Source organism: Chelmon rostratus, chromosome 7 (genome assembly GCF_017976325.1).
Source record: "Chelmon rostratus isolate fCheRos1 chromosome 7, fCheRos1.pri, whole genome shotgun sequence".
NCBI lineage: Eukaryota > Metazoa > Chordata > Actinopteri > Chaetodontiformes > Chaetodontidae > Chelmon > Chelmon rostratus.
This window is the reverse complement of record NC_055664.1, coordinates 1,423,891-1,547,109: the sequence shown is the minus strand read 5'-3', so window position 1 is coordinate 1,547,109 and position 123,219 is coordinate 1,423,891. Positions and strand designations below refer to the sequence as shown.

Sequence of the window (123,219 nt, the reverse complement as noted above, 5' to 3'; positions counted from 1 at the left end):
GGAGAGTCCTGACCCAAAAGTAGAGTGAAATGGAGTAGGATATTTATGAAGAATAGGAATAACAAAAAAACACCTTGCAGGGAAAAAACACTGGAGCATAGAAAAACAAACCAAAAATCGCCACAACGGGAAAAAGTAACAAAGTAACACAGAATCACCTGACAGGAAAAATAGCCAAGGGAAAAGAAAAATACACAGGAGGACCAGGAGGAGTTTCTCTGACTGGCGGTAACAAATAAACTCAGTACAATCTAGGAAACACGAAAATCTCAAGAGTCACAGGAGGCAGGAGATCAAAGTCGACAGCACGCACACATGAAGTTAGCTAGAGGAATCATCCGGATCTGGAGGTGTCTTAGGTAGCCAGGCTGATTAGATGATGTCAAGCAGGTGCGTTGAAGGGGGGCCTGCTGCGGAGGAGATCACCCCGCCTCTCTGTGCTCTGCAAGCACAAGACATGAGCACAGGAAAACCAGACCATGGACAAATGTAGTTAAGGACCCCTGAAGAAATGTCCTTTTCATCAATAACTTGTTAGTGACTTTGAATATACAGTGTAGCTGGAGGTCATTCACAGTAATCCTATCCCCAGATCAATGTTGTTTTATTGTGGCTGTCATTGTCATGGCAATGTTAACTCTTGGAGAGAATGTTGTTGCTGCCAAGTTCACATATTAAAGTTACACGAGAGAATTTGCCATCAGCTCCTACATTGCAGATATGTGTCTCCTTTTTTCTCATACACAATTTCTACAGCTAGTGGAAATGTAGTTGTAAGAGTATGTCTGAGTCAGAAATAAATATGGACATACTATCTGAGCCTTGTCTGCCTCGGTTTCATGCCAGCCCAATCACAAGAGAAGTTATGTTAATTCATTGATGAAATATCACTTTGACATTGCCAATTGTTTCAGACCTCTGACCTTGAATAAATCTAATTAACTAGGTGGGTGTGCGTGTGAATGGTTACTGCTCTTGATGAGCAGGTGTCTCCTTGCCACCAGTGTATGAATGAGTATGGGTGAATGCTGGCTCGTGTTGCTTTGAGTGGTTGGTAAGACTATATACTCATTATATAAATACAGTCCATTTATAATCCATTGAGCTGTGATTAAATCCCAATATTTAAGGCTTTTGCTCAGCTATTCAATTTCACAATGGCCATATTTCCTGAAGGAGAGGACTCAAGTAAAGGCCGATCCCAAATACAGGCCAAAGGAAAAACAAGGGTGGATAAACTCCTGGTGCCTGATACACATAAAGTGCATGCCAACTAAGAATAATGAAAATGTCCATCTCTGTAATGCGTTTAACAATATAATGATGACATTTTTAACACTTTGTTGTGGATTTCTCATCTAAAGTAGTATTGCATGATTTCAGTCATTGTGGGTGTGAATTAATGTCCCACTGAAGTGCCGCAAGATGGCAATAGCTAAATCTCCTGTATTTTGAACCTAGAGTCACTGACCTTTCTACAATATTGTCCTGAAAATGCTTCACAATGAAAGCCTTGTTAGGCAACAAATTGAAACTAACCCTCTGCAGTTGAAGTAATCAAAGCCACTACTTGTGAACTGATACTAAATTAATGTTTAAGCGAGTGACCAAACAATAGGTGATTGTTTGAAGTCACACACAACTTCACAAGCAGCATCAGTAAACGTGAGTTATCACCACCTAAATTAAGCATTTAGCTAGCAGCTTAATCTACTTAGTGGTTATATTAAGCTTATTAGACAGAAGTATTTTGGGACTGAGCGTTAAATGTACTGCTCAATGCTGTGTCGCCATTTCTGAATTGACCTTCTTGAATGTGTCATGATGCAGTGGTACAGTTGTGATTAAAATGTAACCATTGCAGCTCTGTTGTATGTTTGTTCTGATTGGTATGTATATTCTTTGAATTGTGCATCACTTCACATCAAAGTCATTTGACTTTCATTAATTTGCTAATTTTCTTTTTCATGAGTATCCTCTATCAACATTATGCTATTGAATCTCATAGCATGTCTTCACTAATACATAGGTAAAGCATTGCAAATATATGTATGGTTTACTGAAATTGAGCACTATGCAACTGAACAATGTACCTGGAGTAGTAGTCTGACACTGCCCACTAGGACTGCCTCTTGTACTCACACAGATCTATGCCTGTTTTGCCACAGTCTGAAGGTAATACATTTGGCTCTTTCCTGTGTGCTTCCATAGTTACTTTTGTTACTATGCTCTGTCAAAGTCTTCACAGCCTCTGCATGAAAGTGCATTAGTCTTAGTCTGAACCCTATCAGAACAATGTCAAGGTCTTTACTGTTCATTGAGGGTACCGAGGGGTGCCTGGCAGGGTTGTGATCTCCAGTTTGGAGGGATAAAACAAACCACAAAACTCTTACCACTCTGCCCCGACAGAGCTTCCAATGACGGTGCCCAACATTCCTACAATCCTGATTTGTTCATAGTTTTTTAGCTTTCTTTGTCTCATCTCTTGTAGTTGGCCTCATGAAAATGGTATTGCCTCTCCTCCTCCCCTCAAGAACAGCTTCTTCCCATCACACGTTTCCTGTTATATTCCGTTAATTCTATTGTGTATTCTAAGTGCTGGATCAAAAAATAGGATCCCCCATCAATGTAGTTACGATATCCAATACTAATACCGACACTAATAATTTCCTTTGGCTTCCCCTGCCTCTCTGCTGCTTAACAGTAATTGATGCATCTGATTAATTTTATCAAATTTGGTATACTGTTTAAAAAACAGTTTACAGTTGTTTAAAAAAGTTAATGTCTATACAATTTGAGAGGAATTTGTATTTTTAAAAAACAATTAGTGAGGACTGCTGTAAATTTGTTGACAATCTGTTGACAGATAACATTCTAGGAATAGAGGAAAACATTTATTTATTGTGTAGTTTGTGTGTATTTTACAGATTAACATGTTATGTTTATAGCTTGTTTAAAATGTGGATATCTGGATATCTTGAATTGTTCATTTTCTTACCAAATCAGGTTCCAGCTAAAATAATTCAAGAATTGGTTACACCAAAACACATGTTGTCACACTATAGTTCAAGTTCAATGTTTAACAAAGCATGAATAAGTACACTCTTATCATTTGCAAAATATCAGTGGAACTGGAATATATAAATTGGACGAATGGATCGTTTCTTTAAGAATCAGAAATAGTATAGGATATAATAGTGAGAAAACAGGAATGATTATTTGTTATATGTAATACAAAGGAGGCAGATATACAATATTCACTAAATATCCAAAGCAAACAGTTAGCACGGATTTGTTAATAAATGCAGTGGCAGGGAAAGCATTTTGTGTGTAAGATGTCAAGACAAGCCACAATTCCTGGACCTCTACACCACCACAGAGGTCAGACTGACGTCACCGTCGATCTCCAGGGTGGTAATGTGTTGGAGGGCAGTGTAGCGATGCCTAAAGGTGTGTGCCTGCATCCCATTGGCCACAATCCTGAAGGAGTGCTTCTCACAGCAGATAGTCAACTGAAAGGAAAAAAGGCATTTCAAAATAACATAATTTGAAGATCCTCCCTGACATCAGTAAAATGAACAAGCTTGCCACGGTGTGTTTTTGATACAACCACTAGGAGTCACCAAGGTTCCACATACTGTATAGGCCAGGCATGTCCAAAGTATTCCATAAAAGACTGCAGGTTTTCCTTCCAGCAAAGGGGGAGCACACCAGGCCAACCAATCAACATGAAGGGATCACTTAGTCATCAGCTGAAGACTGAGATCAGCTGATTAAATGAGTCCAGCCTGGTGTGCTCCTCCTTGGATGGAACGAAAACCTGCAGCCACAAGGCCCTTTATGGAACAGTTTGGTCAGGCTCTATACTCTAAGACAGGCTCAAGAGGGAAGCAAAGACCCACAAAATGAAGTGATCACCCCTACAGAAACTTGGAAGATTGAGGGCAGAGACTACTACAATCATGTTCTCTTCTGCAAGATGGTAATAATGCTGTCAGCTTAATAAAACAGACTTGTCAAATGAGAATGTCAGAAATCTACATGAATAAATGAATAAACATATATAGAACCTAATGCTGTACTAAATACAAGCATATTAGCAGTGATGCTTGACCTCCACCTGCTCAGTGTGTGCAATGAGTGAAGTAACTGCAGTGGTACCGTGAAAGGCTGTCCCCTTCGGAAGGGCATTCCTCCGTCACGCTCCTCACCACCCCACTGCCCATTCAGCTTGGCATTTCGAACCACATTGTTTATGTTGAAACGTGGATTGTAATGCAGAGCAATGCCAGAGGGATGGCAAAAATTCACATGAAACCTGAGAGGAAACACAGAGGAAAGAGTGAGTACAACATGAGCTTGGTCCTCTTGTATGAATGCTTTCTTAGATTTAAGTCCTCAATGGGGAACTGCACCAATTTTACAGATACAGGTATGTTTGCTAGTGAAAGGGACTACTACTTAGCCAGTGAAAACAGTTCTATAGTGCCTCTAATGAACACAAAATGTAACCCATGTGTGTACTCTTGCAGTATAGGCTAAATTGTCATATTGGTCAACTCTAGCCAAGACAGGAATGTGATGAACTAGAACTCCAGATTTGGTACTTTGGTACTGAAATTCATTAAACCAGAGTGTCATTAAAATACCAGGAAGAGCCACAGTAAGTAATTTCAAATTCTACACATACAGTAGTGACCTACTGTGGTGCATCATCAGGTTATTTGCTGTGAAAGCTCATAAACTGGCAATGCTCATCTTCAGGATAAGGAAACAGTGGTCATAATCTGTTCGGAGTGCAAACATTGCCACAGAAAAACTGAACAAAAAGCACAGCTCACATGACAAGATTCACTCAGCCAGGCATTATGTCAGAGAGCTTCTTCAGTTCTAACTGACTGGTGGGAAGTCTCAGGTGTGAATCCTCTTGCAGGGTCATGGACCCATATCACGTGAGTCATTAAGGTCACAGGGTGTTAATGGGTCAATAATTGACATAATAGCCAGACGGGCCCATGACCCTGCAAGAGGATATATACCTTTGGGATGAGAGGCGAAACGTCTCCTAGAACTTCAAACAAGTCCAGCTACCTTTTGGAAAAACCTTAGTAAAGTACCATGACCAGGATGAATGAGAATCTCCACAGACATGTCACCAGATGTATTGAAAGTAGAGCACACTGCCAGTAACTGTACATATTCACTTCTCAACATGCAGTGGAAAGCTTAAAATGCATAAAGCCACACACTGTCTCGTGAGTCCTACTGACACTGAAGGAAAACTGTCAAACCTCATGTGAGGTATTTTCACAGAAATCAGCAGATTTCAACTAGTCTACATACACAGTCCTCAGTCTTGAGGTTTAAAGTTACGTGATTTCATTTCTATAATGCTGGTTTCAAAGTGAGATCCAGCAACATTTGATGAAGACAGACCTTGTAGCATTGGGGTGAACAGTCCCGTGTATCGTGATGGTCCTGCCTGGTTTAAGTCCATCCCTGATGATGCTCGTGTATGGAACGGCCTGTACAGATTGGGAAAATAAATTATACAAATACAAACTTGAAAACATTAACAATAGTTGCTATTTGTTGTTATTTAATGTCTTTCTGGCACACGGTAACCAAACAAAAACTAATCAGTCATCTGCCATTGCTGTTGTTTCAAATGCATGCTCATTATACAAAGCAACAGGCATGCACGACTTGAGATGATAACAACGGTTTCCCAAACGCTCCGTTTCACATGTACAAAGCACTACACAGAAAATGGAGTTCGGAAAAATCTGCGCTTTAGAAGACACTTAAAAAAAATCTTGATTTTAGTGACCAAACTCCAAACACCAAACGCAGAAGAAAAAGTTAATTTTGGATTGATTAGCCGTATAGGTGTGTTCAAGACCTTTTTGTAATCTGTAATCTGTTACAGAAAAGGGAGTGTTAATGCCCTCTGTAGTGTTCTATGAACCTGCCTAACTCTCTCCTCAGTTAGTTTTCATCCATTCAATAATTAAGGCTGGTGTGCTTGTCTTCCTGGACTCATTTTCTTTATCTTCTAGCTTTCCTGTGTGAGCCTGTGCATGGTGTCTAATTCACATTATGATTCACAATATTATGTACATAATATTTAAGGGTGTGCATGTCCATGTGCATGCACTTAAATCATGTCAATGCTGTCATGTTGTAGGTTGTCATGCACTTCAGCTGGTTCCACATTAAACAGTGTAGCAAATATGTTTAGTTGCTTTTGTTTCCTTCTCATGTCCTGAAACCTCTCACCAAATCACACTCACCAGCATTTTCACATGTCAAAGTAGGCTTTTGTACTTGCAGAGCAGGAAAATGCAGTTTGACCTCTCTCTAGTAGCACTTGCCACAGCTTTGATTTCACCTCAAATGATTTCACATTTGAAAGCAGAGAACTGAGAAGCTGCTGGAGCTTGAGTGAACCTCTCAGAGGTTCTTGATAATGTGTTAACTTAAACAAAGAGCATGTTTTCTTGCAGCTCATCCAGTTTTGCATGTTTGTAGCTGTAAGCTGTGGCTGTACATTGGTCTTTTTCATCACAGTGAGTGTGTCCCCACAGACGAACTTAGACACACTGGCTTGCCTTTTACTTAAACAAACAAATCATTGTTTGCCCGTTTGTCTTGGAGCGTGTGGCTTTACGCATCTAATCTGTTTTCTTGACAGTCACCATCAGGCATTAACATTACATCAGCTGCAACGTGGGTTTTGTGTCAGGGACCACTCACAAGGACATTTTGGTCTACTATTTTATTTTATTTCAAGGCAGGAAAAAAGTGATTACTGTCTCGAGTATTGGTTGTATTTCTGAGTTGCCTCATGGGCAGTACTAAACAGTCTCACCTATATGGCCTAGAGGCTGTATGTACCCCACCCTTGCTTTCTACAGTCATGTGTTTCACAGGTGGTAAACCTCACCCCATCTTTGCTTTATTTATGTTTTACACAGTGTCCCATTTTTTTTAGAATAGGGGTTGTAAATGTTTCCTATTTTTACCACATAAATGAAATATCATTCACCTCCACTGTATTGGGTGGAGGCAGAAATCAGAGACAGACATCTCAAAACTTGGAGAAATGAAACCAAAATTATCTCCATGGCCAGAAACCAGTAGAAGTAAGTGAATGTGAATTCTTGGTAATGAACACCCTGTACTCTTAATTGCTCTCTAGTGACTATGTATGCCCCAGAACAGCTCTGTAGAATGTCTATAGAACTGTAACTCCACCCTGGCTGATACTCACAGGCACTGCAGGAGGAAATCCTGGCTGCGAGGGGAATCCTGGCTGCGAGGGGAATCCAGGGTGCGAGGGGAATCCTGGCTGAGAGGGGAATCCAGGATGCGAAGGGAATCCTGGCTGAGAGGGGAATCCAGGATGTGAAGGGAATCCTGGCTGAGAGGGGAATCCAGGCCCAGATGGAAAAGCAGGACAAGAAGGGAAGGCACCCTGGGTGGGAGAGGCTACATGTGAATGAAACGCAGGCTGAGCAGGAAAACCACCTTAAGCTCATACTCCTTTCTGCAATACTGTTCTCATTCTCTCCGGTGATTTATTTCTGAGGTTTGGGATTGGCATTGACATACAGTTCATTTAACACAATTAACTCCAAACTGTTTTGTGCATTCGTTCTGGTAGCATCCTCACCATGTGGTGCTGGAAGCCAATGGAGGAAATTTCTACGTTCCCGCCTACTGAGATGGTGTCCACCTGCTGAAATGGGATACGATGTCTGTACTCCATGAAGTGGCAGCCATTGGTGTTCAGCTGCAGAGAAACAATATGGAAGTATATCAGTGTCTCAGTTCTCAGCACAGAAAAATATTTTACATGCACATAAATAATACATTTTAGAGAAATTGAAAAAAAAACCCTGAAAAGGGTATTCTAAATGTGCTAAAATCTATTTTTTCTTTACTTTAATGATTCTGCTCCATCCAGTTGTAGTCTCTGACTGCTTCCCTTCTTTCCTTAAAACAAATAATCCTGAGTGATCAGATTAAAGAAAAAAGCCTTTGAGAAAAGAACTAATCAGCTAAAGTTGGTAAGTTTTGAAGAAATTAGCCCCCGAGGAGCGGTGCGTATATCTGTATAATGCGAGTAATCGGGGCATCCATGCGCAGCCTCTATATAACGCATAATCTGCGGCGAAACTCGTTCATATTCCAATATTTTGTTATTAAATGCTGGTGCTATTCCCCTCTGAGCCCGTGGTGGCATGTTATCAACATCCGGCATCTCTAGACAACTACCTCTGACGTGGATGATGTCATTACCAAACGCTGCGAGCAGCCAGCCACAACACAGCTAACTCTGCGGCGGTCAGCTACGAATACGCAAGAACGAACCATAGCTGTGCCAAACTACAGCTAAACTAGCCGACCGCCGGGTGAGTAAATGGTCGTATTTAATGCTACAAATAAGGTCCGGGTTGTAAAAAACGAAAGTTATCCTTTAACAGGTTGAGCGCCCAAACTGAAGAGAGAGTATTACATTTTTGTTTGTTTAAATTATTTTTGAAATGATAATTATTCTGAACATCATATAACTTTTGTGCAGGTAAAAGAGAAATGAAGAGAAATAAAATCTTTTTTGTTATTTGTCAGAATGTTATTCTGACCAAAGTGAGTCAATCATTGGCCTTACAGACCTGGTAGGAGTCACGGCTGACTGTGATGAGCAGGGTGAAGGTAGAGCCGGCAGGGAACGGAGAGGTGGGCTTCCTCTCCTCAGGGCCCCAGCTGCCAAACTGGAAGGTATTGGTAACCACGTAACCAGAGCCCCTGTCATATCGTGGGTTAAAGTGGAGAGCAATGTCTGCATTGGTCCTGGAACCACACTGTAAATTCACATGGAACCTGGTGAAAAACAGAAGTCGTCATTCATTGGTGTACAAGAAAGTGTCATTATTTTGCTTTTTATCTAAAATGTGGCTCAACATTTTTTTCTTTTCAACCTGTACTTTCTTTTTTATGTTTCAATTTATGGGACTTTACTGTAGGCTGGGTAACAATTTCAAAAAGAATCCCAAAATAACGAAATCTAGTAAGTGACCTTAATGCACCATGTGGAGGTTTTGCCCACTGATTGTGCTATGGAGCAATGTTTGATCCCTGTAATTTTTATCTCATGGAAGACTAAATTAAAACACATTTATGGACAAAAGCATGTTGTTATTCACATACACAAGCGACTAAGCAAACACTGTGTGTTTATGAAGACCATGTCATACAGTCAAAAGCTCCAGAATGAGCAAGCCACAGCTTCGCAAACATTTACAAAAGTTTGTGTCTCTGTGAGAAACACTGAACCTTGTTCAATGGGAAAAAAAGAAAATGAAAGGAATTCATTAAGCATAATGTTTCCTAAAGTTAAATAAACACCTAAAACTAAGTCAGAATTAAGCAAACATGTAACAGCATAAGCATAAAGGGAGTACTTTTCCCACTGCAAAACAAAAGACACATAATCCTTATTGAATAAGATTTACTCCCCAGGGTCAATGGCAGGTATTATTCCGCTGTATAACACTGAAACTCAACAGTCTGTAATACACAGGGACATCATAATAATACTCTGAGTGAAGCCAAGAGTACACAAGAGACTCTAAATAAGAATATTTGATCAAGTTAAAAAAAAAAAACTATTATTATTTAGTGGTTTGGGGGTTAAAATGTTCCAGAGCTGAGAAGTAAAGCAAAGTAAAGCTGAAATGCTGATGAAAGAGCAGTCTGACCTATCGGCTCCAGGCAGGACTCGTCCACTGACGGTGATGGACTTCCCCTCCTGCAGACCACCATGGATTGACCCAGTGAAGGGGATTCTCTAGAAAGGACAGGTCTTCATCTGTAAAGAACTGCTTTTACAATTGTCATTGCCAGTGTGCTAGTAAAAGGTTTTAATTTGGAGAGGTTCCCTCACAGATGGAAATGGATCAGCACGGTTCTTCTCTACATACAGTAACACTCTGATTTTGGTCAGTATGTGAATGAATTCACTGATGAACTTGTTCTTGAGATAGGTTGGGCTGCTGTTGGGTCTCCAGACATGAACATGGCTGACCAGCTAAGCCACTTTGATGCTTCCTCATTGCTTCATGTAACGAAACCAGTTTGGATTAAGTTTTTCCACTCTTGATCCTGTGCTACTCTTGACAAATGTAATGCCTCTGGTCTCCTGTGTTCATTCGTTCTCTATTTTAATTTGCCCTTGGTAAATAAGTTTCTTTTTTCAGACTAATGGCGTCACATTTCCTTTGCTTTTCGCTACACCACATTACAGCTCGCCACTGTATGAGGCTGAAGCCTCCTGGTGAAGTCTACAGTCTGTGTGGCAGGCTGACAGAGGCTGGCAACACAAGCTTCCGCTCAGGAGCGCGCTGTCTCTCAATATAACATCATACCACACACAAACATACTGTCTGTGCTCTCCATACATAACCCAAAAACTACTTTATGGTTCTTAGAGTTGATTACAGATGTATTTGTTATAGTGCAATTCAGACTATCCCTGGGCTTTCATCTGCTCCACGAAGGATTCCTTAACCTACAGTTTCTGGCAAATCCAGCAGTGGATTCACTGGCCGTCATGTAAAACGATTCAAGGTTTTATTCAAGGTTTTCAACGAGTCTCGATCATGCTGTGAGGCTGAACCGGAACAGAGGCTGTGAGCCGCGGAGGCGCAGCGCGGACGCACAGCGCTCTCTGAGTCGTCCGACAGCCAGCATCAAGCTGTCCTCAGGAAAAGACAGATCACTGTCAGTCACTTACCGGGTTGTAAAAAGGTTGCTGCTGATTGAAAGCCATGGTCCGGAGCAGAGCGTAGGTTTTCTGAGCAGAGGAGAGAGAGCTCTGGAGTCCAAATGGATGCAAAACCGTAAAAGGAGAAGTTGCGCATTTATTACACAGTTAGGTTTCGATTTCTTTATAGTAGGCGGTCTCTCAGTAACCCTTTCTCTGTCAGCACAGCTTATACATTAACCAGAGAGACGCTGATAACGCGTGTGTTGGCAGGACGCATGAACCGAGCCGAACTGTTACAGATCTGAGGCTCAAACATGACTCCAGCCCCTCTTTCAGCGGTCTTATTCTGCTGTATTGACTGTTTACCAGTCATCGGTGGTGTTAGTGGCCATCCAGGCGCGTTCAGAGGCCGAGGCACTGAAGGACTCTGGGATGTAGTAGATAAGCTCTGACTGGTGCAGGCTGGTCCTGTGCCACTTTTCCTCTACTGTTTAAGTATTTAACAACTTTTTTTTCTCCGACCTCCGCCTGTCAACTATGTCATTTCATTTCAGGGATCCTCCTTGTTTGCTTTGTTTCATGTTATAATAATCTTTCATGTCACTTCTGCCCTGTTATCGCGAATCCAATACCAAACATGGAGAAATGTCAATGACAGTGTCAGCATACTGATGATGCATTCACGTGATGCATTCTTTCTGCAGTTAAATCGCTTTTTCTCCTGTGTTGACCTTTTTGGAGTACTTCAGGTTATCTTGTGATTAGCTCATTTTTGCTGGGGCCCTTCACACTGTGGTGGATCCACCCAGCCCATGCTGTAAAACCCTGCTGGGCTTGATTGGGCTGATTACAGGACAGACCTGTCCATTTGGCTGGACTTCATGCCATAAAAATCACGAGGCATCTTTTGTAAGTGACAGTAAAAAAGGAAGTTTGATATGCAGCGCAAAGCTGAGGCAGAGAGCAGACAGCTGAGTGACAGCGCAGGATGCTGTGCAGTGTCTTCACAGGACGGCTGTCATCTTCTGTGGACGGTAATACACGCAGTTTGAAAATAACATATCAGCAATAGTTAAGCAACTCTGGGATCGTGAATGAAGGAAGTCCTCACCCGCATCCTTCAAAATAATAGTCTGCTCCAAGTCTGACGCATAGCTGTCCTCCCTCAGGTATACTGATACTTTGTCTGCATTAATCACAGCTAAACATCCCATTTGGTTTCTTGATGAACTGAATGTGGCACTTTTGCTCTGTGATATTCTGATGAGAAAGACTCATGGTGCTCACTGATGGACTTGACAGACTGGAACTGGCAGCTATTTGAGGCTTGGCACTGGGGGAGGGAGGGTGTCATTTGCACTGTATTTTGATTCAAGTAGCACAAACATGCAGTTTATGGCTGTGGGATTCCATTACTTCCATTACTTTTACAGCAGCAGCATGATTAATATTAATATTATTTTGCACCTAATAGATGTCCATATCATACTGGCACCTGGAGTCTGTAAAAATGTTTCTATCATAAGTTAGTAGTTATTTTTTGCAGTCTAAATCAAGTGTCCTGTATCTTTAAACGTGCCTACAAAAGTCAAATGCTGATGAGTAGCCACTGGCTGAACTGTAAACAGCATTTGGAACCACTTTTTAAAAGGCCATACTTTATTAAGCCATTTAAAAGTTATAAACAAAAGCTGAGTTTGTACTTAAGTGCAGAACTGCTCGAAAATACCATACCACCATGTTTTCCTCTTTACTTGTTTTTAACCACAGTATGAAAATGAACCTGCATGGACTTGAAAGTCACACAGGTTAGATTGTCCATCATAGTGAACATAAAGTCTCTTTTTATTGCCATGGTTAGATTATCATTGTGAGATAATACTCTGGTACAGATGGATATGAAAAGCCAGCATAACCAACAGTTCTAACAGTAACTTAGAAAGCACACGTTTCTTGTAATTGATGTCCCAACTCAAATTCCCTAAAATTCATTATAAACAGTAAAATCCAGTGATAAACGTAGAAAGTTTCACATGCTGTTGGATAAAAGCTCTCATGCATCCTGTCTGTGTTTCCACTGAAATCCTGGAATGACTCATTCACAGAATGGAGGAACTTCCGGGACACCAGACTGGCAATATAAATTCAGAAAAAAATCAGGTACAAGGCTCATGCATGTTGATAAATAGAAAAGAGAAAAATAACTGAAACTGTCAGAAGTGCAGAAGTTTGATTTGTGAACACTAACTGATGTTCATGATGTTTGAAGTTGTTCTAAACTCACACTGACTAGTGTGATGTCGTTCTGAAAGAATATGAGTCTAAAGTTAGTTTGTGCAGAGGTTCCTGGCCAGCACACCGCAGGATGTGAGAAAAGGAAGTGAGTCATACAAGCACTCACTGACTGTGAGAGATTATCTACTTCACTATAGACTTTGGATACCAACTAAACCATGCCTGTTTTCTACTGTTTATGTAGTAAAGCTTTCAAAATGGATCTCAAGCATTCAAACTTGAATGATAATGATAACAGCTACATTAGGTTAGCTTTGAATAGATGACTACCTTTAATGGCTGTAACATGAAAGCAAGAACAATAAAATGCTTATTTGCATTATTAATGAGTATTCACAGCTGATTTGGCAATGGTGATTAGTTTGTAGGGACCAAAGTGTGAGTTTCTGGCTTGATGGTACAGTGCTAGGAGAAAGGTCAAAGGTCAGCAATATAATCTTCTGGTAACCATGAGAATTCATGCCACATGTTATGGCAATTTGGCCAATAGTTAACATATTTACCAACTTACTTCAACATTCTTAGGCTCATTCATTTTTTTCTTCAGAGATATTCTATTTTTCTGTTCTTTGAGACTTTTGAAGCATGATGTGCTGGACAGGTCTATCACAAATGGACAAACAGCTTTAGTCTGTAGTCTACCTGTGGGAGGGAAACAGCGCGCCCTTACACTTAGCCTGAAACTCCAAGTTGCACTTAATCTTTACTTCACTAACATCATAATCATATATTATTGTAACTAACTTTTGTTCCATTTCTCTGCAGTGTTATTATACAACTGCTACTTGTGTCTGCTCTGTTCATACAGTACCGATCGGTCGCTGTCCATCCTGGAAGAGGTTTCACTCCACTGTTGTTCTTTCAGAGGGTTTTTCCTGGTAATTATGTACATACATATACTGTATTTATTTAACTAATTTCTAGTACACAACGCCACATATAACTGCACTTTGTAACATTAGGGGACATTCTGTACTTTCTTTTAATGTCATCTGTGCATGTATATAACAGGCTGTCTGTCTAAAATGTGTAATGCAGGTATTGTGACTGGTAAAATCCCTCCTCACTCCACCAGCAAATGAAATTTACAAGTGAATCACATGATGGGCAGTGAGGCTGTTTATGTGGATGTGAAAGTATATGGGTTACTGCGCAGTTATATCATCAGATGCAAGATCACAACCTTGAACGTTATTATAAAATCTCTAAATCAATCCTGATTTTTAGGGGAAGCCAAACAAGACATGCTCTATGTATACTGCTTTCCGTGTGGATGTTCTTTCTTGGTTTGGGCTGAGCCCCCTTAGTTCCAGTTAAATGTGCAATAACTGATTTTTTTGCCAATTGGGGTAGTTCACCACACGCTCCTAATTACACACATTTAAACATTATGGTATGATGTTTGGTAATTCTATATTTACTCTAATCTTACCTCTTTAGCTGCTAAATATTCCACTATATTCAGCTAGTCGTTAACTTTGTCCATCATCTATCTTTATAGCTTTGTCATGGAAAACCACCTGCTGCTGATGGAACAAGACTGAAGCGAGCATTGAGACTGAACCAAAATTGCAAAGTTTCAGATTAGAAAACCAAAACAATGAGCTGAAGATGCTAAACCACTTTGTAGCCTTGCTATTGTCTGTGGTTTTGTCACTGTCATTGGACCATTATTTATATAACAAAACTTCTACAGCCATGCTAGCTGCTCTGAGGCTGTACTTAGTTACATTACCTGCTAAACATCAACATTATAGCATTGCCACTGTGAGCATGTTAGCATGCTGGTGATAGCATTTAGCTCAAAGCACCACTGTGTCCCCGCATAGCACAGCCTGAGCTCCTAGCATGGCTGTAGACTCTAGATCATGATCCTGGTATGGCTTTGATATTAAGTGGTCTGCTTGATGTGTATTCTATCATATTGTATTATATCTGATACATAACACTGATTCCATTACAAAAAGGAAACTGAGTCACTGATGATCAACTTTAATGTCTTCAATTTGTCAGACCAAAAGCTTCCAAAACATTTTATACAAAAATACTACATAATACTACAGATGCCCCCCCACACACACACACACGCACACACACCCACACACTTTACAAACAAAAAAGAAAAAAACAAAACAAAACACCAATCCACCAACAACTCTTTACAGCGTCTAAAATCTATACAGAAATATGACTGAAGTACCTATTAAAATTAAAACCATTGTACAAACAAAACCACGGTATATTATACATACAGCCTCCAGCACTGTATGTACAGATATGCATAAGGTCAGTTTGATGATATTCTACTGGAGGTTTCTGCCTCTCTTTCCTTGCTACTGTCACTCAGTGTTTGCTTATGGGTGAATTGTTGGGTCTCTGTACAGTACGGAGTATGGTCTCGACCTGCTCTATATGGAAAGTGTCCTGAGATAACTTTTGTTGTGATTTCTAAACAAACCGAATTGGATTTAAGTTTATTTGTCGTTTAACAATTTTTTTTTTTTCAAAATTGCCCTCCTGTTCATTGATAGACACTCAACAGTAACTCGTGCTTTTAGAAATTTGTTTGAGAAATTTTCATGGAAACTAGTTCAGTTCTGTAGATTATCCAGCATATTGTTTCTGTAAAGATGTGTTCCTTCTTCATCTATAAAAGAAACATTCACCCATTGTTTACAAGTGCAGGCAGAAATCTCAGAAAACCTGGAATAATAAAACAAATCTGCACAGATAGATGGCATGAAAGGTAAATGAAACTATAATGAGTTTTTGCAGTTTGTGTGAGCCAATCCTTTGTGTTGGCAGCCTTCGGAGTAAACATTATTTTAAAACAATTAGGAGAGGTCATACCCTAGTAACAGCTCAAACCAGTGTCCATCGACATACATACAGACAGGTATAAAGATTAACTGTCATAGAGCGCTATGACAGCTAGTGGTTGGAAAGTGGGAGGAACCAAATGCCACAAAGATTAACAAAAATTCCATTTTCAGTTTTTACATTTCAGGGTGGTTAGCAAAGACAAACCATATGTAGCAGCTATTGTGACATTAATGTCTCATCTGCTGATCGTGCTTTGACTGATTCTTGATCAGGATATGAGGTATTATGATTATTTGTTTGTAGAAAATGTTCTTTCCGAATATACACAGCATCCAGCTGCACTGTGGCTGTGGCTCAGTCACAGCTCCAATGAAGTTTAAGTGTCCACTGGAGACCTTTTAGGAGTGGAGTGTTTGTTCTTCGTGGCAGCAAAAGGCAGCTCAGTTTCTTTTTATAATGAGGAAATGTTGTCAGTTTTACAGGATTTTTTGACATTATAACTAAAAGTTGTATTCTTCATGTTATTGTGAGACATTTTCTCTTCATGACTAGATAGCACATTATCCAGTTTCTAAACATATCACTTTATCTTGTTATATGTATCACAAAAAAATAGTCACAAAATGAACATATCTCAAGATCTCAGAGTAGTGGCTTAAAACAGAGTACTGTGGTCTACTTCAAATGGAAAATTATGACTGTTTATATGGTTTGATTGAGTTGAATTTAGTGTGGATGATACACAGCAAAAGTGTCATCCATCCAGCCATCCATCCATCATCTATAGCCACTTACCCTTGGTTAGACCATGAGGGCACTGGCTCACAATGGGGGAGACGAGCGGCCCAGCCTGAACAGATCACCAGCCTGTCACGAGGCTCGTGAAGACTGGCTCATGATGGTGCCCAGATTAAAAATGATAATACTATACCTGTGGGAAATGGAACAACTCAAGCAGTGCGTGACCTCTGCTCTGGGTTGAGGTGGAAGGGTGGTGGTTATGGATATGTAGCGCTCAGCAATGGAGACTAGTTTGCTCCATACATTATAACATAAATAACATGAAATTTCCTTTAGGCACACTGTCTTAAATATCCAGCCATTTAGCGTGGTGTGCTAGGTGGTGGAAGGTTAAGATATGTTTGTTCTTGTCAGGTAATATATATGGTCCACTAGCCAGCACTGCATAAAACGGTACAGAGTTGATCTAATGGACTTACTTATAACTTGGCAATCAACACCAAATTCACAGAAAAGTTTATTGTAAAAGCTGAATAATTTGTTAGACCTATCTACTAATAGCAAGAAAATGTCAAAATAACATGACATATTTTCCATGTTAAATCAAGAAACTGAAATGTTGCAATAACAGAGTTGTTTGTCCTGTTTTATAAATACAAGAAGAGAGCAGCTTATTCAGATGTGTGTGTACATCATGTAATAATAACCTTCTCTGTCATTGCTAATTTTAAATGCTAATATAGCCAATTACAGCACAGTTTCTGTCATAACCTGTATTTTTGTTTATTTTGTCTGACAACGTCCTGATCATAAAATAAGCATTTTATCTGCAGGTCAGCAGGTCAGCAGCTCCATAATTACTGCTGATCAACACAGTATTTATGAGCCACGATCAAATTCAATGCCTGTTTGACAGCAGAAACAGAAAAATATGTAAAGGAGAACAACTCTATTGTGAATGTAGCTGCATTAAAACAAAGTTTAAACAATAACAGAGAGCAGGACCCTCCCTCGCTTTTCTCCTTCCCGCTCTATAACTACATGAAACATGAAAAAATATACAGCTGCAAGTGGCAATAATTTGGCTCCAAGCAGATTGTGACAAATTGAACCAGACCCAGGAGACTATGAAAGAATGTTGACTCGAGGCAAAGCCATTTTTGAGCTAATTGCAAAAATGTAAACATAATAATTGCAGTGTCACCTTGAAGTCAATGAGGGTTACTATATAAAAGTGCCTGAGAAGTGGAACCCACCTGCCAATTTTGAGATATATTTATATGCGTGAGGAAGCATGGCTCCTCTTCACCAATATGGTGGTAGCAAAGAAGCATAGCTCTAATGAACAGCAGCGGCCAATGTGATATCTGCGTGTATATATCTATGGTCTCTGGCAGCTGCAACACAGGGGGTGCTGTGCACATTTGCCCTAAGATGAATGATTGACTAGTAGGTATGGTGTATAGTATGTGACACATACATACACACCACATTCTGAATTATTATGCTTTCAACCTTTCACAACCTGCTCTGGCAAATCTGGACCACTAGAAAATGCAAGACAAGGGTCACATGACTGATGGCAGTAGCCAAGGTAGTACTTGTGGATCAGCACATCCAGGTAACTGTATATCAACTACTTCCTCTGTCTGCATGGTGGAACTGGTGTGTACTATGGGTGCCAAGTAACACAAATATCTGTAACAGATATGTATTACACTTTTTTGTCCATTTTAAGTTTCATTAGCCAGGGGGAGAAAAAGTACTGAAAAGTGGCCTGCCTCAGCTGTAAACCTCTGTCACATGACACACACACACACTTGATAGTTCACAAGCTATGCCTACACGACTTGCACATTGATATTTGATTACGATGTGGGCAGAATGAAGATAACAAGAATGCTTATCAAAACCAGATAGAGATCCCATGTGCTGTGATCACCAGGTGAAAACAGGATGAGTATGTGAAAATTAATACAATGTGTGCTCATTCTAATACAAAGAAATAACACCTTTGCTTGTATAGACAGTGTTACATGCACACTGTCTGGCCCTGGTGGCAGAGCTCTGTCAGGCAGTGATGATCCCTCAGCCTTCACCAGGAGAAGAATGGAGTAAGGATACAGAAATCAGGAGTGTTGTGTGTTAAAAAAAGAGACAGGGGACCAAAGGTGAAGACAGAAGTGAAAATGTAGGAACAGAGACTGTGGAGATCGGGCAGAAAAGGGAACAGGCAGATATGGATCAGTTGACACAGAAGAGATAAATCACTGAGAGAAGAGAAGGAAGGAGAGGTGAAACTCAGAAACACAAGAGACAATATTACTGCTAAGTGTGAGCAACACTATTATAGTCTCTGAAAGAAAGATGCATAAAGGGAGCAGCAACTAAAACACCATCTTAGGTACAGCAAAATGTGAGTCTAGACTTTTCAAAATACAAAATAGTACTCACATTTATAAGGTAATTTAATTAGTTGATACTCAACAGGACATATTCACTGTATTCACATTTCTTTACAAAATCGTATTTACAACATTTTCCATTTGATTGATGGTGTATTGGTTCCTTTTAGGTCCAGGTCATTTCTGCTTGCATGATGTGCATATGCAGATTTTGGCAGAAGTTTATCAATGAAATAAAATGACATAAACTCCCTTTTTGAATGTGGGTGTGAATGATGTAGGCTGGTTCACCCATGAATATACCTTCTCTTTCTAAGATATGTGCTCAGTTGTCTTCTAGAAGTGTCCAGGGTGGGACAACCTGCGGTTCAGTTTGGGGAGTCTCTCCAGCATGCCTGCCAGCTGGGGGAAGGTCAGCCTGTTGTCTGCTTCGGTTGACCAGCAGGCAGACAGGATCTCCTGTTGGGATGGAAGAGGAGGGATTAATACATAATGAGGGATGCTGCACCTGTCGTTTCCATTGATCAATACTGTGGCAATGTTGGCTGTGTATTAGTTTGTGACTGTGTGCATCACCAGCAGGCATCCACTGTGATTGTGATTTGATTTAAATGATGAATCGAAAGCAAAAGTATATGAAGCTCTAGTTCCTCTAAGAATGCTTCAGACTGTACTTAAGAGTCCAGCAGGTTCCAGGGACAATTTCAGTCAACTAATTACTGATTAAGGTTTAACAAAGCTTGTGTTAACAGCAAAAAGCTTTACACTTAAGTGGAAAAAGCTAGTGCTAAAAATGAGCTGATTGGATGTCTGATATATTGCACAACACATCCTACTTTAAATGCTAGATGTGGTTCTAATCTTGGTCAGCTAGATCACTAGAGGTCACTGCCATTTTGATCAATTTTGATACTTGACCTGCGATGACTGATGACTAGTCAGTGAAAAAAATTCACCTCGGTTGATTCAACATAGAAGAACTGAAAAAAGGGAAGAGAGCAAGTAAGTTTTTAGATTGTTTTCCTGGGGAACATCATTGATGAGAGTGCCGTCAGACGAAGCCCAGAGGAAGAAGCTGGGATAGAAAAAAACTCAAATTGTTTCCGAGCTGAAGCAGTTTCTTGGAATGGTCAACTACATGGCGAAATTCATCTCAAAGCCCTCTATGGCTGGATAACCTCTATGAATTGTTGGAAGTGGAATGGCTGTGGGAACCTGCACAGCAGACCTCTTTCCAGAGACTGAATCTGCCTTAGCATCTGCTCCAGTACTCTTCTTCTATAACGCTACCAGGCCCACTGTGGTTACAGGCAGTTACGGGCTTGGAGGGGTCCTACTGCAGCAGCCAGTTGAGGACAGGAAATGAAATGAGATGCCCTGTGACAATGTGCCTGCACATATATACTCAGTCCTGAGCCATGTTCCAGCTACCCCACAAAGAACTGCAAGTGATCAGAGACCACACAGCCACAGATCCCCAGCTCCAGGTAGAGAGGCACGTCATCCAGTCAGGTTGGCCAGCTTATAAAAGAAAAATATCTGCAAAAGTCCAGTGCTTCTTCAAGGTAAGAGGAGAGGTGACAGAGGTAGATGGTTTAGTGGTCAGGGGTAAGCCCAAAGCCTGCAATGCCTGCAGGGCTATTGATGGGTTGAAATATTTGGACAATTTAAATTATTTCAAAATACTTGAAATCAAAGCAGAATTATCAGTACTCATCATTTTGTATAATATGTACATATACTGTATATAGTCTACTTTTTATTTTGTATTTTATTTTTTTTTAATGTTCTCTACCTCTGCTGCTATTTCTCTTCCCACTGCTATCACATGCTGCTGTAATGCCCAAATTTCCCCGGCTGGGGATAAATAAAGTTTTATCTTATCTTATCTTATCTTACAGTGTATTGACCACCAACATATAGTCATTGTTTATACAGGAATTGTCAGAGCTGATCACACTTGGTACTATTTATTTACTATTTATTTATAATCCTGAATGGAGACCTGAATATTCACTTCAATGAAAAGAATGACTCCAAAGCTGTGGCTCTCGAGCTTTGACAATTGGTCAATTGATCTTTACATGGTTAAACAATAACAGTGTTAATGAGATGAAGAGAATCTGTTGAGTAGCTGAAAGAACACGGGGGAAAACTGGGCTCACAGTTCACTGTAATTTATACAAAGAAGCCATGGTTTATATATACAAAGAAGACATGAATATCAAAACAATACGTCAGGCATGATAGGATTATATTTCCAAGATTATTACAGAGAATGCTGGGAACTATTTTTCTCCACGATTGTGTAGCTACTCACCACTGCCCCCCACTCATGTGCACTTCTCTGTGTCAAGCTATTAAGACCTTGCATCGTTCTTCTCTAACAAAATTACCTCAATTAGAGCCAGCATTGCTGCTGATGTGAACACAGATGACCTCAACAAACTCTGTCAAACAGATGTAAGTACGGGAAAATTATCCTGTGTTACTGAGCTGAGCGACTGAGCTCCGCAAGACTGTCACTAAGTCTAACTCGTCCACTTCATGTGTTGACCCTGTACCAACAGCATTTTCAACAGTGTTTCAGATCATGTCCTGAGATTATTAATAAATCTCTGTAAGCAGGCATCTTCCCAGATGCCTTTAAAACAGCTGTTATTAAACTGTTATTAAAGAAACCCAACCTAGATGGTAATGCATTCATCTACAATAGGCCAATAGTCAACCTTCATTCAAGAGCGAGATGCTGGAAAAGATGAATGCAAATGAAAAGAAAACAATACCCAATCACCAGTGAGTGTCCCTGTCACCAGCGCGTGTTCTCACAACCACATTATCGATTTATGCAAATGACTCACCATAACCTCCTTGCCTAGGTTGGCATCGGCCAGCACTTTCTTTATGCCCTCATTGCTGCCCACTAGCCAGATTTTAGCTTCCACAGGCTGGTTGGTGATTGGCCAGTCTCCGACCTGCAGCTCATACCAGATTGTGCTGAAAATTACAAAACACAAAAATCACATCTGAAAAACGATGTAAACAGTGAAACTACCTCATTTGCTAGACTTTTTTTTTAACATTCCATCTCTGTCTAGGTCAAGTGAGTCTAAGCAAATAAGCCCAGTCATATATAAGTCTCATGGAAAAAAAAAGGTTTAAAAAATGGACACAGTCAGGACTAAACGCTGGATAACATGTGTGGCTGCATTTGTGAGCTGAACATAGTGAACTTTAAAGAACACTGCTTTAAAGGTGGGATGAGTCAACCAGCCATACTGAAGGCAGAGGCTACCAGTTGATGCTTGTGTGCATGAGCACAAATGCCTCCTATTGGTGATTGGCAGTTTCCCATTTACAGAGCCGGGGCTGTGTGTTCACACAGAACAGACAGCTAGCAGACCATGTGGAGACATGAGCTGAATTTCAAATTTGGCGAATATTAAGAATCTTTCTCCAGAATGACTCACCCCACCTTTAGATCTTTTTTAATGTAAGCTATAGTGTCAGTGCAGCCTTTACTTTAAAATATGCAGTAAATTTCAATCAATACCCAAATGCATAAACATCAGCAGCTTTGGAGAAAGGAAGCTGGTCCTCTTCTACGTCTGGGCTCAGTTTTTGGACAATCTCTGGAGCCAAATAGCAGATCCAGCCCTGAGGTATCCGCAACATGTTCTTCCTCCTATACACACACACACACACAGAAACAGCACTGATGAAGACAACTGTGGGTTACAAGAAATACAGATATTTTTTTTTACTCTTTATTATTTATTTCACCCCTACCTGCCTTCTTGTACCACTCCAGACATCCCAAACAGGCCAAAGTCTGTAATGACCACCTTGTTTGTGTCATAAAACACGTTCTTCGACTTCAGATCCTTGTGAATGATGCCTTTGGCATGCAGATAACCCATTCCCTGTAAAGTAAATGGATTTGCTGAACACATTTCTATGACAAAGAGTGGAATATTAGTGGTAGCTGACATTTTTATTCAAATCATTTGAATGATTTGGATCATTAAAAAAAAGAATCAAATCATACCGAGATTGTGATATATAGTCTCGTCTAAATAAATAATTATATTATCATTGTACACTCAAAAGACCACTACGAATATTGGTATAGTATTGATAGTTAAGAGTTAAAAAATAATTTATAAGAATTTATTGGCCGATATTTATTTTTTAACATTAGCATATAACACAAACAAACATATTGATAGGATCGGATCCCTTAATCCCTTGTGTACTAAAGACTCATGAACAACACATATACTGAGTGAGATCCTTTACAGTTAAAATATACAATATATCAGGAATTCACAAAAAATGTGGCAACAGGCTTCCAAAACGTGTCAGTGGTAACTCCAAGAAAGAAGAATGCTGAAAAGTGAGACAATTTATTATTCCTACCTGCATAAATATGCAGAAATACAGCCACGTATTGTCTATATCTTTGCCATTTCTCTCCTGCACTTTCTTGTTATTTATAAGCCAACATATATTGTTTGCCATTACTGATATATATCTGATAAATTCAAATGAGCAGAAAGGGTTGCTTACCTTTACAATATCCTGTGCTATCTGTCTGGTTTTATTGACGTCTAACATGTGACCTCTTTCTCTTACAACAGAGTACAGAGTCAAACCTTTACAGAAACTGCAGAGAAAAACATGCAATATTGTTACTAAAAGTGAATTCATCAAACCAATAGCAGAACATAAATATTCACCACATCACATGTAATGATACTAAAGAATAATACATCAAATGCATTTGTGACACAAACAATAATGGACATTAGGGAATAACAGCAGAATTGAAAACACGCAGTTGCACCTGGTGATGATGGCGAGGTGGGGCGGAGCCATGCAGGCGCCCATGAACAGGACAACATTCTCATGCCTGGTCTGCCGGTAGTTCATCACCTCCTTCTTAAAGAGCTTCAGGTGATCCTGGTTGTTGCCGTCAATCTCCATGAGGCGGATGGCCACTTCACCGTGCCAGCGCCCCTTATGCACCTTCCCCCAGCGACCCTGGACAGTCACCAAGTCAAACATGTGTCGGATCCAAGTCATATTTTATGTTTTCAAACCAGGATTTAGTGTATCTATTGCATCTCTGTGCTCACCTTGCCAATAAGCTCTCCCAGCTGCAGCTGCTCAAATGGAATGTCCCACTCCTGCAGGTACACACTGGTCTGGCTGACCTTACGGGAGATTGGACCCCTCCAGCGGCCAACGGTCCCACGACAATATATGGAAGAAGGCAGGTCCTCCAGCCCATCCTCATCACACTCCTCAGTGCTCTTTTTTCTTCTGCACTGGTCAGCTGCTTCCTCAGCCTCAGCTGGGTACTCTTCCTCTGCCTCTTCCTCCTGAAACCAATGAGGGAAGTGAACATGGACACTGAATGTTTAATTGAAGATTGAACTCAGTTCAAAGCACTTTACAAAGAAGTGTACGGGCCCTTATTTCAAGATCTGCTGTGGAGGGCACAATTCTGAGTCAACTACTAGAATGTGTTTCATTTTTTATTGAATACTGTTGTTGTTAAGCACTGCCTCCACAGGCCACCAAGCCCCTAAATTTGGTGGCCAAAGCACATTTTTAGCAGCCCAAATGTAAACTTACATAACAACAATACATTAAACTTTGCAAAGCCTTTCTTAACGGTGACACTTTGGTCAATTAAGACATGAATGAAACAAAAATACAAATCTAGAATTATTGATTTAAATTGAAATCTCCAGTTCTTTGAGAACATATGGTGCATGTATTTTCTCACAGTCTCTTAGTTCACAGTCTGTCTTATCAGTTCTTTTCCATTGGTAAAAAATTCTTTAAATTTGTTTTAAAAACATTACATTCAGAACAGGATTTGAATTTATTTATATTATAAATGCAGCTAAATGTTGCAGCAGCAGAATTGTTTATAACAGAAAAGTCACTATATAAACTCAATAATATCTCACTTTCAACAAATTTAAAGGGTCAGTACAATAATTAACATTCCTGACATCACAGTAGTGAGCGAGGTTTAGAAAGAACGAAGGACACAGAAATCAGTCAATATGAGTCAGTCCTCCTGTCCTCTGTCCTCCCTCTGTCGATGTGACTCATCAATCGATGTTTGTCTCAGCCAGCAGCAAGTTTACAAGATCACCAAAATTTACCAAATTTTAAGACATGTGGCAAACTGAGCTTAACGGTTAGACTGCATACGGGTAACTTTTGTTTAAGCTTGTTTGTAACAATTTGCTATTAGCCAAGCTAGTGCGCTGTGGTTGTGTAAAACAGCGGGGGTGGAGGAGAGACAGCACACAGAGCAGATTGAAATATTGCTTTTCCTCATGTTTCCATGTTTATGCTTGTTGGACAGGTGTATTGATAATGTATATGGACGGATAATGGATAATGTAATGTAATGTGGCAATTTTGTTGCATAACAGTAACAAGCGTTGTTGGAGGAGCTCAACCCCAACACAGACAAAAGAGGAGATGATGAAAAATTAAACCAAACCGTTAAAAAGTACAGATAAAAGAACTGCTAACGTCAGAGCTTATCAGTACATTAATCATACATACATAATTGTTACAATTTTGAATGATTTAGCTCCTGAGCCTGTTTAATTCCGGGTTTCTGTACCATGCCTCTGCCTCATACACGCTCTCTCTTGCTCACTCCCTCCTCTAAGTATTGTGCCTGAATCAGTCATGTCTGCAATAACGATATTACAAAAAGAAGTACAAAACCTTTAATGCAGACTGCCAACTGTAGCCATCTTTGTCAAAATTTCATTTCTTTTTTTTTTCTGTAGCCCACCTTTTGTGTTCCTAATTCGTTCTGGAATGTTGAACTGGAAGGCTTGAATGGGAATGTTTGTGGAACTGTTGGGTAGCATTGGCGAAGCATGCTTTGTCTGTTTAACCTTTATTTAGTTACATAATCTTGAGGCACACAGTCTCATTCCAAAGAGAGACCTGATAAAACCTGGTGGCCACGTCTACAGGGGATAACTGGTAGCCACGGCGAAACTTTTTGCAGCCACGGGCCCCTGGAATCCATTATTGAATAATGAATCATTATTTCATGTCTATAGAGGATGAAATTTTGGGAACAGTTACTTAGTTATTATCAGTTACTCACTCCCCACAGGACAATCTCCGTCTTTATCAGTAACTAATCAAATCGTTCAGAAACAGAGAGAACACAACCACAATAAAGAGTTCTTCCAACTTCAACTGATGACAAAATATGTCAGTGACAGAAAAAAAAAAAAAAAGCTCCACAACAGTACATTGGCAAGGGCTCAAGCCACATGAGTACACCGTTTCTATGAATAAGACAGGCAGGTTAGAGTCCATGTGGCAAAACAAAGACTTAACAGTGTTTTCACTTCCTCTGTTTGGTGGTGAAACTCACTGTATGTAGCAGCCAGTACTCACCCCTCCTTGTTCCGCTGACGTTAGCTGTGTCTCAACAATGGCCACCTGTGACACACTGAGGCAGAAATCACAAAGATTAGTAACCAATTCAATTACTCTGAGGGTTTTAAAGCAGATACACTTATCAACCTGACTAATACTCACACAAGATTTCTGAGGCATATTTGAGAGTTTACTGTACACAATATGGTCATTTATGTGCAGCGTATGCTACATACATAACAGCCTGATCTATTGATACTTAAGAGTAAAAATCCCCCCAAAAAGGATATGTTGGCTGATAATATATTTTTAACATCAACACATAACATAAACCAACATAATAAAGATTGTTTAAATTTGTGCATTAGAATTGTGATAAAGATACGTAGAGAGCAGCACTTTCACAGTAAAAACGAACTTGTCAATGCTGTCCAGTGGACAGACTATGTGATGGTGATTGTTTCTAAATGGCATCAAACATTTCTTGTTGCTTATCAGCCAATGCATACAAAATATGATTAGCTACGATCAGCCTGGCACCATCTCTGCCAACGCTTACCCAGGCTCATGGTGGCTGCCAGAGTGTTGAACAGCAGTATTTGTGGAAGCAGGAACATCTGTTGGAAAATATACAACTTCAGAATACTGCACTACTATGAGAGCAATTCTCTACTTCAGCAAATTAGTACTGCTCAGATTAAAACTATGTGGGACTCTAATGTAAACTGTACATTTAAAATGCATGTTTTTCTCTCTGTTTCAGCCTCCTTATGGACTAAAACAATGCTTTTCTCATGCAGAAACTGACCTCACAAAATGTTCTTCAGAGTCAATATTTCTTAAAACTTTGGCTTGTCTTTTTTAGTCTGTTTGGGCAAAGCAAAGTTTTAGTGAAATGATGCGGTAAGCCTGCCCAGTGAGGGTCTGAGGCTGTGTGGCAGTAAAGTTAACAGCACAACCTTTAGTCAACTCAAACTCTCTCTGACCTCTCACACTAAATGTCAGCTGTTGCAGTTAACTTTTATTTATGCTGATTTTGCCACAAAACGTCGTGATCATGAAGTGATGATTTTATCACCACAGCGTAGTAGCTTGAGAATGACCACTGGTTAACTGGTAGCAGTTATAAGCCACAATTAAATGACTATTTGACACTAGTTTTGTTGTCTGACAACAGAAACAGAGAAATATGTAAATGAGAACAACTATATAAATAGAATGGTCAAAATCAACATATCCTGACTTTTAGTCCGAAGTATGAGTGAACTCCGAAAACATTCTACATTTCCCATAATGCAACTATTCACATCATTTTGATTCTCACTGCCTGGTAAATGTCCACATCTTCAGAACTCCATACCTCTAGCTTGCTGTGCAGGCTTTCTGTGAAAATGTGAAGTCTCCAAGCCTGAGCCAATACAAACAAACCATCATCAAGGCTATTTTCTTTTTTTCATAAACAATAAAGCTGAACTAAAGGCGCAGAAGACATGACACATGAGAAATATCTACCATGATGGTTAAACTGAACTGACCTGTGTATGATCATTGTGATGCCAGATAAGACACTTTAACTGTTGATCCAGAGGCTTTTCCATCTGTATGTATACTTGAAATTTTGAGTACTTGACTTCTTCAGCTTTTCAAAAACCTCTTATTAACTTCCTCCCATCCCCCTCCCATCCTCCCCTGATGAGGGTTGTAATGTTTGCTGCTTTAGAGAGGTGTTGATCCAGCTCATTTTGAAGGGTGAAGTTTGTGCTGCTGTTAAACTGTTTGTCATTGTATTGAGAGGTGTTTCTAATATTTTGTCCAACCCATTTATGTATCAATGGAAACTGGAGAATCTGTACTGTTGGTAACCTGCTCACATGACACAAAGCTTCTGTGTATGTGAGTGCTACCAGTGGCAGTGTGTTGACCTGGGAAGTGGAAGCGGTTGTCCCGGGAGCCCGGTGGTGACGGGTTGGGTTGGGGGGTGGCGCTGACACTCGGGGGGTTACTCTGCTGAAAATGTGCTGGGGAGGAAGGTGCAGAGGAGGTGGCTGATGATGGGTTACTGCTGGAGTCCAGGTGGTTTAAAGTGGGCTCCTCCTAAGACACACACACACACACACACACACACACACACACACACACTTCTATCATTATAATAGCAAGCACCTTCCATTGACATCATTTATTTCTTACACACTAACATTGACACTCTGTTCTACATTTCTTATTGTTACCAAAACAGTGACCTTAAGAATGAAAACCACTCCAACAGACCAGAGCAGACTTCCAAACATATTATAAGAAAAGACAAGTAACCTGTACTTACCCTTTTGGTTACTGCCTTTGGTAAAGTGCCAAACTGCAGTGGGATTTCTGCTGTGCGATCAATCCGATTATTGATATCTGATGGCACTGATTCTGCCCTGCGAATCCTTGGCACTAGAAGTCAGATTAAAGCATTAACTAATTTCACATCAAACTTAATACTGAAGTAAAAGTTCACAATTTTTCAAGTCTGTCTTAAAACAATAGACAGATTCTCATTTGTACATTGAAAAAGGTTGATGGTTGTAATCATTCTTTCTGTTCATACTGGAGTTAAAAATCAACCCTTTCTAATGTGCTTCAAATGCCAGTGATGGGAGAGTCTACACAGTCTACTAACAGCAAAAGTTCATTGGTGGAGCCTGGGCCAAAGAAGCACTCATTCTCTCTTTAACCAGGTGTAACCAAGTCAGTCATGCAATCACATCGTCCCTAGTTCCAGTTCTGTGTCATTTCTCATCTCTCCTTTCATTCCCTGCCAGCTCTGCACTGTCCCCTTTGTGGTAAAGGCAAACATGCCCAAAATACAACAAATCATTAAAAAAACATCCACCGTATTGTAGGATTTGTGAGTGACAGTGTGTGTCAGGAATATTCAGAAGAAGTACATTAGAACTGAACAGCAATAAAAGCTATGGTAGCAAAAGTGCTGTTTGTGTTGCTTACGTGTTAGAAAGGATATCCGGCACGAGGGAGCATCTTTGGTACACTTGTTGTGGCACTTTAACCTGTGAATAGATGGATATGATATACCCTGATGAGACCATGACAAGCGCTACTAAACTCAAACTGAGTGAGGGTGGTTATATTAGCATTCTCTTACTTGCAGTGTTTGCACTTGACACCAAACATCATGCTCTTGTGACACACTTGGCACATCTGGGAGAGCCAGGACTTGGTTGAAAACCTACAAAGGACAGTGAAAGAGGAACAAAATAAATCTTTATTGTAATGACACTATCTTCTAATATTTGATGCAGATTAATGAGCCTGAGAAGTAAAGTAAAGAAGTAAAATCCGAGGGAGAGTGAGTTCACCCAAACCCAATTTGCACATCTTTTTACCTGAGTTGTAGTTTTGACCCTGCATTCAGTCACTGCAGCATCAAATGTAGTTTCAAAGTAGCATACATTACATAACAAGAGTGAAAGCCTAAAGGCCCATTAGGGGACATTGTAAGTTGTGATGTTTGGTTTGTAAGTTTAATAATATAGTTTGTGGTTTATTTTTGAGTTTATAGTATTCCTTATCTAGTTTCCGTAGGTCATTTCTGAATTCATAGCCCGTAGTGTTTTCCTCCTTCTGGAACGTCTTTTGTTCTTTACTTCATAGTCAAAGTGTTTCCTAGTTTATTCCTCTAAGGGAGCATTTTCTGTTCTTTGTTATTTTCCATATTAGATATATATTGATATAGCCTTTTGCCTAGAATAATCCTGATCTGAGTCCCGGCCTGACAGAAACTGATGAACGAACTGACCAACGAACAGAGTAGCACTTTTACTTTGCACCAAAGCAGTCATTGCACAAGTAGAAGGAGGCGTGCAAACAGGTGGGAGGTTCATTCAAACGAGGAAGTGCAATGCAAGTTATTAGTATATTGGTGGAAACTGGGTCTTGGACTTTGCACAGACACATCAGGGCAACATCTGTTTCTGGCTCAGTGTCAACCTGCCGATCTGCCAGCCCGGTGATTTTATCAGCAGGAGCAAACTAAATACTGGGAGCAAAAGTGCAGCAATGACAGAATAATGCTTGAAATGTAAATAAACAATTTTAATTAATCACTTTTCAACCAGTAGATGCATTTAAATCAGCATAAAAAAATAGGGATGTTTGTTTTTGAAGCAGGAATGAAGGTAAATCAGTGCATTGATCTATAAATGAATATGAATAATTATTACAGTATCTGTGTCCACAGCTACTTTATACTGTATAAAGAACCTCCCCTTTAGTTCAAACCTGAGCAGCCATCGGAAGCAGCAGCATATATACAGTATATCCTTGTTGTATTTCTTCTTGTGAAGCGTAAAGAGACTACTTGCATTTGATTGTGCAAAACTGTGCTGCAGAACAATAAATAAATGAACCTCAAGCCTTGATAAATCTGCAGCCACTGGAGAAGTGCCACCTTGGAAATACGAATCAAAGAATTTTGTTCATGGGCAAAGCGCTATCATGATTGTTCTGCATTATGTGGCAACATCAAAACATGGACAACAAACATGATCAGAACATGCAGTTTTCAATAAGTTGTGCAAAAAGTATATAGTTTGACTACAGGGTGATGAAAGAGAACAGTGGATGGAGTGTCCAGTAGAGCTGAAAAATTGAATGCATTGATCAGTAAGAACAGTAATGAGCATCTATATTGGCAGCACCAAACATCAGACACATAAAGTAAGAGACTATCTGATGAGTAGTTCATAGCTAAGGAGCCAGATATTTTTACTGGGTAGTTGGTGGAGACCAAAGCAGAGCCACAGTAAAAGAAGAGATAGTGATCATGTTGCTCTGTAACTGCTGGATGTGTAAACCAGTAACAGTCATAAAATTCCACTCTGTTTGTAAAACCATGAAACATACAACAAGTTAATCCTTGTCAGTTAATCTCAGCCAGTCACCTAAACTATAAAAAAACAAAACTAGCAATTGTAAATCTGTGAAAAGGCATTGCATGGGGCACTTCACAGATTTTACCCATGAGGATAAATTTATGGTCATGGATAGTCCAAAAGCTTGGGGTTGCAGAATAAAAATTTACATCAGAAAGAAATCAGGAAGGTCCATAGATACATTATAGAAAGTTTAAGATCCAGTGTTTTTCGAGGTTCACCCATACTTGAATACACTAACTGTCAATGCATCTCTGCCTCTGCTGCTTCATTTTTGAACATTCTTTTTAAATTTACGTGTGAAGTACAAAACTAAAATTTGATCAGTACTTGAGGTTGGGTTTACGGTTGTAGTTACAGTAATCCTCAGTAGGTGCCTGCAATGTAGGTTTTGATCTATAGTTGAGCATCAGATTTTATCTGTTGATAGATATTGCCGTAATCATGTTTACATTGTTTGATTCTCTTTGATAAAAAGCAGTGCACCACTGCAGAGAGTTTGCATCTAACGGATATGTGTTAATAAAACTTCATTATCAATCATCTCCACTGCCATCAGAAACTTCGAAGAGAAAACAAAAGCAGCCAATCATAGCTTGTAGTTGTCTCCACTTGGTATCTACTTAAGTCACCGTAACCCTAATGTCATAAAATGTCAGACAAAAGAAAAAAGTCCCGACCGCAACTCAAGTGTAACCTTTACACAAAGCCCACAATCACTACAAATAACGTGACACATCAACCACAATGTCCACAGCATGATATATAGTAACTCATGTTTTCCTAAAGCCTTTTATTCTAAACAAGAGTGGAAGCTAATCGGGGTGATGGTAACTGACCTGTGCGTTACCGCCAGGCCAATGTCTCTCCTCAGTGTCTGAGGGGAACTCCTGTGCATTGTCACATCTGAGAAGAACATCAGAATGTTGCATGTAAAAAAAACATAAAAAGACACAATTGATTAAACAGAATCACAGAAGCACTAAAGACAGGATCTGTAATGGGGACTCACTGTCCAGCAGGGTGGGGTTGGCTGGCATCATGTATGGGGCAGAAGCTGGGACAGGGCCGGGTGTTCGGACAGACAGCAGCGGTGACCGCAGTGCTGAGTCCTCGGGACTGTTCCCACAGCCATTTATGTGAATAGCAGCCAACACTTTGTTCTTCTTACAGGCCCTGCAAGAACACAGAGCAAAAACAAACAAACACTGCAGTCCACTTCACTCGGTGACACTGGCTTCACGTTATGTGCCCTTCACTGCTCGGCTACATCGTTAAATGATTACATTCAGCATACTGATTTAAAAAGGGCACATTTTGTCCCCACAATACATCCAACTCAGAATGCCTTGATTGACCAATCAGTTGTCAAAATAAAAGTATTGTGAAAACAGGAGTGGCATTTCCTTTGTCTGGTCAGTTCAAAAAGACTGGCTGTCACTTCCCTGCATTTGTATGTGTGTGAAGCTTAGGAACTGATCGTTACACATGTTCATTTTCACTCCAACAATATCCAGACATAGATGTAGAAACGCTCTTAAACACCTTTGCGTATTGGTACACGTGTCTGTTCCACCACAAATTAGACCTGTCGATGAGAAGAATGGAAAATAAGAAAAGGGGAAGTGGAGTTCTCCAGCAGCAGCGGCAACAGCTGTCATTACGCACAACTGGTAAGCATGGCTGTGGCCAGCGCCTTAGAAAAAGAGAGTTGTGACACTCTCATAGGCTAAAAATTACTGCATTTTTGACATTTTAATGCATTAGTTGACCTAATAATTAATCTAGTTAATGGTGGTATTTTATTTAGCTATTTATTTCAGCTTTAGTTAATGCTTACTGAAAGATAATAGCTAGTTAGATTTTAATGGTAGTTAGCTAGTGTAACACTTCACTAACTAGAATAACCAGATGTCAGTTGGCCTGCATTTATATCAAATTAATTGCAGTTATTGTTGCTCAGTTGGCATAAAAAGCCTGTCTTCGGTTCAGACCGGGCCTCCGGAGAGACCTGTTACTGACAACAACTGAAGCACTCATCAAAACAGTGTCTTAGGCCAGCTGCTTGTGCATGACCACAAAACTGAAGTCATATTTTTAACAGTTGTTAGATAGAATACTTTGATGGATTTAAGCTGCACAACACCACTCCTCATGTTACTGAGAATGGTGAAAAACGTAATTTTATTTCCCAGAAAACATGGCTTGTATACCTGTGAAACTGTCTCAGAAAGAAATACTGCTGATTCCAACTCTCTCTGAAAGAAGCACATGTTCACTGCTGCTTAGGGACACTCTGAACCACACACCCTGGTACAAAAGCACTAGCATCAAAATATTCTTAAAGTACAAAAAGTAAAAGCACTCAATATGCAGAAAGGCCTGTTTCAGAAAAATGTGTCTAATATTATTGAATCAGAATTATTGAATCATTACTACATACAAGGTGGAGCTATTTTTTACTATATACACTGCTGGGTAGCTTGTGAATTTCACCCTGGGCATCATCTTATCTTCTACTTAATATTACATCATAATTTATTTGTTCATTATATTTTGTATTACTAATCTGCCAAGTATCTTAAATTATAAATGCAGTGTACTGTGTAGTGTAAGTAAAATATTTTCCTCTGATATGTAGTTGAGCGGAAGTAGAAAGTAAAGAAAAGTACCTAGATCATTCAACGTTGTGGGAGAAGTCTTAACAAAAAGAAACTGCTGTCTCTCTGCGATGGCCCAGAAAAAATGCTATGTTGAATACAAGTGCAGTCAACAACATGTAGTAATCAGTGCATATTGTGCGCAAATATTGACTAGAAAATCCTGCAAAACAAGTCACTGCTGCTATCTATTCCACTTGAAACCATACAGAAAGGTTAACAGTGCAAACTGGTATGAAACTGCTGAGAGCAACATGAACCATGTGACAGCGTGGCTGCGAGATCAAAGAGTGTTGCAACTCTCTTTCTCCATGGTGTCAGCAGTGGCTATTGCTATGATATATTAACACATGGTATGCCATTTGGCATTGATATCAGCTGCATCAAACATTTTTTTAAAAGTATCAAAACTATTCTTCATTGCATTGCAGTTCATGGTTGCCATCTTAACTTGGTATTGTTGATTTAAGGAGGACCTGAAATTCGTGTGTGTTTTTTAGCTAAAATTACTTGTCCAGCAGAATCCCAGGTGCTGCTGTTTCTCTGAGAGCTTGGGCCTTTTCCGCCAAATCTAACTGTATGAGAGTTTGCTGTAAATGTGCAGTTTCGAGTAAGTATATCTGTGGTTGTAGTTGTACTGGATGACACTTTCCCTTGCAGTGCAGCTCTTGATTCAGCAGTGATACTATATTATTTTTAATGTTATGATATACAAAATGGCTGAGGCTATACCTGAATACGATGACTTAGGCTTCAATAGTTTTATTCCTGTTTGATATCTAGCTGAATGGAAGGAGACATGACTGTAGTATTAATTCTAAACTCACTTGAGTGTAGCTGGCTCCTCAATGCGGTTGGCCAGCTGTGACTCATGACTCTTGCTTCTTGTCAGTGCAATGTTGGGAAGGAGCTGCAGCAGTTTGCGGGAAGGCGGCGGAGGTGTGAGGGAGGGCTTGTCACTGCGTGTCTTTGAGGCTTGGGTGGCTGTGAGGGTGCTTGGCTCCTGGCTGAAGGCGTCAGTCATTTCCTCAGCTGATATGTAAGGTCTCTGGTCATTTGAACAAGGCACCACTGATATGGAGACAGAGCGGCCATGGGTGTTGGTGGGCTGCAGGGGAGTGGGAGGGCGATCATAGCTGGAGGGGGGGTGAATGCGGGTGAAGGCATCACTGTCCTTTGGGGGCTCAGAGCTGCAGGAGCCTGAGTCAGGCCTCAAGTCATCTCCTTGAGTAAAAGAGTGAAGATCCCAAATTAGCAAGTAGAGTACACAGTCACACATCACAATATGTTTACTATTGAAAATGAATCAACTCATAAACAAACATAAATTCGAAATAAAATATATCTACCATCTGAAATTTCATCCAGCTTGCTGATCACCCTCTTTAACTAAGCAGCTATTTAGTAACTACCTTTGTATTTAGTTTTAGACCAGTGTAGTACACCATAAAGTATAATGTGCACAACAACACTAAACAGTCAATTTACCCATGCAACAAACCTTATCATTAGACACAGCTGTGACAGCTGAAGAGTTCTGTGCATTTACCGGGCAAACTACAGCTCACAGTCCTCTGTGATCGCAAATTTCTGATTCGCCATAGGGCTGTCAGACTTAGCCCAAAATGTTGTTTGATTATTCCATCTAAAAAAACCCCACACAAACCATTTTAATATCTATTTTTGTGCATTATGTCCATAAGAGTACTCTGTGAGCCCCATGGAGACGACATCAACTCCATGACTGACTGCATAACAGAGTACATTAACTTCTGTGTTGACAACATCATATCCACCAAGATACCCCAATAACAAGCCCTGGATCAACAGTGACCTGAAGGAGCTGCTGAACATCTGGCCCATCTTAGACCCCAGGTGGCCACCTCCCTGGACCCATTGCAACTAGCCTGCTGGCCTGAGATTGGTGTCGAGGATGCCATCATCTACCTGCTTCAGCAAACCCACTCGCACCTGGTTTCTCCAATGCCTTTAACACAACCCAGCCTATACTGCTGTGACAGAAGCTGCAGGAGACACCTCCACAGCCTCCTGGATTATGGACTACCTGACAGACAGACCTTAGTTTCTGAGACTGAGGAGATGAGTATCTCAGCGGGTGGTCAGCAGCTCAGGAGCAATGCAGGGGACTGTACAGTCAACTTTCCACTTCAGGCCATACACCTCAGATTTGCGGTACAATTCACAGTGCTGTCATCTGCAGAAATTCTCTGATGACTCGACTTGTGGGCTGTGTCAGTGGTGGAGGAAGACTGAGTACAGGGAACTGGTGGACTGCTTTGTGGCATGGTGTGGGAATAACCTTCTAAATCTCCTTCTTAATGTGACCAAGACAAAGGAGATCACTTAGACATTCGGAGGACCAGGGGTAGTTTCACAATGTGACACAATTCAGGTTTCTCCTGCGGCCCCTTGCAAAACTTAATTGCCCACCCCTGTGCTAGCCTCTTCATGTCACACAAAACACTCACAACACACATAACTATAGTGGAACACACTTTTGTGTTGGATGTATTCTGCATGGACACTACACATAAATACATTTTCCAGTGAGCAAAATATCTCTTAATAGTGCTGACTGAAGAGACAACAAGTCAGTTAATGTTAGCTTATTATTTCTACTTTTTCACACAGGGCCAGGTAGGTTTGGATAACTTTTTTCCCTCAATAAACAAAATGATCATTTAAAAACTGCATTTTGCATTTACTCGGGTTATCTTTGTCTAATATTAAAATTTGTTTCATCTGAAACTTTTAAGTTTGACAAATATGCAACAAAGAAGAAATCAGGAAGGGGGAAATTCTTTTCCAGCAATGTAAGTTACATTAAAAGCTTAAATACATCCAGTGCATTATACCTCCAGACTTACATAAATGTGTCCAAGATGTGCACTAATATTTTAGAATTTACACCATTCCTATTGTGTGGTATAGTGTGTCTCAAAAGCGATTACAGGCCAGTTTTGGTTTATTTCAACCTGGCGTGTTTCCCATACTTTTCCCAACTTTTCACCCACAACCTCTGTTGTAGAGATCTGGGGAAATAAACTTGCATACAACACAGAAATCAGGGAACTGAATAAATATTAATTTTACATTTAATTGTGTTTTCTGTTTTAGCATTCTGTTACTGTATCAGAGCCCTACTCAGCTTGAGTGTCTGCCTGAGTAGGGCTTTTTGGTTGTGCTTTTGCGCTTTGATGTTTTTTTCCTTATTGATGCCCATGTGCTGTCAAATTAATTTGCTCTTATTTGTACATTTGCATGCGTTTTCATAACTTGCAGTGCATTGAGCTTCTGGGCCAGCATACCCCGGCCTCTACGGACCCCACAATATAATACCTGGCCCCCAGGTCTTGTGTCAGCAAGTTTATAATAATTAAAACACAACTTTGTTTAGTAATATGCACCATGTAAGTCATAAAATAATAAAAGTTAGTTTCAAACGTAGAATGTAAAAATCTAACACATAGCAATTTATCAAAATTACTATCAAATAATCAATAATTCAACCTGAATACTTGTTTTTTTATATTTATTGAAAATTCCTGTGAATGACCCCTTCACAATATGCAGGACAGCCAGTGTTCCTAGTTCACCTGTTTCATTAGCACTCTTTAGACAGGAGAGGGCGGCAGTAAAGCGAGAACGATCCTCTGAGTTGGAGCCCAGGCGTCTCATCATGTCCTGCAGCTCAGAGCTGGACATCTGCAAAAACCCGTCCACTGAAACTTTCCCTGCTGCAGCCTGCAGGGGACAAGGAGGATATCTCTGTCAGTGACTATTTAAATGACAAGACAAAGCTACAACAAGCAAATCCGTCACAACAATAATCAGCAGGATATTCAGCATATTACTACAAGTATGTCTTTCTCGAAGCTTGTGAGGTTATTCCTCACAATTTGTACTTCTCCTTTTTGTCTATACTGATAAATGCCCTGGACACAGTCCTTGTTCTTGCATTCAGGATAACTGAATTCTTTTCTGATCTACTGATGCATCAGTTACAGGAAAACAGCATCAGCTAAAGTAAGCACAAGCAGCTTTTCGCCAAGTCTGCTGAGACATATGTATGCTTTTACTATACTGTAAAAGCACTACAGTAACTTACAACTACATGCTTATGCATGCATATACATGCTTTTGTATATCCCTGATTCCATGAAACAGGACGCTGTATAAAACGTGAGTGAAAACACAATGCAGTCATTTGCAAATTAATTTACAGACCATGGTTTTATAAATTGTCTATCATGTGTTCACAAAGTGTTGAACCTCGCTCCATCCTCGCTTGTGAACCACTGAGCCTTTCCAGGATGCTCCTTTCATCCCCAGTCATGATACTGTTACCTGTTACACCTGTTACCAATCAACCTGTTTATCTGTGGAATGATCCAAACAGGTGTTTTTGGAGTGTTCCACAACTTTCCCAGTCTTTAGTTGCTCCTGTCACAACTTATTTGAAATGTGTTACTGGCATCAAATTCAGAACAAGCATACAATAATTAGCAATCATTTTCTGTTGATGTGGTAAGACATTCAGTATACTGTCTTGTACTATTTTCAATTAAGTATAAATTAAACAGGTTAAACAAATATAAATTATACATATATTTATTTTAACTCTATGATTTACGGACCTTTTTCCAACTTTTTTGGAAACAGGTTTGTAGAAAAGTGTAAAGTGTCAAGCTGTCTAGGACAGGAATGACATAAACTCATAAACCAGAGAATAATGCATTCATATGCAATATGCATTCAATCCAACATCAACAACTTATCGACACCTCACTGCAGCATTTGCTATCTGTGAGGCAGCTCCTGGTAGATGCTATGGGATAGCAAGTTATTGCAAGTTTCTAATACAGTTGTTGTGTTGTGCAACAACCTCCACATACAACATGTAGCACACTTGAATAGAGTATAGGACCTGAGCGAATCCAGGGACCACAGGATGATGCAAACCACTCATTAGCAAGAATGGAAAGACCAGGCTGGAATTTGCCAAAGAGTACAGGGATGAGCCTCAAAAAGTCTGGGACAAAGTGAACTGATGAGACAAAGATGAACCTTTACCAAAGTGATGGAAAGGCTAAAGTTTGGAGAAAGAAAGGATCTGCTCATGATCCCATTCAAGCTCATCTGTGAAACACAGTGGAGGTAATGTCATGAATTGGGCTTGCATACGTCCTTCTGGGACAGGCTCATTAATCGTCATTGATGATGTAACACATGATGGCATTTCTACTGAAATGTTTTTGTCTACCAATTTAAAGACAGATGCAACCAAACTGATCCTTCAGGGAGATCCTTCATCGTGCAGTAAGATAATGACCCAAAACACACTGCCAAAACAACAGAGGAGTTCACCAGGGGTAAGAAGTGGAAGGTTTTAGACTGGCCAAATCAATCTCCAGACTTATACTCTAAAGAACATGCATTTTACCTGCTAAAGAGGAGACTGAAGAGAGTAACTACCCAAAACAAACTACATCTGAAAGAGGCTGCAGTGAAAGCCTGGAAAATCATCACAAAAGAAGAATGCAGAGGTTTGGTGAAGTCAGTGGGTCATGCAGTTATTACAACTAAATATTAACTCTCATTCACTTTAATCTATTTTAAGTCTATCTGTTCCAAAATGTTTGCTCACCTAAAAAGTTGGTGTTGATCTCTTGTCTCATACTCATCTTTTCATGTTAAACCCAAATGATTTCAGTCTACAGCAAAAAATAAATGAATTGGCCTCACTGTTCCAATACTTTTGGAGGGGAGTTTAGATACTTCCAGAAGTTTACGTATGGTTGAGAATGAAATGCCTTTTTTATTCTATCAAACATTCAATCATGATTTTCAATTTAATCTTTTTTGGAAAATGTCTGTCAGACATCCCCTCATGTTCAATGTGACAGATGACTGTAGACTTCAGTACCTGTTTACATACAAGGCAGTTGACCTAGCTCAGTTAGCATCAATTAGATAGCTGGTAATTAGTACATATCTCACACATTTTGATATAGCACTATTGACAGAGTTTGCTTGCTTTAATTTTTGTTTTCTCTGGCCTCTGTAAGCAATGCAAGTATGTCTTGTATGTCCATGTGGGCCAACAAGATACTACTCAGCCCTTTGGTGCATGACTTCTGAGTAAAATCATTCCTTTATTCCTGTAGATGGATATCTTGATGCTAGGGCAGACTGTAACATCAACACTGCCATCAACATCATGGCTGTCATACACCAATCACCACAATCTGCTGATATCAATCCTATGAAAACTTTAAGATGATGTTGAATGTTGCATCTGCAGAAAAGAGCACTGGCAGCTACAGCAGGGTTGTCTGCAGGTCAGCTGGAACAGCAGGAAACTACCACTCTTGTGCGATCAAAAAAAGAAAAGGTCAAATTTATTAATTTTTATTTTGCATTGATACATTTGATTGGTAGAGTTATGCTTTAGGACATTTTACCCTCACTGAATAGTGACAGAACATATATAACCAGGTAACATAAGGAGAGAGAGAGGGATATGACATGTAACCAAGGTTCTCAGCCAGAGCAGAACCATGGACGCTGTCAATACTGTCCATAAGAATATTGAAAAAGTGATAGTGAGAGGTGACATCAGCTGTTTGTAATCACTATCCTACAGTGAAGATATAAAAAACGTTTCATTCTACAAAGTGATGTCTCTGTCTTATTTGTCATGCAGAATTTTACCATGTTCCTATTCTTTAAATGTTAGTTAAACAGCCAAATTATTTTGGGCCTCTTGGGGGCAGCAGACAAAGCAGCACATGACAACACGAACATATGATAATCTTATACAGTTGACAACTCATTATGAAACAATTGCATATTGACACAAGCCAAGGTTGTAATTTCAACTAGGGGTTGGGAGGACACGTTCCCCTCACTTTTCAACATCCTATCTTTACCCTTATAGTTTTGGTTGATTTTGGTACAAAAATCTGTCTGCTTTTTTTTGTTCCTACAGTTCAGATAGACAGAGATTTAAGTTATGCCTGCATCTAATTATTGAAGCTGATGTAACCTTTAAAATGTTTGTAGTATCTATACCCTGTCCTAAGTTAGAAACTATGTTCAAATGAGGCTACATCTGAACTTAAGCATAACTGCTGCAAGCCAGTGCATGTCTGTATCAAGGAAAATCATAATAATCATAATGTATAAGAAGGGTTAGTGCATCAACAATACAGAGTTTAGATGGCGTCTAATTTTTTTGTTAAAGTAACTTTGACGTATAGTTACCTATAACAACAACAGCTGGTTTGGTCTCCACCAACTCTTGAGACAAATATGTGGCTCTTAAGCTGCTCATTGCTTTAACAGCGAGAATTTGCTCCATTTGTTGAGTCACTGCCATCTCGTGTGGCAGCTGTCAGAGAGGTCAGAGATGCTATCACACCACTGAACGGTGGCTTGTATTTTTCTCATCAGCAGGTGTGCTTCATAATTCTTTGCAATTTTAAATAGGGGGCAAAGTTTGATACTGTAGGGGGAATGGAGTCTTGCCTGACTTGACAGTGACATCATCATGATAGCATAATAATGGAGAAATTCTGGTTAATACTTGCAAAGGAAGAGCACAAATGAGACAAGGAAGGGAAATAATAAGTTAGCAGGATGTATTTAGCCATAAAAAGAGTATATAAAGACTAGTCTCTGAGCTGAACCTTTCTACTGTATGATATTCTCCTAAGGTGTTTGCTCACATCATATGCCAGGACTGTTTTTGTGTGGGGTGGCCTACATTATTCAGCAGCTATCATAAAATATCAGGGCATTATTTAAACCTCATTTGGTTTGGCCAATAAAAGGGGCACATTTGAGGTTTAGAAACTATTGAGGAGTCAGACAATTTCTTTGTAAGCAGCGAGACAAGATTCAAGAGTTTATACAAATGGTGAAGGGAAGGTATTCTATGAAACACAGGGTCATCTCACAGCTGGATTTCTGGAATATGGACCTGTGTATTCAGTGTGAATGAAAGGAAAAGTCAGGCTGTCATAGAGGAACAATTGTCTCATTTGGAAACAAAAGAAGATATGAGATACACTCATAGATGGACAATATATCAAGAATTTGAATCTGAATTGCAGCAAAATGGTGACCTTCTGCAAGACTGATGAGTTTACACTGCTTCAATTTTACTGGAATGTGCTTTCTCAGCCGTGTGTGTGTGTGTGTGTGTGTGTGTGTGTGTGTGTGTGTGTGTGTGTGTGTGTTTAATGCAGAGAATGAGAGAAGGGGACTGGCTTAATCTCCTGGCAACTGGCTGTTTCCTGCAATGTGCCCATGATAAGTAAAATGGACAAGCTGGGATAACAAAAGGCTCACTATTTTTATGTGATGTATTTGGGAGACAATGCTGGGATGGAATTTGAAGTTAGTTCCCCATCTAACTTCTGCACAACGCCTGCAATTTCTGTGCAAACATGAAATCTTTGGGTTCAGCTGAATCTGCTTCTTCAACAGTTCGAGTGAATTGAATTAACAGTGATTTTAGTATAAAATTTCCTAGTCATGTTTCCAAAGAGAGTGTCCATGCTGTGCCACAGCAGTTGGGCTGTAGTTGAATATTTATAGAAAATGTGTCTGATGATCTTTTCAAATGGCAAATTTTGACGAGTGGTTACTTATAATTTTTGTTAGGTCTGAACCAAGTGGGTGCAGAGGGCTGAGAACTATACTCCTGCCTAGAAGCTTTACTGCTGCACTCAGCAGGAGAGCATGTGCATGACATCTGTGACCTGCTAAGTAGAGGCAAACAAATGCGAGTATGCTACGCAAAGCTAAAAAAGTACTTCATGGCAAAAAAAGAACATTCTGTACCAGACATAAATGTTTAGAAAGGCAGTGCAACAGCCAGGAGACATTTCCTATAGTCAACTGTGAGTCCTCTCCAACCAGCAGAAAAGGGATGAGCTGGTGGACAGCTACCATGAGCTGTTCGAGGGCATTGGCAAGTTAAAAGGCTTTTAAGTTATGCTTCACACCTACACTGACATTCAGCCTAGCTGTCAACCACACAGGTAGGTCCCGTTTCAGATCTGACAGAAAGTTGAGGAAGAGCTGAAAAAGATGGAGGACAACAACATCATGGAGACAGTGACGGGCCTATACCATGGGTTTTCCCCATCATAAGAACCACAGGAGCCAAAGGATGCAGACAAAGTGAGAATGTGTACAATGTAAATGTCACATCACTTGCACCATGGACGACATCATCCACGAGCTGAATGGAGCTACAGTCTTCTCTAAGCTCAACCTGAAAGCTGGATATCACTGGCGAGAGCTTCACCCAGACAGCAGGTATGTCACAAAATTCACCACACACCTAGGCTCAACGCAGTTCAGGCGTCTAAATTTTGGGATATCTTCTGCAGCAGATGTGTTCAGAATGCAATCTGCCAGCAAGCTTACACTATTTAGCTTCTTTCTGGAGGAAGCATCTTCAGTACTAGAGCCCGACGCTTTGGCCATAATGGCGGCCACCAATTATGAAGAACCACATTTAAAAAACAATGTCTGCTGGGAATGGGAGGAAAAAAACTGACTTCCCAACAAAGTTGCAAAGAGAACCAAAAAAGCGAAAACACTGCTGCTAACTGTAACAAGACAGACCAAACACACCTATGCTGGTAGAGGGAGCGAAAATACAGCCATCACCAACAGGTCGTTACTGCAAAGCTACTTAACAAAACAGGTATAACCAAAGTTGCTAACAAATAATGAAGTTAGCTCAAGCGGACACACTGCTGCTAACTGTAAAGATCGTCACCAACAAAGTACAATATGCGGTGATTAGTGGTACTTTACTAGTCGAGTCCAACCGTAAGATGGGGATGATCTGAAGAAAGGAGTGTCCGCGATGCCGGTGAGACAGCACACAATGCCTCCCGTAGGGCCCTTGGAGGGCGAGCACCTCGTAGCTCTGACCAGCAATGAGCGGTCACAAGGCTACTGGCAACAAGCTACTAATACTTTACTTTAGTTTTGTTAATATTTTTACTGCATGGTGGTTTATTTTATTCTAGTATCTTAATTTTATTTTAGAATCTTTCTTTCTTTCTTATCTTGTTTCTAACATGGGGATTGCAATGCAAATTTTATTGACATGACATGCTCGATGACAATAAAGAAATCTTGAATCTTGAATCTTGAAGTAACGGTGATAATTAGCTCCAAGCTAATGCTACATCCGTAGTACACCTGCGAAGCGAGAAGAACAAAGGAACAGATCCTCTGATGACACCGGAAGTTATAGCCTGTCCGGGGTCGTCAGGGGGTCACTCACAGGTGACTTTGTTGGTATCACTTCTCGACCTACACATGCACAAGACAGAGTCATTCAGTGCTTAAGGCAGCGCCACAGGAAAGTGATCTAATGTTAATAAAGGCAATATTTAAAGTAGCATTTTGAGCAGTGGCATGGCAAGAAGAAGAGGAGGGCTTCATGTGAATAATGTTATTATGGTTTCCAACATTATAGCTCTCATTTAAACATTTTGGTTTTCACAAATTATAACAGGGATGTGGTTGTATTTACGGAGTAAATGTTTATCCATACTGTGGGGACATTCAGGGATTTTGCAGCTGTCATTTGAGGTTTTATCAATTGAATGGGTAAGTGCAGGCCATGAAACAGCAGGACCCTCTCTATCTGGAGTGGATACATTCAGAGTTAAGGTGAGGTTATTAGGGTTATACCAGGATCTGGGTCAGAAAGAGTTAAAAACTACATTGTTGATCAAATTTGACACCGGTTACTTGGTCCTTTTCCAGTTTGGGTATAATCGATCAGTTTTGAAAAGGTCATGCTCAGTCAAGAATGGTTGATAAAACCATAATTTGTTGCTATACAGAAGTTTTGCAACTTTGGGGTTATTATAGATTCCAGTGCCACTGTACACAGAGTTTGGGTGAGAGCAGGTGATTTGCAATAATCAGTTGTGTTAGCTGTATTAGCATTGCTGGAAGAGGTGGCTTCACGGTCAAATCGCAGTGTGGAAAAGCAGGCGTTAGCTGAACCAGGAGCATTGCTGGATGCATGAGCGAAGTTATCTTTGGGACTAATACTATAAACAGAGGCTGATAGTCAGAGACGTTTGCCAATAGGACAGCATTCTGTTTCAGAATGGCAGCAGCAATTTTTTCTTAACTGTCAGGAACATGTCGATGATCTTTCTTTCTATCACTGAATTGGATTGCAGTGAAATTATTATTATTATATATCATCCTCACAGGTAAGCTATTTACATTCTTTGTTCCCTCTGTTTTAAGTCATTGAGCACATGGGCACAAATTTTATGCAACTGGTGCATGTGGTTATATGGGGAGTATGATTTTTCTCCCATTTGTTCCCCCTGTTAAGTATATACATATACTTTAATGTTGTTTCTATTAATGCTAATTCTATGCACACACAATAACATTATATTTAAAACATCCTCATGTCCCACTTCTTGACAAAAGTTCTGCATCACTTTACAATCTTAAAAACAAAAAAGCTTGGTGTCATGACTGAGGTAGTACGTGACTGTACACATAATTGTGACTTCACAGCCCTACAGAAGTTCTGAGGGCTCCTTAAAAGCACTGTTTCTGAATACAGGCTATGTATCATATGGATAAGCATAATATTTTAAGAACTGTTCCTCCTGGTTTTATGGCTGTTTATTGTGCCAACCAAGTCGGTATGTCCTGTCTGACATCAAAATAAATGGCATAATAGTTAGGAGTCTCTGTGCTAATGGGTTATCTCATTATCAGCAGTGAAACTTTAAACACTTCAACTAAATATTCTGCCTGTCTATGCAGAAAAGACATCAGGTCATCAGAGCTCATTAATACTGTGCCTCATAGCCTCCTTCCATCATTTTTGAAAAAACTTTCAGCAGTTCATAACTTGTTCTATAAATACATTTTGCACATTTTAAGATATAATGCAAGCATTTATTATGTGAAATATGGTATAATTATGACATAATTAATGTGGTTAATGGTCAATTAATGTGACCATACAGTTTCACCAACACACCTTTCATCATTTGTTTCCATCATCATTGTACTAATTAAGTGATTACAACGGATTTGTGGTGCTATATGCTCACATCGTGCTGCTCTGCACTATTCAGACTATAATACGATTTCTATTTCTATTCTTCTTTTTGAGCTACTACTGTTATGCTTCACTGCGATTGGCTCAGCTGTTTCAGAGCAAAGAAACCAGTAATAAGACTGAAAGTGTACTTATTAACCACCACACTCTGAATTATGTTCCACTTCACCCACCCCTCTTGCACTTTGTGCTGCTGCACCTATATGAGTCAAAATAGCAGGTGCGCATTGGCACACCCACACAGTCCGTACACTCAAAACCTACTGCTTGGCCCTGGTCGTGTGTGTGTGAGAGTGTGTGTGTGTCTCTCTCTGTGTGTGTGTGTAAGAATAAATAACAGAGCAATGTAAAATGGTATAATAGATGAGAGATCTTTTCTAAAAAAAAAAAAAAAAACCTTGCGTGATTTACACTAAAACACAATGGACACAGTGGCCATCTCAGTCTGTGATGTTGGACGTTACCTGACTGGAGACCTGGATTAGCCCTTGCAGAATTAGATTAGCTCATGAAGCCCTTTCAGACACTAGTAGACTGACCCTTGAACAATATATCAACAAGTAGAGGCTGAACAGTGCATGGTCGGTTATGGAGATGGCTTTTGGGAGATTAAAGGGATGCTGAGCATGGCAATCCAGAAGGGGCTAACATTGGAGCTGCATTAAAGGAGTTCTTCAACAGAGTGGTCGAGTGCTCTTTTCTTATAGCATCACTGCCAGAGTTTTGTAACTGTACCCGCTCTGATTTTTGTGTTTAAAGCCATCTAAACTGTCATAACTTTTATTATATTAAGTTGATAAAGCATACTGAAGCAGACATATCAATTTAGAAAATTGGCTTATTTTGAAAAGCAATAAATTAAACAGCAAACTACACAAAGATACAAAATAGTACAAAAAAGGTGAAAGTGTATAGTGCAGCACAGTGAACATATGCGCAATCTCAGACTTTTCAACATAAACAAAAAAAATAAGTTTAGCATGGTGAAGTGTACAGTTATTTGGAAAATGAATGTCTGATGATCAGATGCTTTCTATACTAGTTACTACACTGCAAGTGAGAGGTGAAGCAAAGAAATACTGTTATGTAGTGTCACGTTCACAAGTTGTTATTGTCATTTTGATTGACTGCCAATCTACCACTGAGTCTTATGTAATATGATCTGGCCTGAGTGTAGCCAGAAAGGAGGACAGACACAAGAGAAAAATGAGAGTGTAGGAGAGGAGAGACCCTATGTAGATATTTTTTTTCAGACACATAGATGGATGATATAACCTTCATCATTTTAGTGTTTTGATTTTGTTTCTGTCTGCATCTAATTGTTAACCTAAATTAACTGAAACTGACTTCAAGCTCAGTATCAACACAAGAATAGGAATGGTGGTGCAAACTTGACTGAGCTGGCCTGACCATGCAGTTAAGTGAGCAATACCACTGGGAACAGGTGGAGCAATGGTGGAAAGCCAGGCAAACTCATCTGGGAAAGGCCTGGCTCCTTTTCTTGTTGATTGACAACCAAGCCATTTAAAATACTTCGTATATGATCTCTTAAATGTTAGTACAGCTATAGAGCTTAGCATACTGAACATCTAACCATACAGATAGTTTGGGTTAAAGTTAGCTAATGTAATGGTGAATGTATTTTTTTGGTGGTGTTCACAGCATTAAAAGATTACATTTGCTAAAGTCAAGGTAATATTTTAGATTACAGCCTCAGACATTCAGGGTAATTACTCCGGCGTGACGGTGTAATCTTTTGTACCAGTACGGTATGTACTAATACATATATGTATGTAGGTACTGTTATGGAACAAGGGGGTAAGATTATTACAGGGTAAATATGACCTACTAAGCAGAAATTTGGAGTGATTTTACACTGACATTATCATTTGACTTTTAGTATAACTATTAGAGAGTATGGTATGACTACAAAACTGAAACCTTATTAGACTACCAGTAAACATGCAAACCACATCATTCCTTTATCATTTGGTAATTTTGAGGTACGTCAAATAACTATGGGGTGAATTTACTTTGTAACAAAGGTCCAGTGAACAGTGTATTGTCATGTATATTGTTGGCTTCTGATTCCATTCCTTGATATAATGTCAATTATTGTCAATTTTCATCAAGTGGTACGCTATTAAATGGTACACTGCTATAACCCTAAACGTGTCATAAGTAGCTGCTACGAGATCCTAAATAACTTCTATACTTGCCTTTCAACCACGTGTTTGTGTAGACAACCAGGTGTGTGGTTCATGTAATTGCTTACATATTAGGTCACTTTACATTTCTAGAAATTACCACCAGAGGGCACAACAGAGAACAATGACTGTATAGAACTTCCGGATTTCGAGGAGGTTACTATTTTCTTGATAGTGAGCTCATGGCATATAAAGCTACAGCAGTTCCAACATAGATGATATGGCCCCTAAATTAAGCACTTCATGATGAGAAACACTACTAGCATTTTTAAATGTCCATCACACAATATACACAGTACTGACTACTGTGTATATGTGCAGCAGCAGAGAGGCTTGCCATCACCCCTTTCTAGTGGCAGGCATCTGCTCTCATCCCCATGGTGTACCAACTGCGTGCATTTCGTCTACAGGGTATATGGGCACTAGTCTTAAGCACTGGTATGGACTGGGTATGTGGGCTGTAATCTAAAGCACTGTTACTCCCCCCTTGTTCCACTTAGTTACAGGGTAACTACAGGGTAATGCAGGCTGTTATTTAAAGCGCTGTTAGTTCTCCCATTGTTACATTTAGTTACAGGGTAATTTCAGGATATTGAGGCTGTTCAAGTATGTGGTCATTTATGTTACAGTCATACTGTACCCTACAATAATAGCAGAGAAACCTACTAGTTAAAAATATATATCAATACATATAGTTGTCCTCTTATTCCATAAAATCATTGTCTTATTTTGTATATTTACACACATGCACATAGATGGTAAATTTAGACTGTGTTTTACTAGTATGACGACCACTCAAACCACTCAATGCACAACACAAGCCTGCATTCACCCATTGGTAGCCTGCTCATTAGAAGCATTAAGGCACTCACACACCGATGCACATCATCAGAAGCAACTTGGGGTTCAGTGTGTGTAAATGCAGTCAATTTTGACTCATAACCCAACACGTGAAAGTTATTTTGGGAATTAATAGTGTATCACTAGCCTCTCAGAATGCTGTGGTAGCCATGCTGGTTAAGTGTGTCTTGAATTTTGAATAAATCACCAACAGTGTCACCAGCAAAACACTCCCACACTGTCACACCTCAATCACGTTGGAAACCTTGACATGTTGAAACAATCAGCTCACCTTTTCTGCGTCACAAAGACATGGCTGAAATGGAACCAAAATCTAAAATATGGACTAATCAGACCAAAGTACAGATTTCCACTAGTCTAATGTCCATTCCTTGTGTTTCTTGGCCCAACCAAGTCTCCTTTTCTTGTTGTTCTTCCTCAGTAGTGGTTTCTTTGCTGCTATTTGAACATGGAGGCCTGATTCACGCAATATCCTCTGAACAGTTGATGTTGAGATGTACCCGCTACTTGAATTCTGTGAAGCATTTCCGTGGGCTCTAAGCCCACGGAAATGCTGTTTAATGAGGTGCTGTTTAGGGTTTCCGAGGCTGGTAACTCTGATAAACTCTGCAGCAGAGGTAACTGCTGCAAACTCTGCTCTTCCTTTCCTTTATCTTACGGATCGACTATTGTTTCTCTTTACTTAGCTGAGTGGTTCTTGCCATAATATGTATTATAACAGTAGTCAAATAGGGCTAATAACTGTGTACCAACCCTTCTTCTGCACAACACAACTGATGGTCTCAAACACATTAAGAAGGCAAGGAATTAACAAATTAACTCTTGACATGGCACACCTGTCAGAGAGAGTCTCTCTCTCTACTCCGCTGTCATCTCTGCGCTGCTTCGGAGCTCCCATCACATCAGCACTCCTTCTGGTCAACTCCAACCACCTCACCGATACCGCTACATCCACAGAGGATCGAGTTTGTTTAAGGGTGATAATTGTAACTGTCACCGATCCATCACATCCCTCTGGTCAGCTGGTCGCACCGTCCCACAACAATGGCGTCATCGGAACACCGCTACTCCAGTCGCAAAAGACAGGAGCGCGTATGGCCGGATGGACAGAAACCTGGAGTGGATCACAACGTCCTGCGCCCCCTTAATGGACGACTCCGCAGGCCATATCACACTGGAATTACTGACCACATCACAGACAAGGGAATTGGCCATCTCTGTCTTACCTGGCAGCAGCCTGAGGTCTCCTCTGTCCTCAATGAGGCCTGTCCCCCTGCGTATAGCTACCTCAGTAAGGCCCGGGGGGGGGGGATTTTGCACATCTGGTTTTTAATCGCAAACACAAACATCACATCACATCACCTCTGCAACCATAGCACTCATTTATCGCCCCCCCAACCACATCCATCAGTCCTCTCTGAAATTCATGACTTTCTCATTTCACTTTGCACCTCTCACTCAAACATTATGGTTTTGGGGGACTTCAACATTCACATGGACTCACTCTCATGCCAACTGGCTGCTGAATTTAAACAGGACTGCCTCAACCTCCACCAATCTGTTGTTGGACCCACCTACACTAAGTGACACCCACTGGACCATCATCACAGATTCCATCCACATTTCAGACATTCACGTCCAGGACAAGTTTAAAAAGGAGCTGAGAGTGCTGAAAAGGTCCGGCCGAGTCCTATGCGGGTAGTTACATCTAGACTGACGGTGCATAAGTTGGCCTACCGGCAATATCAACAGAGATATGCCAAAGAACTCTCCAAGGCCAGGTCAGCACACTACTCCAACATCCTTAACAATAACCCAGGTAATTCCAAACAACTCTTCACCACTGTCAAACACCTTCTCAAACCTCAGATTACACCACACCACTGCACTGTGTGACACCACAACAGTCACACAGTGCAACAAATTCATGTATATTTTTACCTCCAAAATACACAATATCCAACAGTTCTATCCCATCAAGTGACATTGCACCCACCACACAACACCTGTATCAATTTACAACCACAGTGCAGCAGGAGGTTGAAAAAATAATCAGTAAATCCAAACCATTCACGTGTTCCCTCGACCGCTTCCCCTCCCCTCCGCTTAAAGCTCACATTCATTCCATCAGTCAACTAATAACAAACATAATTAATCTCTCTCTTCAAACCGGCCATGTTCCGGCCAGCCTCAAAACAGCTATCATCAAGCCCCTCCTCAAAAAAAAACACTCTTGATCCTGACTCTCTGTCAAACTACAGACCTCTCCATCTCCAATCTTCCCTTCATCTCCAAAACTCTTGAAAGAATTGTATTCATCCAACTTCACAACCATCTTAAATCAAACAGTCTGTATGAAAAATTCCAATCCGGTTTTCGTCCCTCCCACAGCACCGAGACAGCTCTCATCAGAGTCACCAATGACCTCCTGATGACCTCTGACTCCGGCTCCACTTCCCTCCTCATCCTTCTCGACCTCTCTGCTGCATTTGATACTGTTGATCACCACATCCTCCTTCACCGCCTCCAACACGACATTGGTATGTCTGGCACCGCCCTTCAATGGTTTCACTCTTATCTCTCAGGAAGGACTGAGTTCGTAGCCCTGGGGGATGCTAAATCCTGCCCCCACACTGTTGTCTGTGGGGTTCCCGAGGGCTTCGTGCTTGGTCCAACCCTCTTCACCATCTACATGCTCCCCCTTGGTCGTGTTGTTAGCAGGCATGGAATACAATTCCATTTCTATGCTGACGACACATAACTCTACCTCAAGGTGACCCCCTCCTCCACTCCCTCCTCCTCTGTCACCCAACTGGACTCCTGCCTGGAGGAGATAAAGGCTTGGATGAATGAAAACGTCTTTAAGCTGAACGGCTCCAAAACGGAAGCCATTCATATCGGCACCCCTCACCAGCTCCGTTCTTCCCACATTTCCTCCCCTCTTTTCTTGGCCACAACTTTTCGTGACTAATTTGGGAGTCAGGTTTGACCCCCATCTTAGCTTTGACAATCATATCAACCATATCTGCAAGACTTCCTTTTTTCACCTCCAGAATATCGTTAAACTCTGGCCATCTCTCTCTCGTCCTGCTGCAGAGAGGCTCATCCATGCCTTTGTCTCCTCCAGGCTGGACTACTGTAACGCACTCTTCATCGGGATCCCGGGCAAGAGCCTACAAAGGCTCCAATATGTCCAAAACAGCGCTGCTTGGGTCCTGATGACAGTGCATAAACATGAGCACAACACCCCCATCCTTCGCACTCTGCACTGGCACTCTTCACCTCCCCATCGAATTCAAAATCCTCCTTCACACCCATCACTGTCTGCACGGTGCAGCCCCCACCTACCTCACCTTACTCCTCAACCCACATACCTCAGCCAGAACCCAGTCAGGCCAACTGCACTGTATGCGACAGGGCCTTCGAGGCTGCTGCTCCCCGTCTGTGGAACGCCCTCCCCGACCACCTCAGGGCTCCACAGTCGGTGGATGCTTTTAAAAAAGGACTCAAAACCTTCCTTTTTCAGGAAGCTTATCCAGTCTGATCTAATCCAATTTTATCTGCTGACTGTTTTTTTATTGCTTTTTATTGTTGTTTTGCTGTGTTGCTTGTTTTTACTGTTATTGTTGCTTTTATTGTTATTGTTGCCTGTACTGTGTGTTTGTGTTCAAATGTTAAGTGTGTTATAAATAAAATCTATTATTACTATTACTATTACTATTATTATTACAACTGTTAACTGAAAACCATTTCAGGTGACTGTGTTGTGTTGTGTTGTGTTGTGTCTAAAGCTTTACAAAAGTCAATAACAACTCTCTTTCAAAAAACAATGTTCTGGTAAGTCAGGATACTCCATAGACCTCACTGTCAACAGTTTTTATTGGGAACATTTCTTCTACGGAATCTTCTTTTTTATTACAGTAATTTCATAACGTCCAGTTTAAAATCAAGTCAAACAAACATATTTGGACCATGACAGTCGGAGTCGAGCTGCTTAATTGAGCTCATCTAAGAGGACTGTGTGTCTGTAACTCATAAAAAGTCCCTCAATCAAAAAGTAAAATTATAATGTGGACATTAAAGTTGATAAAGTTAAAGTAAAATCCAAGATACATACTTCACAGTACCTCACTCTTAAAAGAGTCCCCCACTGGTAAAGCACTACAGTCCTACATTCTTTTCAGACTCATGATGGACAACATACAGACAGGATAAAAATTGATGAAGCAGAACCAGTGAGAGCAGAAGCAGAATCATTTTTTTATTCTATGCATAACCTCCTTCCTTTTCAAAACCTGGCACCTGTATTACCCACAATACAGTGTGACTCCTGTTCAGTGGGGTGTGTTAAGGTAGTAGTGTCTAATGTAGCCTGGGTCTGGTAGCCTCAGGCAGAGATGGGGAATGGGCACAGAGCTCTTTTAATTCACTTCTGTCTAGCTCCACATCCCCAGGTTTGGTGAAATTCCACTTCAATGTTCCACAAAGTGTGAAAGTCTTGAAAATATGGTTGCAGAAATGATCGAAATGAGTGCCTTATTGCAGAATGCAGCAACTGATATTTCAATAAGCATGATATTCGAACGGCAGTAGGGTCAGCAAAAGCCTTTGCTGTCAAGTCAGGATGAAAAACTGATCCTATGCAGTGAAATGATTGCTGATTTGACAGTCTTCTTTTCATATAAACTAAATGTGATTTTGTTTTCTAGCAAGGACGGTGGTTTATTGTTTACTTCCCCTTTCATAAAAAAATAGAAAGGTAAAAAATAAAGGTTTGAGAAACAGACTTCACACTTTGCAAAGCTGACGCATACCGATACCTGGGCAGTGCCTGGGCATGCCTCAGATGCCTGTGTTTACAGGTGATGAAAGCTCAAAAAGAAAGGAAGGAAAGACGAAGGAGCGCTTACAGAAATACAGGACAGTGACTGAAGACTGAGTAAAAAAGAAAGACTACCCTTTAAGTTCATGAAGGTAAATCACAAATACAGCCAACATCTTTTACCAAAAGGTCTTTCTTGACACTAATTACTGGTTTCTTGTGCACACACACTATGTGCAAACACACAGAAACAAACTTCTGAGTAAACAGTCACAGCACACAGACTCAGTAGGAGGGGTAGAGTCCACACTAACAGGCACGTGGGTTTGGATATATGCCTCCACTTAGTAGGCAAATAAACTTCTGTCTCGAAACTCACAACTGGCAACAATGAGACACAAGACACAAACAGCTGAGCAAACAGAACACACACACACACACACACCAAAAGTAAAAAAGAAACGGAAACAATATTTCCCAAATGTGCTTACAGTTGTTCTCCAATGGCCTCTCTGTCAAATAAGGAAATGAAGGAAACACCTATTTGTAACCCTTCTATCACAAGTTCCATATGCTAAAAGCTGACAAACAGATACAGTAGAGGTCTGATACTGTACATTACCATGTTGTTGACAGTATCTAGTGAACATTGGAGCCCCTGCTCTCATAATCCAGGCATTGTTGTAGAATAATCCGTGAGCACAGCAGGCTGCTGGGAAACACACTGACAGAGAGCCAACAAATCTTCCCAACGCTGTTATCACACTCCCTGCTTTTCTCCTCCCTCCTTCTTATATTTCCCTCCCCCCTTCTCCCTCTCTCTCAGCAAGGCTTTCCAGATAGCCAGTCTGCCGGTCTGTCTTCCTGACATGCCAAAGCAGTGCATCAGGGACCGGTGGCAACCCTAACACAGGATGCCTAACTCCCTGTGGGAAAAATCAGGATCATTATGGTTTCATTTTCATTTTACTACTCTTACTATGTGTGAATGTGCCCACTTTTGGAACTGTGATATCTTGGATTGTTTTTAACTTATCCACACAAATGACAAATCTACATGTTCAAGAATGCCTTGTGGTGACAAGCTTTCAATGCCACAACTTTTAGTTTTTTTTAGATTTGATCTTTTTAGTTTTCTATGTTTTATCACAGAATGTTGGCATCAATGAGTCCCTCTTCTGTAATCAAGTGCCAATGATTTTTTTTAACCACATGGTTTGGGGTTTAACTCCTCAACTTTAACTTACCTATAAAACATTTCAAAACTTGACCACCTTCATTACACCTGTAGCAGTGTCTGGTTTTAAGATGTGTTTAGCAATTTAGACCTCTCTCTCTTAATGCTTTGCACTCTGCCTGGATGATTGGTAGATACAGTAGGTGGTTAGAATACAGGGTCCTAGTTAAAACACTCTGTGAAAACTGGAGGGTCAGAGGTTTGAATCCTGGCGCAGGAAAGCATTTCCTTTAAGAAAAGTTTTCAGAGTCAGTTTGATATACAGGACATGTTAAAATGTTCCACATGTTTCATACATTATGACTTTCAATTATTCAATTATCATACATACTATAGCTGCCATCACATTCAGTGGTGCAGTGGTTACAGTGCATGTCTGCACACCTTCTGAGAGCTGCAGGGTCACTGTTTTGACTCCTGACTGTTCTGCAGTGCAATTGTTTTGTGATTCAAGATTTTTCAAAAAATTCTTTCTGCTAAATGATTTTTGCTGTCTGCCCTCAGTCCATATTTTCGACAGGAAATGCATTCTCTAGTTCTAATGACTGTCAGTGTAACCTCTGGGTGTATTTGTTTAATGAGCGAGGCTCTGAACAATTGTGTAAATTGTTATTTCAGCTCCTGAGATATCTCTCCTGGGCTGTGGCTGAAGGCTGAAGGTTGAAGTGGTTCTGAAAAGCAAGACAATGTTAGCAGCCCAGTAGTGACTGATAACAGGGAGCCCCATTGGCCCCTCTGGGGTCTCTGAAGTAGAATTTTACCTTTTCACAGTTTCTTATTTTGCCATATGGCGAGATGACTGACTCTAATGAAACAAAGAATGACTCTGGGATGAACACTGATAAATACTGAAATTAATATGTAAATTATGGGAGTATGTTATTTTTTATAAAATTATTTGACCAGCAAGGGACAGTGTGAGAAGGGCCCACCGCAGTAGTGATGTTTTGAACTGGTTTAGTAAGGCCATAAAGTTTTCATGAAAAAGTTTTTTTTTTTAATCTTTATGTGACTGCTATGCCCAGGAAAGTAAACTGTCTGTGGAGATTCTCAGGAAAGTAAACTTTCTTCCTTCCATTTGAAGTGGTATGTCATGGTAATTGAGGTCAAATGTTTCCTTTTTAATTAGGAACAGTTTACTTTTGTGCAGGTTTACCTTTCATCCTGATAGAGATCCAAACTGGCTAAGATAAGAGAGTGTTGCTGGTAAAGAGGTTTATGGTTCTGAAATGTAAAAAAAATGACCAATTTATTAAAATAATTACCAACTACCAAATACTGTGCTATTATGGAGAGCAATTGTAAGTGGTTCCATGGCTAGATCAAAGAGGATTGGACTTCGTGGGCACCCTTGATGGAGAGTGAGCAGGTCCCTACGGTGAAATAAACCCCAACAGGATGACATAGAAGCCCAACACGAAGCTTAGAACACGGCTGTCTACTGAAGCATTCAATGATGTGACACAAAGTAGTGATTAAAACATTTTTTATTGATTTGCGCAGCGGCTCTGAAAGTAAACACGTACGTTGCAAAGCAACCTGCCCTCAGGGTGACTTATTTTAGCCCCTATATAGCCCCTTGATAAGAATGGCCAAGTTGTACTCAGTCTTAGGTGAGGTAGTTATCCAACTGGCCAGAGTGGGGCTCTGTGCTGGTTTTGTCATTGGTAGTTGGGGGTGTAATATCCAAGAAGAGATGCACTGGGTGTAAAGGTGAACAGTTAGCACAGTAGCATTGAACACTAATTGGCCAGACCTTTATGTGTGGTTTATGTGACAATATATTTACGTATATACACAGCAGTACTTAAAGGGCAAAACACTGAAACGTTCCTAACATTATATTTTCACATGGGACAAACTACCATGTGAGAGGGAACCAGAACCACATATCACATGTAGGATTTAAAACTATAACTCCTACACTTAGCATGCAGGCTTAGGGACAAATGTCAACCACTACACTGAATAATGCAAGCCAACATAGTGCATGTCTAAGATTAACATTCAGGTCACAGGTTGTCCTCTACAAAACGGGTGTGACTTATCAGTAGTACTTAATTTGGTGTCTAAAGTATGTTCACACCCCTTGACTGGGGTGATCAGTAAGTCTCAGGACAGGCTGACAAATTAGATAATTTCATAAAAAACTCTACATGCTTTTTGTTTCAGACCATTCACTGCCAGATCAGGGTTACCTGAGACACAGATTTTGAGCCCAAGGTAATCATGATATAAGGTGATCTGGATGGGTGTTTCCTGATTTGATTTTATATCAAATTTGTCAGTTTTTGATTTCGATATTTGGTTGGTTTATTCAATTGTCCCACTTTAGTCTCCACAGAAATGTCTGTCCATTCAGTATTTGGAAATATTGCATTCTTCTTCCAAGCACCTAGCCTTGAAGCACACAACAGCCTTGAAGCACACAACTGCACAGAAATATTGCATATCATATTGCAAAATATGATATGTTGTTAGATCCCTAGAAGTGTCTTTTGCTTCTCCTCTTTCGTTTGGCCGAAACCCAGGGTATTGGAAGATGGGTGTAGTGGCACATTGTTCTTAGCAACCAAGTTTGTCACCACCATAATGCTATTTTCTCCAGCACATCAAAAGACAGCATCCAACCTCACCAGTTTGCATTCAGGACCAAAAGATTCACTGAGGATGCCATCTCCACTGCACTCCACTTGGAAAAACCACTACATCAAAATGCTGCAAAGACTGTGCATCCCAGGGAGCCCAACAACTTCAGGCCAGTAGCCACAACTTCCCACCTGATGCCCTGATCCAGCCTCACCCCCTCATCCTTCATCCATCACCCCTCATCCTTTCATCCCTCGCCCCTTCATCCCTCGCCCCTCATCCTAACGTATTATCCTTCATCATCCATGCTCTCTTCCATCCATAATATGCGTTAAATTGTTAGAAATCTGCATCTTATTGCCATGGTCTGTTAGTGAAGAAGAAGAAACCCTGGCTCAATATCTTCAAAAATACCATGAGATCAGACCATTAGACTTGGCTCTTTCTTGTGTGGAATGGAAAATTTCAGACTGATGGTGGTGCTAGAGTACAGGTCATGGGGTCAAAAAAAATCAACTTTGGCAGGCCATTAATATCCTGTGGAAGCATCATTAGGTCAAGCCACAGGCAGTTCAAACACAAAATGTGCAGCGGCATGAACATGTTTGGGTACCCTTAGTCGCAATTTCTGTTGCTGTGACTAGTTAAATGAGTAGAAGATGAACTGATCTCCAAAAGGCATTTTCTTGAGCAAGATTAGTGTATTATTTTTGTTTTGTACAATTTTAGAGTGAATAAAAGGAAAGGAGAACCACGCAAAAGTTTGTGAACCCCAGGAGATTTGTGCTCTCAGATAACTTTTACCAGCCTTCTCAGGTCATGTCATGGCTATGGCTTGATCACAAACATTGTTAGGAAAGGCCAAGTGATGCAAATGTCAAAGCTTTACAGATACTACGACTTCTCAAATCTTTTCCCAGCAATCAGCAGCCATAGCCTCCTCTAAACAGCTGCCTACACTCTAAAAATTTAAATAATTGATGCCCACAAAGCAAAGAAGCCAGCAAAATGTTTTCAGATAGCCGTATCCTCAATTCATAATATCATTAAGAAAAGACACTTAAATGTAAAAGAAGGAAATAAAAGTAGTGCGTAAGTTTCGCTTTACTATTCACAGTAACATAGACTTTGACCTGAAATTTTTGCATACCAGTGTATAATGTATAATTTGATTTTTGTTTGATTTTTATAAGGTCATTTATTTATAAATGCTGAGAAATACAGCCCACACAGACAAAAGAAACTGACAGCAACCAGTGTCACCTATTATAAACTTATTCTGCTCAGTGACCAGAGAATCCTGCAGAGTGACTCATGGTGTGACTACTGTTACTGGGCACAGAGAGCTGCCAGGGACCAGGACAAACTTTTAGCAGCTCCAACCGGGACAAGGAAAACAAAGACCACTTAAACCCACACCTCGTACACCTAGTACACAGAAGTAACTGCAACACCTGAAGAAAGGTTGCATCATAGTCATAGACGCGTCAAACCAGCTTTACTAGAAGGTTGACTGCATTGTGATGAGTTCTGTGGTGGAAAGTAACTGACAACGTCAACACTGAAGGCGTAACATGAGTAGCGAGTAAGCAAAGCACAAGCAGCAGATTCAGCATGTTCAGACATTGTATTAAGAGTAGGTCACCCACATTTTGGCAGTACTCAGAGCCCAACACACAATCGATGTAGTAGACTTAAAGCATAAAAATACACTATACATATAGTAAGAAATACTTTCTGTGTAGATATACCACAAGTTTATACTGCCTATTTAAGTATTATGCTAAACCCTTCTGATCGACTATCACCTGTAATGAATAAATATTTATTGGTTTCAGCCTGTGAAAATGCACCACAGTTTTGTTGTCAGGTGACACAGTAAGGCATGAATATTAATATACTAAAATTATCAAAAGTTATTTGCAGTTTTCTTCAGTTTTTTTCTTTCTGTGGAGAATACAAGATCTTGATAAAACCGAATGTCCATCCAAATGGACTGGTGGACTGGCCTGGTGGGGCCAAGCACAATTCTGAATTTTAATATTTGCATTTTATGCTACTTGTATGTACTGCCTACAGATGGTGCATTTTACTCCCCAGCATGTGTCTGACAATCACACAGCAGTCACTGGCTACTTTGCAGATTCAGATTCCGCATACAAAACATACGATCATTTAATAAAACATGCTACATCATTATAGATTGAACCACTAAACAGTATAGAAAGAAGTTACCTACTGTTGGGTGTGATTATGATCAAATATTATAATATAGAGTGTTGTACTGTAAAAGGAACATTCATACTTTCACTTTTGATAATTAAATATAATTTTCCATTATCTATTATTGCTTACAACATTTGACTGCAAGACCATTTCTCTGAAGTAAAAGATCTGAATATCTCTTCCACCCCTGGTTGAGCAGAACATCACCTCTGTACATACACCGTATTCATTTGTTTAATTATTTGGCAGCGCATATGAAGAAATCTGTGCTACAGTGCTGAGGCACTATAACAATCTGCATGCAACTGAAGCCTGTGATGCATGAACCAAGTGTCAAATTCATGCAAAGCAACAATGAATGACAACAATGAATCACACTGAACTAGTGGTGCAACAAAACAAAATCCACTATGGGGGACACTTGCTGTTATAGTGTAGCAGAAGCCAGGTGCACAGATGTATTGACGTTTGCAAGGTGACCACAGAAGAGAGCAAGTGATTTTAGATGATCCACCTCTTTAAATGGAAGCTAAATTACCAGTATATTGAGTAATTAACAGAGGATTGCACCGACTCAACACTTTTATCGGTGGGACAACATACTCTCATCTCTGTGACTACATTTCAATCACTCTTGATTAGAAAGAAAGTATGTATCCAAAGAAAAGTCCAACCTCCTAAAGTTCAATTCAGTGTTGACTTGTTGTCCTACCTCAGCATGCTAAATGTAGTCCTGTGACGTTTGGTAAAAGTCCAGCTGCTCCCATGTGGGCTGACTATCAGCCTGAGCGTCTCCTGCTCTCTGTCGCTGTGTGTCTCTTTAGGCAACCGGTTTCTTCCTCTTCAGCACAGTGTCATGAAAAAGCTGAGTAACCCTGAGGCACAGCTCTAACCCTGCCTCCTGTTTTTGTGTTCACTATATGTTTACAAGGTGCTTTCAAGTGTGCTGAACTGTGTGCAAGTTTGTGTGTGTGAGTCTGTGTGTAGATCAGACAACATGTGTATGCACTTGTGTCTGTGTGTCTGTTGGTATGTCCAGTGGCTGCTCGGGGTGTGTATAAATAGCACGTTGGGGAGGGACAGAGGCTTGCAGAGCAGCTGACTCAACACATTCTAGTTTGGGTGAGTGCTCATCACACAGAGCAGCATTGTGATGATATTCAAAACACTGCAGGACTCTGTCCAACCAACACACTGCTAACTACCTTTCTAGTGTCAACCTAACATTTAGGCCATAGTCAGAGAACTACAGTAAGACTGAAATTCAAGTTTGATTGCTTTCTGCAGATCCTTGTAACAGTGATGCATTTAAATTGTACATGAAAGAAAGTACAAGTACAAAAATAGTATTTGACAAGCTTTCCAATAGTCCAAGTAGTCAGGCTCAGTACTGATCAAACTGTGTATTACTATGGAAATTGTCCAGTGACCTGACTCCAGTCTGGGTGAGATCCCACTGCTATGTCTATGTTTTAGACATTCTACCCTGGTGTGGAGTTTATATGCACTTGAAATGGAAAAGTAAAATTCATTCTGGTTGAAGATGTCAGAATGCATACATGCATTTGGGGCAACATGACGCACAATAACGATGGCTTCAAAATAGTTAAGTCTTTTTTGATCAGTCAATTTTTTGGCAAATTACATTGTTTACAAAAAGTTTTTGTCATGATCCATGCTTGCCACGTCTGATTTATGTTGAAGATTCTCCTTTTGTGTTATCATAGTCTGTTTTTGTCACATCCTGTTTTATATTGAAGGCTCAAGTTATGTTTCTTTGTTTGCTTTACTTCCTGTGTTTTCCCGCATTTGTGATTGTCTAATCGTTTTCACCTGTGTGTCATTAGTTGTCCTCCTTGTGTATTTAAGTCCGTGTCTTCCCCCCAGTCTTTGTCAGGTTGTTGTCTACATTACCCGCCATTGCCTAAGAACCTTTGTCTTTTCCATTTGCCCAGTAGTAAGTGTTTTCCTTTGTGTTGTCTTTGTTCATGTCCGTGCCATGTTTCATGTGAGTGTTTCCTTGTTTAGTCCTTGTCTCTAGCCATGCCTCAGTCCATGAAAGTTTATTTCTAGTTTTGTCTTTGTCTCTGTCATACCACAGCCCATGTAAGTGTGTTTCTTGCCATGCCATAGTCCATGTTAGTGCGTCTCTGTCTTTAACCAAACTCCACCTTCCTGACAGTTTTGTTAGTATTTTCACAGCCATTTCCATCATATTTCACTGCTGTAATGTGAACACAGGGTTGTTGTGGCTCGGTCGTCCATTGATCGGTCAGTGGTTTGATCCCTGGTCCCTATAGTCTATGTATCCAAGTATCTTTGGGCAAGATACTGAACCCTAATTGCTCCTGATGCCGTGCGATTGGTGTGAGTGTGCATGTGAATGGTTATTGCTCATTATTAGCAGGTGGCATCTTGCCACCAGTGTATGAATGTGTGTGCGAAAGGGTGTATGTTTGCGCTTGTCAAGCATAAAGGGCGGTAAGACTAGAAAAGCACTATATAAATACAGTCCATTTACAATAGCCTTAGAGCCACCACTGTCTGGTTTCAGGCCAATTCATTCGACTGAAACCGCTGTCTGAGGTTGTCAATGACCTGAAGCACACCTCAGGCCTTGGCCTCTTCTCAGTTCTCAGTTTTGCATGGTGTGTTTGACATGATTGACTAATTAGAGATTGAATATTTCACATTTTCTTATTTCGTGTAAAAAAAAAAAATATAATAAAAGAAAATCACAGTTGTAGTGCTCTGTAGCCACTTTGTGGCAGATAGCAGTATAGCAGTGATTAGTGGCTCCCTCACAGTCCTCCAATGTCTATTTCTAACCCGCTGGTCATACTGTATACTGTGGGAATGTTTGGGGAAGCTTTAACAGTATCAAAAATTGCATACTGCCCAACCCTATCATTGGGCCAAAAAAACAGCAATTCAATTTGTTAAATACCCCTCTCAGCTTTGATAGCAGTATTATTACTTCAAATACTTAAAAAATCTAGGTGTCACGTTTGGCTTTCCTCTTTCCTTCGAGAAACATACCAATATCACCAAAGCAACTTTCTTTCACCTGTCACATTGCCAGAGTTCACCCATGTCTAACACAGTGAGATGCAGGAATTCTCATTCATGCTTGTATCTATTCTAGATTGGATTTCTGTAGCACGCTCTCCTCAGGTCTTCCACTCTTTAAGAGTTTAAAACTCAGATAATTACAAAATGCAGCAGCTAGAATTCTTACTCGAACAAAAAAATGTGAACACATAACACTTAAACTGTTTTACACTGGTTTCATGTTGCATCCAGATCCAGTGACAAACTAGCACTACTGTATTACTGTGGATTACCTGCAAACCTCATGGATTAATATGTCACTACCTATCAGAGTTTTTCAGGCCTTACAGTCCCCCATCATGTACACTCAGATCTCAGTGTTTTAATCCAAATTCAAAATTGAATTTTTTGGGCCTTAATGACATAATAATAATAATAAGAAGAAATCTGCACAAACACAATATAGTATTGTCCCTTTGGGGCTTGAGCCCTAGCGAGCAATCTATTGGTGGCAGAGAATTTACCACGTTTCACTGCTGTGGAATACTTTCTTTTCCCAATCAGAGGGAAACACCTTTGAGATTTTGAAATCTACCTCATTTCTCTCTCCTGTCATTAAACTGTGTAATTGCCACCTTTTCCTGGGTATGCTCTTTTTATAAAACTTTCTGTCAATTACAACAAAAAAAATAATTGTTTGAACCTGTTTTTTTTTTTTTTGTTTTGCATGCTTTACATTGCTATCTTTTCTTTCTGTTATTGTCTTTTTTTCTTTGTGTATCAAGACACGTTGTGATTTTGCACACAAAATAAACATACTTTCTTCAATGGCAAACTAGTGCTTGGCTGTGTTTTCAAAATATCAGAATATAGATCAAAATTCATAAGCGTTAAACCAAAGTACGACAAATGACAGATAATGTGTTTCTTCATGGTACGTTTTAATTACGAAAGCATCTTCATGCTGCCCAGTAAGTTAACAATGTGAATGTCAAAGGAACGGATGGACCCTTGGATGGTACTTTCAGTTAGTTTCGTTTGCTATTTTGCAAGGACATTATGACTATATCTATAGCACGTGTGATCTATGTTACAATAAATTAGATGCAAAACATCACCATGGTTATGGAATTTGTAGCCACAGAAAATTTGACTGCAAAGAATACATAGTTTGATAATAAAACTGAATTCCAATTTGGTTTCTCTTCATTCTTCACCTTAGCATGATAGAGGCGCATGCATGAGATTGGGTTCAGTTTGAGGAAATCCCCCTGACTGGTGGTCCACACCAGAAGTCTGCTGTTAAACTGTAGAGCAAACTGTTAAAATAAGTGTGAAGACATTTCAGGAGTTTGTTTTAAACTGCTTGTGAGTTTATGAAGGCTGAAACTACTCTAACACGGTCACTGATTCCTGATACAACATTTTCATGCTGTCTCCACAAATGCAACTTTTGAAAGTCCCCATAATTTTAAACATTTTAGACTTGCATGGGACTAATAGACTAAAATGTTTATAATGACAATGTCTTAAGTCATTCTGTTTGGTCGCCCCAAAATTTCATCAACTCTTGAAGTGTTAATCTTGGTCTCTCAAAATAGTATAACGCAGGCTGTTAGGAATCTAGAGTTAATATTTGATACTCTCAACCAACAGAGCCAACAAAGCCCAGGAGGTCTGTTAATGCATAATTTGAAAATGTGCACAAAAACAGGTGGATGGAAACATACCTATTGACATTTAGGCAACAAAAACAACATTTCTGGTGTATTCAAGCTCTTCTGCTAAACTCCCACAATTAATAGAATGGATTGTTCACATTTTAAAAATCAGCCAGACAGCATTGTGCAGAAAAAATGTAATTATCACATATTGTTATTGGACTACTGGTTTTGGCCATGATGCCATGATGAATATGTATTTATCAAAGACCAAAGTCTACTTGCCCTGAAAATTACTTAAATTCTTATTTAAAGTGGCACTTAACAATTTTTGTAAAGTAGTATCCCGCCTGACTCTACAGCTCAACTGTGGTTTTTTTAGCCTCTTGGTTTGGTTTTCCAGCCTGTGACTCCACTCTCATCAACCTTGTTTCCAGCAACAGCAAGCAACTGTTTCAGTGAAAAAGCATTGATGCCTCTACCAAACAGATGTTAGTGACAGTTAGAGACAAGGGGCGCTGCAGCTGGTGAAAATAGTGAAGCATTTCGCAGATAAAGAGTCAGATATTTTCTGCAGGAGTTGGTGGAGACCAAACCAGAGCTCCAAATGATTGCTCCTGTTGCTCTGTGTCTTTTTGGAGGAGAGCACAACGTGTGCAAAGTGGATGGGCGTGTATGTGTCATGTTCAGATATTTGCTATTTCCATTTTTTGTAGTGTGTGCTGCAACAATGTGTGACTGTGTGTAGCTTAACACTGACATGTTTTCATGACTGTGGACATGAGAAAACCTCTTTTGTTATGAGTGGTGAATGGCATAAATTTCTGCCACCAAACACTTGACTTGCCCCTGCTTTGGATTTTTTTTAATTTAAAAGAAAAACAGATCGACACGGTCTCACAATATATTTTCTTGATAGATGCCATAAATGTGAAGTGGAACCATTCTAATGTCTTGTAATTTTTTTTCAAATTCTGTCTTCATCATTTGGCATTAACATTTTTTGTGAGTTTCGATTACTACTAAACAATGACAACGTGAATTCATGAAAATGGACCTGTCTCTGGGTCAGGCAGGTTAAGAAGGTAATAAAAGGGACTGGAAAAGGAAAAACAGAACTGTCAAATCTAGCAACCGTCAGTCAGTGCATCATTGATTGTACACACCTCCCTCACATTTCCATCTGAAACATGAGCCCTAGCACAGCAACATATTTGTCTTCCCCTCCCACAGTCTTTAACGTCATTTAATTTTCTTCCAAACAGGATATGCTCAGAATGCGTGGGAGGGAACCACAGCTAAATTTAGGCTCTTGCCACAGACATGTATACAACACAGGCTCAGTGCTCCTCCCAGTGCAGCAACATCCACTCCTTAGCTACACCACACGTCAAGGCCACAATCAGATAGAAAACTAACGAGAAAGGAAACTTGCCCATGTGACAGATCTGTGATGCAGATGAAAACATTGCATTGCTTCATGCCTGTATTTCAAGCCAACTATTACTGTAACACATTATTTACTGGCCTCCTGAAAAAAAACACTGTGAGATTTCAGCTCATTTAAAACTCTGCAGCTCGGCTACTAACCAGAACCAAGAGGAGAGAGCACATTAGTCCAGTTTTAGCTGTCACATTTAGAATTGATCTTTGAATTGATCTCATATACAAAGCCCTTAATGGGCTCAGACCAAGATACACTGCTGAATCCCATGTTCACTATTTGCCTTTAAGAACACTGTGATCATCTGCTGCTGAAAAGAAAATCTGGGATGCAGCCTTTGTCAATTACACTCCAAAGCTCAGGAACACACTACCTATAGAGAGAAGTCAGCTCGCTGAATATTTTTAAAAGAAAGCTGAAAACTTGTCTATCCACTTTACCCTTTAACCAGCTCGCTTTTTAAAATGGTGTACCTTATTGATTATTTTGCACTCATTTTATTTATTATTATTTTTTATTACTATTATTCAGTTATTTTTTTTATTATATTATGTTATGCATTCTCTTTCTTCCATTTTCATCCTGATTCAATCCTATTTTTTGCTATTATTAACAAGTGGGTATTATTCTCCATAAGTTGGAGTTTGCATTAATTCTCTTGATATGAAGCACTTGGTGCATGTGATTTCTTTGTCCTCAACTAATTTAAGCCATATTCTTGTATGAAAGGTGCTCTTCAAAAAAAAGTTTCTTCTTCTTCTTCTTCTTACTATTATTAATGTCTTCTAAGCAACTGGCCTGGGATTCTTGACAAATTCAATAGGCAATTATTCTGTAAATACCACTTGTGGATACTGTGGCCACATGGATGTATCACCAGAATTGGTATCAGAGTCCAAAATGGTTCACTTTCACTTTCATGCATAATGTTTCCTGTTCTCTAGGAAGTTCTCTAGCTTCCAGGTGTGCTTCTGTTGCTAATTAGATTTTCACTCACTGGTACTGTTCCCACTTAGTCCATAGATGTGTTGGGCTGTCATGCTTTAATATCACTTTTCTGGGCTCTGGGAAGTTTTACCTTCATGGATTAAAACTTATTAAAACTGAAATTAAAACATAGAGAGCTTATTAACCTTGTTGACAGTCTGGGCTGTCCTGTAAACAGCTTTACAGATGTCTGTTTTATACCAGTGCTCTATGGGCAAATGCTTTTTGGGCCACAGGGATTTTTGTTGCAGAACTGCGCGTGGCCACTGGGACCAATTAGCAGCAAGGCTCCTAATATATCCATGAAAGCTCACCAAGAGCCTGGCACTGTTGCTTTGAGAGGTTTTAGGTCATCAGTGTCCTCTCTCTCTCTCACACACACTCTCACACACATCCATTTAGCCATTTCTTTAACAGTACAAGTGGTCATCTCACTCAAATTTCAGTAACCTTGGAGGGACTTCCATCACATACAGCAACGAATCTAACTTGTCACTACTCGAGTCGTATTAAATGTGACCATGAACAAAAAACGCTTGCAGCGGCAATGTAGTGAACATTCCTGATGTGCACTTATTACAGCTTCATTAGTAAGGTTTCCCTGTAACAAGCAAGACGCTGGCAGACTTTCCACACACCAAAGTAACATTATAGGACTGCTGGACGCTCGACGCACTCACGACCCCCGTATCTCCTCTATCTTACCTCTGCAGAGCGGATCTCCCGATGGGGGAGGTCGTTGGATGCGGCGCATCTGGTCCTGGGAGCCTGCAGGGTGGAGATGGAGAAGCCCACCAGAGTGTGGATGACTTGGTGCTGATGCAGAGGCTCCTGAGCTCCGGCCGTCCTCGCTGTGCTGCGGCCCATTCTGTCCGCCTCTCTGTCCATTCCTCCGTCAGATCTGCGTCCTGAAGACGCGCTGCGCTCACACACACGCTTCAAACAAGTTTCCGTATTTGTATTTCCGTGAAGCCTCAAGTCTACTTTTCCAAGCTAACCGAAATAAGAACAAGGCAGCACAAGTTTAACCACTTCCTTCAAATGGCATTGTAGCTAAAACACTAAGAACGGGCATAGCACAGAATTAATAAAGAATGAAAATCGAAAAGCTGAAACGGTCATTTCAAGAAATCAGTGGAGGGGGAGATCTACAGCGATGAAGAAAATAATCCACAGTTTGGGGGCAACAATTTAGCCTAATGCAATATGAATGCATTTGGGAGGTGACAATACATTTAATTTATTTTCTAACGGAAGAATAGATTCATTTAACAACAACAGTTCCATGCAATTGGCTCCAGAGCAACTAATATGATCAAGTGAATCTGAAGCAGCTAGACATCGTATAAATATTCATTTTTTACTTTTACCTTTCCCACTTACCTCCTGTACACTTCAGGACTACTTTCTGTCATCACGGCCTATAAAACTGTTACATACTGTTATGTTTTATGGGGCAAGGATTTTAAAAAGGAGCAGCACAACTTTTTAAATTATCATCAATTTGAAAAGAACAGTAGGTTGTTTTTACAATGTCATATCATTTTGTAGCGATGTTTTATGCTTTTATTTTGAAAAAGGTATGTTGTTTCTTTTTTCACTGCTAACATAAGTAACTTGATACAGGTCCAGCAGTTTGACAGAAACAAACACCTGCTGCATGTGATGTCCTGTACTCCTGACTGCTTGTCACACATTTCCATGGATACTTATAATAATAGAACTGTTAAAAACTTTACATATGTAACCGGGTGGTAAAATCCAGTATTATTCTCCTTTTAGGATGGATATTGTTGTGTACCTGCTTTTGCTCAGCATTCAGCATTCACAATTAAATCTATGAGTATAATAATGACACTCCGTCACACGCGTCCATCTCCTGTTCACACGTTTATTAAACTGAAGCCTCCTTCCGGTGTATCCCATAATACCTTTCAAGTACATGTTCACCATGGATACGACAGATATAATTCCCCTAGTTAATTTAGTGTTAGTACATGTGTTCTTTGTTGTTTTCCTTTTGGTGTAATTTCCTTTAAATCTGAGTAAAAAATTGTAAGTGCACTGTCACAGGCTCACTTGTTATTGCCAACTTTGGCCACAAGGCGGCAGTGGGTGGTGATATTATTGTTACCCTGCACGTGCACCAGAGTTGTGCTTCCTGTTTTACGCGTGGACAACCCGGGAAGGTGCAGAGTGGACGGTCCCGTCGTGTAAAGTAGTAGGTAAACAGATGAATATCATGTAAAATATCCACGTACAAACGTGAAAAGACAATATATGTTGATATTTTAACGAGATGATTTGATTTAGGCACTACTGGAGTTTGTGTCCTGGCATTTTGAAGGCTGGTCGTCGACCACGGTGTTCTCGAGCACATGGTAATTTCGGCGTGCACCAAACCGCACTGTGTGATTTCACTTGGTTACTAGAGAAATGTACAGGGTTTACATTATTGTTTTGACTCTGTTTTAAGGTAATTAACCGTGTGTGGAGTAGTGCAATCTCCGGGAAGTCCCACGTGCGTTTAGTGAAGCTTGTTGGAATAAGTGTCCTGTAAAAAATATGTTGTACATTTCTTGGCTGTTTTGCACAGATACAGTTGTGGTTAATGGTGTAAAATATGTATTTAACAAATGTTATTTCATATGTTCTGTAATTAGCCAGTCCACTGCTGTGTTTTATTTTGTTTCTTTTATTATTTCATTCTTTGATTCATTTTATTTTCAGTCAGCCACAAAAGAGCTGTTTGCTCCCCTGGACTGAGAAATTGAAACACTCTGTTAAAGAATGACCTGTATGGTCAGAAATAAATGTGGCGCTCAAAGAACCCTTGAAGTAAATGTGTCCTGCGTGGCATCTAATTCCACGGGCTACACATATATAGCCAGTGTAGAAATGTGATCAATGATCAAGGTATCTCATGTGTAAGTGGGACTGGGCTGGGACAAAAAATGGGCCCAGGTATTTTGAGCCGAGACCGCCAGGTATTGATGGGAAGACAGTGAAGCCTATGAAAGAAAACAAACTTTCTCGTGACAATGCTTGTACACTGTCTTGTTGGTGTATGTGTACTTGTCTAATAAACTTAAACCTTCACCATCCTCCCAGTCCCCTTATTCCACTCAGGACTTAGCAGAAACCAAAAGGCTGCTTGGTCGAATTAACCTCCTGAACAATGGACAACATATGATGGGATCGTGAAATGAGGACAGAGAGGAACAGAGGTGAGATATGATCATTGATGAATATTAAAATGAATAAAATGACAGATTTAGTGATATTTTCATTGACTATTCATATTAATAAACAGCACAGCAACACAGAATATTTTCTCAAACATGGCAACCTTTAAGAAGTAAAAGGAGACAGAAAAGAAAGGTGAGAAAGAATAACACTTGATGGACTTACTGATATGATCACAGTACTGATATCTAGAAAAAATTGGGAAAATAGTTGCATCATATACTGTTCACAGTACGTACTTAGAGGAACCTCCTGAATAAACAATGAATGGTTTCTCGAAGAATAGGACAGATAAATATTAAAATGTATGAATGACAGATTGTGATTGATATTTTCTGTGTACCATGTATGACTATGTACTCGCCACATCAATAAACAGTCACCACCAATAAACATGGCAACCTTTTAAAAGTGGAAAGGAGACAGAGAAAGGTGAGAAAGAATGACACTTGATGGATTTGCTCAGATGATCACAGAACTAGTATCTTTACTCTAAAAAAACTAGTTGAATCACATATTCTATACAGTACTTACTAAGAGGAAACCACGGCAGGCTTCCAAAAATGAGTGACAGCATCCAATAAGAGACAGTGAGAGGTTAAGGCTGGAAGAAAACAGCTGTTTGTACTGTGTGTACAATACCTCATTCTTAAATTCATTCCACCTAGTGTCTTATGCATTAAGACCTATTATCTCCCATCCTATACTATCCCTTAGTTTTCTTTCTTTCATCCATCTGCCACACAGACCAACTGTTCAGAAAGCAGTCTGTGTGATAAGATGGAATACAGTGCCATCTGCTGCCAAAGCCAAACACTCAAAATAAGGCATGAAACAGCACATGAACACACAAATAAAGCACTGTACAACCAGGTCTTCCTGCATGTTGTTGCCCCACCACATGCAGCTCATGCCCTTTTATTTTTTTCATCCCCACTCCTCAGACAGCCTGAATCCACCACTGGATGGGAATAGTTAAGGCTTATTCTTGCATGTTTTAGACTCAATAGCTAGCAGATTGGTTGTTTTTAAGTAAAATATATTCATTAAAATAAAAGCAATTTCATTTTTTTCCACAAGAACTACTGTACTGGGCAGTATGGAGAAGACTTATGAACAACATGTCAATATAATCATGAACACCAGTATGGAAGTTCTAGAAAGGAGAGGTTAGATGTGCAGTTTGTTCGAGAGGGGGAGAAAAATAGAGCTGCTAAGTCAGGGAGAAAGCAGGTAGGTGGCTGCCTGGTAGGGGCTGATGATTGGCAAATGCAGGTCGACTTGGGAGGAAAGCTAGTTGTGCCCCAGGAAATAGTTTATAGTAATCTGAGGCCAGACATTGTCTTATGGTCCATGAGTAAAAAGACTGTGTATTTTATTGAGTTAACAGTCCCTTGGGAAAATTCAGTGGAGGCAGCTTATGAAAGGAAGAAGACTAAGTATGCAGATTTAAAGACAGAATCTGAGCAGAGGGGATGGAAGACCAGGGTCTGTCCGGTTGAAGTGGGGTGTAGAGGTTTTGTTGCAGGGTCAGCTGTTTCACTGTTGAGGGAGCTGGGAGTGCATGGGCAAAATTTAAGAAAGACAGTGAGGGAGATGTCAGATGAGGCTGCTAGGTCTAGTCAGTGGATATGGATCAGGAGAAATAATAGTAGTTGGGGGGTGAAATAGGGACAGTGGGGGGGGGGGGGCAGGCAGGCAGAGGACATGCATGCCTAACCCGGCAAGAGAAGAGGTTAAAGTCTGAACAAGACACCTCTCCTCTGCTCTGCTTTCCCCGCCCCATCTTCTCGCTGTGGCCAGCTAGAGTCTCTCTTTGGGACCATGCGGCCTGTTCAGGTGAGTTTGCGTGGTAAGACACAGAGTTGGCTTGTTTTTTGATCTTTTTGGTTGTTTTCCTGTTTTGTTTGCTTCTTGAAGGAAATGTTAGGGTTTGTTTTCCTGCTCTGTTTGCTTTTTGAAGGAAATGGTAGGGTTTGCTGCTTCTTGAAGGAAATGTTAGAAGAGGCTGTTAAATCTAGTCTGTGGTTTAGGCCTCCACCTTCAGCACCTTCTAAATTTTCCACCCCCTACCCGAACAAGGGTCTGTATCCAATCCCTACTTTCATCTTTTGACTCTACCTCTTTATTTTCTATCCCCTACCCGAACCAGGGTTTGTATTCCCACCCCGCTTTTTCTTGGTGCAGTTGGTGAGAGGCAGGGGTAGATGATGGTAGTGTGGCAATCGGCAGTTACATGTGGCATCTAGGCCTGTGGTAGCATTGTAGCAGCTAACAATAGCTAAAGCGGTGAGACTATGATAGTATCGTAGCAGTTAGTATTGGTAGCTAGCAATTAACATTAACAGTATAGGTGAATCTAGCTTTATTGTCTTCTTCTGTTCCTCTTAGCAGGTAGCGGTTAGCACGTAACATTAGCTAAATGGTAGCATCGGAACTGTATTGTCTTCTTCTGTTCTTCCTAGCGGTTAGCAGTAGCATTAGCAATAGTTAAATGGTAGCATCGGTACTGGCCACTACCTGGAGCATCTCTGGGTCAGTTGAACGTGGCGGTGCTGTTTGGATTGTGTAGGAGCAGTGTGAACTGGCACTAGGGGGGGTGACTCTGGGACGCCGGAGTTCACTGCCTAACCTCCTGGAGGTGTAGTGGGACTAAGTAGGCAAAACACTGTTGAAGGGAGGTTTCCACCTGATGACCCCCAGAGACGTGTTAGGAATCACTGCTCTTTGGCAGGTATAGAGGCAGATTAGAGCTCCAAGGTTCTTCACTGAGAATGAATCCTCTTTTTGAGCACAAGTATCTTGTGTTTAAATTAACTGTACTTACAAAATATCAGTACAATATCACTCAGGAACACTGAATTAATTGTTCTTCCGGTTGTATGCCATAGGGTAAACCCAACACTCTGATATTATTAGGGACACGGGGCACGCTCCGAGGCACTGGCTCCTGCAGCTCTGCTGCAGGAGCCAGTGACTCGGGGCATAGCCCCGAGTCACTTATTACTATCCCGCGTGTTTCTTCTTATTATTATTAGGGACACGGGGCACGCTCCGAGGCACTGGCTCCTGCAGCTCTGCTGCAGGAGCCAGTGACTCGGGGCGTAGCCCCGAGTCACTTATTACTATCCCGCGCGTTTCTTCTTATTATTAGGGACACGGGGCACGCTCCGAGGCACTGGCTCCTGCAGCTCTGCTGCAGGAGCCAGTGACTCGGGGCGTAGCCCCGAGTCACTTATTACTATCCCGCGCGTTTCTTCTTCTTCTTATTAGGGACACGGGGCAACGTCCCGAGTCACTGGCTCCTACAGCTATGAAATAGCTGCAGGAGCCAGTGACTCGGGGCGTAGCCCCGAGTCACTTATTACTATCCCGCGCGTTTCTTCTTCTTCTTCTTCTTATTAGGGACACGGGGCACGCTCCGAGGCACTGGCTCCTGCAGCTCTGCTGCAGGAGCCAGTGACTCGGGGCGTAGCCCCGAGTCACTTATTACTATCCCGCGCGTTTCTTCTTCTTCTTCTTCTTATTATTATTATTATTTTTCATCTTCCTCCAAGTTTTCGTCCTCAAACTCACCCCGCAGCTTTGAGAAAACCCTCGCAAATTATATATCAAAATGTGCGTATTGTTCGGGATCGGTGTGCTATTACTTTTCTCAAATTTATCGCAGTTTTTCGCGTCGTAAGACGCGAAAAACTGCGATAAATTTCCCATAAGAAATGAATGGGACGGGCGAAAAAAACAAGATTGAAATTGGAGTTTTTCAAACATCTGTAGCTCAGGCATACATTCACCGAGAGACTTCATTTCAACTTTAAAATGTAGACCCAAGTCTGGTCTATTGGTGTGTTCATCCACATTTTGATTGGTCCTATAGTTTTTGATCAGTCACTGTTCAATGACAGTGATCGTTTGGCGGGAAATTTTGAGATTATAATGGGTGTGTATTGCGCGGAATGTTCGTGCTAGAGTGCGTGCTAGAGTGGCACAGAGTCTAAAAACGATCTGAAAATCTTCTCTTTTTCTCGTCGCTACGGCCACAAATTACACTCTACACGCATAATTTTGGGATCAGTTTGTAGACAAACTTGTCCTCTTTCGTGTGATGTCCTCGAAAAAGCCGAGAGACTTACTGAATTTAAATAGTGAGACGTTTTGTGCAGCCAGCGCCCTCCTGTTCTCCCATTAAGTCCCATGTTAAAATTCAGAGCTGTTTTGTGAGCAAAGCAGAAATGCCTCCTGTCTTTAGATCGCCATAAAACGAAAAGTTGTTGTGTCAGGAATAAAACGAGATGATGGTCGGACTCAGGAAGTTCTCGGGAGTCCGATGATCTATAGTACACTCTGATACGAGGTACGGTTCTCTCACCAGAGGATTTAGTTCAGGAGGTTCGCCGAACCCAAATCTCACTGCATACAATACAAACTCCTGTTCTCTGAGTGGCAGAGTCTTTTTAAGTCGACCATTTTGTCATTTTTCTAAAGAATATCTGGACATAAAACACACGTACATCTGGCCCAGACTTGTCCGCATCTCACAGTGTAATCGGTTTTTTGATAGCAGCTACGGTTTTGACACAATCGCAAGTTGTTCGGAAGAAACCGACAGCGAAAAAGCCGCTTTTCAGTTAACAGGTGCAACTGTCATTTACACACACACCGGTCAATAACCCACGCACACACATCTGCAGGACAACAAGCCTGAGAATGATTATCTTAACGAGCTCAGTCAAAACAAGGGCATTGTTTGAAAACAATCTCCATCCAACAAACAGTTAAACTCAGCTTCACCAAGCGCTTTGCCAAAAAGGTTGAGACAGTAGTCACACAAACACACACACAAAAAGGGCTAACCAACAGCTAAAAAGTGATTAAAAACAAGCACGTCAAAACTGAACAGGAACAGGTAAAAAGTGGGAGAGGTAGAGAGGTAATTATCAGCAGGTGGGGCAGAAGTTACACAGGCACACACGCACACACACACACACACACACATTCAGACACATATATACTATACACATCTCCATGTAGGAGCTGGTTGGGCTGCTTGTGTAGTTCAAGCAGACACACACACACAAACAGACGAAGACACACACATACACAGTCACACACAATGACAGATACATAAACACACATACACAGACAAATGCATAATGAAAACCCCATCCCCCCGCCCCCTTGTTAACACCGTAAGCTCTATTAGCTCTGTTAGCACAGTTAGCTCTGTTAGCGTTAGCGCCGTTAGCTCTATTCGCGCCGTTAGCTGTTCGCTCCGTTGGTGTTAGCTCCGTTAGTGTTAGCTCTGTTAGCTCTGTTAGCATTAACTCCATTCATGCTTATTGATTCAGTTCATTAATTCATGTTAACAGAGACATGAAGCAGAGGAGAGAAGCAGACACAGACAGCTGAGGTGATCAACAGAGACAGACAAGGAGAAAGCCACAGAAACAGACGAAGACACACACATACGCAGTCACACACAACGACAGATACATAAACACACACACACAGACAAATGCATAATGAAAACCCCATCCCCCCGCCCCCTTGTAAACGCCGCTAGCTCTATTAGCTCTGTTAGCACAGTTAGCTCTGGTTGCGCTAGCGCCGTTTGCTCTATTCGCACCGTTAGCTGTTCGCTCCATTAGTGTTAGCTCTGTTAGCTCCGTTAGCATTAGCTCCATTCATGTTTATTGATTCAGTTCATTAATTCATGTTAACAGAGACATAAAGCAGAGGAGAGAAGCAGACACAGACAGCTGAGGTGATCAACAGAGACAGACAAGGAGAAAGCCACAGAAACACAGCTGAGAGCAATTCATTAATCAGGGACTGACTGCCTCTGATATCTGCCGTTTTCTCACATTGCAGCCTTTTTCAATTGTCCGCTGCTTCGCCATAGTTTCTCCTAGAGACTTCATTCAAACTTTAAAACGTAGATAATTTTGTCGGCTCGAACGCACCCCGTGTCCCTTTCAAAATTTCCCAGGGGGAATTTTCTAGTTATTATTATTTTTCATCTTCCTCCAAGTTTTTGTCCTCAAACTCGTCCCACAGCTTTGAGAAAACCCTCGCAAATTATATATCAAAACGTGTGTATTGTTCGGGATCGGTGTGCTATTACTTTTCTCAAATTTATCGCAGTTTTTCGCGTCGTAAGACGCGAAAAACTGCGATAAATTTCCCATAAGAAATGAATGGGACGGGCGAAAAAAACAAGATTGAAATTGGAGTTTTTCAAACATCTGTAGCTCAGGCATACATTCACCGAGAGACTTCATTTCAACTTTAAAATGTAGACCCAAGTCTGGTCTATTGGTGTGTTCATCCACATTTTGATTGGTCCTATAGTTTTTGATCAGTCACTGTTCAATGACAGTGATCGTTTGGCGGGAAATTTTGAGATTATAATGGGTGTGTATTGCGCGGAATGTTCGTGCTAGAGTGCGTGCTAGAGTGGCACAGAGTCTAAAAACGATCTGAAAATCTTCTCTTTTTCTCGTCGCTACGGCCACAAATTACACTCTACACGCATAATTTTGGGCTCATTTTGTAGACAAACTTGTCCTCTTTCGTGTGATGTCCTCGAAAAAGCCGAGAGACTTACTGAATTTAAATAGTGAGACGTTTTGTGCAGCCAGCGCCCTCCTGTTCTCCCATTAAGTCCCATGTTAAAATTCAGAGCTGTTTTGTGAGCAAAGCAGAAATGCCTCCTGTCTTTAGATCGCCATAAAACGAAAAGTTGTTGTGTCAGGAATAAAACGAGGAGATGGACGGACTCAGGAAGTTCTCGGGAGTCCGATGATCTATAGTACACTCTGATACGAGGTACGGTTCTCTCACCAGAGGATTTAGTTCAGGAGGTTCGCCGAACCCAAATCTCACTGCATACAATACAAACTCCTGTTCTCTGAGTCGCAGAGTCTTTTTAAGTCGACCATTTTGTCATTTTTCTAAAGAATATCTGGACATAAAACACACGTACATCTGGCCCAGACTTGTCCGCATCTCACAGTGTAATCGGTTTTTTGATAGCAGCTACGGTTTTGACACAATCGCAAGTTGTTCGGAAGAAACCGACAGCGAAAAAGCCGCTTTTCAAGGGAAGAGTTTAACAGGTGCAACTGTCATTTACACACACACCGGTCAATAACCCACGCACACACATCTGCAGGACAACAAGCCTGAGAATGATTATCTTAACGAGCTCAGTCAAAACAAGGGCATTGTTTGAAAACAATCTCCATCCAACAAACAGTTAAACTCAGCTTCACCAAGCGCTTTGCCAAAAAGGTTGAGACAGTAGTCACACAAACACACACACAAGCAGGGCGAACCAACAGCTAAAAAGTGATTAAAAACAAGCACGTCAAAACTGAACAGGAACAGGTAAAAAGTGGGAGAGGTAGAGAGGTAATTATCAGCAGGTGGGGCAGAAGTTACACACGCACACAAACAAACACACACACACACACACATTCAGACACACATATACCAGACACATCTCCATGTAGGAGCTGGTTGGGCTGCTTGTGTAGTTCAAGCAGACACACACACACAAACAGACGAAGACACACACATACGCAGTCACACACAACGACAGATACATAAACACACACACACAGACAAATGCATAATGAAAACCCCATCCCCCCGCCCCCTTGTTAACGCCGTTAGCTCTGTTAGCTCTGTTAGCACAGTTAGCTCTGTTAGCGCTAGCGCCGTTAGCTATATTCGCACCTTTAGCTGTTAGCTCAGTTAGTGTTAGCTCTGTTAGCTCCGTTAGCATTAGCTCCATTCATGTTTATTGATTCAGTTCATTAATTCATGTTAACAGAGACATGAAGCAGAGGAGAGAAGCAGACACAGACAGCTGAGGTGATCAACAGAGACAGACAAGGAGAAAGCCACAGAAACACAGCTGAGAGCAATTCATTAATCAGGGACTGACTACCTCTGATATCTGCCGTTTTCTCAATTTGCAGCCTTTTTCAATTGTCCGCTGCTTCGCCATAGTTTCTCCTAGAGACTTCATTCAAACTTTAAAACGTAGATAATTTTGTCGGCTCAAAATGACCCTCGGCACATTTTGATATCTCTTACGGTTTTCGAGCTATGACCATCGAAGGCCGACGTAAGACGCAAACAACTGCGATAAATTTCCCATAAGAAATGAATGGGGAAATTTCCTCAAATTTCAGCCTTTTTCAATTGTCCGCTGCTCGGCCATACTTTGTCCTAGAGACTTCATTCAAACTTTAAAACGTAGATAATTTTGTCGGCTCGAACACACCCCGTGTCCCTTTCAAAATTTCCCAGAGGGAATTTTCTAGTTATTATTATTTTTCATCATCCTCCAAATTTTTGTCCCTAAACTCGCCCCGCAGCTTTTAGAAAACCCTTGCAAATTATATATCAAAACGTGCGGTTTGTTCGGGATCGGTGTGCTATTACTTTTCTCAAATTTATCGCAGTTTTTCGCGTCGTAAGACGCGAAAAACTGCGATAAATTTCCCATAAGAAATGAATGGGACGGGCGAAAAAAACAAGATTGAAATTGGAGTTTTTCAAACATCTGTAGCTCAGGCATACATTCACCGAGAGACTTCATTTCAAATTTCCCATAAGAAATGAATGGGGACGTCCTCAAATTTCAGCCTTTTTCAATTGTCCGCTGCTCTGCCATACTTTCTCCTAGAGACGTCATTCAAACTTTAAAACGTAGATAATTTTGTCGGCTCCAAATGACCCTTGGCACATTTTGATAAATCTTACGGTTTTCGAGCTATGACCATCGAAGGCCGACGTAAGACGCGAACAACTGCGATAAATTTCCCATAAGAAATGAATGGGGAAATTTCCTCAAATTTCAGCCTTTTTCAATTGTCCGCAGCTCGGCCATACTTTGTCCTAGAGACTTCATTCAAAGTTTAAAACGTAGATAAATTTGTCAGCTCAAAATTAATACCGGCACATTTTTTGATATCTCTTACGGTTTTCGAGCTACGACCATCTGAAGACCATCAAGTTTCTCACAAAAATGCTCAGAATTTCTCCCCCTAGAGTGGATAAATTCAAAAGTTAGAGTGAGACAGCCGGTGAGAAATCGCCTGAAATGTGTTTCTAAAATTGCCGTAAAATCCAAACGGTGAATAGGAGACACATAATTTTGGGATCTTTTGTAGACAAACTTGTCCTCTTTCGTGTGATGTCCTCGAAAAAGCCGAGAGACTTACTGAATTTAAATAGTGAGACGTTTTGTGCAGCCAGCGCCCTCCTGTTCTCCCATTAAGTCCCATGTTAAAATTCAGAGCTGTTTTGTGAGCAAAGCAGAAATGCCTCCTGTCTTTAGATCGCCATAAAACGAAAAGTTGTTGTGTCAGGAATAAAACGAGATGATGGTCGGACTCAGGAAGTTCTCGGGAGTCCGATGATCTATAGTACACTCTGATACGAGGTACGGTTCTCTCACCAGAGGATTTAGTTCAGGAGGTTCGCCGAACCCAAATCTCACTGCATACAATACAAACTCCTGTTCTCTGAGTCGCAGAGTCTTTTTAAGTCGACCATTTTGTCATTTTTCTAAAGAATATCTGGACATAAAACACACGTACATCTGGCCCAGACTTGTCCGCATCTCACAGTGTAATCGGTTTTTTGATAGCAGCTACGGTTTTGACACAATCGCAAGTTGTTCGGAAGAAACCGACAGCGAAAAAGCCGCTTTTCAAGGGAAGAGTTTAACAGGTGCAACTGTCATTTACACACACACCGGTCAATAACCCACGCACACACATCTGCAGGACAACCAGCCTGAGAATGATTATCTTAACGAGCTCAGTCAAAACAAGGGCATTGTTTGAAAACAATCTCTGTCCAACAAGCAGTTAAACTCAGCTTCAGAAAGCTCTTTGCCAAAGAGGTTGAGACAGTAGTCACACAAATGCACACACAAAAAGGGCTAACCAACAGCTAAAAAGTGATTAAAAACAGCACGTCAAAACTGAACAGGAACAGGTAAACAGTGGGAGAGGTGCAGAGGTAATTATCAGCAGGTGGGGCAGAAGTTACACAGGCACACACGCACCCACACACATTCAGACACATATATACTATACACATCTCCATGTTGGAGCTGGTTGGGCTGCTTGTGTAGTTCAAGCAGACACACACACACAAACAGACGAAGACACACACATACGCAGTCACACACAATGACAGATACATAAACACACACACACAGACAAATGCATAATGAAAACCCCATCCCCCCGCCCCCGGGGTAACGCCGTTAGCTCTGTTAGCTCTGTTAGCACAGTTAGCTCTGTTAGCATTAGCACCGTTAGCTCTATTCGCACCGTTAGCTGTTAGCTCCGTTAGTGTTAGCTCTGTTAGTGTTAGCTCTGTTAGCTCTGTTAGCATTAACTCCATTCATGTTTATTGATTCAGTTCATTAATTCATGTTAACAGAGACATGAAGCAGAGGAGAGAAGCAGACACAGACAGCTGAGGTGATCAACAGAGACAGACAAGGAGAAAGCCACAGAAACACAGCTGAGAGCAATTCATTAATCAGGGACTGACTACCTCTGATATCTGCCGTTTTCTCAATTTGCAGCCTTTTTCAATTGTCCGCTGCTTCGCCATAGTTTCTCCTAGAGACTTCATTCAAACTTTAAAACGTAGATAATTTTGTCGGCTCAAAATGACCCTCGGCACATTTTGATATCTCTTACGGTTTTCGAGCTATGACCATCGAAGGCCGACGTAAGACGCAAACAACTGCGATAAATTTCCCATAAGAAATGAATGGGGAAATTTCCTCAAATTTCAGCCTTTTTCAATTGTCCGCTGCTCGGCCATACTTTGTCCTAGAGACTTCATTCAAACTTTAAAACGTAGATAATTTTGTCGGCTCGAACACACCCCGTGTCCCTTTCAAAATTTCCCAGAGGGAATTTTCTAGTTATTATTATTTTTCATCATCCTCCAAATTTTTGTCCCTAAACTCGCCCCGCAGCTTTTAGAAAACCCTTGCAAATTATATATCAAAACGTGCGGTTTGTTCGGGATCGGTGTGCTATTACTTTTCTCAAATTTATCGCAGTTTTTCGCGTCGTAAGACGCGAAAAACTGCGATAAATTTCCCATAAGAAATGAATGGGGACGTCCTCAAATTTCAGCCTTTTTCAATTGTCCGCTGCTCTGCCATACTTTCTCCTAGAGACGTCATTCAAACTTTAAAACGTAGATAATTTTGTCGGCTCCAAATGACCCTTGGCACATTTTGATAAATCTTACGGTTTTCGAGCTATGACCATCGAAGGCCGACGTAAGACGCGAACAACTGCGATAAATTTCCCATAAGAAATGAATGGGGAAATTTCCTCAAATTTCAGCCTTTTTCAATTGTCCGCAGCTCGGCCATACTTTGTCCTAGAGACTTCATTCAAAGTTTAAAACGTAGATAAATTTGTCAGCTCAAAATTAATACCGGCACATTTTTTGATATCTCTTACGGTTTTCGAGCTACGACCATCTGAAGACCATCAAGTTTCTCACAAAAATGCTCAGAATTTCTCCCCCTAGAGTGGATAAATTCAAAAGTTAGAGTGAGACAGCCGGTGAGAAATCGCCTGAAATGTGTTTCTAAAATTGCCGTAAAATCCAAACGGTGAATAGGAGACACATAATTTTGGGATCTTTTGTAGACAAACTTGTCCTCTTTCGTGTGATGTCCTCGAAAAAGCCGAGAGACTTACTGAATTTAAATAGTGAGACGTTTTGTGCAGCCAGCGCCCTCCTGTTCTCCCATTAAGTCCCATGTTAAAATTCAGAGCTGTTTTGTGAGCAAAGCAGAAATGCCTCCTGTCTTTAGATCGCCATAAAACGAAAAGTTGTTGTGTCAGGAATAAAACGAGATGATGGTCGGACTCAGGAAGTTCTCGGGAGTCCGATGATCTATAGTACACTCTGATACGAGGTACGGTTCTCTCACCAGAGGATTTAGTTCAGGAGGTTCGCCGAACCCAAATCTCACTGCATACAATACAAACTCCTGTTCTCTGAGTCGCAGAGTCTTTTTAAGTCGACCATTTTGTCATTTTTCTAAAGAATATCTGGACATAAAACACACGTACATCTGGCCCAGACTTGTCCGCATCTCACAGTGTAATCGGTTTTTTGATAGCAGCTACGGTTTTGACACAATCGCAAGTTGTTCGGAAGAAACCGACAGCGAAAAAGCCGCTTTTCAAGGGAAGAGTTTAACAGGTGCAACTGTCATTTACACACACACCGGTCAATAACCCACGCACACACATCTGCAGGACAACCAGCCTGAGAATGATTATCTTAACGAGCTCAGTCAAAACAAGGGCATTGTTTGAAAACAATCTCTGTCCAACAAGCAGTTAAACTCAGCTTCAGAAAGCTCTTTGCCAAAGAGGTTGAGACAGTAGTCACACAAATGCACACACAAAAAGGGCTAACCAACAGCTAAAAAGTGATTAAAAACAGCACGTCAAAACTGAACAGGAACAGGTAAACAGTGGGAGAGGTGCAGAGGTAATTATCAGCAGGTGGGGCAGAAGTTACACAGGCACACACGCACCCACACACATTCAGACACATATATACTATACACATCTCCATGTTGGAGCTGGTTGGGCTGCTTGTGTAGTTCAAGCAGACACACACACACAAACAGACGAAGACACACACATACGCAGTCACACACAATGACAGATACATAAACACACACACACAGACAAATGCATAATGAAAACCCCATCCCCCCGCCCCCTTGTTAACGCCGTTAGCTCTGTTAGCTCTGTTAGCACAGTTAGCTCTGTTAGCATTAGCACCGTTAGCTCTATTCGCACCGTTAGCTGTTAGCTCCGTTAGTGTTAGCTCTGTTAGTGTTAGCTCTGTTAGCTCTGTTAGCATTAACTCCATTCATGCTTATTGATTCAGTTCATTAATTCATGTTAACAGAGACATGAAGCAGAGGAGAGAAGCAGACACAGACAGCTGAGGTGATCAACAGAGACAGACAAGGAGAAAGCCACAGAAACAGACGAAGACACACACATACGCAGTCACACACAACGACAGATACATAAACACACACACACAGACAAATGCATAATGAAAACCCCATCCCCCCGCCCCCTTGTTAACGCCGCTAGCTCTATTAGCTCTGTTAGCACAGTTAGCTCTGGTTGCGTTAGCGCCGTTAGCTCTATTCGCACCGTTAGCTGTTCGCTCCATTAGTGTTAGCTCTGTTAGCTCCATTAGCATTAGCTCCATTCATGTTTATTGATTCAGTTCATTAATTCATGTTAACAGAGACATGAAGCAGAGGAGAGAAGCAGACACAGACAGCTGAGGTGATCAACAGAGACAGACAAGGAGAAAGCCACAGAAACACAGCTGAGAGCAATTCATTAATCAGGGACTGACTGCCTCTGATATCTGCCGTTTTCTCACATTGCAGCCTTTTTCAATTGTCCGCTGCTTCGCCATAGTTTCTCCTAGAGACTTCATTCAAACTTTAAAACGTAGATAATTTTGTCGGCTCCAAATGACCCTCGGCACATTTTGATATCTCTTACGGTTTTCGAGCTATGACCATCGAAGGCCGACGTAAGACGCGAACAACTGCGATAAATTTCCCATAAGAAATGAATGGGGAAATTTCCTCAAATTTCAGCCTTTTTCAATTGTCCGCTGCTCGGCCATACTTTGTCCTAGAGACTTCATTCAAACTTTAAAACGTAGATAATTTTGTCGGCTCGAACACACCCCGTGTCCCTTTCAAAATTTCCCAGGGGGAATTTTCTTATTATTATTATTTTTCATCATCCTCCAAATTTTTGTCCCTGAACTCGCCCCGCAGCTTTGAGAAAACCCTTGCAAATTATATATCAAAACGTGCGGTTTGATCAGGATCGGTGTGCTATTACTTTTCTCAAATTTATCGCAGTTTTTCGCGTCGTAAGACGCGAAAAACTGCGATAAATTTCCCATAAGAATGAATGGGACGGGCGAAGAAAAAAAGATGGAAATTGGAGTTTTTCAAACGTCTGTAGCTCAGGCATACATTCACCGAGAGACTTCATTTGAACTTTAAAACGTAGATAATTTTGTCGGCTCCAAATGACCCTCGGCACATTTTGATATCTCTTACGGTTTTCGAACTATGACCATCGAAGGCCGACGTAAGACGCGAACAACTGCGAAGACTTTCCCATAAGAAATGAATGGGGAAATTTCCTCAAATTTCAGCCTTTTTCAATTGTCCGCAGCTCGGCCATACTTTGTCCTAGAGACTTCATTCAAAGTTTAAAACGTAGATAAATTTGTCAGCTCAAAATTAATACCGGCACATTTTTTGATATCTCTTACGGTTTTCGAGCTATGACCATCTGAAGACCATCAAGTTTCTCACAAAAATGCTCAGAATCTCTCCCTCTACAGTGGGTGATGTCATAAGTTAGAGTGAGACAGCCGGTGAAAAATCGCCTGAAATGTGTTTCTAAAATTGCCGTAAAATACAAACGGTGAATAGGAGACACATAATTTTGGGATCTTTTGTAGACAAACTTGTCCTCTTTCATGTGATGTCCTCGAAAAAGCCGAGAGACTTACTGAATTTAAATAGTGAGGCTTTTTGTGTAGCCACCTCCCTCTAGCTCTCCCATTGACTCCAATGTAAAAATTCAGAGCTGTTTTGTGAGAAAAGCATAAATGCCTCCTGTCTTTACATCGCCATAAAACGAAAAGTTGTTGTCTCAGGAATAAAACGAGATGATATTCGGACTCAGGAAGTTCTCGGGAGTCCGATGATCTATAGTACACTCTGATACGAGGTACGGTTCTCTCACCAGAGGATTTAGTTCAGGAGGTTCGCCGAACCCAAATCTCACTGCATACAATACAAACTCCTGTTCTCTGAGTCGCAGAGTCTTTTTAAGTCGACCATTTTGTCATTTTTCTAAAGAATATCTGGACATAAAACACACGTACATCTGGCCCAGACTTGTCCGCATCTCACAATGTAATCGGTTTTTTGATAGCAGCTACGGTTTTGACACAATCGCAAGTTGTTCGGAAGAAACCGACAGCGAAAAAGACGCTTTTCAAGGGAAGAGTTTAACAGTTGCAACTGTCATTTACACACACACCGGTCAAGAACCCACGCACACACATCTGCAGGACAACAAGCCTGAGAGTGATTATCTTAACGAGCTCAGTCAAAACAAGGGCATTGTTTGAAAATAATCTCTGTCCAACAAGCAGTTAAACTCAGCTTCACAAAGCTCTTTGCCAAAGAGGTTGAGACAGTAGTCACACAAATGCAGAAGTTACACAGGCACACACACACACACACACACACACACACACACACACATTCAGACACATATATACTATACACATCTCCATGTTGGAGCTGGTTTGGCTGCTTGTGTAGTTCAAGCAGACACACACACACAAACAGACGAAGACACACACATACGCAGTCACAACAACGACAGATACATAAACACACACACACAGACAAATGCATAATGAAAACCCCATCCCCCCGCCCCTTGTTAACGCCGTTAGCTCTGTTAGCTCTGTTAGCACAGTTAGCTCTGTTAGCGTTAGCGCCGTTAGCTCTATTCGCGCCGTTAGCTGTTAGCTCCGTTAGTGTTAGCTCCGTTAGTGTTAGCTCCGTTAGTGTTAGCTCTGTTAGCTCTGTTAGCATTAACTCCATTCATGCTTATTGATTCAGTTCATTAATTCATGTTAACAGAGACATGAAGCAGAGGACAGAAGCAGACACAGACAGCTGAGGTGATCAACAGAGACAGACAAGGAGAAAGCCACAGAAACAGACGAAGACACACACATACGCAGTCACACACAACGACAGATACATAAACACACACACACAGACAAATGCATAATGAAAACCCCATCCCCCCGCCCCCTTGTTAACGCCGCTAGCTCTATTAGCTCTGTTAGCACAGTTAGCTCTGGTTGCGTTAGCGCCGATAGCTCTATTCGCACTGTTAGCTGTTCGCTCCATTAGTGTTAGCTCTGTTAGCTCCGTTAGCATTAGCTCCATTCATGTTTATTGATTCAGTTCATTAATTCATGTTAACAGAGACATGAAGCAGAGGAGAGAAGCAGACACAGACAGCTGAGGTGATCAACAGAGACAGACAAGGAGAAAGCCACAGAAACACAGCTGAGAGCAATTCATTAATCAGGGACTGACTACCTCTGATATCTGCCGTTTTCTCACATTGCAGCCTTTTTCAATTGTCCGCTGCTTCGCCATTGTTTCTCCTAGAGACTTCATTCAAACTTTAAAACGTAGATAATTTTGTCGGCTCGAACGCACCCCGTGTCCCTTTCAAAATTTCCCAGGGGGAATTTTCTAGTTATTTTTCATCATCCTCCAAATTTTTGTCCCTGAACTCGCCCCGCAGCTTTGAGAAAACCCTTGCAAATTATATATCAAAACGTGCGGTTTGATCAGGATCGGTGTGCTATTACTTTTCTCAAATTTATCGCAGTTTTTCGCGTCGTAAGACGCGAAAAACTGCGATAAATTTCCCATAAGAATGAATGGGACGGGCGAAAAAAAAAAGATGGAAATTGGAGTTTTTCAAACGTCTGTAGCTCAGGCATACATTCACCGAGAGACTTCATTTGAACTTTAAAACGTAGATAATTTTGTCGGCTCCAAATGACCCTCGGCACATTTTGATATCTCTTACGGTTTTCGAACTATGACCATCGAAGGCCGACGTAAGACGCGAACAACTGCGAAGACTTTCCCATAAGAAATGAATGGGGAAATTTCCTCAAATTTCAGCCTTTTTCAATTGTCCGCAGCTCGGCCATACTTTGTCCTAGAGACTTCATTCAAAGTTTAAAACGTAGATAAATTTGTCAGCTCAAAATTAATACCGGCACATTTTTTGATATCTCTTACGGTTTTCGAGCTACGACCATCTGAAGACCATCAAGTTTCTCACAAAAATGCTCAGAATTTCTCCCCCTAGAGTGGATAAATTCAAAAGTTAGAGTGAGACAGCCGGTGAGAAATCGCCTGAAATGTGTTTCTAAAATTGCCGTAAAATCCAAACGGTGAATAGGAGACACATAATTTTGGGATCTTTTGTAGACAAACTTGTCCTCTTTCATGTGATGTCCTCGAAAAAGCCGAGAGACGTACTGAATTTAAATAGTGAGACTTTGTGTGCAGCCAACTCCCTTCTGCTCTCCCATTGACTCCAATGTAAAAATTCAGAGCTGTTTTGTGAGTAAAGCAGAAATGCCTCCTGTCTTTAGATCGCCATAAAACGAAAAGTTGTTGTCTCAGGAATAAAACGAGGAGATGGTCGGACTCAGGAAGGTCTCGGGAGTCCGATGATCTATAGTACACTCTGATACGAGGTACGGTTCTCTCACCAGAGGATTTAGTTCAGGAGGTTCGCCGAACCCAAATCTCACTGCATACAATACAAACTCCTGTTCTCTGAGTCGCAGAGTCTTTTTAAGTCGACCATTTTGTCATTTTTCTAAAGAATATCTGGACATAAAACACACGTACATCTGGCCCAGACTTGTCCGCATCTCACAGTGTAATCGTTTTTTTGATAGCAGCTACGGTTTTGACACAATCGCAAGTTGTTCGGAAGAAACCGACAGCGAAAAAGCTGCTTTTCAGTTAACAGGTGTAACTGTCATTTACACACACACCGGTCAATAACCCACGCACACACATCTGCAGGACAACAAGCCTGAGAATGATTATCTTAACGAGCTCAGTCAAAACAAGGGCATTGTTTGAAAACAATCTCCGTCCAACAAACAGTTAAACTCAGCTTCACCAAGCGCTTTGCCAAAAAGGTTGAGACAGTAGTCACACAAACGCACACACAAGCAGGGCTAACCAACAGCTAAAAAGTGATTAAAAACAAGCACGTCAAAACTGAACAGGAACAGGTAAAAAGTGGGAGAGGTAGAGAGGTAATTATCAGCAGGTGGGGCAGAAGTTACACACGCACACAAACAAACACACACACACACACACACATTCAGACACACATATACCAGACACATCTCCATGTAGGAGCTGGTTGGGCTGCTTGTGTAGTTCAAGCAGACACACACACACAAACAGACGAAGACACACACATACGCAGTCACACACAACGACAGATACATAAACACACACACACAGACAAATGCATAATGAAAACCCCATCCCCCCGCCCCCTTGTTAACGCCGTTAGCTCTGTTAGCTCTGTTAGCACAGTTAGCTCTGTTAGCGCTAGCGCCGTTAGCTATATTCGCACCTTTAGCTGTTAGCTCAGTTAGTGTTAGCTCTGTTAGCTCCGTTAGCATTAGCTCCATTCATGTTTATTGATTCAGTTCATTAATTCATGTTAACAGAGACATGAAGCAGAGGAGAGAAGCAGACACAGACAGCTGAGGTGATCAACAGAGACAGACAAGGAGAAAGCCACAGAAACACAGCTGAGAGCAATTCATTAATCAGGGACTGACTACCTCTGATATCTGCCGTTTTCTCAATTTGCAGCCTTTTTCAATTGTCCGCTGCTTCGCCATAGTTTCTCCTAGAGACTTCATTCAAACTTTAAAACGTAGATAATTTTGTCGGCTCAAAATGACCCTCGGCACATTTTGATATCTCTTACGGTTTTCGAGCTATGACCATCGAAGGCCGACGTAAGACGCAAACAACTGCGATAAATTTCCCATAAGAAATGAATGGGGAAATTTCCTCAAATTTCAGCCTTTTTCAATTGTCCGCTGCTCGGCCATACTTTGTCCTAGAGACTTCATTCAAACTTTAAAACGTAGATAATTTTGTCGGCTCGAACACACCCCGTGTCCCTTTCAAAATTTCCCAGAGGGAATTTTCTAGTTTATAATAAATGGCCTGAGTCGAGATGTTCTAGACACACAATAGTTAATCAATTACGCTGTCAGACTGTGACTTTTTCTGATGCCATATATCATTGCACCCTGTGCTAATACACTGATTATTTTCTACAACTTCTCTGTCTAAATGATTACATACAGTGACCTCTTGTTTCATGGTTATCTGTAAGTCAGTGTATAATCTTTTCTTCATGAAGTATGGATTTAATCCTCAGTCTGTGTGTGGTCACTTATGAGAGTGGGTACAGGCTTCTACTTACTCATTTTTATTTTTGCATTGCTGTACGCCACCTTTGGGATTAAGTACTGTGGGTGTGTGGGCCCTTTAAATTACTCATTTATTTTCTTCTGTTACTCCACTCTGTCCATGCCTCTGCCTCATGCATGCCAGATTCAAAATATTGTATATTTCCAAGCCCCTCTCCTCTTAAGGGCCAGCCTTAGGACATGCTGGTAGGGCTGTAGGGCTCATTGTTACTTGTTTCTTAACACCGCAGCCTCTTGGGGGTGCTAGCAGACCTTTAGTTTGAAGGTGGCTCAAACTTAACAGGTCTGGGATCTGTTGCTGTGTTGGCTGACCTGATTTGGAGGTCACTGAACCCTGTGGAGAGTGAGGCAAAAGGCAAAACAAACACATTCTGCAGCATGATGGTCACCATCAATTCTGTGTCAGCTGGAAGAAGAATATATTATATTATATTATATTTTCATTTTGGAAGAAAGAAAAATTAACATGATTACTGCACACAAGCAAGGAATCACAGCCATTTATTGAGTTGCACATTGAAATGTAAGTTGTTGCTCCTGCATGCTACACGCACATAGAATTATCTTATTATCTCTGTAAAATAGAATAAATAATAAAACAAAAACAATACAGTTATTTATATACTTTCACATATACAGGCCTACACTCAGAAAGTAATAATTCCATTCTGCATTATTTGAATTTGCGTCTGAGGAATCTAAACTCCTCAGAATCTAAACTCCAGATGTTCAGATGTTTATCCTGTATTAAAGATGTTTATCCTGTATAGCCAGATGTTAAGATGTTTATCCTGGATAGCTTAGTTCTTTATTTTTATTTCACTATTTTATAGTATAGTATACTATCTATCTATCTATCTGTCTGTCTGTCTGTCTGTCTATCTATCTATCTATCTGTCTGTCTGTCTGTCTGTCTGTCTGTCTGTCTGTCTGTCTATCTATCTATCTATCTATCTATCTATCTATCTATCTATCTATCTATCTATCTATCTATCTGTCTATCTGTCTGTCTATCTATCTATCTAAACAGCAGCAGCAAGATAGTGTTGATAACTCTGGAATATCTGGAAAAAATTGTCCATCAATGAAAACATTGTCCATTTGTCAAAGGTTGATAATGGGAACCTGGTCTGCCTGTCACGGTCAGTAGCTTAATCCGGGATGTTGTGATGGGGCCAGGTCTCTGTAAGATGTGAGCACAACAAGCACTGATTGTGCTGGGTCAGCCTGAGTCCCATTTCACCCATTCCATTTTCCTACGACATCAGCCAGGAGTAGGCTAGGTAGTGGAGCAGCCTTAGGTCCAAGCTGGGTTAACTTAGCTCTTATCACAGCTGTCTTCTCTGTCTTACTGGGGTGGTTGCACTTAGTCCTGCGTGGAGACAATGAGGAGTTGTGTTCACTGAAGCGCACATCCATTTCTCCAAGAATGTGGTCCAACACACTGAAAGGTGTGCTCGGATGTATTCTTTGTGTTGCCTCCAGTTGTTTCTGCGACGATGTACTCAGCCAGCAGCCTATTTACCTGTCAGCTATGGTTGCTGGGAAAGCAGAAGCAGATATCCCAGAAAGCATAGAATTCTACCTCATTTCAGATATGTGGCTTGCACTGGGTTGCAGATTTTACAAGTGCTATTCAAGTCAAAACGTCCCTGTCCCCTGTCTGCAGAATTTTGTTTGCAAGGTTCAGCAACGTAAGCATACGCATGTACAGGATGCAGGGCAATATTTTAGTATTGCACATCATGACTATTTGTTGAGTTAGGCATACTTAGTCACAAGCGGGAAAAGGTATGGCGCTATAGGCAGACAAACAATTAGCAAATACAACCTCCATTTTGAAGCGTAGTCAGTAGTGCTGAACAGGCAGTTCATCACCAGTGGTGAAAAGTTGCCAAGTACGCTTACTCAAGTATTCTTCAGTATAATTTCAAGGTACTTGTACTTGACTTTTATGCTACTTTGTACTTTGTACATTTCAGAGGAAAATAATGTACTTTCTACTCCATTACATACATTTCCATTCAATTCAATTCAATTCAATTTTAATTATATAACACCAAATCACGACCGAAGTTGTCTCTGGGTGCTTTCCATATAGAGCAGGTACAGACCAAACTCTTTATCTACAGACACCAACAATTCCCTCATTAGCGAGCACTTGGTGACAGTGGCGAGGAAAAACTTCCTTCTAGGAGGCAGAAACCTTGAACAGAACCAGGATCTGGGTGGGCGGCCATCTGCTTCAACTGGTTGGGTGAGAGAGAGAGAGAGAGAGAGAGAGAGAGAGATAGATAGAGAGAGAGAGAGAGACAGACAGACAGACAGACAGAGAGAGAAGGTCGTGGGATGGACAGAAATGACATCACACTATTGACAGCTAATAACTTTATGTATGTGATGTATTAACATATTAATAGCAGATAGTATATAAACATAATACAGCACTAATGATCGAATAATAATGGTAGCATAGCTAATAGTAATAGAAATTGCAGTGGATGTTTGGCAGGGCCACGGCAGGAGATGCAGCTGTAGTCCATAATCCCGGTTCAACCGCTTTCCATGCGGACCTGCAAGTAGCACAGGAACACATACAGATGGAGAGGGACATCGTTAGACATCGTTGTGCAGGTTATCTTGCCTGCTCTTATTCAAACTCTGATTCAGACAGGGGTTAATGGCATGGGGACAAGAGTGCCTCAGGACTGACATATGTTTGACAACCTGATAAAAAAAAAGCTGTCGCTCATAGGATGGTGATATGGGGTGATTTAAGACGAAATCCCTTGCATAGTTTTGTACTGTATAGTTAACATGTACAGAATTTGTATTTCTTTTTTAAGGGAGTCACCAGAAGGCCCATTTTCTCCAGAATTGTCCTAATCACAGAGAGAGACCAAGAGAATAAGGAAACACTTATTAATTACACTAACACAGGGATGCAAACCTAGGAAGACTGGAAATTGTGACACAGCAGGACAGATACAAACTTCCCCAAAAATCATTAACTTGGCCTATTTCGTTTTTTTTTTTGTTTGTTTTTTTTTAAAGGCTTACATCCATGCGACAGGAAAAGAACCATAGAAAAGGGAATTGCCCGAACTGTTAGTTGTCTTGTTATTATAGGTTTTGTATAAGATTGTCAAATTGAGATATTACTAATGGCTATTGTTGCCTTACCTTCGGAGGTAAGAGGTTATCATTCCCCCACCTCAGTTTGAGAAACAGCAGCATGTTCCTTTCTCCCTAAAACAAAACGAGATGTAAGAGTAAGCTCTGCTTCATACCACCAAACAAAAGCAGTTTAGTAGCAAGATAACCAAATTTAGGTTAGCTGTGTAATCAATTCCAATGTTTGTACTGAACTTTTAACGTGATATTCAACTGTCTATTGTTCTATTCTTGTCTTTTTGGGAAAAAACCCAATAATCACAACTGCTCAGTGAATCTTGAGATAGTTTGGGCCGTTAAGGATCCAGCTGTTGGATCCTCCAAATTCAAGAAAAGAGGGCTGTATTTCTCTGCCACATCTGAAGGAAACTTTGAAATGGGACGGCCAACGCTGTGATGCATTTGGTCTTCAAATGTTGCCTTCAAAGGATGGTGCCTCTGAAGTGGGACACAGCTTATATTTCCCTCAAAATTTCCAAATTTCCAAGCACAACAAAATGACAGCACATTTTGTTGTGCTGTCATTGTGTTTGATACCAGCAGAGGCAGCAGAGTGACACATGCAGTGCTGTATAAGGATTTGGGTACAAAGTAATGTTTAAGAGTTGTGGATGTGTGCATAATTTCTATTTAATCGTCAGCTAATGACATCCAAATATCTCAACTGAAAACAGCTCAGCACAGAAAAATAACAACTTGAGGTCCCTTTAAAAAATGCAGTGAAACTGTACTAAAAGCATATACAGTATTAAGAAAACATAGTTTTGCCTCAGGCTTTTACAAATACTTTGGTATAATTTTGTGTTATTATTAAAATAGAGTAGTATATAGTATACTATAATACTGTAATAGTATATAGTATAATAAAGAAACATTGATAGAAAAATATAGAACTCTTCAAGGGTGGTGGACTAAGGGAAAGGGGGACTGAGTATACAGTATGTGTGGAGGGCCCACAAAGGTACTAGAATGAATAGCTGTGGATTATGGGGAGGGGCCCATAGTGAACTCAATATGCATTTTTAGATTCTATGCATGTAAAATACTTGAATCGTATACTTGAAGATAATGAAGGACTGGACAGAAGCATAAATTAAAATCTGTGTCCACTTCTGTACTACATGTTATTTTCACGCAGGTTTTGTGCAAGATATGTCCTGTAAAGGTCCAGTGTGTAGGATTAAGGGGGATTTATTGGCAGAAATGTAATATTATAGTCATAGATAGGCTTTCACGATTGTATAATCACCCTTAGAATGAATCCTTTATCGGTATAAAAAGTGAGTGGACCCTCTACCACGGGGTCCACCATGTTGCACCACCATGTTTCTACCTTTCACATTTTGGCAGCCCCCATAGGAGGGGTATCTTATCCTAGATGTCAGGATGGCTGGGACTTAGGGGAACTGAACCCAAATGCAGACACACACAAGGGGGCGCTAGGTTCAATTAATAAATTTATTCAACTCAAGTAAAACTCAAGACAACCAAACTCAGAGGGCTAATGGCTAACGACACACAAGGGTAACAGAAATCACACGACAACGACACAACACAGGGAAAGACAACACATAACTACAAGACACATGAAAGCAAGGGACGAGACTATGAATAACAATGAATACAATAAAGAACACAAAACGCTCCCGAAAGAGGAAACACAAAGGGCTATGGAACGGAACTGACTACTGAAAGAACTAGATAAGAAAAACTCAACTCAAAATACATTCCTATAAAACAGAGAAACAATAATCTAAATAACAAAAATAAACAGAAAATCACTCTTTATCGAGGAGAACAAATCGGCAAGGCTATAAACTAAGAAAAGAAAACAGAAACTAAGTTATAAATGTAACAACAAATAACACGCACAACAGAACTATGACCTGGGAAACTCAACACAGCTAGGGAATGGCAGACAACACTAAGAATGGGTACACTACACGAAACAAGACATGAACACGAACGAAGACAAGAACAAGACGATAAACTAACCAGAACTGTGGCGAATTAAAGACAAAGACGAACCAAGGAACAACTTACACCTGAACAGAAACACGGACATGAACAAAGGTGACGCAACAAGAAACACTTACATGAAACACAACTCGGACATGACAAAAGGCTCACAATGACAAACACTCACTTACTGGCTAGGACTATGACAAGGAATCGAGGGCAACAGGGATACATGGACTTGGCTATGAAACACAGACAACGACCCGACAAGGACAAAGGGGAAGACACAGACTTAAATACACTAGGGAGGAACACTAATGATGCACAGGTGAAAACAATCAGACAATCACACGGGAGGGAAAACACAGGAAGTAAAGCAACACAAAGACACATGACATGAACCTTCAAAATAAAACAGGAAGTAGCAAAACCCAGGCAAATATAGACACAATGGGGAACTTAACAAAATACAAACAAGACAGGGCAAGGATAGAGACTAAGACAATACAGAACTCTAACATAAAACATGGCATGACTGAGACAACACTAACTAAATGAGGCAATGGCAAGAATCAACAAGAGAAAAACTAAACAAAACTGCTATGCATGGCACGGGTCATGACACTAGATACCACTAAATCCTACACACTGGCCCTTTAAAAGGCTTGATTTTATTTTTTTTAATGTGCTTCCCCTGCCCAGAATGCTTGTAGGAAATGCAGGGGCTCACAACTGCAAAAGATTCAAAAATTGATCCAAAAAAAGATCCAAAATTGTGGATGATGGGGAAACAGTTTATTGGGAAACAAAACATGATTAAATGTCAGGAAATTTTTGCAAAAACAGTTTGCTTTCTGAGTAATTTGGTTGAAATAGTGATACAACAATAAATCCTTAACTCAAAGTCAATTTACTACCTTTTTCAGAGCTTACAACTCACCAACGTCTCACAGTGTTCATCAAGTTGTCATGGTGAATGGCCAAACTTATCACCAGTTTGTTGCTATGTGACAGTTCTGTAAAAACCCAAGTTCAGTTTAAGACTTTGAAGTTCTTGTTTTCTAGGTCTGTATACTATAAAAAATACACTGTATATAATAATATAATAACATATAAAGTGCATATTGAATACATTTACTTTGTATTATGGAGTTGTGACACAGCTAAAGAAACAGCTTCATTTTGTTGTCTCCTCTGACATCACCTGTCGCTAGCATGCTTCAAATGCTTATGTTGCATTAGAAATTTCAGGTGACCCTTTTCTTTTTTTTTTACCACAAGAATGGATTAAATTTTCTATAGCTCAAAGTGTATATGTTTACATATTTTTACAGAGTATCTTTCAGGCCTTAGTGTTCCCTTTCTCGGGATGTTTTAAAAAATAGATGCCATTACAGAACAAAGTCATTCTCATAGCCAAGACTTCTTAATTTGTCCTAGCCTGGCCATGTTGGCCAGCTTGACCTTCAGTCTGTCTCCGCTCTCTGGACTTCTCTTGGAAGTGCATTCAACTGTTGAGTCTGTCTCAAAGGAGATAGCTGGGGCATGTGTGAGCAGGCCTCCACTCTTCTGTGGGGCCATGGCTGCCGGGGTCTGCAGAACCAGCTGGCCCTTCAGAGAATGCCTGAGCTGCAGCAGGAGAGGGTTGTGGTTTGAGTACACTCTGATGGTGTCCCTTTCTTGATTGCAGCACGTGGAGCAGGCTGAGCAGAGAATTCGGAAAATGTAGATCCAGCCCAGGTAGTGGAGCTCTGCGATATTGAGTACAAAGCAGCCCAGGCTGATGCTGAACATGAAGTTCAGGAATATGGTTTTCTCAGTAGCACGTGACACAAAGCAATCTGTACGAGTAGGGCAAGGGTAAGTGTCACAGCGGTATAGATGAGGTACCTCAAACCCAAACAAGAAGTACTGGCCTACTAGGAAGGTGATCTCCATGACAGATCGTAGTAACACATGAAGGATGTAGATGAGCAGAACCTGGTTGGATTGGTGGGTTGGGTCCTCTCCTACCTTGCCATAATCCTCCTCCAGAAAGCTTTGTTCTACTCCTTCCCTGTCCCTTTCATCCCATTCCTCCTTGTAATGAGGACAGTAAGTAGGTATGCTGACCCTCAAGCCTTCCATGCCATCTTTCCCCATATGCCCACATCTCTGTCTGGGAGGCCTCTGGGCTACCACTTGTGTCTTTCGGCCATTCAGCTTCTCATCCTTGGCAATCGTATGCAGAACAAAAACTATATAGAAGATGGATGGGGTGGAGACCAGCACAATTTGGAAGACCCAGAACCTTAGATGTGAAACAGGAGCAAAGGTGTCATAACAGACATTGCTGCATCCAGGCTGCTGGGTGTTACAGGTAAATTTGGACTGCTCATCGCTGTACACAGCATCACCCACCAAGGCCACCAGCAGGATACGGAAAATGAGCAGCATGGTGAGCCAGATCTTGCCTATCACTGTAGAGTGATTCTGGACCTCAGACAGGAAACGACCAAGTATGGACCAGTCACCCATAGCTTAACCTTAGAGAGAAAGTAAGAGATCATGTGATCAGTGTTACTAATAATATGACGTGAGAAAGACATTTTTGTGTTTTTCAGTGGTTCTCAAACTTTAACTCTAAACCCTTTTTTAAATTTGTGCTCATGCTACGTTGTATCCACAGAAATAGAGGGTGAGTTAGAAATACACATTACTTACTCTTTATACAGGTTTTACAAATATAAATAATTTCAACACAAAGAGCGTGTAAAGGTATATGTACACATTTGTACATCCGAAATTGGTTTTGTATATTTACAGATCACTTCCTGTCTTCCTGTTTGCGTCATTTTGTCCAATTCATACCACAGTAGATCTGTAGTAAAACATATACAAATGTGAGGTGCAGTTAGTTGCTACACCAGCAGGTGCCAACTACAGTGTACTGTTGGTAGTAAGTAAAGTGTAATACTTGCATTATCATTATCATTATATTGCATTCAAAAGAATCTATACTGCATCATAGGTGATTATTATGCAAGAAACCAAGATTGCAACCTTATGATATAATACTCATGTGATATATTTAAAGTAAGGGAGGCAGCCTACTGCTAGTGCTGTAGCCAGGACCAGCTTCCAACAGAAAAATGATAGGACAGAAAGCACAACCATGACAGCAAAACACAATAAGGACTGAACTGTAATGAAATGAGTGCGCATAGATTAGGTTAAAAAAAAAGAAGTTTGCTGGGAAATTGACCACTACAGATCAGAGAACAAATATTAATCATTTGGATTTCAACTTTTTACTAGCAGAACAAAGAAACAAATGCATGCATGTCTGTACAGTAATACAAGCCAAGATAGCTCCAAAAGCAGACAGAATTTACTTGTAATTCTCTGCATTCTCTGCCCACCTTCGTCACCACAGCTACGCGCTTACGCTAATCTAATCCAACATTGACAATTTTTACCACATTCTGCAAGTCCCTGCTATCCACCACGCTAATCTCATCGCATACAATAGCCAAACAGTGGGATGAATCTTAAAATGGGGGAAATGGTTTTCAGTCAGACATGATCAATATTGTAACTTTAGGCTAATGTGGGCTATTACTTGTTGACTTGCCGAAACTGCTTAGTCACATTTTGCAGCTGGCTTTGCTCTAAAACATCTCAGTTGCATTGGCACAATTGTATAAAGAAAATCATACTTTTTAAACACACTGTGCAGTTCTCAAATCCACAATTCATCTTTTCACAACATTATATGTGAGTCATGGAGTTGAAGTTGGCTCTGAAGATTTTTAAAACACAAACTTTGTTTTTAGGTTTATTTGTGTGAGTACTGTGAGTACTTATAGTTTTATCTTAATAATAAAGTCATTATTTTCTTAGTGTTATGATAGGAAGAATCACTGTAAAGTCTGTGTGTAAAAATTGAACTCAGCTTGACAGAGTTGTGGTGAGTGACAGGATTGAACAAATATTTCAATCTAACAGATTTTATGCATCTTTCAACATGAAATAGTATACACTCTTTTTAGAATACTTACAATTATTGTGTTTTTTTTAAACAAATGTGAATTTTGATACCTTGTTTGAGAGGACCAGTCAGAGTATCAGATGCAAGTGACTGATGGCTGATCCACAAGTTCTCTGTACACATGTGTGCTTGTTATCTCTACATCTAAAGAGTTTGGTCTGTACCTGCTCTAAATGGAAAGTGTCCTGAGACAACTTTGGTTGTGATTTGGCGCTATATAAATAAAATTGAATTGAAAATTGAATTGAATCTAGAGCAATATAAAAACATACATATTTCAATCAAAAGATTTTCAAACTATTTAATGTTTCAAGGTCATATCGATAAAAACAATTGAGTCCTAAAATAATACAGATTGGAATCATTGTACTAATTCATCAAAGCACATTCAAATATATTTACTGCTGTGGTGACAATGGCAGCCCAAATATTTTTCTAAAGACTGATAACACATTAACAAATGAACAGAATAATGCAACAGATAAACCAAGTTTGTGACAAATTAATCCAGTCACGACAGCATTTACTTCATGACAGGTCTTGATCCAGTTTTGACCACATCTCTTTGTCAATCTCAACATGGTGCGATGCGTGTTGAGGGGCAGGAGTCAGAGTAAGCAAATGCTCATAAAGGTATCACAGGATATCACTCTTGAGGGGCCAGCAGAAGTGGATGGGGCCCATGTGATGCTTGTATTTCATCCTGCAGCGACCTTTATTTCAAGTATGGGTACACAGTGTCATCATAGGTGAGAGCACACCACTTCCCTTAGATATTTGTCCTCCACCCCATGTTGTCTGCCAGTGCAATACTCGATGACTCACTTGCATTGTTGAAGGACATCTAATTTGTATTGAAACAGAAACTCCCAACTGAGATTGTTCTGTGTGGAACAGATCCTGGTTCTGCTCGAGGTTTCTGCCTGCTAAAAGGAAATTTTTCCTCGCCACTGCCACCAAGTGCCTGCTAATGAGGGAACTGTTGGGTCTCTGTAGATAAAGAGTTTGGTCTGTACCTGCTCTAAATGGAAATTGTCCTGAGATAACTTTGGTTGTGATTTGGCGCTATATAAATAAAATAAAATTGAATTGAATTGAACAGAGACAGCAAACATCACGATATGTTCACGATATGGATTGTTTCTTGGGCCAAAAGTTGTCACCTGGTCGAGCCTCATTGTGAATTTTCACAGCAGGGATGTTCACTGGCATTTCTTCCACTGCCCTTTTGACAGCTTCCTCCTCACAATTTAAAAGCTTGATGGTTGTTTGGGAGACTTTCAGGACCTGTAAAAGCATAGCAGTGTCTAGAATGTCAGAACCTTGACTAAAAGCCTGTCAGCGGTCCTCTTGAGCACTCCCCCAACCCCATCAGGAACATCTTTCCTGATTTCAAAACAGTTCCATGTCCCAGCTTCACACCCTCTTTTAAAGAGAGCAGTAGCAGAAGAAGAAGCAGGAATTTTCTAATTTCCTATATCGTGTGTCACTGAAAAAATGGACAACAGAGATGGTGGGAGGCTCATTTCTGACATATTTAAGCACTGGCTTCAGGTGCTGCCATATTGCAGCAGACAATTACATGTCAATGGAGACACACGTGAAGCAGATGTTGTATACAACACACCTGTATGAAGGGTGGCCTGCGAGTGAGAGGAACTAAAATGCACAGCCTGTATCTCAAAGCTATATTCACAACCATTATTCTCTGCCAAATCTATATTGATGAGACACTGCTTACGTATGAGACTCTGCTTTAATGAACTACAGTGCAGGTACTGCTGCTTGATGTTTAATGTGTGATGTTTGCACTTTCTGAGTACTTCCTGGGTGCTCTCCACTTGCTGTTTGAGGATGACTTTTGACATTTTTCACATTCTTGTTCTCAATAGTAGCCCACTGAATGAAGGAGACGGAGCTTATGGCAATGTATCAGCTGGACAGGGGACAGGACCTGGTCTTACAATCGGAGCACTACCCATACATGCACCTATGATTCAAGATTTGACTGGTCAGTGACACAAAGTTGGTGCAAGTCTGGAGAAAAACCCCTAGATTTTCATGAAGCTTGAACATGCCAGTATCTCTGTGCTGTGAGGGATGGTTGCAGGAAGGGTGAAGAGGTGGTGCAGTTTTTGGCTCTTGTTATTGTTATCCTCTTCCCTGTTGTAATCCCTACTAGTCCTCTACTGTTATCGTGGAGGTAGAGGGACCTGATCTTTGCTTTTAGGGTACAAGCAATTATGATTGTCTGCTGATTTCATCAATCGGGTGACACCACCTCTGATATGAAAAGCCAGAGACTTTTCTACCAATTGTTGAAGGCTGCATCTTTTAAAAGATTTTACCTCTTACTATCTTTGCAGTACTGCCTAACCCTAGCAACCCTAGCACTAGTTCTCAGCTAATACAGTATGAATCCAGAGTGTTCTTCTTACATTTGCATTAGAGGATTGCCTGAGCAGCTTGCTGACTTGTGCTTGAGGTGAGGTAGGTCCCTTTTTCATTTGTTGGATGCTCTGTCTACATTTGGCTCTCTCCTGTTTCTTCATGCCTTTCATGAAGTGAACAGTGTCTTTGTGCAGTTTGTCATCTTATTTTCTTGCACAGTTCTTTTTGCCTGAAATAAAACAAAACAAAGAAATGATTCAGTCGCTCAATCACTGGACTACTACGCCATCGTAAAACGGGTTGTCATGATGTCATTCACAGAGCAAAGTTTTCATGTCAAGGCAATTTCACAGCCATTTGCCTGTATTGCCTAATATAGCTTAGCCAAAACTACATACACTTAACAAGCATTGTGCACAGGAAGCACATGTTCCTGGAAATGGAAATTTGTATGACCTACAACTGACCTTTCTCCTGACTGACACATGAGAGCCTGCACTCAAAGAAGCAAATTGTTCTGGGAGATGCTCTGGGTGGAATTGCTGGTAGAGTGGTCAGGTTTTACAAAGCAGCTTTCCTGGCTTTACTCCTTTCATGAGCTTCCTTCCACTTTTTGCGCTGTCTTTGCTGTGCTCTTTAACTCATGTCCTCGTGTCCAATCAGCTTCTTCTTTCCTGTTTCAACGTCTCTCTTCCACTTTTCTCTCTGTTTCCTGAGGTTCTCTGTTCTCCTCCTTCTCTGTCAGCAGAGTGTCAGCATCCTGTCAAGCACAATAAAAGTGGCTGTATTGTATTTGCTGTTCTATATACATGTGGAGATCTGCAGTCTCCTCTTCTTTTCCCCTTTGTACTCTGGTTTTTTCCCTCTTCTTGTCTCCTGTCTGTTCCTCCCCTGTTTGTCTAGTCTGGGTTTGCATCACTGCAGGGCGGGGCCGACAGGTTGGGCCAGCCTCCTCTCCTACTGAGTACAGCTGTGCTCAAAGAAGCAATCACGACTTCTCCTGCCTACACAGCCCTGCCAGTCTGCTCTTCTTGTGAAACCTGGACCACTAATTTTCTGGACTCAGCCTTTCTGAACTCATATCCTAGTTTGGACTTGTTTGCTGCCTTGTTTATCATTCATTGAACTGTTAAATGGAACTTCTGTCTACTCCGTCTGAGTGTGGCATTTTGAGTCCTAAAATCCTTTAAAACCATACAATATATGTACAAACCACAACTGTCATGGAGTCTAATACCATGACTTTTGGCTAAAACAATAAATAGGTGAAGCTATTTTAAGGTCTGCTTGTTAACAATGTGTTAGAAAACTTTTATTTGCAAACACCCCAGAAAAAAGTTATGAGCAAAGGTCTGCTTGTTACATTTAGTCTTTTGCAATGTATGACTATGATTTTTGTAAGCATTTGCTTATAGCAACAAGCAGAACTTATGTTAATTCACACTTTTCCAGAGTGTTTGCAGACATACATATTTTGGTCTAGGGCCTGTTGCATTTGCAAGGATTAGTTTTCATAATGATATTTTGTATTTAGTATTTATATTTTGTATTTAAAAACATACACTACACTTACGCCAATACAGATGCTGTCATCCAAAACTTATGTGATCTGCAGCCATGTAAGGACTATACATCCCTGTTATCCAACAGTGAGTAACAGGGTTGCAGATTTCTCCTAAACAATGCTATTATTCAGGTGGGGTGAACTAGCTAAGGTGCACGTGTTGCTTACTAGCTACTGGTGAATATATCTTTTCAATAAAGTGACAAAAGCAGCAAACAATGACATTTCAATGAAAACAGAAAAAATAAAAGATGGTACTTACATGTGATCTGGCCATTGTCCAGAAAAGATCTTGATGAGCAACTTACTGTATATATTTAATTCATGAAATCTTCCATTCTCTCTTTTTTGTTGGAAGGTTATGTTTTGGTAACAGGGCTGTGCTCAAAGTGTGGGACACGGGTTAATACTATGTTTTAAATTATTTATTACTTTTTAGAATTTATAAATATTCAAATACATACAATTGCACTTTGTTTTAGGAAATATTTCATCTTGTACTTCAGTGTCACTGACATGGGACAGTTAAAAATAATCACTTTCACAGGGGTATAAACTTAATGTGCACGGTTTATGTTAATTTAAGGACAATGTACAGATATCTTTGAAATAATATGGTAATTCATTTCAATTTTCCAATAGAAATATACATTTTTACTATATTGCTTTAAATCACTCCTCAAAAGGAGGTTGGAAATAAATTCAACTCCATTCATGGAAAGAAAAAAGCATTGACTTTGCATTGGTGACCAAAGTGGATTATACAGTTTTTCCAATGGCTTCTACGATTCTCAAGCACTGTTATCAACATATCATTGTGTAAATCCTCACATGCAAAACATTGCATCTAAACATCACAACCTTTCAAACATTAATGTTTTAGAATCTCGCAATGTCACAATACTGCAAAAACTGATAACAGGTGAATCTTCAGATTCAGTTAGTAACATTTCATTCTCAATGTTCATGTTCAACTTTTCACCTCTTCTCAAATGGGCAATCATTTGGCAAGCACATTTTTACAGTGAAAGGCAAAAGTGAGCAAAAAACTGTGGTACCTTTTAAATAGGTACCACAATGATGGAATATGGACCACCACTTGATCAGAGTTAGAAGTGCATTCAGAGGAAGAGACAGCGGGGGGACAACATCTGATGCGAGCCAACACGCTGCGTATGAGGAGCTCACAGCAGAGGCACATCGGGAGGGTTGCACAATGGCAAAATATTTTTTGGGCATTTTACTGTGATGGCAAATATCACATAAAAGATAGAGCTTCATATTTTTATTTCATTTCATCCATTTCTAAATGGTTGCTAATGTACATGAATGTGTTGTATTATTGTGTTGAGACATTGTTTCTACTCCTACTTTCATTGTTGTAGTTTCTGTTTTACATTACACATGTAACACTGTAAACAGACCACTGCAATAGATACAATTCAGACACCAGTTAATCGCTAGCACCTTTCCTGTGTGAAGTGATTTTCATGGTCACTCTACATGCTGCGGTAGGACTCCAGTTCCTTGAGCGTGAAAGTCCATTCATGACCTTGGGAACAGTAGCTTTACTAAATAATTTTCACTGATGGTCCCCGAACATTTATGTATACCTTTCAAATTCAGCTTTCTTCTGCTTTCATCAGTGAATGGAGTTTGCTCAGCTGTCAAGGAGTGGGCTCTTTTGCCATCATATGACCTAAGTATGGAACTTCTGTCATGTGATCACCTGACTGAGGTATCAGACTTCAGGTCATGTGATGACACCTGAGCCAGCTCCGTGACAACTGAGAACTCCATTTACTGATAACGAGATTAAGTTTGGACTCAGTTATCCAAACTACTTTGTACTGTACAGTATAGACCTCGAGGAGACAATAAATAAAAATGAAGGGTAACAGAATGCAATGTAAACTCACCTCAGTGGAACCTTGAGCTTTCCAGAAAAAAATCCTTACAAAATAGCCTTTGCCATGCAATTTGCATGGCTATTTTCAATCTTAATCCATTAATGAAATGAATCCTGTTGAGCGTGTTAAGGGAGAATAGGCTGACCACACATAGCTGGTCCATCTGAAACTGGCATTGTGCTATGTGGCTACAAAAGCTGGCAATGTACAGTGCAAAAAAAGGGGGGGGGCTCCCTTTCTGAACAGCCGGGAACAGTCAAACAAAAAGAGTATGGAACAAGCTAGCAAGGGGACACAATGCAGGCTTATGGAAAGGTTCTGTATTTTGACAGCTCGAATGGTACAAGTTAAGAGAGGAATCAATCATGCTACTTTTCCTTTGCCTTCCAGATTTTCAAATCAGGGGCAATGACAGCAGGTTTCAGCTGGAGGCCATGGAGCTCTCCATACACTCAACATACAGTGACTCACTTGATGAAAAAATCCTTTGAATGTAATCAATTATCACAGAATCAGTCAAAATAAATATCAAGAATATCTCCTCTGGACACAGTCATTGTTGGAAGTAAGTATGTTGCAGAAATGCTGCATCCAGGCATCCAGTCCGCTTCCAGAAACAATAATCAACATACAAACAAACAACACATGGAGAAATCAAGACTGGGAAGAGACTCAGACATTGCATAATGTAAGATGACTTAACAAAAACTCTACTACATAAACCCTAGCAAAATTAGTTGAGATGTTTAATACAATATAGGGCATAAAGTATTGAAATTCATTGTCTTTAGAATATAGCGAATGTGTCAAGTAATCCAATGAAATATATTAAGGTATGACCTTATGCCACTGTGTTTTAGGTGGGATATTATCTGTTCAGAAGTATGTACTTTCTTGCACAGAATGTTATGTTGTAAAAATACATCATATATATTTAGCAGTAACAAAGCAATTTTAGTATGCCAAGTATTGCATATGCATATTGGATCACTTTATAGATGAATGGCTTCCCATACTCTACTGACTTGCATGATCCTCTCACTTTTCCTCTTGTGCCACAAGCAAGTTGACATTTTTGGTAGTTAATTAAATATTGCAGCAATCCATATGGTGGATTGTTGTGAAATTTGGAAAAGACATAAATCATTATTCCTGCTTAACATTAGTATGCTAGCATTGTCACAGCGAACATGTCAAACCCCTTTCAGACAGAGGACGTATGGGTGATGTGGGTCTCAATGTGCGTTTGACCCACATTGGATACATTCATGAAACAGCACCCTGCTTCTCACTGCAGTGTAGTTTCATACATTCACTGCTAAATCACATAATTACACTAAATTACAGTGACAGTGTGGTATGGCAGCTGCACGGCACAGGAGAGGAAACAACTGGCACGGGTGGTTAAAACTGCACAGGGTATTGTGGGCTGCCCCCTTCCTGACCTAGACTCTATATATGAAGGCCGTGTCAGGAAGAGGGCAAGATCCATTGCCACGGACCCCAGCCATCCGGGCTTCCATCAGGAAAGCGGTACAGGAACATCCGCACCACCACTAACAGACTGAGGGACAGCTTCTTCCCCAGAGCTGTCAGAGCTATCACCCCCAGCAGCCCCTCACTGCAGTGAGAGACTGTGAGGACTGTGAACCACTGCACACTGCACTTTTACACCTACACCTGCACCTTCTGTGTACTTAACATTTGAGTACACACACACTTAACTAAATGGTCAGCCATTGCATTCAGTATATACATTTTAGTATATCTCAGCTGCTGCTTTAGTATATTTTTATTTTCTTAGTATATTTTCATTTCTGGTATATTTTTATTGCATTTACGAATATTTTTACTGCATGTTGGTTTATTAATTCTAGTGTCTTAACTTTATTTTATAATCTTTCTTATTATCTGTTTCTAACATGGGGGTTGCAATGCAAATTTCATTGACAGGTCATGCTCAATGACAATAAAGATCTAAATTCCATCAAATAATTATGGACAAAAGGTAGCCAAGCAGTCTTTGACTCATGTCCTGCTAACAGTTAAACCAGTCAGATCTGTATCACTATGCATTTACACAGCATTTAATTCAAAGCATCATTGTGTCAAAGTACAGCCTCACAGAGTTGCTGCATGGGTATACTCTTGTTGAACTAAAACAAAACCAGGCTAGCTGTTTTCCCCCGCCTACCAGCTAGGCAAATCACATCCTGACTCTAATCTGTACTTATCACATCAACACAACATTGATATTCATCTTCTCATTTCTTGGAAAGAAAGTGAATCAGCATGTTGCCCAAATGTTGAAGGATCCTGGACCTCAGTTGCTGGCTGCTCTTTCCCCTGGTTCCCACCTTGTTTGGATTTGTTTATTTAATTTCCTTCTTAGTCATGTAAATAAAGTGCTTTTTTTGTCACTAATCTAATCTAACTAATGTGTGTTCTCCCCTTCCTTGCCGTAATGTGACAAATGGGGAACCATTAGCACTGTGGGTAAGATTTTGGTGTCACGCAAGGATCTTCATTTTGTCGTTCAGACTGGTTACCTTTGTGGAGTTTAGGTAGACGTTTGAAGGAAGCAGCATTAGTCCCCAATTAGTTTTGTTTAAGAGCCACATATCCCCTTTGCAGGCTGAAGTGTTAGATCTCAAGAGGAGACCAACCAGTTTGTTGTTTTTCACTTTAGTGTGGCAGAGAATGATGAGTGAAGACTAGAGACACATCCCTCTTATTGGATATATCCTCACTCAAAAGAAATGTGTACCTTTATTAACAACACAGCATACATGTCTGCTGATACAAATTCATCATTCATCTGATCCAGCTGTGATCAGCTGCTGTCATCATCAGGAATAGACATGGCACATGGCATTTCAGAGGAAAGGACGTCTGATTTCTCTAAAACCACACATTTCCTTGTTTCTTCTCTCCTCGCATGATTTCATTCCCCTCTTTTCATTTCTAAGTTTGCACATCCTCAGTTCCTTTCCTTGCCTCTTCTCCTGGCATCTTGGTCCCACCCACCTGAGATGCAAGCGGAGGAGGTGAGGTAACAGGCATTTAACAAAAAGAGACATCCTTGCTTCATTCTCCATCATTTTAAAATGACATCAGTTAAGTATGAGGCACAGCTTCATCATCTGTCCATTTTTTGTGATTGCCCACTGCTGTATTTTATGATCTCTGTCAAATGAGCATGATGGTTTTCATGACAACTTACATACTTTTTATTAAATTCACAAGGTGACATAATGTGAAGGAATGTACAAATGTCATGCATTTTTTACCACTTACACACAAAACAAACACACAATATTTTATTTTCTGAGGCACTACATTTGTTCGTATAAAAAGTATCATACAAATACTAGAAAGTAAAGTAAAACTGACCTCAAGTGCGAAACTGTTTTCTCAAAAATGATTTAAAATGAAGTTCATAATTTTTCATATATGAACATGAAATCTAGATTTACTTTTGTAATATACCTATAATATTTAAGGCCTTACCATTGTTTCATTTTGCGAGTGCCTGAAGTTATTTCTTTCAAAACCTTTCATCCAGTAAATATAAAGTATGTTTCATCATGTAACTATTTCTTGACCAGGAGTGATCACTTGAGTACGACAGTTATGTACATTATCTATCAGACTATCTTGTCTAATTCTTTTTATGAAACATGCTTACGTCACTCATTAATCTGCATCGACAGAGTACTGCGTTTTTATAGTTAAACATTATATTTTTGTCTGACAGCAGTGTCCCATTGAAGAGGGTTGTAACGGAACTGGAAATATCTGAAATTGGATTTCTTGTAAACTCCCGACGTCCTAAAAAGTCCACTGGGCTTGGTTCAGCCCTGAGGGTTACAGGAAGTTGTAGCTGCCATGTTTAGCTGCTTTGTTGTAGATTCCTTGTAGGTTTCCTGCAGATTTTAGCCTGTGTTGCCAAGTGTTGCAATGGAACCGAGCTGGAGTACGTTTTTATTTCAAGTAAGTGGAACTGTGCAATAGTAGTCTGAGAAAGTACATACACGATTACGAAGTAGGGTAAATGGTGTTAGGCAAATGTTTTTTATATCACTTTCTGGAATTAATTAGAGTTAGCTAAGCAAAACAAAGGTGTTAGCGTTAGCCTGCTAGCCAGCTCGACTGTGTGGTTTGCTGTAGCAAACTGCTAAACAGCTTTATCGAACCCGAGACCTCCGGCTGTGTCTGGTCTACAGAGCTCGGAGAGTGTCCAAGGCCGTCTCTTGGTGTTGGCTAAATTGTCTGACCTCTGTATCATATCGTAGTGTGGGGTTTGTCTCAGTCTGCACACAAATACCGTGAAGCTAATTTCTATTGCCATTGCTGTTGATGCGCGCGCGCTAACAAATTAGCTAGCAGTTCGAGCTATTGCTGTTGCATGTAGGCGAGCTAAGCTAATTGGGTAACGGTTTAGCTAACCAGGGTTGTCAGCGCCGTAGCATTCATCGCTACAATAACGTTACAGATAACAGTAATTTATTGGGAGCTTTTATTTCGTTCTAAACTCTAGGCAAAGGCAACTGAAGTGCTTTACGATAAGGCACACAAGACATCTGTCCGTTGCGAAGAAGTTAGCTGACGCTAACACTGTAAATTGAAAGCTACATAACACGCGGAGAGCAGCTATTAAACCACACTCAAGACTCAAACCATTCCGTTTCAACCACAAATCCGGAGCCACGGATCGCAAATATGATAATAAATTATGTAAACTCTCAGTCACTATAGACCCGACACCTAAATTTATATACGTCAGCCAGCACGTATGTAGTCTTGTGTAGTGTGTATAACGTGTAACGTGGCCTTTTGATAAAGCAACAAAACAAAACATAATGTAGTATGCTCAACTTGTTTTAAGAACGTTCCCAGATTGTGCGAAGGAACTCATTTTGACACACGTCCTATACACCAAGTGTCCAACGTAAGGTTAAATGTTACGTTTGTGGCCCTGCATCTCCGTGGCTGTGCAAATAATGCTGAGAGAATTATTTCACGAGCGGTGGCTTCGTGAAAATAAATGGGTGCTGAGTAGGTAATTTAGTAAACTGTATGCAGAGTTGATTAAAAGACTTCATACAGTACATAAATTGGTCAGTAAGGTAGTGCAGTCTTTATTTGCTTTAACTGTTTTAATGGACTTTTAGTTGAAATCTGCTCCTGACAGGAGCTGTTTGTGTGACTGCAGTCAGTACAAACTGTTTGTGCTGATTGACAAGCCAGTGTAACTTATTAAATCTGTTTTTTGGCAAGTACTGACAAAATTCAACACAGTTGTGCTACTACAGAATATAATACAATTACAGTACATAACAATTAGGTTGCAGTTACCTGGTAGACATATACATCTTAATAGTAAGAGTAGTTTCTCCTGCTCTCTGAAAGTTGCCTTTTGAGGAATTAAATCCTATTAATGACAGTTATAAAAGTCTTTTTATTTTGTTTTGGCAATGGGAATATTTACACAGGAATGTGGGTTTTCTTTATCAATAGGGTTATTTTACATTACTTTTTCAGTAATGTTCCTGATAAATCCATCAGTTTGATGGTTCGTAGGACACTGAATGCTACAGTCCCCATGAGCCTTGTCAGTGTTGACTCGGGAGAGGGTAGCAGTCAAAGCTGTGAAATCCAGTTCCTGCAGATTTTTCAAACTTTCATAGCTGCAGAGACAAACACAACACTGCACCAGAATGTACTCTGTACAGAGAGTAAAACCAGGGATTCATAATTGTTCCAGGATTCACTATATTAATTAAAATGGCTAAACATCGCTGGTGGCTTTACTGGCATTGCAGCAGAATGTAAAACTGTGTGACTGGAGGTTTCATACAGCGGAACCCTCAGGAACTTGTTGGTTACCAAGTGATGAATTAAGTACTTTTTGTAAGCCTGATCATTTGTAGTGTGTCGGATTAGAGTTGCTGTTGATCAGGAGATGCTGTAAGGGGAGGCTGAAAATGATTCTTTGATTATTATTATTATTTTTTTTTTTTTAAGTTTGGCAGGAATTTAATTTGCTGTATTCAAATACCAAAATTTGATGCCCCTTAGTGCTGTGGCCCACTTTGCAGAATGTGTTTCTTAATCCTTTTTTTGTTTTTTGTTTTTTTTATAAAGCTATTTGAAATGCTATGTTACAAACACTCACAGTGGTTGATTTCACGATGCTTCAGTTACCATGGTATTTGTCATATTTGCATAGCAAGGCTCACTGTCTGTGTAGCCTACTACTTGGCTCTGCTGTTAAAGAGGTGCAGCAGTTAATGGTTACTATATGCCACTTAAATTTGTAGCCTATATATGATTTTATGTGGTTTAATGGCAGACATGGCCACAATACTTAGAATTGGTGTGTTGGGGACATGGAGACTATTAAGGGGGCTTATTAATTAGGGTCCACTGGCTTCAATGATGCAGCATTCTAATGAACTTAATTTGTTTTTTATTCTCTGTTGTCACTGTTGTGCTGGGGGTTGAAAGGGTTGAAGTTGCTGTCAGACCATGGAGCTGTTGGAACTGTCCAAATTATTCACTATTTGTTGTCCATATTGTGCAATATTGTAATTAACAAGGTATTTTTGAAGAGTTGTTGTAACAAACATCTTTGGCAGCACAATTATTAGCTAAGGAGTATTTCTCAATGCAGCAGAAAAAAATTAATTAAAAACAAGTAATCCGTATATTATGGCATCAATCAGAGACAGATTTGTGGAAATTCTATCAGATGAAACCATGGTGTGTTATAGTGAATCCATACCCTGCCCTACAGTGACAAAACAATGACTGGATTAGTTTTATTTGTACTATTTCTTGTTAATTTCCATGCTCCGAACTCTTTCTCAGTACTTTTTATTTTGGAAGGGACCTCACCCTTCACAACAGATTTCTATCAAAGTCATCAGAGCAGCGTGATAGAACAGCATGCTGCTCTCCTTGTTCTTGCTGAGAAAGAGAGCATTTGGCTGTCTTTGACTTGCATACACATATGCTAGGAGAAATGCTAATTGCAGTAATGATTCTAGTCTGAGTGCTGCTATAGTGTGGCGGATATAAAAGCAAGTAGACAACCTGTGACGGCCCCCAGCTTCCCCCTCCAAAAAGCTAAAACACATAGCTTGGCCACCTTCACTAAGTAGGGCCAGCAGCTGAAGAGCCCCCCCCCCCCCCCCCCCCCGAGTGCATCAGTGCTTGCATTTGTGTCATCCATCCTGGCCCCCTCAGACTCCCAGCTGACTTGGTTGGAATGCTTGGCTGAACCTGAAAAGCCATGGGTTAGGTCTTTAACCATGCTCATGGTGATTACAATAAAGAACAAGGCTATCAATCACCATATCTCTGGGCTGACCTGTTATAAAGTTGCTGGTTACAATCTCTGCTTTCTCCCTGGCCAAAATATTCATACAAGCCCCCAGCGTCTGTTCGTCCTATCCCATTGGGGATCTGCCATGACAAATTGGACAATGCCTGCTAGCAGCTGCAGACTTAAGATGTCCTCCGTACACAGTTTTTTTTTTTTTTTTTTTTTTTTTTAAATAAACTGCCGTTGAGTTACATTTTCTGTGCCTATCATTGCTTTAGTTATTTGAGGGGCACATTTTTCAATTCTATATGGTCTATGCAATTTTTAATTTGGGTTTCCAGACTTTGAGATGCATGATTTTGTAATTTCATAAATCCCTCTGCAGAGCTCCTGCGCCACTGTCCTTCCCCAAACTAGTATAATTGTAGTTTGGAATTGCAGAAGACTTAAGACATCAAGTACAAGTATTAATTTCCAAATTGTTGAAATGAAGAAGGGGTCAGAATATACTTTAGTTAAGTGTATAAAAACTGGTAATATATGTTTTAAAATGTTTGTATTTAGTTGTGTTGAGTTACTTGTTTATTAGGTGCATCTGTACAATTATAATGCAATCCAATACATGAATTGACCTCTCGTAATTGTCATGTCTGAATGCTCTTTTTTCCACGTACATGAAGACATATTAGACACCTTTTACTTTTAATGCAGTCCAGTTTAACATGCACCCCTTTGGAAAAGTTAGTACATGTTTCCATGTGGAATTATCTGAGAAGTGTGTTGAGGTATTTACTTTCTTCTCAGAAAACACCTTACATACTTCATCCATTTCCTTTGCCAATTTGGATGTATTAGTATGTTCCTGCCCTTTATTTGCATTTTCACATGGGGCACATGGGGCCCTATAAAATTAAAAATTTTCTGCAATCTGTGTTTTAAGATTTAGGCAACACTTGCCAAAGAATGTCTGATTGTGATGGATGAGTAAAATTTGAAACAGAAACAGTTAAGTAACAGTTAATTTGATGTAACACGAATGGTCAATGTAAGGTGATTCATTCTCATGGTTAGACAAGGGGTAGGATTAGGCATCTCAACAACATTTATTTAGCTGAAAACCCAAAGTATGTTATTTAAGTACAACAGTCTATCAAGTACATTTAAATATGGCAGCAACAGACACAAACCAATGTGGCATGCAGTAGAGGGGGCTTTCCTGTAACAGCAAAACCAGCTGAGACTACTAGGCTGTGTGAGACTACACAAAAAGCTACGTGAAAAAACACATCCCAGCTACTGCACTGGGTATTTAATAGGCTTCAAATGATGCTTAACACTCACACAAATTCTCTTGGCTGTCCCTCAACATTACATATGCCAACATTCATCTAGCCTGTGGGTCTGCAATAGATGCTGCCAACCACATTAGCTAACACAAAATTCAAGATGCTAACCAGCAACATAATTAACAAAAGCAACATAAAAATGGTAAAACTTACAGGTTCTAATTATAAAGGTGGTATTGATCCATCATCAAGCTTTAGTTTTGAAGCAAAGCCTCCCTTATATTGGCCCTGAAAGCTGCCTAAGTAAAATAATTAGCACACACATATAGCCTAAGGGTTTCCCAGTTGCTGTGGGGATGTTCCCATCAAGTTAATCCACTGGGCCTTCACTTCCTTTAATGGTGGGAGTAGATGAAGACTTATGTGTTCGATCTTGCAGCCAACAACAGAGATAAAGTCTGCATCATGTCTTTCATTTCACTTATTTTGTAACTTGTTCTGGAGTGTTTTGTATATGTCTGTGGAGTGTGTGGAAACCAGGATATCTAAAATGTAGCATGTCTGCTGTCCTGATTTTTTTTATTTTGCATTGAAAAACTTCTTTTTGGTGTTTTAAGGATGTGTATGAACATCATTTTACATGGCTCTGTCTTTCTCATTCCAGCAGGCCAATGAGGCTCTACATCACCAGCACCAAGTAGCCGGGAATAGCCTCTTGCCTTTGCTCAGTTCTGGAACAGAGCCACCTGATCAGAAACCAGTGCTGCCCATTCCTCTGGATCAGAAACCCCCTGTCAGTGCTGCTGAACTTCTGAAAGACAATGTGGCTAGTGGGACTGGTGGGGGTGGTGGTGGAGGGCCTCCAGTAGCCGTGGTCAAAAAGGAACCTAAATCAAAGACGCCCTTCATCTGTGGCTACTGTAACAAGGCTTTCCGAGACAGCTACCATCTTCGGCGGCATGAATCTTGCCACACTGGCATTAAGATGGTTTCGCGGCCTAAGAAGACACAAACCGCCCCCACCATGGTGCCACTAATATCCACTGTACCACGTGAGAATAGCGGAAACCCTTCATACATTACTACTGTAGCTGGTATCCTGACTACAGCCACCACATCAACATCAACAGGCACTAGCATCATGAGCCCAATGCAACACCATCAGCAGCAGAGCATTCCTAAGAAGCCCCCCAAACCGGTGAAAAAGAATCACGGCTGCGACATGTGTGGTAAGGCCTTCAGAGATGTGTACCACCTCAATCGCCACAAGCTGTCGCACTCTGATGAGAAACCGTTTGAGTGTCCCATCTGCCAGCAGAGGTTCAAGAGGAAGGATCGCATGACATACCATGTCCGCTCCCATGATGGTGGAGTTCACAAGCCTTACATCTGCTCTGTCTGTGGGAAGGGCTTCTCCAGGTTTGTAGACATCTTTTTTTTTTTTCTACTGACCTTATTTTTCATGAGCTCTTTGCTCAAAATACTGAAGATCTGATCTATTACTCAAAGCAAATTTGCTTAAATTAAGCTATTAATCTTAAATTATTGATAAGACTAATATAATTTTAACTGAAGAATGCGACTCCTGACATTGACATGATGCACTCTGCTAGAAAAAAAGACTGATCACTGTTCACTCATTTGCATAGCGTTGCTATAGAGTGGAGGTTCCTCCCTCACAATAGATCTTTGGCTCTGTACAGACACTGGCATGCAGAGAACACTTTATCCAGACAACAGTATTTTAATTTTGTCCTCTTAACAAGTTGCAGAGTTCATGTCGATTAGCATCACTGATATGATCTGCTGCCACAAGTGTTTTCATTTTAAATGGTGGTGCTGTGTTGTGTTATTTGTATAGGATTTATAGTGTACCTCATGTACTAAGCAATTAGTTTACAGTTTTGTCTTGTAATTTTTCTTGTCTGACATGACACAATGAACTGTAAAATTGCAAAGAAAATTGTGACTTTGTGTTTTTCTGTGATGAATTTTGATGTAGATTAAGTTGGCTATAAACAACAAATAAAAAGCCTTATTGTTGTAAGTTATTTATATGTGGAACACAAGAGCCATGTTAACAAGCATTGTGCAAAATAAAGGATTCAAGTATTTAGTGTTTTACCTCAGACACATACACTGGTCTGAGCATCTCTAGTCTGAGTGGAGAAAGATAGGATAAAATGCATGTGGCATAGCTGTCAACCAAATATGATGGTGTCAACATCATGATTGAGTTGTGTGTCTTGATTTAAATTTTACATTTTTACACTGTTCTAATGTGTTATGTGCATGAAATGATGCTACAGCCAAAGCGGAAGGATTTACATTTTCTTTCTTGTCTTCATCTCACCCTGCAGACCTGATCACCTAAGCTGTCATGTCAAGCATGTCCATTCCTCAGAGAGGCCCTTTAAGTGCCAAGTAACGGTAAGAGTCATGACTCAGCACAAACATGAAAGCAAAATGCAGAAAGGAGACATTACTGATACATGATGATCAGCATCATTGAGAACTCTAAGGCTAGATCAGACAATATTAGCTGCCACCCTGAAGCTGCCACCCGGACAACCATTGATAAAGGTCTTACAGTTGCAGGGCTTCAGACTAAATTTTTCCACAAGTAGCACCGGTGCTCCCTACTGAAAAGCACCAGCACAAAAGTTTGGAGCGCCACTGCAATCAACATGCAACACAGCACATTCATATTTTTTCAGGCTTAACTATATGACTGCTAATGCTTTGGTAATAAATAGACAGAAATAATGATGTGCTATTTCATTTTAAAGGAAGTCACAAAGTGAAGTAGCTTTAAGCGCTTTAAGAGAGTCATTTTATATAAAGTAGTATAATATAAAAGCATCACCATAACACCATCAGTTAATAAAGAGGTTTAAAGTTTTAAAATAGTGTTGAAACTCTAGTGTTTTCCGCTTTGTTTACTGGGATACAGGCTGTATGTGTAGTATACAAGTATTTGTGTTGGGATAGAGTGTTTGCTTTGCTGTTTCTCTATTTATGAGCATATGTATTATTGTATATTCCTTGTAATGCTGACTGTATCACACACAAAAACATTGAGGTGGTTGAGAGGAAGTTCTTCAAGTGTCCCACTAAATCCAAGTAACAGACATTGGGGTTACTGGAGAGATAGCCATCCATCAGATAACTGCTACTGCTGTGTACAGTGACACTTTTGGGCAATTTGTACAATAGATTTGGTTATCACTCTTGATTTGGAAATAGATCTGGCAAGTAGAGCTGGCTGTAAAATCTGAAGGTTAAACAGTATTCATTGGAGAGGGAGAGAGAAAGACATGGTGAGTAGTTGAGTATGGATAGAAGTGTAATCATGATACAAAAACTTTCTAAACTCAGTGTTACTCTACAGTTCTGTTTATCAGTTGAGTGTATGAACTCACCTGTAGACTAACAAACATTCAGAGTGATGGCTGACTCACATGGATGTGTCCAATGTGGGTTGAATGCACATTGGTAGGTCTGTGTTACATACGTTTTGTGTGTGAAATGGCTGTATCCTCATTATGCTGGATTTTTCATGGGTCACCTCTCTCACCAATGTCCAGGCGCCATCTCACTCCCTGTTGGGGTAGAGGGGGGTGGATAGGGCCTCACAGGTACAGTAACAAGCGAGTTGCGCAACAACCACTTCTGTACCCTGTTGAGGACATGGATCAGATGTTTGGAAGTAGAATGTTTTTTTTTTGGTTGTTTTTTAAAGTGGGGGGGGGGGGGGCATATTAGTCATGCATGTGCTTTAATTTATAAACTTTTAGCAGCACTGTTTCAAAAAAAGCATGACTTAGTGTGGAGTCCTGAGTTGCCCTGTAATTTTTAGAATTTGTGACAGAACATCAATTGAATTGAGCTTGAAAAGTGTTGCCCACCTCTCTGTACTTTTTGGCAGCATTGTATCAGAATGGAAAGATTTTTAACTTAAGCAAAGAGCTTCCAGATTTTTTTTTTGCTGATCGTAAGAATTCCAGTCACACGTTCAGGTTCCTCAGATGTTCAGAGAGCGAAAGAGAGGAAAAAATCAAACAATATTCACTGATTCTCTGTCCCAGGCCTGTACCTCCGCCTTTGCTACCAAAGACCGTCTGCGCTCCCACATGATTAGGCATGAAGGCAAAGTGACCTGCAACATTTGTGGCAAAATGCTGAGTGCTGCCTACATCACAAGTCACCTCAAGACGCACGGCCAGGCCAGCTTCAGCAACCCATGTAACAATAAAGGTAGGTGACATGTCAGAACTTATTGGATATATAATTTGTCATGATACTGATCTGGGTTTTCAATCAATACTCCACTCATTTAGCAGTGATTTAATGTATAGGGAACTGAACTATACATTACCACTGCCTCAATGGCAGCTCCAAAAGTCAGTAATTCCTCCATTCAGGGCCCTAACTGAACTTTGTGGCACTACTGCATTTCAGATTATAATGCAGGGCTGATTTTTTTCATCTTGGAATTTCTGTGTTGGCAGTCTGTAGAGATGAATTGAAGTCTTTGTCATTAAAAGCTGTTAAGGGCATGATGATCAATTCCAATTGAATATTATTAGAACTTTGACCTTGTTGTTGGAAGATTGTTGAAACTGATACACATTTCTGCTTGTTTTAACACTGTCTGCTGGGTGGTATTCCTTTTTTACTCAATCATTAACATAAGTATTTGTGGCACTAATCACTTAAATGTGTGTATTAAAATGAGACATAGATTTGTTCTGAGGTAGGCTGTCTCACAGTTGAGCAGATGAGACTTATCAAAGATGACAGTAAGTATAAAATGACAAAAATTTCACAAACCTCAAAAAATTGAGTGTTTTTAATATAATGACTACAATCAATGCTTTTGCACACCGGGCTGAAGTCTGACTGAACACAGCCTTATTTAACTCTCCTTGAACTGACGCCCAAACTCCCAGCTAGTGAGCATTTTAAATAATTTAACACATACAATTTAATTGACATGTCACTCAAAAATGTAAAATAGTACTTAGGAAAAAAATAATGTTCTGACTGCTAGATCACACATGATATTTAAAAAAAAAACTCCCAATAATGAACCTTAATCCCTGGTCTAGTCTGACCGTATCTGGCTTACTTTGTCTTGCTAAATATTTGCATTTCTTCATTAGCTACTTGTTAATTTCCTCTTGTGTTTGCTCCACTGGTGGGATTGGCGGTCCATCCTTACTTTTGGAAAAACTGCATTCTTTTGGTTTTGATGGTCTAATATAATGAGCTAAAAGAGGCTGAAAGCTGTGTAGAACCCCATGATGGTTTATGCATATTCTCATTACGACTGGCAGTGTTGGCAACCCCATCACATAACTGGGAGTCATATGATTATATGATCATAGTGTTGATTTCAAAAATATTGCTTAATGTGTCTTTAACCATCCACAACAGAGTACCTCATCTTTGCTAGATTTCTGATGCACAATTCTCCTCCCGGACCTTTCCATGGTAAAATACAATATGGTCCCAATTAACAGAGGTCTGAGAGTAAAATCAAACTCTTTTAAAGCATAACGCTCTACTTCATATTTTAATACACTAGGGTGTAGTTACTTGAGTGGAGCCTGTGAAAACAAGTGTGTACTGTCTTCTGTGGCTCTGGAGGAGCTTTGTCAAATCACCATGGGCTTGGAAACTAGAGGTGTGGATTCTGAGAGGTGTGTGTTTACCAGGCAGAGAGGACAAAAAAAAACAAGGATGTTTTCAAGTTGCATTGATTGATGTGATCCAGCAATTTTTGAGTTTGACCCATACTAAGGACTACAAATCTCAGTCTTCAATGCTTCCATTATGACCATTTTGTTTTTTAAATTCTGTCCTTTGTATATTCCTCAACTTCATGGAAGTGCAATACTAAATCACTGGAGTACTCATTAGTAGAGGAGATGTATTAAATTTTATATGTTGTCGACTAGTGCCCCCAAGGAAAGCTGCCTGGAGACTTTGATGTCTTAATGCAGGAAGGCTTATTGATGCTCGGCCGAGGAGAACCGAGAGATTATCAACACAGTGTGAACTCTGCCTGATGCCACCTCAATTCTGAGTAATGCTTCCTGTGATCAGTCCTTTGTCTGAGCTGGGAGCGCTAGATCTGATTCATGCCCAATTATGGTCATTCTTCAGGCAATAAGAATATGTGTGATCAATTGATTGGCCCTCCATATCTAAAACAAGGAACTATGCTCGTCCACTTGCCGCAGCTCAAATTGATATGGGTGACCCTATTTCGTGTTTTGCATTTGGCATAACATTCCTTTTGAAGTGACTATGGCGCCCTTTGAAAGTGAAGATATGTGTTTGGTTTGTTGTTTTGATTTTGGTTTCAGGGATAGCTGCAAAGAAGCATAGCTTTTGTTTCCCTACCTCACTAGAAGCTGTGAAGCCCATCATAAAATGTCTTCACACCCCATTCTCATGCCACATACACACAACTTGACCATGCCAACTGTTGAATCTGACTCCCAAATGATAGCACTGCTGCCCTGTGCTCTTGTAACCCAATATGTGTCTGTATTTCTGAATAGGCATAAGTGACTGGCAGTGGAACCACTCAGGGCCACGAAAAGGTAATCCAGTAGTTAGTAGCAGAAACCCCAAAATACTCAGTTATAACCTCTGCAAAACATAAGTGGCCAGTTTTTCTTCATGTACCTTGTCGCTCAACTACAGAAGCATCTCTTGTCTCTGAGGGCTGGTGTAATTCAGGTTCTTCTGTTTTAAATATATAGAATTTTGCTAAGCTAAGGTTAAATTTCATAAAGCAGGATCAGTAGATCATTTAAACTAACCGCACTCTGGACCAAAACACTAAAGGTAGATGCACACTACCTGGCCTTTCATCAGAGGTCATCTTATATTACCCAATTGTCATTTCTGTCTTGACTTTGACCAGATTCATAATGTGGATTGTGCAACCACCTACTCTTCAGAACTACCTGTTGTAATTTGCAAACGTTCAATAAAAATTGGCATATCCCAGTTGAGATCAGGTCAGAATGACCAAGCAGCCTGCTGACCATCTCTCAGCATATGTGAGTTAAGCTTCTAATGACTCTGTGATGTGCTGGTCCTGAACTCATCTGGGATGGTCAAATTGGCAGTCCTGCAGCGTAGTGTGCATCCAGCCTCACAGAGCTTAAGATGTCATACATAATGTGTTACTGTTTACAATGAAAGTTTTGAATTAAAACAAATAGACAGTTAGCTGGTTAGTCTATTGATCCTGCTTTTTGAATTTACCCCTCAGGTGAGTTGACGGTAGGAGAGATTTTAAAAAACTCCTTCCAAGTCCTAATTGACAACTCTCACAAAGGTAGGTTTCTTCAACAATATTACCACAGTTGACATAACGTATTAATGATGTATTGACATTTTCAGTGACCCAGCTAAACAGCCAAGGAGCATAGAGGGCTGTTGGCTTTCCCTGTTTTGGAGAGGCAGTACATTTCTACAAGGTTTTCCAGCCCTAAATTTACTCTTGTCTGTTTTTTGACAGATGCCAATAATGTGCACAACAACTCGGCCACTACGACACCAGTCACTAACTCGGCAGCCATCACCTCAGCTGTTAACCGCGGTGGCAATGCCAGCAATCCTGTCACCATCGCTGCTCAGATGAACATCGCCACCAGCACGGTCAACATCACATCACCGGTCAACCTGCAGCACCCTGTCACCATCACTGGACCTGTGAACTTGGCCTCCGTCAACATCCCTACAACAGCACACATGAATATCGCCCACCCAGTGGCTATCACTACTCCCATGCCCATGAATATCACCGGGCCACTCAACATTGCCATGAGGCCCATGGAGAGCATGCCTTTTCTATCCCAAGTCCTGCCATCCTCCCCTCCTTGGTAGAGCTTTTTTTTTAGCCCATGTGTGAGCCGATAATGTTTTAACTGCCTAATAATGGATAGGCCTGTCAAATTTTAGTACAATGTTCCTTTAAGTGGGTTGATAGTGTATTAAACTTAAAAAGGTGATAACTAACATAATACAACCACAAAGATGGTAACTGATGATTCTCATTTGCAGGCGTCGTTGTTACGGCATAATTTGTCAGTTGTGAATTTTAATTGTATTTATAGAAGAAAAAAATGTTTCAAATCCCCTTAATCATGATACAAAATGAATTGCTTGGTTTACAGTCACTCTAGGGTCATTGTAGATTATTGGCCTCCATATGCCCTTCACAGGAGAACTAGTCTAAAGACTGGCCTATTTTACAGATGGGCAACATGGATAAACTCTTCCATCATAGTTTGTGTATTTTTTAATATTTTAGATAATGTAATATAGGAAATTTCCAGAAATTTCATAGAGAAACGTTTTATTGACACCAGATGGGAGTTCTTGGCTAACCCAGTAAAATCAAAGTACTTCATCACATTGATGCAAAAAATTCTGTAAATCAAATATCACTATAAAGCAGTCCTGCACATGGATTTGCAACATTGCCCACACTGGCCTAATACACCAAAAGGGAAGATCAATGTAAAAGATATGGCAAAATTTCTGACTGATAACATTTTTATACCTTAAATTACATAATGTCATGTTGCATAACCCTAGTCTGTGGTGTTACTCACAGCTAGTTGGCCACACTGACCAACTCTTACCTACTCAGTTGGGTTTCCGAAGGCCAAGTCAGTCTAAAAAAAAAAAAAAAAAACAAATTTGGTCTGACAAAAAAAATCATAATTTGATGTTATTTGCTATTTATTCTATAGCTATCAACTCTGTCATATGATAGTGTCATCATATGGAGGGTAGAGGACTGTAATGACTGTGTTCAATGATGATCTTAAGTGTCCATGCAATTGAACCCCAATCTCCATCTGCAAGACCATGACATGCAGTTAAAAGCTCTAAAAACAAGCTAGCGAGTGATCCTAACATTCAGATCATTTTGTCAGACTATCTCCAATGTCAAGAATTAACTTTCACAGTTGGATAAACTCATTTCTTACCTCGTGACTGCTTAAATTATCTGAATGATGTCACAAACTGCCGAAGACTTCAGATAATTTCTTTCACATGCCAATGTGAAGTAAGCCATGATGCGGATAAGGGTGTATGTTTGAAAGGTGATGTTTTTTGCAGAGCCTGTGTAAATATACCATTTTATGCCAAAGATTTTGTAAGTTAAGTGTGTCTCCCTGAATGCTATATATTAAAAGATAAGGAAAAACCCCTTTAAACATCATTCGGACATGGGACACTTAATTCTCAAACTTAGAGTAATGAAATCAGTACCTTCAGCCGCCCACCCCTCATTACTCCATTGTGTTACCAACTCTGGAACAGTGTGGGGAGGTGGTGGGCTCTCCAACATCTACTGGTGTTTACCCAGTTATGTTGAAATGTTTTCTCTTTCTCAATACCCCTTATATTATTGCAATAATAATTCAACTTCATGCATCAGTTTAATACATACAATACAATGTGTACATTATTGTTAAATGCTTGCAGTACTGGAAGGTTATCACAACAACAAATTTCATTATATTTTCAAACCAAAATAGAATTTTCTTCCACTTTGATGCGGTTTAAAATTATTGGGCAGTTACTACAATATTAGCTGCTACATGTTCACCCATTTTGTGTTTGTATTTATCCCCTTGCTGACCCCTTTTTCCAAACTTGAATAGTGTATTTTACTATGACAGGTAGTTGAGGGTGAGCCGGCTCATTGCATTAGTGTTGGCAGTAACACAATATGCTGT

General features: G+C 40.4%; 4 protein-coding genes across 9 annotated transcripts in view; 1 reads left to right on the top strand and 3 right to left on the bottom strand.

Moving 5' to 3' along the window:
* Window positions 1-2,881: 2,881 nt before the first annotated feature.
* Window positions 2,882-10,954, bottom strand: LOC121609034 (galectin-9-like). Of its 2 annotated transcripts, XM_041940546.1 has the most exons (9): window positions 10,799-10,954; window positions 9,765-9,853; window positions 8,679-8,886; window positions 7,676-7,795; window positions 7,420-7,477; window positions 7,274-7,383; window positions 5,437-5,525; window positions 4,162-4,318; window positions 2,882-3,512 (listed from the first exon to the last, which is right to left on the bottom strand). In XM_041940546.1, the coding sequence occupies exons 1-9, from the start codon at window positions 10,832-10,834 to the stop codon at window positions 3,366-3,368; spliced, it is 1,014 nt and encodes a 337-aa protein (XP_041796480.1). In that variant the 5' UTR covers window positions 10,835-10,954; the 3' UTR covers window positions 2,882-3,365. The 2 variants fall into 2 exon arrangements, with proteins under 2 accessions (XP_041796480.1, XP_041796479.1); XM_041940545.1 differs by having other exon boundaries at window positions 7,274-7,477.
* Window positions 10,955-15,080: 4,126 nt separating this feature from the next.
* LOC121608962 (kinase suppressor of Ras 1-like) lies at window positions 15,081-68,176 on the bottom strand. Of its 3 annotated transcripts, none has more exons than XM_041940418.1 (18): window positions 68,017-68,176; window positions 37,684-37,831; window positions 34,894-35,290; window positions 32,419-32,582; window positions 32,246-32,312; window positions 29,618-29,701; window positions 29,461-29,522; window positions 28,796-28,908; window positions 28,395-28,566; window positions 27,032-27,089; window positions 26,491-26,545; window positions 24,174-24,419; window positions 23,882-24,078; window positions 23,605-23,701; window positions 22,825-22,958; window positions 22,589-22,720; window positions 21,897-22,032; window positions 15,081-19,494 (listed from the first exon to the last, which is right to left on the bottom strand). In XM_041940418.1, exons 2-18 carry the CDS (start codon window positions 37,790-37,792, stop codon window positions 19,372-19,374), a joined length of 2,346 nt encoding a protein of 781 aa, XP_041796352.1. In that variant the 5' UTR covers window positions 37,793-37,831; window positions 68,017-68,176; the 3' UTR covers window positions 15,081-19,371. The 3 variants fall into 3 exon arrangements, with proteins under 3 accessions (XP_041796352.1, XP_041796353.1, XP_041796351.1); XM_041940419.1 differs by lacking the exon at window positions 68,017-68,176 and adding an exon at window positions 60,881-61,003; XM_041940417.1 differs by lacking the exon at window positions 68,017-68,176 and adding an exon at window positions 54,739-54,859.
* A 28,163-nt stretch (window positions 68,177-96,339) lies between these two features.
* Window positions 96,340-97,446, bottom strand: LOC121609418 (gap junction delta-2 protein-like). Its single transcript, XM_041941045.1, has one exon. It carries the CDS (start codon window positions 97,444-97,446, stop codon window positions 96,340-96,342), a length of 1,107 nt encoding a protein of 368 aa, XP_041796979.1.
* An 11,288-nt stretch (window positions 97,447-108,734) lies between these two features.
* Window positions 108,735-123,219, top strand: part of LOC121609382 (vascular endothelial zinc finger 1-like) — a 19,441-nt gene continuing 4,956 nt past the window's right edge. Inside the window, exons 1-7 of one of the 3 annotated variants that reach the window (XM_041940991.1) lie at window positions 108,735-108,817; window positions 114,105-114,859; window positions 115,801-115,870; window positions 117,529-117,697; window positions 120,013-120,054; window positions 120,735-120,800; window positions 120,984-123,219. The exon at window positions 120,984-123,219 is cut by the window's right edge and continues 4,956 nt beyond it. In XM_041940991.1, coding sequence (XP_041796925.1) covers window positions 108,785-108,817; window positions 114,105-114,859; window positions 115,801-115,870; window positions 117,529-117,697; window positions 120,013-120,054; window positions 120,735-120,800; window positions 120,984-121,351 — 1,503 coding nt within the window. In that variant the 5' untranslated portion in view covers window positions 108,735-108,784 and the 3' untranslated portion in view covers window positions 121,352-123,219. The remainder of the gene's footprint in view (window positions 108,818-114,104; window positions 114,860-115,800; window positions 115,871-117,528; window positions 117,698-120,012; window positions 120,055-120,734; window positions 120,801-120,983) is intronic. The other 2 variants (XM_041940992.1, XM_041940993.1) reach the window with 2 other exon arrangements.

Excerpts from the sequence above, each read along its gene's own strand:
- LOC121609034 (XM_041940545.1), bottom strand. The coding sequence starts at position 10,834 with ATGGCTTTCAATCAGCAGCAACCTTTTTACAACCCG. Across the intron at positions 8,887-9,764 it reads GTCCTGCCTGGAGCCGATAG|GTTCCATGTGAATTTACAGT; the intron begins GTCAGACTGCTC and ends GTTTTTCACCAG. Across the intron at positions 7,478-7,675 it reads TTGGCTTCCAGCACCACATG|GGTGCCTTCCCTTCTTGTCC; the intron begins GTGAGGATGCTA and ends TCTCCCACCCAG.
- LOC121608962 (XM_041940417.1), bottom strand. Across the intron at positions 29,523-29,617 it reads GTCAAGTGCAAACACTGCAA|GTTAAAGTGCCACAACAAGT; the intron begins GTAAGAGAATGC and ends ATCTATTCACAG. Across the intron at positions 22,959-23,604 it reads TAGCACAGGATATTGTAAAG|GGAATGGGTTATCTGCATGC; the intron begins GTAAGCAACCCT and ends TTTACTTTACAG.
- LOC121609418 (XM_041941045.1), bottom strand. The coding sequence starts at position 97,446 with ATGGGTGACTGGTCCATACTTGGTCGTTTCCTGTCTGAGGTCCAGAAT.